Source organism: Pseudopodoces humilis, chromosome 5 (assembly GCF_049639895.1).
Source record: "Pseudopodoces humilis isolate 2021_Gansu_Grassland_sample_001 chromosome 5, ASM4963989v1, whole genome shotgun sequence".
In the NCBI taxonomy this organism is placed as follows: Eukaryota; Metazoa; Chordata; class Aves; order Passeriformes; family Paridae; genus Pseudopodoces; species Pseudopodoces humilis.
This window is the reverse complement of record NC_142204.1, coordinates 38949883-39093168: the sequence shown is the minus strand read 5'-3', so window position 1 is coordinate 39093168 and position 143286 is coordinate 38949883. Positions and strand designations below refer to the sequence as shown.

The window sequence follows — 143286 nt, the reverse complement described above, 5'->3', positions numbered from 1 at the left end:
TTACAAACAAACAAACAAACAAACCCCAAAAAAATGTTAAGAAATGTCTTTGTATATGAAAATGTGTTTGTTCCCCATAATAGGAAACAGAACAGTTTTCATTTTGATCTGTGGGCCACATTTCCCTGATCATATAGGTAAAAAATTTCACTTATTGTCAGATTAAAACTGAGCTAGAGTGTACAGCAGCTCACTACACAAATTTAGCTCTTAGAAAGCATTTTAAAACCTAAGGATTCAATTTTATACCAGCTGGGCATGGACTTTGTTCCATTCCCACAGAGGAAGTATAAAGAAAATTTTTTTTCCAGCCTGAAATGAAAAGAAAGCTGAAGACGTAAGTAAAGATCAGGGATAGGCACTCTCTTCAATAATTTCTTTTTTAGGAAGTAAACTGCAATGCAAGTTTTGAGAGGCTAGAAAAGATACGTGCAAATAATGTGTTTAAAAAGTGATACAAGCAATTTAAAATTATTTTTCCCATAAGTAAAATTGTTAGTCTGAGTCATCCAAGAATCTTCATGGGGTCAAAAGCAGAGAGTTACACTGCATACCCATATGGAGTTGGTACTGAAGAATTTTTTTCCAAGTCGTTTCATAACCTCACAGGACTTGTGGAAGAAATAAAAAACTTAATATAGGTTCTGGCACAGTAGAATCAAACAGAGATTCAGTACATACATAGCAAGTTTGCTTTAGCTTGTAAATCTGTTATGGTCAGACAAAAAGATTAATTCTGACTATAAAATTAATATAACCACTATTATAAAAACATATTTTCAAGATGATTCTTTTCATGATATATATAAATGGCTTATAGCACACTATAAACGTTCACAGTTAAAGCAGTACCCTGGATCTAAGGGTTTTTGTACTTTTATTTAATATTTGTAGTTTAATGATGTAACTGTATCATCTCATAAACAAGTTACATATGTAATGTTTCAGCGAAATATATTTTAAAAATTATACCAGCCCAAGAAGAACATTCACACTGTTTGAATTAAGGCACCTATTTCAGGAGCCCCCTGTTAACAGAGTGAGTAAGGTTCCACTGAAGGTTAACTCAGGGAATCTTGCTTAGAAGGCTATTATCAATAATTGTGCAAAGAGTTTAAATATTAAGTATATGACACCTGTGAAACTACAGTGGACATATTTTCCTTCAAGATTTTCATAGCAATTTTTTATTTTAAAATAGTCCTTGGTAACTACTCTTTTTGGAATAAAATCCATGCCTGCAGTTTGCACCAGATTCACTCTTTTACTGTTTCAACTATTTATCTTATCACAGTTGTTTACTGTGTCAAATTATGTCTTGAATAGTTGCTTATTCAAGGTTTCCTATGTGATTGTTTATGCATCAAGGTAAGAAAAAATAAATCAGTCTTAAGAAAAAAATACATTGTGAATAACAGTTCTGAGGATTTTCCTTCTTTGCATGGAAATGTGCTCACTGCTTTCATTCTGGCAATCTAGTGTACCTCAGTGTAAATGAATCACAGAAGATTTAGCTTTTGGAAAGGCTCTGTGAAGTCTTTGCCAAATTAACAGTATTCCTAAGACAGCAATATCTTCTTCTCCCTGACTTTCAGATTTAGCTGTTGTTGTCTTAAAATTCTTTTTGTTATACTAGAAAAAAACATGTCCTTGCATTATAGGAAGTACTACCAGCAACATAATTGGTTTGATGGATACAGACATACAGACACCAACAAAATATGGTATAAAATACTAGAGCTCCTTCTGAATTTCTTTCTTAACACTAGGAAAAAACCTTACACCTCAAGATCTAGTTTTATCTTGGCCGTGAATTAGTGAAGAAACAAAGGTCCATACATAACTAAAATTATCTTGAAGAAATTGATGACCCTGATGGAATGCAGTAGCTGCCACAGCTGTATTTCAGTATACACTGGACAATAAAATGATACATCATGGGAAGATTTACATCTCTTATGTGTTCTTGTGGAATTCTTCCTCTGCTCCTTGGAGAGATTGAGCTTGTCTTTTAAATATATTATCAAGCTAGAGAATTGATTTATTTACATATCTATGATTTTTCTCAATACACCAGAAAGAAGTTTAGTAACAATAAAAAGGTTTAGTAACAGCTACAAATGCCTTAAGCTGGTCTAACCATCTTTATTTCGGATATCCAACATTAAGGACATTTCCAAAGTATATATGGCCTAACAGCAGCAATCATTTTAATCTGAGCCTTCATTCTATAAAACACTTGAATAAACTAAATAATAGTGTAGAAGAAAGTGCACTGTTTTCTTCAAATGGGATATGCAGAACCAAAATATGCTCTATGTATATTTAAGATGAAGATATATTCCATATATAATGCAAGTCTCCATTCTAACACAGTCCCTAAGTGGATGAGGTGAAGATATTTGGTCTCTCTCCTCTTTGATTTTCTATGTATAAATATAGATAACATTGCTATCCTACCTCCTGGAATATTATGAGAGTCCAAACAGTAAACAATTTTGGGATACTCCAATATTAGGGATATAGAGTCAGATATACAATTCGAGCTCAGATGAGTCCTATTGGTGTGTAAATACCAAGTGCTTGCAGTATCTTTCCAGGATGTGATCCTCCCAATTTACAGCAAGACATGACTGTTTCAGTGAATAATAATAACAAGATAGCTCATTAGATCATTATGTTGTATGTTGCTGATAACAGCCCAAAATTGTAACATAAATTAATAAAGAAAACAAGATGCACGTGTTTTCAGGTAAAGTATTAAAAGTAACGAAGAAACTCTCTGAGTTGAGAAATGCAAGCAGATGGAAAAACTATTATGTAAATGCATGATTCAGAGTTTTCCTAAGGAAACAATTTGACCTGAAATATCTAAAACTGGAATACGGCCACAACACGGATGCATGCCAAAAGCCTGATCTTACTCCTTGTTGGAGTGTTCTTTAAAATTGCTCAAAGATTACTATTTAGAGGTTTGTGAGATCCTTAGTCCAGATGACTTAGTCATTTGACTTAAGTTACAGTGCCATCTACTGTAGTAATAGACACAGAGAGTCTGAATCTATTTTAAGATTTCTCTCTGCTGAGCTTATTTTTCATTTATATTCCACTGCAATTGTAATCAAATCAATCTATGAGTTTACAAGCACTCAAAGTCATATCATATATGAACATAAATGGAAGGACATTCAGAGTTAAAACAGCAAAGTTAGAATACAGTTTTAGGAAACCAAACAGACATATAAACTACAATAAAGACTTTTTGAGGGTGTGTAAATCTTGCTTCAGAATTCAGGATGGCCAAACAGAAGGCTTTTTTCTGTACTCTGCTCTATTGAATGTACTTTCTCCTAATCTTGAATACCTCCCTACCAAAAGAGATGCCACAGCATTGAATTTTGTGTCCATCTGCCAGAGCAGGGATGCAAAGTTGTAGATTTCCATATGCAGAAATCCCAATGCTCCAGTACAATGAGAATATATGAAATATCCCAGTACATTAACATTGCAATCTCAAAGACAGAACTGGGCATCAAAACCTTGTCATTTTGTTGGTAACTGGAATACACTGAAAGGACAGATTTGAGCAAGGTAAAGGCAGATAGAGAGTAGTCTTCAGAGATCTTTCAGGCATGCTGGTATCATGACTGGGACATAACCAGCTCTTAGGACAGGTGCAGTTGATACACAGCTCACGATTTTACTGCCCATGTTCATTGTGCTGCTGTAGTCTGGACAGCCCTGCAGAGTAATCAGTGATGTACAATAATCTTATTTTTCTACATGTTTGTTAAATCAGAGTTAATTATGTTTCAGAGACTCTCACGCAAATGTGTAAATACATCACATACCAGAATGAAGTAAAAGGTGCTAGCACTATTTCTGTATCAGGCTTTAGTTTTCTTGATGCAATGAAAGAAACCATGACCCCGAAAAGTGAGGTTTTGTAGGATATAATTTCTGTTTAGACCACATCCATTAATTTACTGAACCTGCCAAATGGTATTTCATATTTTCTCAACATCTTTGCCTCCAAGTAAAGTCAGGAGAATTCACATCCAAAATGCACCTGGTTGCATCATTTAATACAAGACTATACTGCTTTGTGTCTTAGAGTGACGGGGCTTCTTTTTGCTCTCTACTTCTTCAAACCAGCCTGCCCTTCCTGCTGATTCCTCAGACCTTTTGGCGTCACACAGTTGCATAGCAAAGGCTGCAGAGATTTACTGCTGGGTAATTCCCTCTTTCCAGTGAACTGATTGTGCACCCTGCTCCTTCTCACTTGTATTGTGAATGATTCCCCTGCTGGAAATTTTACTGAGCAATGGAAAACAGACCTTAATAAAACATATGATACTCTAGTTCACTGAGAGGTCATCTCATATAAAGACTGATGGAAGCTGGTTGTGCCTCAGATGGGGCCTCCTAAAGATTTAATTCCATATCAGCTGGTTTGATGCTGGGCTTTTTAGTAAGCTGGTGTGAAAAATGTTACTGCTTGAAGGCACTCCTGTTTGAAAGTCCTCTGTTCAACATGTTTATAGCACATATACCTGAAGTAAAGAGAAAAACAGTTTTTCACTCTCCATAGCACCAGAACTGTGCCAAGCAGTGCAGAGGGACTTGCAGCTACTTTCTTTACAGCTGGTCCCCTCTGGAGGATGTCTCCTTTCTCTCCATAAATCCCTGGCCCTTGGTCTTGAACTGTTCACACATAGTACCATTGTGGCCCCAAGTCATAACTGCTCTTTTGTCTGCTTTTTCTCAGTTCAAAGAGTCTGAAAGAATGGGATGGCCATGTTGCAGCTTACTAGGAGGAGTTGTTTATTGCATGAAACAGTGAGCATGTGTTGCACGCTCTGTGATAACTTGGACAGGCTGAGCATTGATAATAGGATAGAGGGGCCCAGAATTAACAAAGTCTTATCTGTCCTTTACAGTCAGGGGTATTCAGGATTAAATTGTATTGTAAGCCAGACAATGCACACAGGGAAGGTGAAGGCAGAGGAGGAGGGGTTGCAGAAGGCCAGCTTCCCTTCCTCCAGTGGCAGTCTCCACTTGAGCGCTTGGAGGTCTTCAGCTGCTCTTGGAAGGGTGCTGTGAATCTTGTAGCAATGATGTGTAATAAATTTACCTTAAAGAAAGGGTATGTAATTCCAAGGACTTAAAAACTGCTGAGTTGGCTTCGGCAAATGTAAAAAATGGGTGAGCACTGGTGGGCATCAGTTCAGAAAATAAGTCACTTAGTTTCAGCAAACCGGGGGGGCTCTGTTTTACTGCCCAGGGCAGAGCAATTGAGTCTCTATCATGGATGCAGCCCTGTCAACTAAAAGCTGTTGCAGTTCATTGGTGTGAAATTATATGGTGGTGATACTGAATCTTTAAATGTTCAACCTTTGGACAGAGAATATTATTTGGAGTGTGTGGCAGTAGACAGCAACCTTACTGCCTCTGTTAAAAAAAAACCCAGAGTTTATCTTCAGAGCCATTCATTTTTAGTTGCCATAGAAACAGCCATTAGAGCCATTTTATATCTGGCTGACAAACCCCACATTTTTCTGATATGTTTTGCTTTTTTTCCTCCTTTTTTTTTTTTTTATTCTTTCATGTCTGATTTTTAATTCAATGCAAAATGTCTGACAGAGACATAACTCCTACCTGAAACACAGATAGAATTTCTTTTATTTTTGTCTATGAAATTCTCCATTGCTTCTAATAGATATGTGCTCAGTTCATTATAAAATTATATATTTCTACTTGAATATAAAGAAAAGGAATAAAGACACACATATAAAACAAAATTACAATTATAGGTACTGGGTTTTTTCTTTTGAAGTAAAGTATCAGATTAATATTAGGATGACATCTTTCTTCTAATAGATTTCCAACTGTTCTCCTAGTTTGTACCTCTACAGTTATCCCAAATGTGTTCCAGGCACAAACCAGGAGTTTCTATTTAGTTACTTGCATTTTAAATTAGTCAAATTACATTTTTTAACGATTGTTTTCATTGATTGAATTCTTCCAGTAATTCTGAAATATTCTAGGTTTTTTTCCCTTTAGTAATGATACCTTGTGACCTTGCACCTGCAGGAAGAGAGAATCAGTATTTTTAAAAATGTTCACTCATTTTGAGGAACTCAGGTATATAAAGATGCTAAATTTCACCAGTGTTTCCTGATTACTGCTGATACTGACAATGATACTGCAATGACTGACATTCTAGGCGTCTGATTCTCACAAATTCAATAGGTACTTTTGGAAATTTGAGCTCAAATGTATCCTTTTGATTAAAATAAATATCATGGTACTCTTACCTAACTTACAGAGACAGAGTCAATGAATAAATCATAAAACTTGTAAATTAAATAATAAATTCAGATTTAAAGGGTTAGGAAAATGCTAAATATTTATGAGTATTTTGTGTACTTGCTGTAAGTCAAAATTAATTTGGGTTAAATCAGAATGAGACCTTTTATGCCAGAAGTTAATTATTACATATGCAAATTTTTTATTCCTAAGATACCTTTAAAACTCCTAAAGAAATAACCTTGTTGAGAATAAGGAATACTTTTCTGCCACTAAGCTGTTAATAGCCAAAGGATGTTCTATTCAGATCCATGAAAATAATGCTGAAGCAGTCCTTGAGAATGGTCTGGGAAACCATAACTTTGCTGTATGAAACACAAGTATTCTGACAGTAAGCCTGGTGGAATCAGCTCAACAGTGCACATGGCTTCCATCAATTCATATTCTGCTTATTTGCTTCCCTTTCTGGTGTTTAAATCTAAACCTGTGTGTCATGAAAGGACATGGAATGATTCACACAAACACGTTTCAGTGGGTAATAGAAAAAAGAGAGCTTTTATTTTCCTGACTCTAGTATTTATAGATTCTTGACAATGACCAGGGATTGGATAATTAAGTTACCACCTTCCAAATCACACTGGTCATGCAAAATGTCCATCAAAAGACGTTTCTTAGAAAGAATGTATAAACTATGTTTATAGTTACTTTCCTAGGAAAGTGTCTAAAAACTATGAAAACAAAATCAGATTTCTTTTTCAGGGTGACATCTCACCCTTTCTTAAAAAAGAAAAAAGAAAAAGAAAATGAACAATATTCTAAATAATCAAAAGGAAAATAACAAAGAAAATAACTAATGTTTTAAACAATCAGAAGACTTATTTTTCAGAGCAACACCTGGGTCCTGTAACAACTGTAATCAGTGCACACATAATTGTTTTATGGTGTGGGTAGCAGCTGATGGCTCCTCCTCTGGGGTGAGTCCCTGACTTGTACGGCAGCAAGAAGCTGCAGTGGGACTTAAAACAGTTATTTATTCTGCGGTCTCCTCAAGACCAAACCCCCTAGCTATCTGGGCAGCCTCATGTCCCTGGCACTCTTACGGATTGTTGGGAGGAAAACCTGACCCTTTGTTCTCCTCTGGTGTCTCTGCAGGCAGGATGGGCCCTATGCAAGCTGCAGATGAGAGTGATCCCTGTTGGCTATAGCATTTCTGTACCTGGTGCAGCCCATCCCCTACACCTGCCGGCTGTACAGCACAGCCACTCCTGAAAATGCCAGTGGTACAAGTGGGACAGCCTCTCCTCAAAACCTTGGTGACACAAGTGAGACACTCAGCTTTTCTGGTGGAATCCCAGCAGTGGGATAGGGGCTGGCACCTGCTATACAATCACTGCAGCAGGAGCAATGAGCTCACAGAGGGCACAGGCACATCTCCTCTCCGACCCTTGCTAAGTGCTCACGTGAACATTGCTCAGCAGAGCTGCAGAGACGTGGATCAGGGCCAGAGTGAGAAGGCTGGCCAGCTCTTGGAATAAGATATATTGCTTTCCAGTTCCAGACTATTACTAATACTGCATATTTATAACACAGTAATGATAGATACTGCTCTTCCTGAAATCTGGAAGTGTTCAAGTTTAAAAAAAAACCAAACCTGAATATTATTAGAGGAGGTTTCTCTTCTCTGAAACTCTATCTCTAAATAGCTGAGCTTGACAAAGAGGAAGCCTGGAGAACAAACTTGTGCCAGCCTGTGCTCAAAGCACGTACAATGTGTGAGTGAGCAGTGAAGATTTTATCCAAATTCAGAGTCACTCCTGGTATCAGAAGTAAACAGAAACTACGTAACAAATTTATTCTTGAGCTTAAATTCTTTAAAATATCAAATAACATCTTAAAGTGGTCTTTGTGGTGCTGTTCTTTTATTTGTATATGCATATAGCCAATTCAGAGAAAGAAAGATGTGTTTCATGCAGTTAAGAAGTTTAGGAGCTTTCAATCAATTTAGAAGAGGAGTTGAACTGCAGAAAGGTATTGCAAAAAATAGATTAGTGACAGTCTTTAGGGTAAAAATGAAATTTTTGAGACAAGTTTTTAAACAAGGGAAAGGGAAGCTATCAAAAAATAGGATGTGACATTAAGCTGGAAATTCAATTTCATACCTTTTCTGAAGGAAACAGCTCTCTGATTAGCAGCTCATATGAAAGTGGATTCAAATGAGGGAATGAAATTTATTACCACCTTTTGCACTATACTTACCTTCTCTAATACACTTTTCTGCCTTGAGGATTAGAATATGCATACCATTTGCAAATCATATCCTGATTAACCATAATTTTCAACCTGGCTCTGAACCAGAGAGTGAGCAGTTGAACCAAGACAATCAGCAGACTGACAGGCACTTATAGAGGGGAAAAAAGATGGAACGCAATGCTCACATGTATGATCCCAAAACAATTGAATACCTATAAAAAGACAACTCTGAGCAAGTGATGAATAATGCCAGCTATTCTCCTACAATAGCTATGTCAGTAGGAGTTCTTGTAGATGTCCTTTGGATGTGGTTTTATGTTACACTTAATCCAATCTAACTGAGCCGCAACCAAAAGATGAGGCAATATTCCCACTTTCCCAGCACAGGCTGTTGCTACCTTTGTTGGGAGCACAATTGTCTCTTTTCATGTCAGCCTGCAGTTACACAAGAGTTAACAAAACCTGAAGTTTTGGCCTCTGAAAGCAAATATGCAGATTTGTGCTTATTTGCCACATCATTTTGAATATAACATTCTCCCTTTTTGTCTGTGGAATTTTATAAACTAAGGCATTTCAGTGGAAAAGACAATTTCTTACAGCTTAGAGTGTACAGACTTACCATTTGGATTATTTTTCTGGGAGAAAAACAATAAAAGGGCCTGCAGAGTGGCTCCAAGAGGATTTGGAAAGATCAAAGCCTTCAGGACTACAAGTAAAGAAACAAAACACATTCATTGCAGTTGGACTGACATAGCTAGGACATAAGTTTATATGACAAAACATACCCTGCACTTCTCAATTAAGCTGAGGTCTCCTCTGATTTTGAGTGCTATCCTGATTAACACAACAATTTTTCATAGCTTATATTTTCACTTTGTTGCCTATAACATTACTGCATGAACAGCTTATGCTGATATTGAAATAAAAGTATTTGAAAATTCCTGCACCTTTCTCAGTCTTGATTCGTCAGGCAAATTCTACATAAATTTATTTTTAAAAATACAAATATATATTTTTGTTATTTTGATATTGGCAAGAATAGGTTAATATTTAAAACACTATTATATTGAAACTGGTTCTGCCACTCTTAACTAAAGTAATATATTTAAATATTTTTGAGATAATCATATACAATAAAAAGGGGTGGGAAAATAGCTCTCCTCCCCTTTGTCTTGCAGCAGGAGCATCATAATAGAAAAAGGTCTGAAATGCTTTGAAGAGAAAAGCATAGAGAGTTCTGTTGGCTAACAAGAGGTGTGTCACAAGATCCTTAGAAAACCAGCTGCTGCTTTTATGTTCAAAATCAGGATTATATCTGAATTTACATCATTAACAGCACAAGGGAACCAAAGGAACAATATACAAATAAATGGATTTTGTGTATCCATGAGAAACAGGGATGTGTAGGCTACCTTCTTATGTGGAACTGCTACAGTGCCTTTCCCCCCTTCTTTTGCTATTAAGGGAGCTCCAGCTGTCACCATCATATGACAGAACATCCCACGGTGTGAAAGAAGAACTGAAGGAAGACACCAGTTCATCTGCTGCCATTTGTTCCCATGGTGGGCTAAGGGTTTGGAAGGTGTGTGATTACTTCATGAGTAGTGACCTGTGCTGTCCCCAACAAAACTTATGAGGACACTTCTCCAAGACCATGTCGTATTGCTAAGAATCTTTCTCTCATGATCACATTACTGTTTCAAGCCCTGCTTCACCTCAGCCTCCTGAATTTTACTGGGTGAAGGACAGCAACATTTTGTTGAAATAATTTTAATGTTTAATGCATAATTACAATTTTAGTTGTTATATATTTTAATAATTTAAAAATTATTTTAATAATAATTTTAATTTTTAATATGTAAAGCATTAACATTTTCACTGGAGTGGATCAACTCTGAAGTTGTTCCCCTGAGGCACAGTAATTCACAAAGAAGCTATTGATGACCACAAGAAAGAGGAAGACATATTTAGTAAGTCTACTTATGGAAAGGATGAAAACACAACAGAAAATAAATAGAACAGCTTGCATAATATTTAGTCTCCTACACTGCCTACAGAATTTGCTTAGTAATACACATACAAGAATAAAAAATATCATAATATATTCTGTAAATGACTGTGGACAATAAATCCAGCAAGTCCAACTATTAAAAAAGGCTCCGAAGTGGAAGAGCCCCGAGCATGAAACACAGCATATGGGCGTCCCAGGGCTTCACTGGTCATCCTTCATTATTGCAAAGAGAAAAGCAGAGACTGATGTCTTTTCCTGCCTCTTCAAAGGCCCTGCATGAGATTGTTCATATGCTAGTATTAATCTCTGAGGTGGTTTGGAGGTGATGATGATGACCTTTTCATTCATATTTCATTTCCTTGCCCTTTAAAACTATCTGTGGATAAGACTCAGATGCATATAAAACATTCAATTGCACATGACCTACTATCTGCTGTTATTTTTTAATCTGCTTCACTTTTTTTTTCTGGAAGACTAGCTACAAAATCAGTCCACCATTAGGCAAGTATGTGAACCCAATTAGATCTTAATACTTTAACAGTACCTATATGGGCTATGAGAAATCCAGAAGAGTGAATTCTCCTTGCAAAAGCAACCAATCATTTCATTCACCAGCAGCTTGTGCATTCATAGATGTGAACACATACTCTTAATCTGTGATCAAATGTAGCAATCATAACTGCAACCAACACTAGAAGTTCAATTAAGATGTCGTTTACTTGTTCCTAACTACCACCTCTAAAATTTTTTTCAGGTGATACTCTGAACTGTACCAAAGGGCTCACAATCTGCTAGTTCGTCTAACCTGGAAACTCCAAAAAAAAATCTTTAAATACAGTATTTCTGTCTTCCAGAATTAATAGCAGGAATGACACAAGATCTGCAGGTGATAAATTTATCATGTCACAAATTGGATAAAAGCACCAGGAATAACCCAAGCATCTCCATACCTGAAATATGTCTAGACTGTCAGCAGGTGTGCTCTACAACACAACCCTTGCTTTGGACCTCTGACTTTTTAGCTGTTTTTTGGTCTATTCATATTTCTTTTCCATGGGCACTTCAATGCGGGACAAGCAAGATAGACAGGGATGATCTGCACACAAGTCCAGGACACAAGACGAAGTCAGGACACTTTGGATGCTGATCCACACACTGTGAAGTACTCCCAGTCATGAACCAAGAAATTTTGAGTCAAGCTAAAAATAACATTTTTATTTATTGCAGTCATGTTTCTACATTATTTTAATTCAGTCTGAGAAGCACAGGCTTCTTATTGTCAGCTTGCGATAAAGTAAAAAAAGCAGGTTTATTTTTGGATGTGGAACATAATGTACAAAGCAAAACATAATCTATTATGTAGAGCATTATGTGCACTGCACTTCATGTTCCAGGAGATGCTGTTTCTAAAAATCACCTGGAGCTTAAACATGGATCTGGGCAACAGAACATTCATTCAAAATTAATTTGAAACTGTCTTGCAACCCCAACAGTTCCGAAAGCACAACAAAAGCAAGCAAACAAACAAAAAACTTAACACCGGAAAAAAGAACAACGCTTGATTTGACACTAATTATCTTCGCTTTGTGATGTTAAGAAGAGAGCTCTGCAGCAGCACAGTAGAGAGCCCTGGCTAAATGCACTTCGGCGTGCGCCTGTTTTGTGTCCTTTCCGCACACTTTACTGCGCTCCTGAGCCCAACGCGCCCCCGCTTTGAAGACGCAGCACGGCGCTCATTTTTCGACCGAGAATTACAGGCCTTGGCTATTGAGCCGCGCTTTGGCTGTGTTGGAGCTCCCTTCCTCGGAGGAGGCAGCGCTGTACCCCGACACAGACCTGACGGGCCTGCACGCCACAGCCCGGCCGAGCAGGGCCATGCCGGTCCGGGTGGGCAGGAGCGGGGAGCGCCCGGGGCGGGGCGGGAGGAGCGGGCCGCTGCCCGCTGCCGGCGGAAGCCCGGCCGCGCCGCCGCGGAAGTGACGCCGCGCTCCACCTCCCCGCTCCCTCCCCCTCCCGGCGGCGGCTCGGGAGCCGGGCGCGGCTGGCGGCGGCCCCGGGTGGGACCATGGCGGACGGTGTGGACCACATCGACATCTACGCCGATGTGGGCGAGGAGTTCAATCAGGTACGCGCGGCCCGCGGGCGCGGCTTCTCCGCTCCGCTCCCCTCCCTCGCCCGCCTTCGTAGCCGCGCCGCCTGCAGGGCCCTCAGCGCGGCGGCCGCGCCGCCGCCATTGTTCGGGCGCCCCCGCCGCCGCCGAGCGCGGGGCTGCGCGGGGCCGGGGCGGGCGCCGCCTCACGCCCGGACCGCGGGTGCCGGCGGCGGGCCCGGCTGGGTGGAGAGCGCTCCTGACACTGAGAGGCGGCTGCTGCCGGTGGGCTGGACGCGCCGGGGCCGAGCGCCTTCCTTCCTTCCCTCGCTTTTTCCCTTCTTAGCAGCCTTCCTCCCTCTCTGCCTTGCCTTCTCAGAGGCCGCTCCAGAGGGCTCTCCCGCGCCGGCTCGGCGGACGGGACCCTCCCGGATGCGGCGGGGAGAGCGGCCCCTTCCCGCCTGCGGCGGAGGGGAAGCACTACCATTGTTCGCAGATGAATCAAAAAGCCGCCGAGCGGTGGCTGTTTCTCGGCCGCACTTTGCGGGGGAGGCGGAACTAGTGCGGCTTTATTCTGCAGCACTGGAGAAAGTATCCAGCTTTTTTTATTTTCTATTTTTATTTTTTCTTTTTTCTTGTTTGTTTTTATCTTCCATTTTAAAAAGTGGCGCAAGCCTTTTTTAGAGGACTAGTTCATATTTTGTTGAGGAAATTTTGATGAAATAAACAACTTCTCTGGATTAGAAGTAGTCCACTTTTCTAGTCTTCTCTTTTTTTCCTTTTTTTTTTTTTTTTTTTTTTTGCGATGATTGTATCAGTTTTGCATTCCATCTGTCCTGTTAGCAAGTCCTGCACTTCTCCAGGTTGAGTTGCCCTAGATTGCTTTGTTCCTGCCCTAGAGCATAAATAACCGGGAACAACTTCACTTTCACGCACTTACGGGGCCCAGCTGTATGCCAGCTTGCCCTACAGAGAACTGGGAAATAGGTAATGGTTTTGGAAGTCACAAGTAATTTGTAACTTTCTCAGCAACTTGTAGCTTTCTCGAAAGACTTATTATTTCAGATATCAATTAATAAATACAGTAATTCTAAGTATTAATAATCTCATAAAGGTATACTATGAAAGAATGCCATCCTAAAAGGAGATGATGAAAAGCACTGATTTACTCTTAGTTTGTCTGCATGTGAGGGTTTCCTCCTTACAGTTGAAGATCCACTATATGGACTTAAACAGGAAAGAACCCTAGGACAGACACCATTCAATGGAAGAGTACTTTTTTTGAAATTCTACAATAATTTGAATTTGGTTTAATCAATTCTAGATATAACTGATAATAAATCAGATTTTTCAGGGAAAAAAAACCTTTCTTGTGTCAGGTAGTGTTTGTGTAAATTCATGTTTGCAGCAGCCCTCAGAGTAGAATAGTTATGTGTAAGTAATGTATAGTAATGTAAGTTATGTATAGTAAGTATAGTTTAAAGACAGTGCCAGAACAAAGGTGATGCGTGTGATCTGTTTCACTCACATGGTCCTGGTCTACTCAGGTCATCATTACTGTTGATATACTCTATAACTGGTGGTAGAAATGAGGCTTTTGATAATTTAGTTCAGATTAATCCAGCAGGCAGGGAACCCTTTTGCTTTTTTTGCTGTATTCCCCCCAGTTGCTTTTCTGTTGGGCCTGCATTTATGCAGTCTGTTGCTTCAGTTCATAAATCTTGCAAAATATAGGGCAGAAAGGTGAGAGGAGGCTAGTGCCCTTTTTCCATGAGCTTGAATTTGGGGGTTTGGTTTGTTAGTTTTAGGGGATTTTCTTCTGTGTTTTTGTCTGTGTAACACATCCCGAAAAAGTGCTGTTTGTTCTTTTCCTAATTTAATTTCTGTGACTTTCTATTTAAAGTAATATTGTTGAACTGAGCAAGTATTGAGACAATATAAAAGTTTTACTGTGAGAGATCGATGCCTCTGTACTTACCCATTTCCTTCTGACATATATGAAAGAAGGCAAGTTGTATTAGTTACTACCTCTTAATTCTCTTAATTTCTAATCATTGAGAAAAGTTGTCTAGGAACTTTTATTCATAAATTGCTGTTCCTTATTTGAAGCTGACAGCTTAAATAGATAAGATGGAACATAGTTATGTGGATGTGTGAAGATGACAATTAAGAAAATGCTTTAGGGAGAAAGTGATTTGCATTATTAATTTGTTTATGTAAAGACCATTTTACAGAACACTGTATTTTAAAAATAAATTGTCTTCATCTGTTAACTGAAGTTTTTTTTTTATTTTGTTGCTCTACATTTTTGTGACTTACTGTTTTTTGAATTTGACTATGGAAACCCTTTCCACTGGTTTTGGCAGTGACAGGGACTGAAAAATACACTGTTGAACTTGCTGTTCATCTGGATTTAGTACATAACTCTATTTATACCCAATCTGGGCCAAAACTTTTGTTTGCATCTGGAGTTAACCCTTCATTTAGGCCTTGTGACTGGATAAACTTCTCTTGGTTGTTTTGTCTTGTTCTGCACCTCAAGGTACTCATCTTTGATGGTAATCTGGGTTTTTTTTAATGCCTTTTTTCCAAGTAGGAGGAGGGTAGGGATGTTCTGCTTGATTAGTGCTAAATGAACCATAGGTTATAAAGGTGAAATAAAGACCAGAGCCATGGGTTTACAAGCTAGCTAAGATGGATGACAGCCACAAACTGTCTTGGGCTGTATTTAGTGTTGGTTGCAATGAACTGACTAACTTGATATCAGATCTTTTGAGTGAAAATGCATATTTCCTATTCCATCTAAAGCTCATCGTCTGTCAGTGTTGCCTCTTACTCTTTTATTAACTTATTGTTCTTCATAATAGTATTTTTTGTCTTTGGGCTAACAGCTTTAGTCAGTTTGGCTCTGAACAATTTTGTTTAAATTGTGGTTTCTTTTTTTTTTTTTTTTTCTCTTGGAGGACTTGGTTGAGTTGGTTTTTTTTTTTCTTCTACGCAGACTTCCAGCAGTCTTTTCTATTTATTTAAAGTCTCATTTTGAGATGATAGCCTCATAAATGTAGTACTTCCTGCATGCATTGCTTGTGCCCCGTTAGAAATAGGTGTTGCATGGAATATTTTATGTTGAGGATTTCCCTACATGTTAAATATCTTGCTCTTCAAGAGAGGGAAGTTTGTGATGCTTTTTAGAGCTGTTACCTGTGTAAAAATAGCTGAGGATGGCATACTCTCAAGGACAGAAGACCCTCAGTAAGGCTGGAGTGCTTTAGCAAATAGTAAGGTGTGGTTTTATACGCAAAACCCTAGAATATTGTTGTGTGGTACAGGGATAATGAGGAGCTTGTGCAGGAGGCCAGTTTGGGTCTGACTTGAGGCTTCCTGCCAGTTTGGTCAGCAAACTGGGTTGCTTTTTTATGGTCATGAAGATTTGACCATGTGTTGTCAAATTCCCTGATGCTCTGATCAGCTTTGCATTTTCAGACTTGGGAGTTTTTCCCCACATGTGCTCATGCATGTAGCTAAACAGTAAAAACTTTTATTCTACACATGTATATATAAAAAAATCTTTCTGGTCAGAAAGAGGATGCAAAAGAATTTAAGGGTATCATATTTTAATGCTGTGGAAAAGATGCTTGCTTTGTTTATACTCTTAATGAGTAAACTTGGATAGTTGCATTGTGAATATGTCTAAACTTGCCTCTAAGTGTTCTATTTTGGTATTTAAATGCTAACAAATTAGGGATGAAACACTTTTAATTTTGCATTTTGTAGCTGGATAATAAAGCTGATTTAGATGGAAAAAACAGTTAAGAGACTAGTTATCTGAAAACTACAGTATCTTAGGAATGTGTTAATGTCTTGACTTCAGATCTGTAACACAAAGGAAATTTTTTTTTTGTATGTGATAAATAATAAAAGCTAGCGTTTAGTGGCTACTTAAGGCCAGTTATTAAAAACAGCCTTTATATTGAAAAGACAGGTGTCTTATCATGGGAAGGGATGGACACATTGTGGTATAATAAATTTCTGCTCAGTAGGGCTGTCCTGGTTAGAAAAAACATAACCTCCATCTATTATAAAATATGTCCACAATACCTGACAGCATTTTGCCAGTTCTGCTGCAAGGGGTCCTGGGAAAACATAACTTCTGTATATTGGTAAACTGTATATTGGTAAATATCAAAATCCAGAAAAACTTCAGGCCTTCTTATCTCACATCTCTTTAATGTGAACAGTGATACTGTGTATGTTTATTTTTGTTTGTGAATTTTTAGTTATTTTTTGTAACTCTTTAATTACTCTGTAATTTTTAGTTACAAGGGATCATGTTGCTTAAATTTTAGTGCTGTGCCGGTTGTAGTGCCAAGAACATTTGGGCCTGTAGAGTAAATGTGAATCCTGTGGTCAAAGAAACTTGTCCAATTCTGCCATAGGCAGTTTGCTATCTTAGAAGTATCAAAGGCTGCCTTTTTTGTTAATGTTCCAGTTTGTATGTTCAGACAGTTAATCAAGACCAGAAAGATTCTTGTTTGTTATTCTTCAATTCTACAAATTTATTAAGTGAGGATACTAAAATGTGCTTAAAGTTTTTTGGCCACAAATATGGTAACTTGACTGAAAAAAAAACCACTAAGAGGGAAGCTGGATAGTTTACTTTTTTGTTTTTTGTTTTTTTTTCCCCAGAAGCAACAGTAAATGTTTTTCATGAAACTTTATTTACTGTATTCATTTTTTTAAATGTGTTTTTGGAAGTGTAAGTTAGTGTTTAACTCTTAAATTGGACAAAGTTTTGTAGAAAAAGCAAGTCTAACAGATGTGTGAAGAGCTTGAAGAAATTTTGCTTAACAACAACAAAAGGCATTTTCAAAACAGCACTTGTAAAGGAAGTAAGTGATTCTCTGCAGCTCAGAGGAGTATGACCATTAAGTTTCAAAAAAAGAAATAAGATGTTAAGCTTGTCCGTTCTGGACATGAAGTTCTTTAAGTTCATGGCTTTCATATGGGAATGTTTCACCCAATTCCACCTTTTAGCACAGAATGTGGAATTTCAGTCCTGATTTTATGATAAAAATATTTCAGACTTTATCAGCATTTATTCAGTATTTTCATGTCTAGTTAAAATGTAGACTTTGGAAACGCATTACTGTCTGATTTGGTTTTGGAGGGGGCCAGAACAGCGGTGCTTACTTTATTTCTTAGCACATTTATCTGGAAGATTGGGAGTTAGTAATTGAGAAGAAATAATTTCTCGTCATGCTTGATGTCCTTCCTGTAACTAAGGAAGCTGGAAGAGGTCAAAGCTGGTTCCTGATACTGGCAGAACTGAGACTAGAGAAGTAACACTTCCTGTACTTTTTTTACTCTTCTGCATCTAGGAAGGAAGGGTGTGTTTAGGTAAGTTTCCACAGAACACATATGAAGGAGAAAGGGTTGTTGGATCTTGTGCAACATCCACCAGGACACCTCTCTTCTGTCTACACTTGGAGTTGCTGGTTCAGATCATTCTTAATCATCTAAGCACACACCTTGCTGACAGATCAGTAACTGAATGAATTTCATGCTGGATGCAAAACCAGCACGATGGGAGAAGAAATTCTAGTAAACAACATCAGGTTTTCTCTTGTGTCTTTATTTATTTAAATTAAAACACTGATGCTATTGGGCCTGCCCTGCCCCCTCTCAATTATATGCAGACTCTGCTGCCTTAATAATTCTCTCCACTGATGGAGATCTGAAAGCCTGTATGATACAAACAATCTATTTCAAAGGAGTTTGTTGTCGCTATGGGAGCGCAGCAGAGCTGTGGACTGCTGCCCACTCTGGTGTTTTGGCAATGCTGGCCTCAGAGAGATATGTTAGTGTACATACATCTGCTGTAAGTTCGGTGATTGTGTTTTTGCATCTGTCTACCAAGACTAGATTCTACTTCCCTGAAGTCATCATTCATATACTCAGATGACTAGAGTTACTGCACATTTAGCAGAGGACTTCCTTAATTGCCTTGTGGCATCAACCTTAATCCAGCTGTAAGATGTCATGTTTAGGCCTGTCTCAGGCAGTTCTGTGTGTCTGATTTCATTAGTTATGGTGATAGGAGGAATCAAACTGAGAACAGGGTAGATGAGGTGAAATATGAAACCCTTAATTTAATTATGATAAGCTTGCCTTTGGAGAGAGATTTTTCTATTGAAGTTTATTGGGACAATTCAGCTTACTAGGGATTAAATGTACTTGATTGACAATGACAAAACTCAGTTTACCTGTTTGTTGTTTTGGTTTTTTTTAAATTATTTGTTTTAGTTACACTTTCACTGTATGAGCAGTAGTTGATAATATTTTTATATTTCCAAGACAGTGGATCTTTTGATCATGATTGCAGCTATCTTGGGTTAGCAAGCAAAGCAAACACTGCCAGCTTTGCAGCCTGTTTGTGGAGTCCAGCTTGGTTCTCTCTAGCTGCCATATATGGTTCCTTGAACTATTCTGTGTGGGATGCTTCTGTGAGTTTCTGGATACAAATTCATAGTAGATGCTGAAATATCTCTGATACCAAAACCTGGCAAAGCAGTTTCTGTTCTGGAGCAGGTTGTGAGAGTCCAGTAAAGTGGGGAAAGTTGGCTCAGAGGGATGATTGCTGCTTGTGGATGGACTGGGCATTGCTCAGCAGGTGGTGAGCATCAGTGGTTACGCATCACTTGACTCACTTGTGCATTATTTCATCTCTTTCTGTTGTCTTCTTTTTCATTATCACCTTTATTATTTTTATATTTTACTCTATTTCAGTTATTAAACTGTTCCAGTCTCAACCCACAGGTTTTACCTTTTCACCAATTCTCTTCCTCTGTTCCACAGAGTTTGGGGGGTGGAGTGAGCAAATACCTGTGTGGTACTTAGTTACCAGCTGGAGTTAAGCCACAATAGCCCTTTTTTTGTCACCCATCCTGGGGCTTGACAGGTCTAGAAAACAACAACTCTGACTAGAACATGCTAGAACAAAATTGTTACAAGCATTTGTTTTATATATTTGTTATTTGTTAATAGTCATTGGACACAATGTTGTTTTCATGCTCTCAGTTGTTCTCCATGTTCTCAGAGCTCCATCATTTAACTCCTTACTTCCAGTGTGTCCTCCCTCTTGTGCTGTTTATCACCTGTGGGAACTGGACTGAGGTTTTTGTGTTGTGTTTTAACATAAGCAGTCTGGTCTAGTGGAAGATTTTCCTGCCCACAGCAGGGGGCTTGGAACTTTAAGGTTTCTTCTAACCCAAGGCATTCTGTGCATCAACCCATGAACCTGTGAGCACTGGCGTGTAACAACAGAATTGCTGGTTGTGAAACTAATCTGTTACTTGTACTCAGCTCTGCTTTTGTCTTTGTACTTTGTAAGTGATCTACTGGAAACTATCAATGATTACACCTTTTACCTTTCATCCTCTGAGTTAACCTATGGAGGAGACATGATCCCACATCTTTGCCTTCTCTGCCTGGCTAATGACAGTAGCTCTTGAAATTTTTTTTATATCCTTGGGATGTTGAAGCAAGCATGGCCCTATTGCCAGGAATCATGATTGTATGTCAGGTCTTAGGGTTAGACAACTATTTGCAGCTACTCAAACCTTGTGACAGGCACTGTGGCTACTCAGACCTTGGTGGCAGGTGCTGGAGGTGCTCAGACCCTTGCAATGGATGATGCACCTAAACCAGAGCACCAACCCCTGCCAGTGTCAGTCACCCCTTTCCACCAGAAGAAATGGACACAAGAGATTGTTTAGTAAAGGAGAACAAAGCAGGGCCATCACAAGAATAGGAGGAAGAGGCAGAACAAGAGGGAACCACTCAATCCCTATCCCTGAGAGAGCTGTGGGATATGCAAAAAGATTTCAGCCATCACCCAGGTGATCACCTGACTGCTTGGATGCTGGGTGACAGGGCTATGAGCCTGGAATGAGGGGGCAGGGAAACCAAGCAGCTGGGATCACCTTCTAAGGAAGGAGGCAGTGACAAGGCGATTGGCAAAGGGCCACAAGTCCTCAGCCTTTGGGAGCTGACTCCTGTGGAGTGTGAAGGAAAGACATCCCTTTGAGGAAGATTTTCCATGTCACCCAGAGCCACCACAGAGGTATCTAGTGCCTTTGTTATGATCCAGACAGTGCACAGTCACCCACAGACCCAGAAGAATTGTAGTGCATGTAATCCTTGTGGCAGAAACTTGTCCAGAGTATGCCATTTCCATGTGCTGAGTTTGCAGGACTGTATGGATCCTGTGGCCTGGCATGTCAGGCCCACAGGAGTGGAAGGCTCTGGTGCTCAGGGTACCCCAATGCCATCCAGCTCTGCAGGAGCAGAACCTATTTCTGTTTCTGGAGAAAGAAAAGGGGAACCCAGCAGCTGATTGAACTGGAGGCTGAAGTGAGCCTGACTGGTAAAGTGTGGCAAAAACACCCCCTATGTCTGGCCCAGAGTCTCTGTGCATCCCTGGCATAGAGTATCTTAGCAGAAGGTATTTCAAGGACCCAAAAGGTGTGAGTTCAGTACCACTGCCTTGGAGGCGGAGGAAGCCTGCCTTGCCTGTTCTCTCAGAGGACTCTTCTTTTGGGCTTGCTGAAGGTCAGAGAACAGGTGCTGGTCGCTACCACGGTGTTGCACTGAGACTCCATGGTTCCCATTCACAAGCTGATTTATCAACTGAGAGTCAAGCAGTGATCAGCAGGATCATATGGCCAGTGTGGAAGTATAATATGGAGAGTGGAGTCTGACAGTGAACTATGGCAGCCTGAACGAAGTCACACTATGGCTGTGTGCAGCTGTACTGGACTCATTGATACGAGCTGCAGTCCAGAGTTACCAAGTGGTTGGCCACAATTGACATTGCTAATGTGTTTCAATACCTTTGACAGCCCACAATTCTATTTCACTTAAAGGAATATCCAGTAGATCTGGAATCCAGTGCCCCAGGGGTGGAAACATAGTGCTAATTCTATGGACTGATCCAGACTGCATTGGAATGGGATGAAGCTCTGGAATACCTGCAATACATTGATAATAACATCATGTGGGGCTATACAGTAGCTGAAGTTTTAGAGAAAGGGAAGAAAATAGTTCTAATTATTCCAAAAGCTGATTTTGCCATAAAACATAGTGAGGTCAAGGGACTTGCATGGGAGATTGAATTTTTAGGAGTAAAATGGCAAGATGGATGTTGTCAGATGCCAATGGATGTGATGAACAAAACAGCAGCAATGTCTCCACCAACTAACGAGCTTTCTTAGGTAATGTGGGTTTTTGGAGAACACACGTATTCCAGATTGCAGTCTAATTGTAAGTCTTCTTTGTCAAATGACCTGGAAGAAGAATGATTTCAAATGAGGCCTTGAGCAACAACAAGGTTTTGAGCAAATTAAATGGAACCTAGTTCATGCAACAGCCCCCAGGCCCGTCTGGGTAGGGTAAGATGTAAAAATATGCTTTATACTGCAGCCAGGGCAAATGGCCCTACAGGCAGTGCCTGGCAGAAAGCACCAGGGGAGACTCTGGTCCTCTCTTTGGAACTGGGGACACAGAGTATCTGAGGCCTCCTATACTCCAGCTGAAAGAGATACTGGAGTCTAATCAAGGGACTTGAGCTGCTTTGGAAGGGATTGGTGCTGAAGCACAGCTCCTCCAGCTCCCCAGCGACTGCCAGTGCTAGGCTGGATGTTCAAATGGAGGGTCTTCTACACATCATGCAGCTGGTGCTACATGAAATAAGTGGGTTGCTGTGACCTCAAACAGGAAGTCCCGGTTGCCCAAGAATCTTAGAAATTATCATGGACTATCTAGAACACAGAGATTTCAGAATATCACCATGGGAGGAGATAACACGTGCCAACGGGGCCTCATTGTATAATAAACTACCAGAAAATGAGATGCAATATACCTAGTTTATCGATGCGTCCTGCTGTGTTATAGGAAATCATCAGATGGAAGAGGATCATGCCCAATACATAAACTTGTGGAAGCTGGATGGAAGGGGCTGATCACTGCTCAGGGACTGGCATTTGATTGCAGTCTTTTAACTATACTTATCCCACAGGTTTTACCTTTTTCTGATTTTTCTCACCCATCCCATGGAGTGGTTGACGAGGCAGAAGTGAGTGAGCAACTTTGTGGTACTTAGTTGCTATCTGGGATTAAACTATGATACTTCTACATTCTAATGTATTCAATTCTGGGAGTAGGGTTTGTAGATTTTTTTTTTTTATTTCTGCTTGTATTGCAAGGGCAAAAGTATTGGAATGGAAAACAGTGGCCAGAAGTATTTTTTTCCTCATAAGTTTAGAATATAATAGGAGTCATAAGATTTTTATAATGTTTTGATGTAGATGGAACTGGCACTTTCAGCAAGGATGTTGTGTAGGTGGTCGATCAGACTTACTGTGGAACATGGCAGTTATCACAACTTCTGCTTCAATAAGTTTAAATGTAATATTAATTATAATCAAGACATCTTTTTTATTTTAGGAGGCTGAATATGGTGGGCATGATCAGATTGATTTGTATGATGATGTAATTTCTCCATCTGCAAATAATGGAGATGCTCCAGAGGATCGTGATTACATGGATTCTCTTCCACCATCTGTTGGGGATGATGTAGGTAAAGGAGCTGCACCAAATGTTGTCTATACGTATACTGGAAAGAGAATTGCCTTGTACATTGGAAATCTCACTTGGGTAAGTATCTTAACTGCTGTTTAGTTGTAGACATGAATTTTTATTATAAACCTAATTATTTGTAATTTTTTTTTTGCTTTAAAATGTTTTATATGAAGTATTATGTTTTATATGAAGTATTATGAGTATCAAAAACCATTGATTTTGATAAAAATTGATTTTGTTTTTGTTGTTGGTTTGATTTTCTTTAATTTTTATTTGTGATTGTGGGGTCATTTTTCTTTTTACCTGAAATTTGGAGAGCCTGTCATGATGTCTTAAAAATCAAGGAAGTCTTCAGTAAATATAAACTTTAGAGTATCTGTCATGTTTTAAGTGTTATGAAAGAATATTTGTCCTACTATGTTCTTAAGGTTTTCAGAGAACCAAATGAAAGGAGAACAAGTTTAAACTATTAAATACTTCATACCTGTAAATACTTCAAGGTTACAAACAAAATTTTTAGTCAACTCTTGCTAAAGGTTTTAGTTTAAAAGGAGGTTGAAGGTTCTCTGGGATTTTCTTGAAATTACTTTTCACATTTTTCCAGGGCCTTTTCCATCGGCAGTGACTCTTTCAGCATAACTCTTTTCAGGTATTTGTCTTGAGGCTTATTTCTCCATCCAAGAAGAACAGGTTTATGATAACTCACTGAACTGCAGTTGCCCTTAGGACAATTACCTGTATAGAACTAAAGCATTTTAAAATTGCAGCTAAGCAAACAGTGCAAAAGCTGGTCAGTAGCTGAATTAAATGGAGCTTTTATCTGTTTACATGAAATCAAGTTCTTCAGGGCCCACATATGCAAAATTCTGTTTTAAAAGATAAATAAGCATATGAGTTTTCATTTCTGATAATTTCTTACTGTAGGTGGCTTTTTTATTAGTTATTACAGTATTTCAGGAGCTAATAGGTAAGTAAAGGACCTGACTCTTAAGTTGTCCCATTTTGAAGTACATGAATGGAATCAGTAAAACGTGCATGAATTAACTGAACTAATTGTTGAATTGTAAAATAAGAATGACTACTCCAAAAGTCAGAATATATTGACAACCTGAGTAAAGTATTCCTCTGGATCAATTTCACACACACACACTTAAAAATCCATGGAAAATTTAGTTGCCCTTTACCTGGTGTTTTAGATAAGCTCTCATACTTAAATATTAAAAATATTTTTCAGTGGACAACAGATGAAGACTTAACTGAAGCAGTTCATTCATTGGGGGTAAATGACATTTTGGAGATAAAATTTTTTGAAAATCGTGCTAATGGCCAGTCTAAAGGGTAAGAACTTGTAATTTGTTTTTTCTATATGTGGACTGAAGTTTGGGAGGGGAAGGAATTCTCAGTTTTCATAATTGTCAGTGTTTGAACTGCTTATCTTAGCTGATTGATCCAGAAATTATTTGGCATATAATTTAATACTAATGACTTTAATTTCAGGTATAAGTTTTTGTGATGGTATTGTGTGTCTCATTATTTTGTGAGTTAAATCTTTCTGGTTATTTTCATTTGACACTATTCCTAGATTTTTAATTGGTGTGGTGGTGATGCTTGTTTTTCTTCAGTGTAAATGCTGTTCCCCCACCCTTCGTTATTAAATCTTTCTTTACATCTTTATTGTCCATTAGCTGTTTAAAGTAAGTGCCTGAGCCCATTTTTCAATGACAACCTAAATTTCACTGCGTGAATGTGGCAGAAAGTCTCTTTAGCAGCAACGAGCATACAGTGGTCATATGAATTCATTATGTAGTCTGTTGATACTTCACCAAAAAGCTGCCTTGTTGTGATAAATTTTGATGCGTCTTGTACTTGCTCTTTTGTTTCCTTCTTTTGTGTCATCCTAGGATAAGTTACTTTATCTGTTCTGAAAACTGGACTAAAACCTGTGAGACATTTTCTGTGTCTAACTTGTCAAGTATCCTTTTGCATACTGTGTGTAATCTTTTTCATGAGGTGTCAGGATGTCAGAAAATGAACAAATTGTGTAACTTTTTTTGTTTCCTCTCAGGTTTGCCCTTGTGGGTGTGGGATCGGAAGCATCCTCCAAAAAGTTGATGGATTTGTTGCCTAAAAGAGAATTGCATGGGCAGAATCCAGTTGTAACTCCGTGTAATAAACAGTTTCTGAGTCAATTTGAAATGCAGTCAAGGAAAAGTAAGCTTTACTTAAGTGCTGTCTTGGAAAAGCAGAAAAAGTAGAGTGGCAGGTTTTTAGTGCAGTGTCTTACAATTTCTACACAGTTTAAAATAGCCATAAAGTACTTAGAGTCCAGATGAATGAAGTTATCTTTGTTTAATTAAACCACTTCATACACTGAAGAGTTGCTGCGTTCTGAAAGAAGGTTGCAGCTTCATGCAGTTCTTGTCTTAACACACTGGAGATGCTTTCTCAATTTCTTTTGGATGTAATTTAAAAAAAAAAAAAAGCACAAGAGCATTTAGAAATTTAACATTTGTAAACAGACTGGACTAAATTCTAATGTGTGAATGGTCTGTATTTACGATAGAATGGGGAAGAGAAGGTTCCATGTTGTAGCCATTTGTGAGGTTCCATTTTAGCACATCTTTTATTTCCCAGTGTGGCCTTAGACTTCATTGAATGAAGGACTGTCAGTCTCTCCAGATCCTCTCCTTTAGTATAGGGCATAATATTTTAGCAAAGAATGTTTTCCTCCCCAAATGCATTGGGTTTGGGTAAGGGGAGCAAGTTGGTGCTCGTAAGGTCATGCTTTAGCACTGCATAAAACTTCAGATCAAGTGTTGAAGTAATTTAACCTGTTTTCATCTATGTAATGACACTTTTGCTTTTCCATTGCAGCCACACAGTCTGGCCAGATGTCTGGGGAAGGTAAAGCTGGTCCCCCAGGAGGAAGCTCACGAGCAGCATTTCCACCTAGTAATAGAGGTCGGGGCCGTTTTCCAGGTGCCATTCCAGGTGGAGACAGATTCCCTGGACCGGCAGGGCCAGGAGGGCCACCACCACCTTTCCCAGGTAAAATTATGCATATATGGAGTTCCAATCTTGTGTTTCAATGTGGCATACTTACTTGGGAAATTATAAAGATCAAGGCAATTCAGTAAACAATCAGTGTTCACAGCTAGACTGTAGGATTTGACTGTTCCTTTGCGGATATTCTACAGGGAGTTGTACCTAAGTAAATTTGGTAGCAAGACAAGAGCTTTTTTAGATACATTCTTTATACTATGTCAATATACATATTTAAGTATGAAAAAAATAAAAATAGATCATGTTAGCAGGTAAATTTGGCTTTAGTGTAGTGTAGTTGAGATTTTCTGATTTGCTATATGTGCTGAGAATGCCTGTGTTGCAGTATAAAGTAACTAATTTCCTTGTTGTACGAGTTTGCATGTAATGAGAAATTCAGCTTTGATTCATGCCCACTGACAGGTCAGTTAGTAGGCACTTTAAAACAGCAGAAATTTGAAGAGGAGTTCTTTGTGTTTAGTTAGGTATCTGATATAGAAAAAAATCTATTAAACAGTTAGGTTTGCACTGCAATGAAGTTCTTTTTAGAGCTGACATATTTTTTAGTAAATGTCATTCAGTAATAGATTGTCTACCAACAGTCCAAGGGATGTAGTCAAATTGGTAAAACAGTACTGAGAATCTAAAAGAAGGTTTCAATACAGCATCTACATTACTTTCTCTAATACAGCTTCTCCCATATTTTTAATATGTATTTTATCTTAAGCCCCTATGAAAAACTAGCTGCAGTAAGATGCAATGTTTTCTGGCTTTTGTAATCTTCTTGTGGGTTTTGGAAACAACAGCAGGTGATTAAGTGATTTGAGGAGGGCAGTTGTCAATGTTAAAGATAATGTTGTTCTTTTTAGATATCTCTAGATATCTAGTATCAATAGATACAGATAAGTTAAAAATTTTCTAGGCTGCTGGACCCAAAGCAGGAACACGCATGTCTTGTACATGTTGCACAGTGTTCAGGGAGGGAGGGTTGGTTTATTTTTTGTCATTGTTTTTAAGGATAAAAAAAAAGAAGAATTTTGAATAATTTTATTTCTTTGTATTTATTCACTCAATTTTATTTATTTGTTTTTTTGTTTTTTTGTTTGTTTGTTTTTGTTGTTTTTTTATTTTTATTTTAGCTGGACAAACTCCCCCACGTCCACCCTTAGGTCCTCCTGGCCCACCAGGCCCACCAGGCCCTCCACCGCCTGGTCAGGTCCTCCCACCTCCATTAGCTGGACCTCCTAATCGTGGTGATCGTCCACCACCACCAGTTCTGTTTCCAGGACAGCCTTTTGGTCAGCCTCCACTTGGGCCACTTCCTCCAGGCCCTCCACCACCAGTTCCAGGCTATGGGCCACCACCAGGTCCACCACCACCTCAGCAGGGTCCACCTCCACCTCCGGGTCCATTTCCCCCTCGTCCGCCTGGCCCTCTTGGGCCACCCCTGACTCTTGCTCCTCCTCCACATCTCCCTGGGCCACCGCCAGGTGCTCCACCACCAGCACCACATGTGAATCCAGCTTTCTTCCCCCCACCTGCCAATAGTGGCATACCCACTTCAGACAGCCGTGGCCCACCTCCGACAGATCCATATGGCCGACCTCCACCATATGACAGAGGTGACTATGGGCCACCTGGAAGGTGAGTTCTTTTAGTCTAATGTGTTTGGGTAGCAGATTTTACTCCTCTTGTTGGAAGCGTTTGATTTTTCCCTTTTAATGAAAATGTTAGGAACAATTAGAAGTAGGGCCAGAAGGGATCCCTCCAAACTTGTCGTTTGCCCCTCTTAACTTCTCCAAGGGAATAAATCTGAGGAACATGTTTGCTGCAGGAAGAAAATCCTGAAATGCAACACCAGTAATCTCACTTCCCTTTTCAGCTCTGAACTGTTTGTCTTTTCTGTATTTGGCAGTGTCATCATTTCATGTGTTCTACATGTAAACTTATATATCACTTCTTATGCAGCAGCTTCTGGTTGTGCTTCTGTCTTAACTTGAAATTCTGACTTTTATCTGTATCATCGTGCTTTGCAGGCTGCCTTTTAAGAATGCTCTGGAGTTTTCTTTTTCAAATATGTGCATATGTTGAGGTCATACCAAGCTCATACCATATTCATCTTTCAGCAGCATTGCTTGTCCCTTTTTTCTTCAGGATTTAATTAAAACTTACTATTTGTCTTAAAAGCCAGATGTGAATTTACTGCAAGACTTTTACGTTCCTTTCCTATCAAGATGTTTCTGCTCATTTGGTGCAATCTTGCTGTGTTTGTAGCAGTGGCTTTTCCTGTGGTTAATCCTCTCTGCGACAGAGTTCTTAAGTCCCTGACTTGACTTGTCAAGTTTTTCACATCTTGTTTGAAACATCTTTTTCATCTGTGATTTCAAGCATCCCTGTCTTGCTACTGTTTCTTGATTTTCACCATACTTGTATTTGTCAAAAATTTTGGCATAAATTGTAAGAGAGACGGTTTTACATAGTTAGATTTGTATTTTTTCAGTAGTAATTGTACTGCTAGCATAAGACGCACTTTCCTGGCTTAAAATGTTTCCTGCAAAGATGCTGTGCTTTGGTTCTTTTTTTACCACAAAGTTTAATGCCCCCCAAGCATTTGTACATGTGATGTTCATACAAAAATAACTATAGAAATTCAAGCATTTGGCTTAATTGCCTGAAATATAAGACTAGAAGGTGTTGGGTGTTTTTTGATGGACAAAATCAAGGTTGTCTGCAGTTTATAGAATGTCTGGGGAGGGAAGGAGTGGGAATAGGACAGTATAACTTACTGTCCAGTATTTTCATTAATAATGTTGAAGCTATCATCCATAACTATTTAAATTGTCATTAATTATATATCATAGGCGTTTCACTGGAAATAACATGTCCATAAGAGAAAAATTACATATTCCATTCTATGGGAGGCACACGAAAAATAATACTCAAAACTCAGGGAGGTATGAATTTTTAGACATTTCCTCTTATGCTAAACTGGCTATAGGATCTTGTTCCACTTCTTGCAATTAAGAGGATAGCATTGCTTATTATTCTGCATTTTCTTTCTACCAGAAGAACTAACACTGTTCTAGAAATATCAAGCAGTGGGCCAGTTTGACAGTCTCAGCATTTTTCTCTTAATACATTTCTCCAAATTCTCTATGTGACACAGAGACTGCCTAATAGGACACTGCAAAACTTTTGGGAAAATTTAGGTTTACTTCTGTTACTTTGCAAACCCTCTATAGGTAGCTGATAATTGAAGTGTAATGAGTATGAGGATTCTGCTTTATTGCTTCCTCCTTACTGTGACTAGTAGGGAGATTAAATTGGAGTACCTTGAACATGACCAGAAATTAAAAAAAAAAACAAACAAAATTGCTGTAAAATGATGACATATCATTAAAAAAATTGAGTGTTTTAAAGATAACTTCATTTTCAAAAGTTACAGCATTCTGGTCTTAGTTAAGATCTGGGAAACAGGATCATATAGTTCTGATTCCAGTACTGTTATGAAAATTTTCTCTAATTTTGCTCAAAGCTGCATTGCCTATGTACATGAATTTCCACATCCATTCAGCTGGGAATATCTATTTATGTACCTTCAAGGAATTTATAAAAATTGTAAATATTTGTCAAGCACAATATTAAGTGCTGCTGAATGTTTGAAATAGATGGGATGAAAAAAAAAAGTCTGCTTATACAGCAATGTCTTAATTGCCTTTTTGGGATTTTTTTGTTTGGTTGGTTTGTTGGGATTTTCTGTTTGGTGTTTTTTTTTTAAGCTTTCAGGATTTTATACTGTAACGATGGTCCTTAACAAAAACCAAAACCAACCCCAGATCCTGCTTTCTTTTCTGTTTGTCACTGCTTAAAGTTGCAAACTTGGATTGTTGAAATTGCAATGATAGCTTCTGAGGTTTTCCTTAACCTTTTAAATACTAGTTTTATTGCTTGCAGAGAAATGGATGCTGCGAGGACACCTCTAAGTGAAGCAGAATTTGAAGAAATCATGAATAGAAATAGAGCGATCTCAAGCAGTGCCATTTCAAGAGCTGTATCAGATGCCAGTGCTGGTTAGTAAAACTCAATTAATGTGTTTGCTATTCTACCCATCTGAAAAGAATTTATAGTTGTTTTTTTTAAAGTAGGAATCTGAAAAGACCTTAAGCCACATTTTCCTGATAGGGTGCTGAATTTAGGTACAACTTATGACTGATTTTGTACTGTGCTTCAGTCAGTTTCTAGGAAAACTTTCGGAGTACTGATCTGGACAGTATTTTAATATTTGATGCTACAGTAAATTATCTAGATGGGTGTATAAGAGAAGATACTCAAAACAGTAATACTGTTACAGATAAAAATCTATGTTTTAATTTGCATAATTTTCTGATCCTGGTGTTACATCATTTTCAGGGGACTATGGAAGTGCTATAGAGACCTTGGTAACTGCAATTTCCTTAATCAAACAGTCCAAAGTATCTGCAGATGATCGCTGCAAAGTACTTATTAGCTCTCTTCAGGACTGCCTTCATGGAATTGAGTCCAAGTCTTATGGTTCTGGATCCAGGTAAAACTTTCCTCTTCCATCTGCTCTTACTTAAAAAAGAGAAGGTGTAGTACAGGACTAATTTAGACAGAAGAAACTAAGGCATGTAAGAAGTTAGTGATTTGCTGAGTTGCACAAGAAATATGTGAAGGAACCAAATAATAAGTCTTTCTTAAGCCTAGGAAAGCTGCCTTTTAATTAACCTTCTTTTCAAAATTGATCTGACTAGATTCAGTTTAACTCTTAGTTTTATTTAGTGGTTTTGGCTCACGTTTCCCATACGCAGAATAGCAGCCATGTTGTAGTGATCATTTGACATGTGGTGCATTTCTCCCAGCTTATTTCAGTCATCCTCCATTCTGAGTACGTGCTTCAACTTATCCTTGCTACATTAGAAAGTGGGTGCCCCTTACTACCTGTAACTGAGTTCTTAGCCACCACTGTTTGTACCAGGTATCTTTAATGCTATAAACAAAAATATAGATGCATCACAATGAACAGATCTTTCCCTCATATGTGTTTTGGGTCAAATTTATACTCATAAGTAGACTACAAAACTGGCATGGGGATGACAAGTGTTTTGAAGAAAAAATTAATGAAGTAATTTCTTTTAGAAGACGTGAGCGATCCAGAGAGAGGGACCACAGTAGGTCACGAGAAAAAAGTAGGCGCCACAAATCACGTAGTAGAGATCGTCATGATGACTATTACCGGGAAAGAAGCCGTGAGAGAGAGAGGCATCGTGATCGTGACAGGGATCGTGACAGAGAACGAGACAGAGAGAGAGAATATCGTCACCGTTAAAGAAGGTGAGCATTTCTCTCATGTTCTTCAACTTTACTGACTTACTAAAAGTAACCATTCTAGGTTTGAGATTATTTATACCATTCATGTCTGTATTTAAATGATCCTGCAGTATGTACTGAATCACTTTCTTCTTGCAGCACCTGACATGAACACAGGTAAGTAACAACAGGTAATTCACTGGTCTTGGGAGGGCGCGAGTATTTGTACAATTATCTTCTACATTCTGCATGCCACCTCTTGTTTTGGCTGATAATAGTGTTTCCAGTTTTTATGAAATGTGATTGAACCACTTCTTAAAAAGGCAGTAAGTCAGACTGTTCCCTTTGATCTTAAAAGATTATATTAATTTTATGGTTTTATTTCTTAATTGTATTTAAAAATACTAGTTTTGTATTTTAAAATATACTTGTGTAAGGTCTACAGCATTTAGCCCTCCATAGATTGTGTTTGGATTATTTCAATGTCCACACAGTTATTGTCCGTGCACAGGTACGGTGGTGATTTTGTGGGTTTTGGTATTTGTGGGTTTTGTTGTTTTGTTTTGTGTTGTTTTTGTTTTGTTGGTTTTTGGTTTTTTTTTTCCCTGATGAGTTTTAGTCAAATTCAGGAAGTATAACCAGATTTTTCTCTTTATTTTATGAAATGTGACCTGTCAGTATCTTCTGCCTTCTAGCTAAATCCAGGTATTAACCTTCAGTAAAATTTATTATCAGTTGTTGCCCACCACCCTGATTTTTCAGTCTGTCCCCCTTCTGGTAGTAAAGTCATTTTCTGAAGACTAGTAAACAAATATATGACACTAGTATTGATTCTTTTCTGGTTGTTCACTATCTAACACGCTATTTTGTTTCATGTATCTGAAGTCATCTATGCATCAAATGTCTAGACAGCTAGAGTAGCATGCTAAACAATAATTCTTTTCAATGTACTGTTTTAAAATACATAGAAATGTTTACATTATATCATGTAGCATTTTGAGGGTTGGGAATTAAAGCCACCCATAATTCCTTGTTTGACAACTGAAGAGAAACCAACCCTACCTAATAGTGACTCCCTAGTGGTCTTTTCCCTTTTTGAAAGAACTTCCACTACATCTGCACTGAAATTGAAGCTTGTAGACGTGCCTGTCTGCCCAGCTTCCATTTCTTACATTTAACCTCAGATTTAGTTTCCAGATTTGCATGTATTTTTTTATTCATGGAAGTTCATTTATAGATGTTACAGAGCAAAACTTATAGAAGTCAAATAAAATGTAGTATAGTTTTAAGTGAAAATACAGTTCTGTTTGTGTTAAATGTCAGTTTTTCAGTCAGGCTTTTTGTGTCACTGACACTCCTCTGGGAAAGAGCAAATTATGATAGCACATGCTCTAGTGTGTTGTGAATTAAGTGGGATGTTGTCTCAGGTTCTTATACCAGCAGGGGACACAAAAAGAAGTAACTGAGCTAGAGAAGGGGAGTCAAAGGCTTAAATAGGAAAGTAAAACATGGCAGCTGAAATAAAGTTGGCAGTGTATTTCTGTTAATGCCACTTTTTGCCATTAAAAATAGATTGAAAGAAATATTTCTGGAATTTAGTAAAAATATCAACTCTGGTTCTTAATTGTAAGAAAGAGAACATAAAAATACATATATAATGAAAGTAAATGTAATTTCTTTTGTTGAACTCGGTTTTTACCTTTTATAATAACTGCATATTTTTGATATTTGCAAATAGTTGTTACTAATAGAGGTAACCATTGAGCTGAGTAATGGATGCATTTCCAGAGTGATTTCCTTCTGGTGGAGATGAGCAAACCACACTAAAGATGGTTAATAGCCTGGATTGAAAGATAATTTTTTTAACCCCTGACATAGTTTTACTAATCTAGCTTTAATTTTTGTGTGTTTAGTGTTGTGCACATAGATACAGATTTACTGTGCCAGCTACAGATTTCCTACTCTCTTACCCCAAGAACATATATCAAACAGCATTAGGTTGCATTTTATAATTTCTGAAGCACAATTTACACTGAGGCTGTGATTTCAGTCTCAGTTCAGGTGGAATTTATATTTGCAAGATCCTTCCGCTTTGTTGTGTGCTGGGACTTCTCTTTTCTTTCAAAAGGGTGTCTTGGTAAGATTCCCTTGTGTGAAGAAAATAGGTCCTAAGAACTTGATTTAAATGGCAAATTTAGTATACTACATGTGAATGAAAGCGTTTGGTATTTTTTTAAGTTGTAAACATTGTGTCTTGTTGCTGTCTTAATGAAGAAGAGCTTTATTGTAGTTTTGTTTTTTATATATTGATACACACACACACATAAAAGAAATGTAGTTATCTCCTGGTTTGTATGTTTCATTTTCACTAAGATGTATGTTCCCATACATTTTTTGTTTCATTTTTTACATTGAATAATAGTCATAAACTGATTTAACACTCAGTCATTTAATAAATATCAACAGTGCTGAAACGAGTTATTCCCCATATTACTGTGTTTTGCCAGAAAACATGAAGTTGCCTCTGTGCCTACACCCTGTGAATGGCACCTATATTTCTCCTTATTGTGTACCTATAGTCATGACTGTGATACTGTACTGGCATTTTTTCCAAAGTGTTACACGTCTAGTTCAGAAGGATTCTAAGGGTCCATTGTGAAAACTTTTGTAAACAGTGAAATTCAGTTTGTACTGTATTATATTTGTAGAGATGGGTTAAATTGGAATAACTTACAAAATATGTTTATAACAGCAAAACTCTAAAAAGTTTAGTTGTACCATATCAGGTGTTTACACTTCTGTTTGTACACTTCACAAGTTAAAATTAAATGGTTGCAAGATTTCTGTGCCTTCACTTGAGTAAGATATCATGTACATTGACAGTCCATTCTCTTGAATTACTATACACTGAATGCTTCCTTGGAACATCTTGCCTTTGCTCATAGAAAGCCTGTAAATATAAAAGATAAGCATGGATTTAAGACAAATGTCTAACCTGTATTACTCAAAAAAACTGAGAACCTAATAGAATGACATTTAGAAGAATTAACAGCAAAATTAACGTGTACAAACAGAATAGTAATGTAACTTCATCAGCATGAATCCTGACTTATTAGGCAGAATTTTTTAACTGATAATCAATAATGTATTTCTAGCTGATACATTGTCCCAATCTTAATCTGTCTGAATTTCTATAACTGCTGAATGTTAAGCTTTTCATTTTCTGTTTTTGTTACTGGGTTGATTGATTATTTCCTATTTAAACTGGATTTGGATTGAATTGCAAAGACAAAACCACAACATTGTAACAGTTGATATGTATGTAGACTTTGTATTCCATATTCCATGTTTATTCTCTGATTTTTCTGCTCTCAAACCACTGTAAGCAAAATAATTTGAAGTCTGAGACTCATATTCTTCAAAAGCTGCTCTCAGATCACTCTGAAATTACTTTCAGCTTTCAAGTGATTCAATGGTTGGAATTTTTTGTGTCAGTAGGAGGGGAAATGGTACTGATGGCTTACATAGTATTCATTATATTTTGCTTTTCTAAGTTGGAACGGTCCTGTAACTGTGCTAATACCCACTTAAACATCAAGTGAGGTATGAAATTAGCCTTTTAAGAAACCTTGTAATGAATTAGCAAATGGCTATTTTTAATAGGCTATTTTAATAATAAGCTTCTAGTTAATAATAAGTAAATAATGTGGTAACATTGTTCAAGACCTGGGTATATACCTGTCTAGAATTATATCAGGTATTAGTCTTAAGCTATTATGAATATTGTTTACCTAATCTCTCTTTTTTTTTTTTTTTTAAACTGTGTTTTATGTGGGGCTGGCACTATTCTTCTCTATTTAGCATTCACCAGATGCTTTGTGCGTCTGACTCATTATTTGAAATCCAGAATATCATGATAGAGGCAAGCAGTGCCACTGGTTTATGTGCTTCTTAAAGTCTGTTTTACCATTACTCTGGTGCTTTGCAGAAACATAGAGTTTGTCTATTAATGTTCAGAGATGAATCTGATTTTCCTGAGGGTGAAACAAGGATTTAAAAAATAAGCAGAATATCCTTTGCTACTTATTTTCAAATGCATAACTTTAATTACCTTTTTCCCATGAATATGTTTCTGTAATTTTATTGACTTCTGAGGTGTCCTTAGACACACTTGTATTTTTTTTTCCTCATTTCCTGGGCTTTTTTATTTGTGAATTCATTAGTTTTGACAAATTTGATCTGTATGAAAATTCCCCAAGAAACTTACAGGTGTATGAAACACAGAAGTGAAAATGTTGGTTTGATGCAATGTTCTTCAAAGAATGAACAAAATTCACTTTTTTACTTTTGCTCATTGTGGTTTGAGAACTAAGATTTCTTTTTACAAAAAAAAAGGAGACACGTGAGAGATCTTCATTTTTTTTTTCCTGTGGGAGCTCAGTCTACCTTTTTGTCTCTTCCTCGTATATTAATGTGAAGAATACTTTCCAGTAATTCATATCTTTTTAATTTGTAAACTCAAGATTGAATTTTCTGATCTCACCTCTCTGTTCATCAGTTAGTTTTGGTGAATAGACAGGCTGGGATAATAGAAGAAAGATACCTGACAAATTAAATTAGTTTAGGAGGATTTTCCCCCATGTAAAATTATTTATACAATCATGAAAATGTTGGTGTGTTGATCTTAAATTATAAACTAAGACTGAACAAAGACAGCAGGTAAGTACACTCATAATAGGAGGGGGGAACAGGCAGCAAATGTGAGAAGGTGTTAGTGCTGATGAAATAGTCTGTACGTGTATGCAAAACAGAACAGAACCACATGTGTATCTCTGCTGATCTCTGAAGCTGAAAGACAAATAGTTAAGCTTGAAATTCCTTCTTTCTCACTATGTTATAGCTAACGCATCAGAATATTTGGGGTATTTTGTGATATTCTGGAATGTAGGTTAAACTAAAAAGAAATTTTTGGCTTTTAAGCTGATACTTCCTGTGGGATTTTTGGTTTGTGTGTTTTTCTTCATGTATAGAATAAAATAAAGGAGAATTACATGAAGTAATTCATAGGAGCTTCTAGGATATAATAACAAATGTATATTGTGCATTTTACTGAAATGTGAACATGTGAGATTGAAATTCAATCTCTGAAAATGAACTACTAACAAAACTTGATGGGTATATGTATATACAGCTTTAAAATTGCTGTAGAATTTTCAAAATTTTAAAGGCTGTTTAAAGCTTTTATGTGAATATTTGGATAATTGGAATTAAAGGGAAAAATAGAGGTGCTATTGCAAGATGCTTTTGAGATGCATATATATATATATATATATAAGAAATCTATTGGGGTTTTGTTGTAAGAGTGTGTCTTTGTGGGGAAAAAAATGCTCAAGTTGCATCTTGCATAAATACGGAAATGTTTGATCACTCAAGTACTGAGATTTCATTCGTGAAATGTTCTGGCATAAACCCTGAACTTTTAAACCACAAAATTTCTATTCAACACCTAAGTCTGAAATTTGGATAGATTTGGTAAATTTTGGTAGAAATGCTGAGAAACTCATTGTTGTCTGGTGTTAAATTGTACAAGTCTAACACGTGCTTGGGACAGATAGCTTATGTATGAGTTTGAGGCAGATGGAAAGATGCCAAGAAATACTACTGACTAGAGATTTAATTTTTAAAAAGTTTTCTGTTGCTTCAATATTCTACTTGCTTGTAGAATACTGAAAAGGGGCTGAGCACACAGGTATAATCCATACAGATTTATTTCTTTTTGGAACCACAAGGGTTTCCAGTTTTGCCAAGATACAGTGGCAGAATACTTGGAACCAAAATGTACGCCACTTTGGATTTTAGTTGGCCATGTTTCTAAAAATGAAGGCTCAGTGTGGTTCTGACCATCTTAAGAGCCCTATACCAAAAAGCATTAATCCTAAATTCACATTATTGTGCATTCTTTAGAGTTCCTGTAGTTCTTTAAGTACCTTTACAAATATAGCAAATTGTTCCCAGGAACTGAAGATGGTAGTATCATAAATCTATATAGGGCGCTTTGGATCTGTTAACTGTTGCTATAGACATAATTGAGATCCATAATTCTGGCTGCAGCAATTGTATGATGAGAGCAGCAAATTCTGATGTGCAGTCTCACAGCTGTCAGGTACTGGCTTTTCCCACTAGAAAACTGAGATTCTCTCCTGTCTGTTTTTGCTCACTTAGCTCACAACTTTAAAACAATATTTTTCTTGTGGAAGTAGCACTTTGTCAGTCACTTTGCTACTAATTAATTTCAAAAGTAACATAACTCCTATGGGAACATTGGCCTCTGGGGAAGGAGCTTCCTCAAAAGTAGTTACTTGTTGATGCATTCCAGATCTGGGAACAAAATCTGTGAATAAGAGAAGAAATTTCACTCACTGATTTGGATTAGTTCATATGCATACTGTAGTGTATAGGGTCTACTTGGTTATACTTTGGATTTTTTTTAAGTTCTTGTTGACAGTCATTTTGAGGAAATGAAGAAGAAAAATTGCGTATTTAGTTTTCCCAGCTTTTAAATTTTTATACTACTTGAAGAATATTTGACAGCTGTGTACTGTTGCACGTTTGTGAAATTGCTTCTCTAAATGTCTTGGTTTTCAAATGAATAATTTAATGTGTTGGGTTTTAAAAATAATTTGATTGAAACTACTTTGAAATTATTGAATGTTGAAATTGTGAATTATTAATGAAATTAATGAAATTAAGATAGCTAATTGTTTTGTAATGGAATTCAACTGAAATCCAGTGTATGGAATTATACCATCCCAAGCATTTTGTGAACTCTTACAGTAATTAACTTTGAATTGTGTGGTTCCCTGATTTGCCAAAATAGATAAGAATAGGAAGTAGGGCTTGGGGGTTTTTCCAAGGGCAAGTAGGTGAGGAAACCTGCAAATCTACATTGTATTCACTGAAAAGTGGGTTCTTGTGCATAACTGCAAGTGTGTATTTTTTAGATGTGAACCCCATCCAGCTTGCCCCACTAGTCTTTTGACGTACTGGTGCCAGATTCTGTGTACTTTTAAATGTTACTGAGCTCTGAGCCATCCACTTCATTATACTATCAATTAATTATTTAAATGTCAAACCAGTTTAAAATTTATGTAAGTGGGCAGGTAAAAATGTAAAAATCTAATTGTGGTAAAATTACTTTAAATTCTTGTTCAGTTACTCTTGCAGAATGCATACTTTAGGAAGTGTTCTATATAAATTTTGCAGTCAGTCATAGAAGCAGTAGTTATTTTTTTTTTATCATCAGTACTTTAACTGTGAAGTTCATATTCTTTCAACTTGGTTGTACAGCAACATTAATCTTATTTTTAATTACTGTATTATAAAACAATGAGTACAAATGAATAGCTACTGCTTCTGGGTGTTTTATGTTAGTTAACGTCATGGTGAAGTAGATGCACGAGTTGTGTATGTATAGATAAGCCAACAATTTTCTGTGTGTTTTGGGGACTAGCAAAATCTACATCACAAATTTTGACACATTACAGCTGAAGGAAGAGGAACAGCGTGCAAGACAAGATACATTCTTCAAGGAAAGATGCTTGTCCAGCAGTTTGCTTCATGTGATTGAACTGAGCCTGTAAGGATTCATGGATAATATGAACAGGAATAGATCTGAATAAAGCAAATCTGCATACATGGTAACCAGTAGCTCTTTTACTTTTTTATGTTGCTTAACTGTTTTATTTGAGGGAAACCTGTGTGATTTAAACCTTATAGCTTTTGCAACTTTATTACTGGTTATATACATTTGGCAATTATAATGTGCAAGCAATTGAAAAAAGTCAAGTAAATGCTTGTTTTTTATAGTAGTTTGTTCATGTTAAACTGTTCATATAATGTCTGTACACAGCACCACTGATTACAGTAGATGTAGTGTTGTAATAAACTGTTTAATGGGGCTGATGTGTAAAGCTGTTCAAGTTATTTGATGTTTACACCTCAGGGAAAGTCATGTGTTCAGCAATATTTAAAGATAATGTTACAATGAAAACATTAATGCTGTCTTCAAAAACATCGCAATAGTTCTTGCATATGCCTCAACTTAATCTTGCATTCAGCGAGTTAAACGTACTAATGTTGCGCTCTCCCACTCAATTTTGATACAAAAATAGGTGGTTGCGGAAACCTTTAATTCTGTTTTGCTTTTTAGCAGTGTTTACCTAGGTGGCTTGTGAATTTGCTAATTGACTTATAAAACTGTAAAAACTGCAGCTCTCTGTGGTCAGTTGTTCTGAGGAGAGATAGTCCCAGGTCTGTGATTTTTAGCACACTAAAAATTTTGTCTCTCAAACAACCTTGATCCTGATTGACACTACAGTTAATATAAACTGTTCATATGAACTTAAACTGCCCATAATAAGGGGTAAAAAGGTTAGGTTTAAAACATCCAAAATCCTGCAGTTGCTTACAGTTTTATAGTAATAGTGCTTGTGTGTCTTCCCTCTCCACCCCCAAGGCCGTAGCAGTCTGTACATAGTTGTATATTAGAAATGTGCCAGAAGATATAAGATGTTACCATTTTTATGACTCCATGGGTTTGGTATTTTTTTAATACTTTGGGATTTATTCACACATGCATATAAAAGAGAAGGTACATTTGTATGTCCTTGTTCACCAGTGGGCAATATTTAAATGTCTTAGCAAAAAATGGCACTGATTACATTTGTCAGATGAGGTTTTGTAAATTTACCTAAAAACAAATTAACGGAGCACTCAGTGAAACTAGGCGTCAAATTAAAGAATTTGTTTTAAATTTCATCAAGTGTGAAACACAAGAAAAGAGAAATTACATTAATGCTGCAAAAGCTTCATTCCCGTCAGCCTTGCGCAAAGGCTCACTTTTAGTCTGTTGTAAAGCGTTATGTAACAGACACGCTCCTGGAGTTGTCACTCGTTTAAATAGCTGCACTTAATGTTTTAAGTTAAGTTTCAAGACCTCAGATGGCTTTAAGAGGCAACTCTTAGAAGTCTCTTGATTTCTTTTTTGCCAATTTTGAAGATTTTACAGCTGACTTAAAATGTTACCCTGTTCAGGAAAGCATTTAAATCTGTTTGGTTTTCCAGAGCCTATAAAACATGTGTTTACATTTCATAGATTTCAAGGAATGTAAACATATGCTTTAAGTCTTGTATTTGCATACATAAGTGATTTTTATGCTTTGCTGAGTTGGGACCGGTAGCTTATGCAACTGCAAAAGTTTTGCATAAGCCTGAAATGCTCTAATATTTTTGGCACCTATTCACCCAGGTTTCCTGCAGCCAGGTTGATGGTGTTGGACTTGGCTACAGCTTCAGATTTACCCCTTTTTCTTTTTTCCTTAAATTGTGTACCTCAGTTCCTCAAGCATGGGATCACTGGTGTTTATTGAACTATTTGCTACTGAGAAGATATTTCACATGTTTGTTTAATCCTGTTTGAAAATGAAACTGCCTTTAAAAATTTTGTAAACCTGAAAGTTGTATCAAGCAAGTCATGAATCACTTCCTGCTTTTTTTGTGAATAGGTATTGGTTACAAACAGTACTGTTGTAACTTTTTTTTCTTTACTTAAAAACATTGTTTACTACTGTGTGTAATAAGTTTAAGGAAGAAATTACCTGCCTGTAGCAGTTAAATGGGGAATATCTAATACTGGAAAAGCAGCAGGTAAGTAATATTCCATTGCGTAGATATATTAAATTTTAAAATAAAAAAAACGTAACGTTACAAGCATTTCATGTAGGAACTCATATTTTAGTCCACATTGAAACAGATTTGAGACTGTTGCTCTTTTTACATAGAGTGTAATTTCTCATTCACGTATTTCCATTGCTGGCAATGGAAATAGCAGGGAGAGAATAGCAGGGGGTGAATAACGTAAGTTAAACTGAATGACCATTGTGACCTGAGAGATGAGATCCCTGTATGAAGCCCATTATTTCTGCCTGTTCTCCAAATTCTTAGTTTTAACTGGTAAATGTACTGTGTTGCAATTTAGATAATACTCTCTTGTTGTTGTGAGCTTCTTTGTTAGATTTTTTTATAAAACAAAAAATGTACAGAAAAAAATCCAAAGACCCTGATAGACACCAAAAAGGAATATGCCTAATGTACGTCATGTATAACTGGATCTGTAGAAGAATTTTTACCAAGTCTTGGTTTACTAAAGGTTCCTGCAATTTCCTGTGCACGTGTAGGAAATGGTAGTTTGGAAACTTGCTGATTGGTGGTGATGCCATGATGGCTACTGCTGTTTAATATTCATTCAGTTGTATTTCATTTCCTTTTGTTGATGAAAGGATGAAATAATCTGTGAGGAAATACTTTTTTTTTTTTTTTCAAATAATGAGTTTATAGGTAACATTGAAAATATTATCTTAAGGCTATGTCCTTTATCTTGAAAGACAAAACTAACAAGTAGTGACTTAGGGGTGGTGGTGCTTTACCAACAGAACTTGTTTTAGTGGTTTGTTTTTTAGAAGTAGAGGGTGTTTTTTTAAAAAGTAAATTTTTTACAGGACTATACGTTTTGACAAGTCAAAGTACTTAAGAAGAAAAAAATAGCATTTTGGAAACTGTATAGTCTTTTTTTTTCCCTCATTCCCTTTTTGCTTTCTGTGCCAATAATTTTTGTTCTGATAACATTTTGAAAAATGTTTGTCAGAACTTCAAATTTTTATTTACAGTATGGCTTATAAGCTTGGATAGCTGTTGTTTTTTGTGTTAAACAAGATATTTTTATTAAATTTAGACATCAGCTTTTTTCTTTATGAACTGAGTATGTTCTGGTTCGGTTCCTTTGAAATTGGTGAGGCTTAGTTTTTCTAACTGTATTTTTTTACCTGATTGTTTAGTTGCATACCTAAACCCTTGTAAATGTTTTTTTTCCTAGTTGTATGTGGATAATTGGAGATTTAAATGTTGTATATATATACTTGTCATCTGTGTTTCTAGTAAAATACATGGCATTCTTTGTAGAAATACTTAATTCCTGATTTTCTTTCCTTACCCACTTGCTCTTTATGTACAGGTTAAACAGACACTGCTCCCATTTTTACTTACAGAATTTTATACGTAGCCTGTTAAAATTGTCTTTGGTTCTTGTGTGAACTGAGATACAGCCTTAAATTTCCTAACACAGTGCTCATTAAGATAAAGTCAGTCACATAGATTTAAATTTAAAAGGTATGTGTTTAGGACTGGTATTCTTCAGAGATCTGATACACTAAATTGCTTCTTCATTGAAATATAAACCCTTCAAGATTTTAGAGAAGGAAAGTGGAGGTTACTGTCCATTTAAAAAAATTAATTTATTTGAATTCTTTCCAAAATAACAGTTGTAACATAGAAAAGAAGCAATGTGGATTCAGTTGAGATTCAAATTATTTTGGTAATTCACTGCACAGGTCTTGAACATAATGGTTGCAGCATGCTGATGAATCATGATGTTTATGCAGAAACACTGTCTCTTGCAATTATGATACCTTGCAATTATTACTTCAGATTGGCTTGGGGTAGATGGGGGTGTTGAGGTGGGGGTTTTTTGAATTTGTAGTTGCTTCACCTTCCTTCCCTTTCCTCCCCATATCCCATTACGGTCTGACATCCCATGTATTTTTACATTTCCATTTAGTTTTAGAGGATAAATTTACTAAGGAGCAGTTTGGGGTATAGAAGTTCATCAAATTGATGTTCTTGTGGGATTTGTTTTCCCCCGTGTTGGACAAAATATGATAAAGCTCCTTATTCCATTTGTATATGATATGTTTGTTAATTCTTGAACCCTTTCTGTAGCCCCAGTGATTGCAGTGGGTTCTGGGATGATGCCTATGCTTGTGCTTAAATCTTCTAAATACATCAATTTTACAGAAGTCTCTTGAAAATAGTAAGCAGTATACCTTTGATCCTGATAGAATGGAGCATTTAAGTTGTAAAAATTCTCATCTGTTCACACCATGTAATGTGATTTTTACATTATTTCAGAAATAACACTTCAGAGTATATTCAACTAAGAGACTTCAGCCTCACCCTCTTGTACACAGTATTTTGTAATAGAAAATATTTTAAACTGTGCATATTATTATCACATTATGGAACAGACATTCCTTTGATCTTCAGATGTAAGAAAATGAGGAATGTGTGTGCTTTTATAAATATAAGTGGTTGCAAATTCATATTCCTTACTACTGCAGTTGTCCTTTTTTAAAATAATAATGAAAGGAAAAAAAAAAAAAGCCAAGTGTTTTAAAGGTGAAATACATTCCTATTTGGTAAACTGTAACATTTTTATGATGATTACCAGCACTGCTGACTTTCTAAACAAAAGGCTGTATTGTCTTCCTGTACCATTCCATTTTCTGGTTCCCGCTTTGCACAAGGATATGTGAGTAAAATATTCAAGAAATGGTTTGAAATACAGGAGTGGGGCTGTACAAGTTGGAATGCAGACTTGAAATGCAAAATGTAAGGAAATGGATGCCTGTCAGAATGCCTGACTCCAAAGGATTTCATATACATAGTAAACAGTTCCCTGATGCTGGCAGGCCAAAGAGTCTGTTGAATACTGGAGTTTTTGGAGACCTATATTTCTCCACAAGGTAAGATGGTATCCAAGCAAATGTGGATTTCAATACATTTTCAGCAGAGGTACTTAAATAATCTGTAAGTTTAGAGATAATTTCATTTTTTTAGATGTTACATTTGAAATATTGCACAACTTTTAGCTTTCATAGGTTTTTTTTCCAGCCTTTAGGAGACTGTTAAGCAATTTGCTGTCCAACTTTTGTGTTGGTCCTAAACTGCAATAGTAGTTTACCTTGTATTGAAGAAATAAAGACCATTTTTATATTAAAAAATACTTTCGTCTGTCTTCATTTCAGCTTGTATAATTTCTTTGCAATTCTCATTATTGCCAGGCTTTTCAAATTTTTGGACATTAAAACTTGGAGGGTGGATATTCTAAGATAGTTACATCTAGATTCTGTGCTGTAATTGCTTCTGCATCTAGAAATAGTTTATACTAGCTCTTGTCCTTATCTGGACTTTTTGCAGCATTTAAGACCAGTGAGAAGTACAGACTCTTTTTTTTAAGCTAACCTTATTTTTCTGTAAAATACAGTGACCCAATGAAGTGTGTTAACTAAAGGGAATAAAATAAGTATGTGCATAAAACAATTTTAGTCTCTTAAAATTACATTTTCAGACTCAAACAGTGTAGTAGTGTTTGGAGCTGTGGGCTTTCTCTATAGGAGGCATTAAACCACTGATGATAGAGATTTTTAATCTGGTTTCTTGCTTTGATTAAATCTGGCAAATGTTAATCATTGCAAAGCATGTGAATGTTAAACACAGTGGCTGTAAAACAGCTGTATGGCAGGTTGAACTGCTGTCAGGTCACTTCATGCAAAACATTGGTTTGCTAGCAGTGACAGTATCCATTTTCTGATTATTTAAAACTACTTTTGATACTGGGGTTACATGGGCAAATGTTTCAACTGCTAAAGCAGAACATTGTGTTACATAGAACGCATCACTGTGTTACATACACAAAGCCACAATTGCCATACTGTGCCATTCTAGTGGTGAACTGCCATAATTCATAATACTTGTCAAAGGTCATTCACTGGCACAAAACGAGCTATATCCATTGTAGCAGCTTAGATTACTGGTATCATTTTCTGTGCTGTTGGCTCCAGTTTTGGCCTGTGATGAGCCTCTGCCATTTGACAGTGGTAAGATTATTTAAGAACGCTGCTGTTCATTTGGGAAAAAGTTATAGCTTCAAAAATAAGTCTGAAATTTAATCTGATTGGCTTGGTAAAACAAAACATGACTGTATTTAAACCCAATGGGTAACTACAGGTCTCTGTAGAGAAAACAAAATATTCTTGAGAAAATTAACCTGAATTTCTTTGGGTAGTGCTCCAAACCTGCAATAATGGAAAGAGCATTCACTTCCTCTGAAGGGCTCAGACATTGTTTGTCGAAATAGCAAGCAATAGGATAGCAAAGCCAACTTGGCCACTGAGTTTGCTGTACTGTGTCAGAATTCACCATAACAATCTGTGTTTTTAACAAGATTTGTGTGTTGTAGCCTGGTTTCATTTACCACGTGAAAATTCAGAGAGGTAGAAATGGTGTTGGGCTGTGGCTGGTGGGGTTCAGGGGACTTCAGGCTTCCTTCTGGGTTAAGATTCTTAACCAGGGGGATATCATTGCAAACTCTTGATTTTGAAAGTATCTTCCTGCAATTTTCCTCCAGGTTAGGGTGTTCAGCAGTTCCAATTGCTGAAATGTGAGACAAGTGTGTAAAGCATCCTGTCCCCCAAAACATGGGATGTGTACTCTTAAGATAAACACAGTGAGGATTCAGTAGTACATGGATGAATTCGTTGTGGAGGTGTTCAAGCATAGGTCAACTAACCAGGACACAAGACCATCAAGGTATGCTTTGAAATGGTATTGGAGAATGGGGAAAGTAATATAACAAGTATGGGGTTTGTTTTCTTCCATGAGAGTTCCCTAGGGAAAATACTATCCTTTGAGTTGCAGACATGGAAATAATTTGATATTGCTTACTAGGAAAATGTTCTTGCTCAATTCTGCTTGTAAGAACCTTGCCTGCAACCTTAACCTTGTTCAGGGTCGTCTTCATAACTGCTGCAGATTGAAAGACCCAGAGGCCTAGGTGAGCTGGAGGGAGAGATCCTAGTGGAATCCAGGCTTCAGATTTTTGTCCTTGTTTGTTTCTCTCTGACTGGAGAGTCTCCAGTGCTTAACAATATGGAAGCTGGTGCAGAAGCTTCCACTCCGCCACCTCAGCAAAGAGACCTAACTCTTCCCATCTATCATGTCCTCTGGTGTTTGGAAACAATATTAAAATGCCAAAATCACACCGGGATAAACCTGTTCTGAACATGGAGTAGCCTGACTGTGTGTGGCCCTTATTATTGACTTAGTTTTTTGGGAGGAGAGGGAGGTGGAAGGCATTTGTGAGGTTTGGCAGGGGAGCCAAAACTAGTCAGTTCTGTGAGCCTTCTGCTCTTACACTAACTACAATTGAAGGGAGATTACTGGACTGTAGGAATTTTTTTCTGTGAGGAAGCTGGAGTTCCTGTGCATATCTGCTGTGGGTTTTGCATGCCAGGCAATGGGATAGCTGAGTTCTCCAGATGTTTTTACAGGAGAAGAAGTCTTCCCTTTTGCTGCTACACCTTTTCTGCACCAGGCTCACTGAATGCACTACTGCAGTTTCTTCTCTCGCAAAGCTGGCATTTTGCTTTATTTGCTGTCAATACAGGAGGTACTGATCAGAGAGAGGCTTTAGTTTTAAAATTTGTCTCTGTGAAAGTGAGACATCTTGATCACATTGAAGGAAGCAGGCACTGAGTAAGGAGTTGGAAGTGTCTTTTTTAACCCTTGTTTGGGCTGGAAAGAGATGCTCAGGTTTGGATTGTTAGTTTTGTTCTCTGCCTTTTAATTTTCCCGTGATTCATTGTTCAGACAGTTTCATAATACTTCAAGTTGTCCAGGAAAAATGGTAAGCTGCAAAAAAGAGGAGCAGAAGAAAGCAAATCAAATGTCCAAATAAGAAGAGCAAAGTCTATGAAGCTACAAAAAGTAAGTTTGTCCAATGCAGACAGTAAAGGAAGACAGAGGTATGTGTGTAGTTCATGATCACAAAGATGCATTTTTTACAAACATTATTACATGAAGTTCAGGTGCAGGCACCTGAGTGTCTGCACCCTTAAATTTTGGACTATAACAAATCGTGACACACAGGGTGAGGAAAAACTGGTTTAATAATTTTGGGATCAGGACCTCTGTTTTGCATTGGGATTTAGCTGAGTCCTGTGGAAGGCCTGCAAGTACCATGCTTCTGGATATAAAGTAGTCAATTGAGAAAGGAATTTTGCCAAGTTAGCATTTTTCTAAAGATAACCTCCTGGTCAGCATAGCATATTTGTTAAAAGAATATAGTCTGCACACTCAACACCTCTGATAATGGGTTTAGCATATCCTAAAGTACTTAAAGCATGGCACTACTTTGCATGTATCTTCACTAACAGGGTTTACTCCAGACATAGTGAAGAATTTATGACTTGATGCTCATTCATGTTCTGAGTATAGGTAAGGCTGCAGCTACTCAGGAGATTTTGTTACACAGTAGATGAACACAGATGAACTGGAACTGTATAAGGAGGAAAACTTATCAATCACATTGAATTTTTAGCTGTTTTATCTCTTGGAAGATAGAAAAGCAAGTGAATGGCTTCTGTAAAAAGTAAGTAAATGGCTGGGAATGGGGAGATGATAAGTCTACTCTGTGTCCAGGAAAAGTAACTTGCTGAAAGGTGTATAAAAAAGAGACCACATAGAGACCAAAGTGAGAGTGAAGTGGAAATATATATCCTTTCTTAGTCTGGAGAAGAAAGGAGGACTTTGTGAAAGGTGCAGAAGCAGTGCTGTGGAGTGACAGCTGGGGAAAGCAGCACATTTGTCAAAGATGTTGCGAGCTTGAGAGATGCAGTGCTGTCCTTGGGATGAGGGAGGGAGAAGGGCTGGTGCAGTTAAGCTCTTCTGCTGGACAGATTTTTGAGTCCGAAGTGAATCAGAGAAGTGACATAGTGTAACATAATGTAATATTACAGAAAACAGATGTGGTTCAGCTCACACTTCTTAGGCTGAAACATAAAGAATATGGTGTTCAAGGAACTGATCAAAAATTTGCTAGTTTTTTTTCTCCTTTCTTTCTGTTCCTGGAGAGATGGTGAAAAACAAATGCAGCCCAGTAGAAAGAGCTTTTTGCTGTAGATAGAATATTGCTATTCCTTTCAATTAATTCTGTCTGAATTTGCAGAAAATTTTTAGCGCTTTGCTTCCCATCGGTCTGCTGGAAGTCTTGTAAATCCTGTACCCGTGGTGTAAATTAAATTAAAAAGCAAAATTAATTTCTTCTCAAACAAGGCTCCTCAGCTTTACATAAAGGACCCAATGTAAACAGATGGTTTTAAAAATTATATATTGCTGAACATTTTTTTCCAAAACTACATGAATCTAATTAGCATTGGCAGTCATTAAGTGGATTTTTTCTTTTAACCTGCATCTTAGTGGTGAAGATAGGCCCCTAGCTGTCCTGTAAGGGTACATTCAAAATGGTGTAGATGGGATCAAAGAGTGTAAAAGGGCTCTTTCTGCCATCTAATGTCATCAAAAAACCTCTGCTCCTCTTCACTTAATCTCATTAATTGTGTCTGCATTGTCAGTAGAACTAGGTGTGATAATACTCAACTGTCCTAATTTTAAGATAGCAGACACTTCTTAATCCCCTTTTCCACAAAATAAACAGGCTGTATTTTCCTTGCCTTGCCACCTCATGAAAAAGTCCCTGTTTATTGTCTGAATGCCTTTTGAGTGCACTGCTCTTAAACTCCTGTGTTTGTTTCTGTATATGAGACCCTGGTACTGAAATACTTTAAGGCTTAGAAACCTTTCTTTGATGCTAAAGACATTGTAAAGAGATACGTCCACACAAGTAGATAAAATGTTGCCTGTAGTGGAATGTATCTCTAAACCCCTCTGAAGATGGGTGGGTCCCCAGTGGAACAGGTAGCATTTGCCTCTGAAGGAGCAGTGACTCTATGGAGTTACTGCATTTCAGAATGCTTACTCTTTTACTTATAATTGATTTCTGAGGCTTGCTGGTATCCCATTTCACTGTTAGCCATTTACTTCTTTTGACAGACAGCTACCCTTGCCACCTTTCACAATCTGCAGACTGTGCTTCTCTTAAAAGATACATGGCTCTGCTAGGATGTGTTACAGCTCCGCACTGGTGGGAGGGGATAGAAAGAGACCATTCATGCCAAACAGAATCCTTATTCATGGGTCAAGTTGTAAGGGACTTGGGCTCCCACCTCAAAAGTTAATTGGAGCCTATATGTAATTAAACTGCAGTTCTCACTTTCCTGAAAGTGATTTAGCCTGGAATATTTGCAAGATGAAGGTTCACAGCCCCTGCTTTCTCAAAGACCTGTAGTGGAAGGGTATTGAAAATGGTGAATAGTGTAGAATGGCTAACAGAACCCTGCAGAAGAAATTGTTGAAAATAATGTCTAAATTGTTTTGTGGGTTCTTTTTTTTAGTACATAAAGTACTTTGAATAAAAAGAGAGGACAGTGTTTTATTAGCTGCTCTAAAAAGCTGTATTTTGAGCTTCTCTATGTAAGTATAAATTCTCCATTAGATTAAAGCTATCTGCTGGTTGGCTTCCATCTCAGCCGGGAGTCCAGGAAGATTTTCCTGGTGATAATTTCACTGTGGTAACAGTATGATACTTCAGAAAAATAACTTATTTTGTCATGTAGGATTCCTACTGTGCCCTCTTAATTCCAAGTTATCCCCTACCTGTTCCATTTAGTTAAGTAATTTATCACATTTTAAAATTAGTTTTATGCCTTTTACTCAAAAAGAATTTAGAAATAAAACTTAAACTTCTGTCATTTACTTTTTTTTGAGTTATAATCACAGCAGTATCCAGTTCAGATTTTTAACTGTGAGGTACTTGGGTACATTACTGAAGAAGGGAAGGTTTCTAAAAATGCAACTCTTTATTTAGGGGGAAAAGTAGCAACTTGCCAAAACCACATGAATCAAATTAAAATAGTAGTCTGTTAAAAACAGTTAGGGTTTGTGAGAGAGATAGTGGTATACCATTCCTTGCTGGAGCCAGGTTTGTGCTACTTCTAGCTGCACTTGATCCTTGGAGCAGGTGGCCTCATCCCTCACTCAGTTTGTCCTTTACAGGATTGGAAGAATTTGAGGAAAGTCTTACATGACACTTCTGGAAGGTCAGCTCCTGTGAGATTGTATGTAATCCCCTTACAGAGAACAAAAATGTAACCATCTCTTTTGAACTTGAAAAAAAAGAAAGAAAAAAAGAAGAAAAACCACACAATTTTGGAATTAAATTTTGGGATGACCTAACCTGGGTGAAGATGCTGAGGAACCTGGTAATTTTGGCAAGAATCTGGAGTAGGAAGTTGTTCTTTATTTGTTGTGTAGGCCCGTATCCAGTGTTGTGTGTGCCAGCTGGCAGGTGAAGGGCTCAGCTCTGAGGAGCAGCCAGCTCCCTGTAGGTGGCTCTTTCCTTTCACAACACTGGCATATGAAAAAAATTGACCTAAACTGCACACTTGGACAGAGGCTGGGCTCAACAGTTACAGCATGGTTGCAGATGATGTGCAGCAGCTCCCAAAAACAGGTTGGCAGAAGCAGATTTCAGCCCTTACGTTCAGGGTGCTCCCAGCTCTTTGCTACAGACAAGGAACCTGCCTAACGTGGTCTAGTTCAGACAATTCCTTCAATTTCCAGTTTCTCCCATGTATTCTTGTTATGCAGATTGTTCTCTTTCCACATGTTCCAAGAAAGATTTTCCCTCCATAGCCACAGTCTGCCTCTGAAATTCAGTGACTGCCTTGAAGCATTCTCCATTTGAGATTATTTCCTTTATTTCTGTTGGCACAGAGCACATGTCCAGCGCCAGTTTCTCCAGTTCTGCCACTTATTTTCTTAAATGTGTTTCTGTCTTGATAATAACATTCAAGCCTGTGAGTATTCAGATAATAAATCCATTTATTTTCTATTCTTTTGGTGAACAAATCTTTGTATCAGGTTTAAAAAAGGAGTTAATTTCTTTTTCAATCAACCTGTATCTCTATGATTGGCCATACTTACAGGTAAAACAGGTTGGGAATGGTGTGGGTGTGTTTTAACCTTCCATACTTCATTGAAAGGTTGCTCAAGAAAGCAAAATAGCAAGAAAGACTGGAAAATGCTGCATGGGATAGGAAACTCAGCCTTGTCCTGGGGCAGGCAAGTGCATCATTTAACTCCTATGATTTATCTTAAAACCTATGTCTGTCTGGGGTGTTTGCTCCTGAACTTCTTACAGGATGTCTATCCTGTTCCTCCCATGCTCCAGGGGTTACAAAAGGAAATTGCTGCCCGAGTTTCTTCTTAGCTAGATTATATTAATCTCATTTTTGTGCTGATACTGCTCGCTCTTTTGTTATTTCCCTTCCCATCTTACTTAGCCCCCTAAGGCATTTAGTTAATACTTTCTCTACCTTTATTTTGGCAAATTTGTTTAAGGAGGCACATGATGTTTACACTGATTTGCCCTGTTCATGCATATTTGCCTTTCAGTTATTTTTTTTTTCTAAAACAGGAGATAATACACTAGATATTAAGAAGAAATGTTTTGCTATGAGGGTGGTGAGGTACTTGAATGGGTTGCCCAGAGAAATTGTGGATGCCCTGCCCCTGGAAGTGTTCAAGGCCAAGTTGCATGGGACTCTGAGCAGTCTGGTCTGGTGGAAGGTGACCCTGCCCACAGTGGGGGCGAGGGTGAGAACTAGATGGTCTTTAAGGTTCTTCTCAACCCATTTTATTATATACTCTTTTAACAGGAAGGTGCACTTTTTTCCAGATGGGGTCTTAGCAGAGTTTGTATGATAGTTTCTGATGAAGTTTTTGATACTTTTAAACCCTGTTCTCTTTCTGACAGATTAGCAAAGATTGATTACGCCTCTGTCTTTAAAAACCAAAGTAGAAATGTTTGAGCCCACCCTTTCCAAAGGGGGATCTGTGGAATAGTCATGAACACATGAGAGGAAAAGGTTTCTTTAGATCAGGAACTGCACCATTCCCTGTCTTGTTCATCTTGTTACTGGAATAAGGAGTCTTTCACAGAAACCAATTATTAATTCGAAGTTAGATTAACCACAGAAAATTTTTCTTTGAAGACAGAGCTTGACCGCTTGTAAAAAACTGGCCCAGCTTCCAGTCTTGCCAACTTGCTTTGATAAAAATAGCTGTAACATTTCAGAGCTGAACAGTGCTGTTCACACAATCTAGTTCATACAAGGAACAGGGTAGGAAATTTTTGGTTTCTGGGAGTGGGTTAGGCATGATGTTCGCTGACTTCTCTGCCAAGAGTCGGCACAGGCATTGGAAGGCCACGGGAGGGGGACGCTGTGGGAAATGGTTTGCAGGCAGGGTCTGGCTGCAGCTCCCCTGAGGAGTCCACCGAGTTCTCCCGTCCATCGCAGGGACAGACCGAGCTGGGCTGACCAGAGGGTGCAGCTGGGGCACGGAGCAAGTCCACAAATCAACAACCCCCTCGAACTCATCTGCTGAGAGAGCTGGGGTCAGCCTGGAGAAGGCTCCGGGGAGGCCTCAGAGCACACTTCCACTACCTAAGGGGGCCTGTAAGAGAGCTGGAGAGGAACTTTTTGCAAAGGCATGTAGCGACAGGCCGAGGGGGAATAGCTTTAAAACTGAAAGAGGATAGTTTTAAAATTGATATTGGGAAGAAATTCTTCCCTGTGAGGGTGCTGAGGCACTGGAACAGGTTGCCAGAGCAGCTGCGGATGCCCCATCACCGGGCGGCCGGGCTGGCTGAGGCTTTGAGCACCCTGCTGTACGGGGTCGGAACCGGGCGCCCTTTCCGCTCCGTTCCGCGGAGCCTTTCCCGGGGGCCGGCCCGTTCCGCCCGGGCCGGCGCGGCCCCGCCCCGGAAGCCGCGGGGGATGGCGGGCGCGGGGCGGCGGCGGCGGCGGGAGCGGCGGCGGGGCCGGGCGGGGCGGGCGCGGGCGGCGGCGGCGGCGGGCGGCGCCCCCGGGCAATATGTTCAAGAGAATGGCAGAGTTCGGGCCTGACTCCGGCGGCAGGGTGAAGGTGCGGCCTCGGCGGCCGCCGGCGGGGCTCGGGCCGCGGGGGGCGGCGCGGCGGCGCCTCTCTGAACGCGGCGCGTCCGCTTGTGTTCCTTTTCTCTAAGGGCGTTACCATCGTGAAGCCGATCGTGTACGGGAACGTCGCGCGGTATTTCGGGAAGAAGAGAGAGGAGGACGGTCACACTCATCAGTGGACGGTGTACGTGAAGCCGTACCGGAACGAGGTACGGCAGAGCCGCTTCCCTTGGTCCGGGTTTGGAACGGCCGTCTGGGAAAGCGGGGAATTGCCGTCGCTGGACGTGTGCAAAATGCCTGTGGATGTGGCACTTGGCGTCCTGGCTCAGTGGTGGCCTTGGGTTAAGGGTTGGACTCCGTGATGGTAGAGGTCTTTTCCAGCCTAGCAGCCCCGGGACTTGGGGGTTTGAAAAGCCGGGATTCGAGGAAAGGGCTGTAAGCACAGAGAAGAGGCTGGTGGGTTCCCAAAAAGGAAAACCATGGGAAAGGCATGCTTCCATTTATGTTTTTTGGAGTCCTCTTTCCAGCTTAGGGAAAGACTGGAGAACATTCATGGGGACAAAATATGAACAGACCCACGTGCCAGAACTAATTTTTGGATTTACCGTTTTGCTTTCCTTCTGTGCTTAAAGTCAGAAGAAATACCGTTTAAAATCAGAAGGGATGTAGGATAGATGATTGAATAGTAGCTTGATGTGCTGAATAATCAGAAATAACAATGTTTCTGTTTTAGGACATGTCTGCATATGTGAAAAAAATTCAATTCAAGTTGCATGAAAGCTATGGTAATCCTTTAAGAGGTGGGTTTTACATTTGGGCAGTTGTTCCTAGAACTGGGCTTTTGTTCCAGCTTTATCATGGGATTAACACTTCTATGTTGCCTATTGCAGTTGTTACCAAACCGCCGTATGAAATCACCGAAACAGGCTGGGGTGAATTTGAAATAATCATTAAGATATTTTTCATAGATCCAAATGAAAGACCTGTAAGTACACTGAACTTTTAACAAAGCTTAAATAATTAATTATGGTGGTGCACAGCTCTAGGAAATTGCTGGTCAAAATAAGTCTCATTGGCCATGAAAGTAATGAAAGTGCATTCTTGTAGAAAAGTATTTTAAGGCTTGGTCACATATTATACCTTACCTGGGTTGAGCACATGCTGAGGATTTTTCTTCCACATAGCTTCTAAGTTCTAGGATATTTTGGTATTTTATTTTTTTTTCTGTCAGATCAAAAACAGTCAAAAAACAGCAGGGCTACTATGCTAGCATGAGTCTCTGCCTAAGAAGACCAGGTTAAAATAACTGTGTAGTTGAATAAAGTATTGGAATTAATTTCTTTGTTCCATTCCTGTGTTCCCCTGTGTACCTTGTATGTCTAAACCTTTATGCAGGTTTAGGTAGGAAACTTGATTATTTTAGGGAGAAAGTATTTTTATTTCAGGAAGGATTGAATTCTTTCTGTCGTATTAACAATCTTTTTTTTTTATCCTTTTTTTGCTAAATGAGAGTGAAAATGAATTTTAATTTTTCTTGAATACGTGGCAATTGGTAACAATGGCTTTTCTGGGCACAATAGCATCTTGACTTACATTAATTCCGTTCACAGCTTGAGTAAGCTGTCCTAAGGTCGGTTGGGTGTTTTTTGTTGGTTTTTTTTTTTTTTTTGCTGCTGTTCATGAAAGGCTGTTTAGGAGCCTGTACTTTCTTCCTTTCCAGGAATTAGCAAGGGGAGTCAGGTACTGCTCTGTTCCACCACTGCTCCTGGGCCTGTTTGTGGAAGGGGAGAAGCGTGGGCTGTGTGTGCCCTGCCCAGGCCATGGGCCAGGTGCTCAGTAGCTCCTCAGGGCTGCACAGAGGGCTTCCAGTCCTCTCCCCACCCTGCCATTTGCAGTGCAGGGATGGAAAAGTATAAAGAGACATTTCAGTGGAAAGTGATTCACAGCCTCCCTGGTGCTTTGTTTTCTCAAGAATAGAGGATAAGGTCACAGAAAGCGCTTTCTAACTTATTAGTTGAGAAAATCGGTTTGAATTAAATCACCCATTTGGAAATGTTTCATAGAAGGTGGTATTAGTATATTTTGTATATCAGTCCTAAACCACTTTCCTAGACATTTTTCAAGTCTCAAGAGGTCTTTGGGTAGTTGACGTGTTTTAACAGTCAGTTAAATTTAAAGTAATTCTAGTGAAGTTATATGACACTTATATTTGCATTCCTAAAACATTGTAAAATCCTATGCAGTTATTTTGTAGGAATGAATACTACTTGTTGATATCTAGAACAAAGTTCCTATTTCCCTACAGATTTCAAGCTAATAAAATTCTGTCTTTGCATAGGTAACTTTATATCACTTGCTGAAGCTTTTTCAGTCGGATACCAATGCCATCCTGGGGAAGAAAACCGTAGTTTCTGAATTCTATGATGAAATGGTATGAACATTCTTAATGTAATCCTCACTTTATTTTTAACAGTATTAGTGATACCATGTGTTTTTCTCCTTCATTAGATATTTCAAGATCCTACTGCAATGATGCAGCAGCTGTTAACAACATCCCGTCAACTAACACTAGGTGCTTATAAACATGAAACAGAGTGTAAGTTGGACACTAAAATATTTTAATTTTAGAAATAACAATAGTTGGCTTTGCTTTTAGTGTGGTTTTTTATGGATTTGAAGCTCTTCAAAGTTAGGATTCCTATTTGCCATATGTTTGCTTGGCTGTGTGGTTGTGTGAGCTACTTGTATTTCTTGCCTTAGTTCAGCCAGTCTTGAGGTGGATTTTTGTTATTTTGTTGGATGTTACAGTTTTTGTTTAGAAAATATTTAATAATATGATTCATAAAAACATCAAAATTCAAGCTTTTTTAATTTAAAATTTTTGGCTATTTCTCCAGAGAGCAGGTAGAAACTTTCAGTGTGGTTTCTTTGTATAAATATTTCCTTAAAAGGTGCTAATGAAGCAGATAATATTTGGTACTGCTCACAGTTATCTAATGTATGGGATATGAGTGATCTCTGCAGCCTTCATAGTCTTGCTGGCTTTACCTTCTTTGTCCTAAAACTTGTGCATAAAAAAACAGTAAAAAACAGGATACTTGATGTTAGATATTCATAAAAGCATAACTGGAGCTTTCAGATCCCTAGAATTTACCTCCATTGAGACACAGAAAATGCTTACAGTACATGGAGGAGGAGCCACAGAATGATGGAGGCCTGAAAGGACCTCTGGATGCATCTGGATGCATCTGGATGCACCTACAGCTGATTCTCCAGGACTGTGTCCAGATGGCTTCTCAATGTGTCCGAGGATAGGGATTCCACGACCTCCCTGGGCAGCCTGCGCCACCACTTGGTCACTGTACAGTCTCAGGGAACCTCACATGTTTCAGTTTGTGCATGTGGCCTCATGTGCTGTCACTGGACATCACATATTCATAGTTCCCTGTAATTTCCCATGTATGTGCTGTCATCATGTCAGGTTTTATTTTCCTCACCAATCTTCAAAACAACCTGTAGAAAATTATTTTATTAATTGTATAACTATCTGCAAAACTGATGGGCTGAATGAGGCTGCAAAACAAGATGGTTTTTTTTTTTTAAATCCAGATTCTTATGTGGATACCTTTTTGATTACAACCATTGAATCTCTAAGGCTAACAGTAACAGAATTTTTTTTTTTAGGACACATGCTATCCAAATTACTGTTTAAATTAAAAAAAAAAAAAAAAGCAGATTTCATGGTACTTAAAATGTATATTTTTCTTTATCACCACCACAGTTGCAGATCTTGAAGTGAAAACCAGGGAGAAGCTTGAAGCTGCCAAAAAGAAGACTAGTTTTGAAATTGCTGAGCTTAAAGAAAGACTAAAAGCAAGTCGTGAAACCATCAACTGTTTAAAGAATGAAATCAGAAAACTTGAGGAAGATGATCAGTCTAAAGATATGTGACAAGTGCTGGTTTGAGTGTGTACGGAAAATGGAAAGACTTCAGTCACGGAATTGTATGAGTTCTCTTCAGTTCTGTAACTGAGACTATGAGAATTTCACTGGCAAGTGATTGAAGTTTGTGGCAATCAACTCCATAAATGGAAGAAAAAAGAAAGAATGTATCCTTGTTTTATAGTTAAAATCTGTGGATACTTAACGATTTATTTCAAGTGGAAGTGGTCTTGAAGACCAGACTACTATTTCTTTGAAAACTGCATTTGAGTCATGTATGAAAACTTTGTATTAAGTCTTGTATTAGTTCAATGTGATTTTACAAAATGCTGGTGTTTACTTTTTTTACTTTTTTTTTTTCTACTGATTGTTTAGAAATGCATCTTTAAAGCTAAAAATAAAATGCGCAGTTTTTTATTTTAATGTTTTTTGTCTCTGTCCAGCTGTGGGCTTCAAGAACAACTGTAAGTAGCATACAGCAATTTAAGGCAGAGGTTGAAATATAAAGGTATGCAAGTCGTTTAAGCCTGGTTACAGTGATTTTTGGCATGTCTCTCTTTTATCAGCACAGTGAAAACACTTTCTGAAAACAGGATTTTAAATAACTTGTATATCTACAGGTAAGACTTTCTAGCCCCAAAGCTGCTTTAACACATATAAATGCATCAATGCTACAAACTATGCTCAAAGCAGCAAATTATTCCAGTACTGTTTTGTAGGATTTTGTTTCGTATTTGTACTGTACTACAGTCACTTACTTCATCAAAGGTTATCTCTGCCGCTTGCTCCTCTCAGTCTTTACCTGCTCCAGCCTGGTGTCCCTCCTACAAGAAACAGTCTTCCATGAATTCCTCCAATGGGAGAGCATCTCATGGGCTACATTTCTTCATCAAGCATGAAATCCCCCATGGGGTCACAAGTCCTGCCAGCAAACCTGTGCCAGTGTGGGCTCCTTTCCATGGGGACACAGGAGCCTGTCCAGTGCAGGCTTCCCACGGGATTACAGTCTCCTTTTGGCATCCCTTTGCTCTGGTGTGTGGAACTCCACAGGCTGCAGGTGGATCTCTGCTCCAGCACCTGGAACATCTTCTCCTTCCTCACTGACCACGGTGTCTGCAGGGCTGTTCCTCACATATTCTCACTCCTATCTCCATTCCTGTTCCCCCTGCCCAAGCAGTTTTTTTCTTTTTCTCCTTTTTAAACCAGCAACCTGGTGGGCTCAGCCTTGGCCAGTGGCAGGTCCATCCTGGTGGCATCTGGCATTGGCTCTGTTGGACACAAGGGAAGCTTCTGGCAGCTTCTCACAGAAGCCACCCCTTTAACCCCTCACTACCAAAACCTTGCCACATAATTCCTAAGTCACTAGCAAGTATTCTCCTGAAAAATCAGTACATGATTTTTGTAGAGAGAATGAAGCACTCATTTCTTCATATGTGAAACAACTGATGATTGCTGGGCTTTTATATGGTTTGGGAAACTGAAGTGAAAGTTCCATCACTCAATTTGTAGACTTAGGGTTTTCATTAAGAACAGCAACCTGGCATACTTGGTTTCTGGTATTACAAATACACATAGGTTGAGGGACAGCTTGTACCACGGTGTCCACACAGATCCTAGCAATGCAGAATATCCAAATTTGTCAATTTTTGGCTGCCTAAGTGCTTTGGTTTCTTTATTCAGTTGTCAATTTCCTTTTAAGCAGCAGCTGAGGAAGAATGCAGTTTTCAGAGCTGTGCACCGAGAATAAGATTTGCATGAGCCACAGTATATTGTGCATGCTGAAACAAAAATGGGAATGGAAAACACAATTTTTGGTGTGTACAACATTATTATTTTCATGTTTGTCAGTTAAAATAGTAGTAATGATGACCAGCCTAAATGGAATATTAAAGAGGTTCTGCAGGAGCTGTGACTAACATGAACAGGTCTACTGAAACAGACTTGGACAGACCAAAAATAATGGAGATGTTCCTTTTGAATCCAACTCTTTTTGTGGGAGCCTGAAATATTTTTTTTTGTTTACATCCAATAAACTGGCTAGTGTCCTAGGATACAGGAGCAATGGATCTTGGCTCCACTGCTAGTAGCCACCAGCATGCTAGATGACTTTGGAGTTTGTGGTCTTTTTCTCTTCAGTTTTTCTTTAAACTTTTTGTATTTTTTTTTCTTCTCCTTTGCACTCTCTGCAAAGATCCTAGAAGAGTCATTAAGCTCCCTTATCAATAAGAAAATAGTCCAAATCTGCTAATAACAGAGCTGTCTGTGCTGAGTAGTCACTGTCAATAGACAACAGGAAGAGCACCTTCTGCTTTACAAAGTTGCACGTTAGGATCTGTGTTTTCAATAGAAAACACTTTTTTTTGTGATACTGGGAAAGCAACTGGGCCAGTGACTAAACTATTAGACAGTGACTAAATTCTGGGAGGAGTTAATGACAATTAATCAGAGACTCTGTCACAGAGTATCCTGAGTTGGATGGGACCCACAAGGATGGAGTCCAGCTCCTGGCCCTGCACAGGCCATTCCCAGGAGCTGCATGGATCTCAGCTAATAGAGAGGTTATGTTTGTTCCCATGTGCTCTGCAGTTAGAAGTTACTGATGCAAACACCTGAGAGCGTGTGTGTACACAGCAAATTTACAGTGAGTACCGATCTTCTAGGGCATATCATTTTTAAAGTTATTAGAACTGAAATGGTGTGGGGCACCTAAGAGCACAGTGGCATTTGACCTCCATTGTCTTAAAGAAAAAGACAAACCCAAATGCTACATTCTACTTTATTTTTAGCAGCCCTATGAAGATGCAATTCCAGAAAAAATGTTCCAAATGTTTGTGCTTGCCAGGGTGCAAACTTAAATGCTGTTTATATGGCTGAGACTGACCTTAGACTGGATTCATCCTGAGTTATCACTGGGAAACACAGTTGTACTTAAATCTTGCTTTGCAAATGAGGCGGAAAAAAAATCTCACTCTACTATAGGTACAGTTTGATATCACTGAATTGCACAGTGATTTGTTCAGATGCCTACACTAAAGCTTTAGCCACTGCTTGAAGTAACCTTTTTCTAGGTAAAGGTAAACATGGTTTATCTCAGTTTACATGCTTACCGTTATGAGTTTTACCAGTGAGCATCAATATCAAGTAACTAGTAGTTAATGTCATTGCCACTTCCACTATAAAGACTTTGGCATTTTAAATGTTTTAGCTAAGACAAATTAATACTCACCACAGTAATTTCAGACAAAGGCTCATTACTCAGTACCCAGTATTACACATCACTAGTCCTTTTCTTACCTAGCTCCATCTCAGTTCTTTCCTTTGGGTTTGGCACACGGTCAGACTGTGAAGTACCATAATCCTGTTGCCCAGGATGTTTCTTACCAAAAGTGCCATTATCTGACAGGATATGTAGATACAATTAAAGAATTTTTGTAGTCCATAGAGATGGAACTGGAAGCAACATTAAAGCACCATGTTCATTTTCTTTCTAGACAGAGGCTGGTAATAACACCAACCTTTTGCTGCTTATGCATTTCATCCACATAAAATACATCAACATGTGTTTGCGTCTTAATGAGAATACAGGTTTAAGAGCATCTCAGGTTGTTTCAGACGTGATGCTTTCCAAACACCAGGTGGCAGGTATGTTCAAAATATTCTCCAGTCTGTACAGCAGCTTAATTACTGAGATTTTGGCAGACCTGTGATATCTTTGGTTGATCTCATTTGCTTTGAGTCTTGGTCATCTGATGATGACATGATATGAGAACACCTGTATTTGTTTCTGTAGAGGTGACCAAATTATCTCTTGCATGTTACAGAACTGTTCAGCGGCCTTGTCAACAAATCAAGTGTGCAGTGGCAGGAAGCACAAAATAAAGCATGAATGTTTGCAATTTTTCTTCATTTGGGAAGGGAAGGAGCTTTCAAAATACAAATCTCTGGGGTTGTTTTTTTCCCTTTTTCAGGCCAAGATTATGTGACAATATGAGTGCACAAAACATAATTTAGGCACTCTATTGGACTGAGTACTTTGCTTGCACTCAGTTGCAGGTCCAAAATGGCAGGATTTTACACCAGTAAAAGTAATTACTTTTTATAACCTAATGTTGATAAAATTAATAAACTTCTTTGACTACTTACAGCTTAATGAATACTACAAATGAACCTTTGGCTTCCAAGTGTGTTGGAACTTTTAATTTTCCTGCATACCACAGGGAAGAACAGTTTCACTTAAGAGGGGGAAGATCAGAGAATTAGGATGGTAGAAAAGAGTAGCAACAATGAGAAATTCATGTTATATATGTGTATATATATATTTCCATTTAAAAATGTTTTAAGGTAGCACATGAAGTTATGTAAGTTTCTAGTGGAACAGCCTTGCCTATGCAAATAGCTAATGATCATCCAAAATTAAAATATATGTCTTGATTTTCATAGGAAAATTCTCTTGAATGTCGGTGATTAGGCCACAAAAAGAACTTCATTAACATTGCAATATACAGTATTTGTCCTACTCTGCCCCTAATAATGACTGTATTTTTAAGATCTTCATTTGTTAAATGAGAAGCTGGTGTTTCTTGTTCCCACACTTGTGGGGAATTCTGTACTTTGGGACAGAAAACATATTTCATCTGATCTACTGCTGGTTTCTGCTTTGCAAATACTTTCACCTGAAGTGACCAATAGCTTTTTTTCTTCTAATGTCTTAATTCTGCAATGTTGGCCAAACCTCGCTTTTTTTTTCAGTCTGCAAACCAGCTTTTTTCAAATTGCACATTCTATTTAACCTCTGATCTAGAATGTTAATAAAATTTCTTTCTGTTTTTTAAAGTAAGAATTAATCCAGGTTTTGGTTTTTTTTCAATTGCTGTCCTGAGCAGACTGACAACTGCATCCCACCTAAAGCTCCATTCAGGTCCCAAGTCACCTGAACCCTGAGTAGGTAAAAAGGAGAATGTTGAGAAGTTATGTTTGAGGAGCTTGCAGTTATCTTTGGTGTTATTTCCTGGTTTCTTTATGGAAGTTTATGTAGTAGGTAAAGCATTTATTTGGTAAGCTAAATGTTCCTGAGTGAAACTGAATCCGCATCACACAGTTTTAGTTCTTCACCATGAGATCATGTCCCGTGCTGCTGCCCACAGTGAGCTGTAGACAGTCAGCTCTGCAGGACTTCTCTAGGACTGGACAGGGAACAGGCAGGAAAATCTGTAATCTCATGTAGTGATTAGGGCATTAGAGAAAACAAATTGAGTACTTTTTTTCAAGCTGAAAAAAAGAACCATCTCAGGGGAGAGTTGCAGCCTTAGTAAATAAGTATGTCTAAATTAGATGGAATTATTTTCCCGTTACCTTTGGAAGTTATAAAACTTTTTATGATTGTAGAATAAATATGTATATATATATATATATATGTAGGACAACTGGAACTGGGTTTTTTCCTTCTTGCTGCAGGTTAAATATGTTTACATGGTGAAGAAAGACACAGGACTAAACTAGACAGACTGAACTCCAGCACTTACTACATAGCGTTCAAAATTACCAAAGCATCTGCTGCTTTGCAAAGCTTTGTGGTTGCTCTGAATCTTCTTTGTATAGTCCTTATCAGCAACAGCCATCAGGTGCAGTGTTGGATGAAGATGGGCATTGCCTTGGATCACAACAGAAAATCGTGCGCCATGCCTGGCTGATTTGGTGTGGCTCAGCTGCCAGGCCTGCAAGTCACCAACCACAAGGCTGCTCCTCTTGGGCGTACAAGAGTACTGTGTACTCTTGGAGCATCTCATCCCTGGTTGGTCTGCTAGTCCTGCATCCTGACAGACTCACTTGATGTTATTTAATAGTCAGGAGTCTACAGTTTCAGAAAGCGAACACAGTCTAGCTGAATTTAAACTAAACTGTGTTGTGAGTTTTGCTCATTTTTTATTAGTAAATAAGAAATGAGTCCTAGTCCTTGTGCATTTGCTGAGAATAAAGAAATACATTTCTAGGGCTGTGAATTCTTTTCTAGTACTCTTTTTCCCCTCAAGGATAAAAGACAGAAACAAAACCATTACTTTTTGGAACAGGCTGACACAATATGTGTATTTTAAAATGGAAAAGCAGTAAAACTCTTCATGGATTCATTGTCTGAAAGTACTTTATTCATAGTTTAATCTGACCCCATATGGTACTAAACATTTGCAATTGCTCTGCCTCTGTGTTTGGAGATGGAAATGCTCGGTACTTTACTAAATAAAGCTGACCTCCCATCCTTGTGAAGTGAGTGAATTTCAATCAGACCTCTGGTGAATGAAGGTAATAAATCAATAAATGAAGAAGCCACATTTTAATAGTTGAAGGGACACTTTAGTAATGTTTTATATTTCATGATGGTTAAGACTTTACAGCATTCCTTTACAAGTACTATGCTAAGGCTTTTGGAAATCTGAAGATACCCTACGCATAAATTTAAACAAACCACTTGTCAGTTTGTCACCTAGCCATTGCTACTGCATGCCCTCTTGTTGACTTTGCAGTAAAATTATTTTTTGCACTGTATTTTGCATGTTTGCCAAAAGATTTGCCCTTTAAAAGTTTCGTCATTCTCCTCAATTCTATGCTACAGCTACTTCACCACTCAATAAATACTAGACAAATGATCTGTAAGACAAAAAGCAGTGTAATTTGGTTTTGCTGCTGCTGTTACTTCCTGAGCTTTATCTGTAGAGTGCTAGCTTCAATCTTACTTAAATCTAGAGACAGTTTGTGTCACAACTCTGGATACACAGTGATCATCACATAGCTGTGCACACTCAAGCATGTTGAACTTGGTTAGCAGCCATTATATACCTGCATCACTTCTCTGTGGCCTTGTGCAAAAATACTCCTAAGAAACCAAAACACTGTGGCTGAACCTCTGTCCTAGTATCCCTGATACAAAAAATAAAGTTTGCTGCTCTGCTGTATTTTAATAGTAATAGTGTTTTGTAAATGCCATGTAATGCTAAATCATTGATGTTTCACATCAGGTGCTTGTTATCATTGCAGCTTTGGTTGGAATTTCTGTCTAAAAAACTCCCACCACCGCATAAATTAACTCAGTTATTTGGGTTCATCCTGATCTCTTTACTGTTCCATAGTCATAGGAGCAGTAGTCCAGGTTTTTTGAGGACTGACTGTGGTTTACTCTTCTGGGGTTAGAATTGCAACCAAACTAACTTCAGTGAAGACACTTTGTAATTGCGAAGCAGAACTGGATTTGAAATAACATTCTCATGATCAAAGATTCCAAGAAGCTTTTGTAGTAATTGGAGAATAACAACTGTATAAAATATGTTTGCTTCTCATATTTAAATGAAACATAAAGATAAAATGCGTGAGAGGCATATTAAATGAACACACAGATACTTTATCTGATAAGACCAAAGCAATTGAGTGGGATTTTAATTTAGGCATTTGACTGGCTTTGTGAAAAAAGAAATGTTTTTGAAGTAATGCTGGCCTTGTTCCACAATATCTGAAAGGTTCACTCAGTTGTGGATTGCTCCACTGGGCTATTCCCTTCACTGATGATATATTATTATTTATATTGTATCCTGAGAATACTGTGTATGTAAAATGCACAGGCAGAGTTCCAGGTCTGAAGGCCTGCGATCTGAATGGGCAATATAGAATGGGTGGTGTAATAAATTGCAGTTCTTTACTCCAACTGTAAGCAATGTCTTTCAGCTCTAAAATTATACCCTTCATCCACTTTGATCTGAAGAAGCATTCAGTACAGTTCTCATCCTGTGGCAACACAACTCAGTCTGACTATAGTGGGTAAGAGAAGCAACTGCTGTCTAGGAATTCACCATCTTTAGCAAATCAGACTTATTTTAAAAAAAGTAGTGTTCCAGGAAGTTACTTGCATGAAAAACGTTGTTATGGTTTTAAAAAAGGAGAGATGGAAAAGAGCTGAGCAAAAATATCTGAAAATCTGCCATTTGTAGCAAACAGGCTGTTTGACGGTTGAAGTGGGTACATGTTTGGTACAGAATTAAGTAGCCTTGAGAAAAAAAACAAACTGAAGAACAAAAACTCTAAGCATTTTGCTTCATACTTTGACAAAATAATCCTGTACCCATCAATTTTGAAAGCAGAACAAAAACCCAAATACTTCAGGCTGCTTCACAGAGGTCTGCACTGACAAGTGCATCATTTAAAACCAGGATATGCAGTCTACCCTGAGCTCTGACACAAACAGCAACTAATTGAACACCTCAGGAAAGGCCAAGAGTTTGAGAGAGAGAAGAGAGAGAGGGAAAAGCCCATCAAAGATCATCTATGACCCACAGTTACCAGTTTGGCTCTCCTGATATAAAGAAGCTTTCTGCTTTCATGAGGGGCACAAGTTTTCTTGGCAGTGCAATGAATTTCTTCAAGATACAGGCTCATAAACTTTACCTTTTCTCACTTCACCTTGAAGGTCTGTTTCTTTGGGGTTCTTTAATGTAAACACAAGACTTTTTTTTTGAAAAATGCTTCATTAGAAGAAAAACTGTTCTGCCATCTTTCCCTCCTCCTGCAAGCAGTGAAGCAGTGGGGAATAACAAAGACAATTGGGCAAATCTCTATTAATAGTTAGTCCCACCTGAACCAAACTGCTTCAGGAAAAATCTTATGAGCAAGACTTCCTTGGTCTCCATCCGTTAGACTCTTTTCCATACTTGTTTCTGCATGAGGGAATAATGTTGGTATATATTTTGATTTTGTCCCTAAATTGCCTTAAAATGCAAGCTATTATATGCTACTGAAAGGGAAATCTAATTATTTCTGCTTGAAATAATTATTGCTTAAAATATCATTACGTTAACAACTCTGCTTTTATTTCCCTTGTTTAAGGCAATTATGTAGTTTGTTTCTACTGGCTTATGTGTGAACCTAAGCAGTCCCAAAAGTGAGAAATAATATGCTGGCTGCAAAATGAGGCAGTGTATAAACAGCTTTACATTCCATTACCAATAAGTCTGCTTTGCCACAAGTCACCTTTTCTTCTTCTATGCCTCTTCTGAGGGAACATGCCCGAAATTGTTTCCACGGACTTTTACATTGGCTGTCTCAGCTCTAACTATAAAAGTTATTTTTTTCAAGGGCTTTGAGTGGTTCATCACTTTGGCTGGCCCATGACCTTCACTTGGTGGTTTCTGCCCACATGTTAATATGGTTCTTTTTTTCCTAAAGGAGCCCACTCCTTATATGATGGGGAGAAAGGAAAAAAACCCTGGCATTTATGCTTTTCTTCTCTTAAAACATCAGGGTATGATCAGTACTTCAGCAACAGCTTCATAAACCAAGCCCTTCCCTAAGCAGGGGTGAGAACCTTCCAGGGGAGGGGAGGTGATATCTTCCAGAGTATCCAATTTTCACCTGTCTGTATAAATCACAACACTTAGTTATCTACTTATGTCCAGATGTGATTTTGGAGTCTGGGACAACGACACATGAATGAAGGAGAGTGAAGCCTGCTCTACCAGTGTTCAGAACAGCTGACCTTGCACTTCCTCTGACCACTGCTTTCACTAACAAATTATGATTAAGAGGCAGAAGTGTAATCCTGCCAGTGTGAACTTGGGTTCCCTCTGCAGGTTTGCTGCTGAGTAGGCAGAATTGTTTTGGAAGACAGAGAGTGTGTTTTATTGTTTCTCAACATGATAATTTGACTTCTTCAGAGAAGCTTTTATGTTTTTCCTGAAGTACTATCCATCCCAGAGAAACTGCTTATCACCATGAGTCCAATTTATGTCTCTATTTATCTAAAAGTTAATTTGAAGTAATGTATTTTATTTTTTTTTCCTACTCCAGATAGGAAAAACACAGGATTAAAACAATCACCATTATATTGGATTTTGCTAAATCAGTTCTATCACTGCTAGGAGAAAAAAATTCAGGTTGCAACTTTGAATGTTCCTTTAAACTTCTTCCTGAGCATACCAAAGGGCAATTTTCTAGGAAAAGTCATGGTATCACTCTCATTGCACAGGACATTCTAATTTGTGTGTAAGAAAAAGGGGTTTCAGAAAGGCAAACACACAACTCTGGTATGTAATGTAGATTAGAAGTTAACATTGAAGACTTTTCCAAAGACAGTTAAATTATTCTGCCAACTTTAATGTCCCTTAGCTATGCAAATGACCAAGTAGATCTGCGATTATCTGCCTGTGACAATGCAGGTCTTTCCACTACAGCTAAGGATATCTTTCTGAGAAGGTACCTGCTGCCCCTAAAGGCACCAGGTTGCCTGAGGTTCATTTCAACAATCTTTGAACATGAAAAAAGTTTATTTAAATGTAGTCCTGGAACCTGAAATGCTTCATTCACCCACCCATGAAAAGCTGTTTGTAAGCTGATGCAAAATACATACAGTAAAAGTTATCCTAGTAAAAGTTTCATCAGTTTGCCAGTTTTCTTCCCTCACTGTCTCAGATACTACGTGTTGACATGTTATCACCAGACTTTCTGCTACTGCCCTGCATTTACTGATTGGAAACCACAGCAGGACATATTCTTGTAACAAATCAGACCCAAGGAGAAAGTTCTTTTTTCTCTCTAGTAGTCACCATTCATAACTTAAACACTGTGAAAAGACTGAAAAAAACATTGATTGATTCAAATCATTAAAAATTAATGCCTTAATTTTTGACCAAAGGCAAAAACTTCACACACTGGTGCTTAATCATACTCTGCATCAAGTACAAGCATGCCGTTTTCCATACAAATTCCATAAGGTGTTTAATCTGCTATTGCAAAAATACTTATTTGCATACAATCACACCCTGCTGCGGTTTTAAATATTTTCTGAGAATACATTTGGAGACTATTATCTTAACCTCACTGCCTTTCTACCCACATACAGACTAACAGACATGCAAACCCTTTAATTTCTATTCAGGCCTGACTAATTAAGTTGAAGCACATTTGTTCTTTAAAACTATAGGACTCAGCTTATTCTGTAAGTGTTGCTGATGAATACACAGTTAAGTTGCTGAGCTGTGGCAGGATCTTCAGCTTACAAATAAAAGTTCTTATTACAGGAGAAAAGAGTGATGGGCAGTTTTGGGTGTTGCTGTAGTCTGAATTGTTTGTTCATGCCATGCTTGCCAGGTGTTGAACAGAAGCAGTCAGCCACAAACAGCATTATCTTACCTTTCAAAGGTCTTAACCCAAGTACTAAGAAGCACTGACCCTAGTTAGACATATCAGGGTGAAGAACATCTTTGCACTGACTTCTGTGTTGGAGACAGGTTTGATCCAGATGCAGAGAATACATACCTATACAAACACATCATGTGACATGGCAGCACATGCTATGCCAGGTTAACTCTTGCCCATCGTTCAGCATCTGACAAATGAACTGTGTAATCTATTTAAAGAAGACATTGGAAGTAAAAAACCAAAATCCTTAAGAATAGACAACCATACCACTTACTGACTCCTGCTGTAGCTGTACTCTGACAATCAACTCCTCTTCTTGACATTTTACAAAGTATTTTAATACTTCGTCAAGCCTCTAGACAGAACTTCTAGTCAGCCACTAGCTGACTCTTGCTTTGTTTATGCCAAATCCAAAGGGTCTTAGCCCCACAACGTTCTTGAATTGAGTTTTAATATGTAGTTGTTAACCCGCAGAAAATATATTCCATTTCTGTCATGAATATGCCATCTAAAATAATGTATAATCAGGGCACAAGCACGTGGTAAGAACCCATCCTAAGAAGCCAGAAGCCATAGGTTGCAATGGGCCTCTGGAGGGCACTTAGGACAGGCCACTGCTCCAAGTGGGGCCAGTCAGCCCAGATTGCTCAGGGACATGTCTAGTCAGGCTCTGGGTATCTCCCTGGGAGGAGGTCACATGCCTCTCTCGGCAGCTTCTTATGATATTTGACCACCTTCATGACAGAAAGAGACAGAGAGATAGAGAGACTGAAAGACACAAAGAGAGCAGTAAAGAGAAAGAAATAAATCTCTGAATCTAAGCAGAATTTAGTAGGACATGTTCATTCCCTCCCAGCTTAACACTGTGCACCTCTAAGAAGAATCTGGCACATTCTTCCGTGTGGCAGCAGCAGTAAGTTCTTCCTGTAGCTGCCTCCTTAAGGCAATACACCATTTTTCCAGCCCTCTGACCATCTCAGTGTCTCTGTCCTATATTAGCTGCCAAATGGCCATACTGCATCAGACAGTATCCCTAGACACAAGTATCCCTAACCTGCTTCTGGACTTAATGACCAGCACTAAACAGCCAAGAGTAGAAAGAACAGGTCATGTGAAGCACAATCTTTTATAATATATATTCAGCTTTTTGTAAATCATTGGCTAGGGAAAACCAGAACCAAAGGCCACTGTATTCCATTCCATTTACTAGGTGCTAATGCAATGCTTTGCTTTTATTTCCTTTATTGGTTTTGCCTGCATTACTTTACAGTTAGAAACCAAATTTCCACTTCTAGTCTAACACCCATGCTGTTCAGCAGAAGGAGATCCTTTTGAAACTCCTCGCTGTCAGCTTCTTAGTGCACTAGTGCACAGGATTTTGCATCAGCAGCAAACTGTGCTGCTGCTTTTACTCAAGTCTCTTTCCAAGACCATTTCTGAGTATGCTAACTAGCGCAGGTCCCAGCATGAATCCCTGTGGGAGTCCAATCTACTCTCCCACACTGTAAAAAATGACTATTTATTGCTACCTTGTTAACTCTTCCCTTTCAGTAGTTACTAATTCACGAAGAGACTTCTTTCCTAGCCTGTGACAGCTAGTACTCTTTAGCAGCGCTGCTGAGAGACTGTGCCAGAGGCTCTTTTGAAATCACTACAATGAATGGATCACCCTGGTTTATCAGTTTGTTGATTTCGTCAAAGAACTTCATAATTATGACAAAGCTCCTCTATCTACAAAAACCCATGTTGATTTTTCCACAGTGTGACGTATTTATCTGTATGCTAAAGCCTCACCCCACCTGTCTGTCACTGGTTAGCTTCTGTGACCTGAGACAAGTCTTGCTGACTATTCCAACAAGAGGGCTCAGATGCTGAATACCTATGTTCCTTAAATCTGAAATTACTGTCTCAAAAACTCTCACTCAGCTGTTTTCCAGCTATTTCCTGTGCTTACATTCAACAAATTCTTTCTTCAGTGATGTTCCCAGAACATGTCTGACCACTTTCACATGTACCTCCCAGCAAGATAATTCTACTCCTAAAAGTCCAGCCCAGATGATCAATAAGCAGTTTCAGTGGATTGATTTCAGAGCCTAAGGAAGCTGTAATAACTCTATGATGGCTGTAGCACACTCTGAGTATGTGCAAAATACTAATTTGTAAGTTCACAGATTGAGGATGAAATGAAACCCATGTCCCCCACAAGCAAATTTCAGCCTTTCTAATCACTGAACTACAGGAAAATGACAGGATGGCTTCTCCTAGCCTTGAATATGCAAATTCTGCATAAAAGGTGTCTAGCAAAAAAAAAGTTCACTGACATGAACTCCAAGTGGAACAAGCAGCTCCTCACAATTCTGTTATTTTGAGGATTTTGAGGGACGTACTTTTAAGTTTTGCATCTGTACTTGCCTGCCTGTTCTGCCTCTGCACTGAAACACTGAAACACTCGCTGTGCTGGCAAAACGGAGTATTTGTCAGTGTCCTGGTTATGAACTCGTGGTGTGGGCTTAATTGAACATTCCTAAATTAGCACTGTCATGGCTGAGTCAAGGGTGCACAGTCCACCCACAAGTTTTCCAGTAGCAGTTACAATATTGGCTCATGGGACACCACTGGCACAACTGACACAAGCCCAGCATCTGTCAAGATTATTTAGCACTATTCTCCAGTCACTGTGACTTCAGTCACATAAATGTCATTTCACAGTGAAAAGTTTAGCCAGCATCTTTTTCAGAGTGGATCCCAAATGATCCTGTTTGTCTACTTGCTTCCATCACATACCACATAGGAAACCTGGACAGAGTTTGCTTCCCTGTAGGCAAAATTAAATTATATTGCTTCCCTTGCAAAAGAAGCACAGACATAATTCCACTAACGCTAATGAAGTATCAACTAACAGAATGACAAATGCCCTAAAAATATCTAAGTATTTACTCACTAAATGAATAAGGCAAAGGGCACTTGCTGCACGCAGAGATTTAAAACAACCATTTCCTCCTGTGAGAGGCCTCCATTCTGTCCTCCAAAAGGCACAAAATTGAAAAATGCTGTATGATAGGCAACCTTATTCTATCACACTTGGTGCCCACAAGGAAGTAAAAACCACAGCTGTACAAGTTGCCTAATTTTTAAGTCTGCCTTTGTGATGGTGTTCTTTGGAAACTGTTTTGTACTTAGCACACAGTCAAGTGTACACAGTTCTGAGGCCCTTAATTAGATTTATATCCTGCTTGTTTATTACAGGCATAATAACCTGGAAACAGAAGTGTGTACATTCAACAAAGTGATGGTTCTCCAGGGAAACAATCACCAAGAAGTTACAGGAACTGCATATGACAGACAGCCTTTTCTAGGAAAATGGAACCAGTTCAGTTTGGTAACACAGAACATTAACTTGTGAGGAGAACTGAGTTAGTGTGTATACTTGTGAGGCCCAAAAAGCAGCTTCACTTACAATGATGTTTTTCAGGCTTTCAATATTCAAATGATAAAGGACCAAACATCTAGCACCTCTAAGAACAAACTACATAATAGCTCAGACAGCAAGCTCAGACTAAAATGAGGTCAGAGGAGATATGTAAGTTTAAAATGACATTTTTGCAACTTGTATTACCTTTAAAAGTCTACTGACCAGCTGTCACAACAACTACCCTGTCCTTCATAGAACTCATGGATCCTTTAACCCTGTCAGCAGTTTATTTGTACAAGGACAAGACAATTTATAAAACTGAGGAAAACCAAATTATAATACAAATAACCACTAGAAGAATTCCTGAATGACCAGGTCTGCTCCACTTTTCCCTGTAAGAGCAGAAAATTCGTCATATTCCAGCAGCCATTTCAGGAAAAAATTCACTATGTAAATTAAAACGTCCAGCTGCAAGACACCTTTATTTACTATTGGATTTATTACTTCTTTTTCACTTTTAAGTGAAATCACAACTGTCTTAGGTTGCAATGCAAGATGTAACCAAAAGTATGTATTCTATTCTGTCTAAACCAGATGTGGCAGTGTTCTTTATCTCTTCCATGACCCATCCCTCATAACTCCAGGGGGTATTTTCTGTTAATGGGCTAGCTGTTAAAACCAGGTGTGGCAGTGCTCTTTATCTCTTCCAGGACCCATCCTCCCTCCAGGGGGATATCTTCTGCTAATGGGCCATTGAATCTCACTGCTGATAAAATTACATCATCCCCTTGTGAGATGCTCCACCCAGGGGGAGGAGCCAAGCATTCCTACCTGGATATAATCTGAGACTTGGAACATCACAGGCAGCCTTTTTCCACTGTATTCCCAGAGGAAAACCAGACCGTTTTACATCACCACTGGACCTTCAGAGGAAAACTACACCCTTCTACAGGATCATTGCTTCAGCAGAACCACATCTGTCACTGCAGGAGGACTGCAGCCACCATTTAATTGGACTGCTACCAACACCTTGACCAACAGGGTGTCAGGCTGTACTATGACTCTGTCAATGTTTTTGTACTACTGCATTTTATTTTAATTTTCCTATTAAGTTGTAGGGTTTTTTTTATTATTTATATATACTAATAAAGAACTGTTATTCCCACTCACATTTTTTACCTGAGAGACCTTTTATTTCAAAATTATAATAATTCAGAAAGAGGAGGTTTATATTTTCCATTTCAAAAAAAGCTCTTGCCTTCCTTAGCAGACACCTACCTTTTCAAACCAAAACAATAACTAAAGACAGTACTCAATGAAGCAGTAAACTACTGGTTTAAACCAGCTCAACCTTGCACTTCCTTCTGAAAAAAACCCAACTATTAACTGTACTGTGGAGGTGTGCATTCATAAGAAGGGCAGGATCTGGCCATAAGTAGGTGCTGTATGGCCCTTACTGTATGCAGGGGGTTTCTTTGGTTGTGAAAACAAAAACTTCTTGATGTGATGTACAAAAGGTTATTCTACTTAACATGCCACACATGAGGGGATGCAGAATATGCAGATATGGAGTTACTCTGTTCAGCTAGCACACTAAGTCTGACTCTCTCTCTCTAAATTTGTTTTCCAGCTTCTGAAATGTTGTCATAGTCTGAATGGGTTTTTCTTTTTGGAAAAAAGAAAATTTTTGGAAAATGTGAGTCAGAATACAATTACTGTAGGTAGCCTCCTATAGCAGAGAAAGCACACAAGCTTCTGCACTGCATTTCAACCAGAAAAATGCTTTCACTGCAGTCATAAACCAGGAAAGAGTGTTTATAGTACAGCCCTCACCTATAGCTGTGTTAGGTGGTGCCTACAGGAATATCAAAGGCCTTCTGTATTACAAAACAAAGTGACTGCAAAGCTCTGTGATTTGCCATGAGGTTGTTGCTATGATTTTAGGAGAAACTGTATACTCTCCTACGTCTACTGCAAGAGTAGAAGTTATAGTTGAAACATCAAGGATCTGAGTCCATATGCATCTCCAAAAACACATCCAGGCTTTGTGAGGGTGTAGACATATCTCATCTCATGTTTCATCAGAAAAGGCTTCCCTCATGAGAAGACAAACTTCACATGAAATGCAAAAGGTTCCAAAGTTCTTGAAAAATATATATAAGTCTCCACTTCATGGCCTTGAGAAGTTTGTTGCCATGCATCTCTGACCAGCATATGAAAGGAAGCAGCAGAAACAGTGGACAATTTGGCGTTCTATTCCCCAAGAGTCCTCTCTTTGACAGGTCCAGATATTAAGAAAGAATACAATATAAATAAAAACCCACTGTTTTAATCAGATAAATCATAGACTCAATTAGGTTGGAAATGACCTCTAAGATCACTGTACCCAATCACCACCTTGTCAACTAGACCATAGCAGAAAGTGCAGTTGGTTTTTAAACACCTTTAGCAATGGTGACTCCACCCTGGCCAGCTCATTCCAATGGTTAGCTACCCTTTCCATGAAGAAATTCTTCCTGATGTCCAACCTGAACCTCCCCTGGTGGAACTTGAGGATGTTTCCTCTTGTCCTGTTGCCAATTGCATGGGAAAAGAGGATGACCCCCACCTTACTACAGCCTCTTTTCAGGTGGCTGTGGAGAACAATAAGGTCTCCCCTGAGCCTCCTTTTTCCAGGCTAAACGGCTCCCTCAGCTGCCCCTCCCATGACTCACCCTCTAGACCATTCCGCAACTCTGTTGCCTTCCTCTAGACACACTCCAGCGTCTCAATGCCTTTCTTGCAGTGAGGGGCCCAGAACTGGCACAGGACTCGAGGTGAGGCCTCACAGGCCCCCTCAGTACAGGGGAAAAAATCTGCTGTTAAAATGTATGTGACAGGGCTGCGCTCCTGCTTACAGAACTGAATAATGCCTAAATCAACATAGGCCAAGGGCAAAAGCGCTTGACCCGCAGAGTCCAAATTTTGTTATAAAAGCCACCAAAAGATGTCGGTATCATCTTGTAAGACTTCAGGGACTGGAACAAGAGTGGTCTGTGAATCAACACTGAAATACATTAGGACAGTGCAATAAGAACTTCTGGAAATACGATCTACTGTATATCTGATGCAGTTCAAATTTATTTCCTCTTAAAATACTAAGAAACTTTCCAAAATACTTATATGACCTAATTTTTAAATTCTGTTGCTTCAGAAAGACATGCATTTAGCACACCCTGAAGTGGTTGTATAATATCATATAAAAAATACTGAAGCAAACAATTTGGAAAGTTTAGGCACTAAAATGGAAAAGATTTAAAGAAAGTAGCAGCATCTAATTTTTTAAAAGAGAGAATATGAGTTATAGTGAAACAACACAGAAGGCTTTGGACTTCAAAGTTGACATAAAGAAAGTTTAGTGAGATCTAATAGAAATGAAGATGCCATCAAAGGACTTAAAGTAATAAAAGTTAATAATTTACAGAAGTCTGTAAGCAGCTATGTGATCTTTGAAAGACTTGTAATTGATGCAGCATCTGGACAGAGCTGCAATAACTTCAGTTTGGGATGACAGAAATGGTTGCAGATATGAGCAGTAACAAATATGTCATGGATCCAAAACATCTATGTAGTGAGAACATGAAGGAACAACAACAGAACAGAAATTCCCACCAGAAATGCAGTACAGCAAGGTCTCAAGAAGCAAGAAAATCCCTCGGAGAAAAATCTATAAAAGCCACAAAGTGCAGCTCCAGTATCTAAATACTGAATTGGTCTGTCAGTAAATTTGGGTGAGTTGGGTAAGGTAACACTTAGGTAAACAGTAAGGATGACCAATTTCACACATGAACAAATACACCACTTCACCTTTGATGAAGATGTTCAACTTGACTGTCAAAAAGGCATTGTGATATCCTAATTTAATACAAATCCTGCCATAATTTAAGTGCACCTGTTCAAATGAACTTGTAAAGGCGTGGTGAGAGCTAGAGGGAGGACAAAATAAATAAATGACCCAGAAGAGACACACTGAAACTTTGTTTCTTGCTCATCCAGACATTGCTGAAAACACTAGGGAAAAATTTCAAGGCACAATACTTAGTTGAATGTGCACTCACATATCAAGATTGACAACTGCACCTCAACAGAATTTAAGGCCAGTCCTGTGACCTGAAGGCCACAAGGAATCCTGCAGATGTTTAAGAATAGCCTATTGCTTTGAAGCCCATTGGTATATTATGATTATGGCATACGAGCACACACTGTATGTCAGATGACAGCATTTGCTACATGACTTCACCTATTACATGACTCAGATATAGGAAAATCCCATTTACTCTGCTCAGTCCATCTCATCCTCTGGGTCCTGACTCACATGCACAGGAGCCAACAGCTGTGGAGGTACAAATGCTAAACCACAGCAGTGCTCTCTCCACTCTTTTCCTTCTAGGTATTATCACCTTTCTAGCATGTCTATCTGAAGAAAACTGCTGCATAGACTTCAGCTTTTTCAACTCTCACACAACCTACAGATTAAATGAGTATTAGGATTGTGGAGTACTATGATTCATTTATTTTCAACATTTCTGCTACAAAGCAGTAACTGTCCAGGGAAGGGAAGAAGGTGAGCAACTGTGAGAGCAAGATTTTCTATTCTCCTTATCATGAGGTAACTGAAACAGAGTTAAAAGAGGAGTTGCACAAACCACGAGAAAGTCAGAGACATGGACAGACCTGTACTATGAAGCAACTTGGTGCAAGGCATTGTTTGGTGAGGAGTTCAGAAGTTAGATTACAGCCAAAGCAGGTGGATAACAAGAAGAGACAAAGCTGAATTTGATGCAGGCTGTTGGCTGCTCTGTGATCAGTGTGTTTCTGTGTACGATGGGACAAAACCTACACGTTCAAGTGTAATCGTAGATCACAGTGTCTTCTGGTCCAAGACCTGTCACACGTATTGCTCTGTAAAGAGGGAACAGACACAGTGACACCAAGGTAGCGAGAGCAAGAACAAACCTGTGGGGTTTTTTGCACTGGCTAACAGGAGCGTTAAGCGTTTCCATAAACCTGCGCAGATGTGGCACCTCCTCTGGTTCTTGTTTCCCACATCAATTGTGCTGTATCTTTGTTTTCAATGCGCACAGACTTTGCGCATTGAAAATTCAGTCGCATGTAGTGCAGCCTTACTAACACAGCCCAACTCCGACGGCCGCAGGCGAGGAGCCACCGCGGCAGCGCCTCGAGTAACACCGCGACACCGAGTGCTACAAAAGTGACAGCAAACCGAGCCAATCCTTCCTAGCCGTGCGCGCAATTACAGATTGATTTTTCCCCTCGCCCCCCCCAAACCTGAGGAGTCAGCAAGACCCGCTTCCCGGCCGCCTCCCTCCCCTCCGGCCTCCGTCTCAGCCCCGCGGCCGCCGCTCCGCCCGGGCACTCCCGGTGCCGGTGCCGTGAGGCGCCGCCCCGCCCGCCCCGCGGCCCCGCGGGCGCTGCCCCGGAAGGCGATCGCGCCGCGCTCCGGAAGCGGAGCCGGGCAGGGTCCGGCCCAGAGCGCGGCCCTGTCGCTGCCGCGGTCGGAGGCGCAGCCGTGCCCCGGCCCGACGCGGGGCCGCCGTCTCGCCCGTCACAGGCGGCCCGGCCCGGCGGCCAGCGCGGGGCTCATGGCCCAGGTGAGTGCTGGTCCTCGCCCCCTCCCCGGGCTCTTTCCTGCGGGGTGCCCGGCCGGCTCCGCTGCCGCCCCCTCCCAGTGGAAGCCCCGGGCCCCGGAACAGCCCCTTGGCAGGCCTCCTCCCGCAGGAGCCGGGCTGGGACGTGCCCCGCGGTAGGACCTGCTGCTCCTTCCCCGTGGGTCCGGGCGCGGGAGCTCGGTGGCGGCCGGGCCCCCACAAGCGCGGGGGGCTCCGGCCCGGGGCTGTTTCTGGGCGGGGAAGGCCGGGCACGGAGGGGGATCGCTGCCTTACTCTGGGGCTGGGGCGGGAGCGGCGGTGGACGAGCGGAGTGCGAGTTTAGAAACAAAAGACGAGGCGATAAATTTGTCCCTGCTGTGGCTGTGTTGGAGGCAGGTCTGGCGCGGGGAGCGGTCCCGGCTGCCTGACCGCCCTCTCGTTGCGCGGTGTGTCCGATGGTCGTGTCTCATCTCGTGTCACCTGTCAAGCCCTCGCACCTTCCTCTGGCTCAGCTGCGTCCGTCACATGCCTGCCAAGACAAGTGCGTTTGTTATTCCACGTCGCTGAGCAAACCCGGGGGGCTTTCGAGGTGCGAGACTAATTGAGAGCTGTGTGGGGTCAGTGGGTTGGGACCCGCAGACAGAGCCTGCCAGGGGAAGGGGCTCCTCCAGGCTCTTGGAAGGGGTGCCGTGTGTATGAATGAAAGCGATACCGAGCTCACTTCCTCGTCATTTTAAACCGCCCATCCTGTGACATATCAATACAAGTAAATGTAGCAAGGACGGATCTGAAGACACACCGACATCAAAAGGTGTCTCAGTGCTGATTTGGCTTGAGTGATCATCTAAACTTGAAATATTTGAAGAATGCATGTTTTTGCATCTTCATGGTCACTGCATCTTGTTCAAAGTCATTGCATAAGATGTGATAATCATGATTAAAAATCACTAGGAATGTTGTTGGACTATGAGTTGAAAGTAATGCTTTTATTGCATATAATGCTAACATTGCATACTATATTATTATAATGAAGAAATAGTGTAGAAATCAAGAAATTTTAGTAAGTGTTCAGAAAGTTGCTAGCTGTTGTTTGATATGAATATTTTTAACAAGCATTTTATTTGTGACTATATATATATGAAGATACAGGAATATTTAATTTTTTTTTATCTTTAAGGCCTAGTGACAAAGTGATGTTTAGTGTAATGAGCAAAAAGAGTTCTCTGAATAAATCTTTACTGGTGTTAACATTAACAGTAATTCCATATCATGAACCTGACATTTAATCTGTTCTCCTAATTCTACAGTATATTTGTATTTAGTAAAATGAAAAACGAATTTTTAAAGATTTGTTTGAAGGAATTTTTAAAGCTGTGTTAAAAGTGGCTTGGTATTCTGATATGTGGTTTCAGATCCAATAAGCATTCTGATTTTTTTTTGTTGAAATCAGCAGAACTGCCAGGGAGATTCATTGTCTGTTTTCCTTGGTTAGCAAGTGCATTTGAACAGCACACCTGTCTGTGCCTGCTTGAAAGGAAACCTGTATCAGTGTAAAACACCAGTTCAGGTCCAAGTACTGTTAACTCCGTGCTAAAGGGAAAGAAATTAAGAACCTTATTTTTTGACTGAGAGTCCCTGAGTTTATTTACTTCCATGTCGAGGATGCTTTGAAAATGCTTGTTGAAACAGTGTGCCAGCAGTTGTAGGAATATATGGTTAAATAGCTTTTCAGGGTTTTGCTCACTTTGCAGGTCAGTGTTTTGTGTCAAGTGTTGGTGGTCAAGTTAAAAAGATTGTTGCTAACGACTGTCCTCCTATTTATGATACTTTGTTGTTTAAAAGTTAGCTTGAAAGTAGCTACATCCATGTTTATTGGGTGTCTTGATTATGACCTCATGGAAATGAATTTTGTTAATTTCTGTGATCACTGGAACTTGTAGTTTTAGCAAAACAACCTTTTGAATAATGGATGAAATTCACTCCTGAGGTTTGTTAGACAGCTTTAATCACCAGAATCATTTGAATTTCTTTTGACTACTAATCTATGGTTAAGATAATACTTAACATGGCTGTAATAATTTTATTCCATGTATGTTCTTCTTATGCAAATATCTGAGTTCATTTAATCAGTGATGTTTAAAACAATTATCTGGTAAATCTATCAGTAAGTTAGAGAAACTAATGCTCTCTCTTTGTTTTATTGACTATGAAGGGTGAAAGTGGCAAATGTAGTGAACTGGCCACACTTCTTGCGTCTTGTGCCTAAATAAACTATGGCTGCTTAGCCATAGTCCTGCATCTTCCTGCAAAGATTGGAATAAGGTTTAATCTTAGGAAAAAAATTGATTAAAATAGTCACATTTAGCTCTGCAGGCAAGTTGAAATTTAAAACATGTTGGTGTCTGAGTGTTTCCACAGCATCCCAAGCTGATAAAAATTGGACCTCCCACCTTTCCAGCATCCTTCCTTCTCTTCCTCCCTTGTGCTGGTAAGGATTGCACTGGGAAGTGGTTCAGGAACCTGTACTGGCTGAAAATTAGCAACTTTGTGTTTTTTTTCCCTTGGTAGAATTAGTTTTCAGTTGACTCGGCACCCTGAACCGACTGACCCGGCAGTTGCATAGCTGTCAGTGGCTGTGTGAGTGGAGGGCTGGGATCCCAGAGAGGAGGGGCAAGAGCAGCACACCGTAGGCCTGGATCTATGAGCTTGGTGTTGCAGGACTCGACCTACTACTCCTTCCTTGGCCTACAGCTGGCACAGACCAGCTCCACCATGGAAAAACATGGTCCTGTTTGCTTCCACCCTGCTCTGCTGCTTCCTCCTTTGTGCAGGCAAATACTTGTATGGTTATTTGGTGAGCTGGGCTGAGGATTGAGCTAACCCGGGGGAGGGGCAGGCAGGGAAGGGTTCGCTTTGAGCTGGATCAGTTTGCTGCACAAACATTTGTGCTGGCGCAGAGATGGGGGTGGAAGCAAGCGGTAAGGGGAGCAGGGTGTGTCTGTTTCTTTTGGTGACAGTGACACATTATGCCAGTTTAAAGGATATTTGATACTGGCCTTAATTCTGTGAAGTTAAGATGGTACAGCATTAAGGGTTTGAAGACATCGTTTGGATATGGCTCATGGGAATATTTACATCTGAGACCCCTTAAACCAGGGTGCTTTGAAGGGATTTCTGGGGGAAGAATCTGGCCTTTTATATAGTATCTCATTTTAAAAAAAAGATTTGATACCTATTGTTTCATACAACTGGTATTCATCAAATTACTCCACAAATGAATTTATTTGGCATTTATATTGAGCTTTTAAATATAAAAGACATAAATAAGGAAAGTTAGTGATCAGTGTCCTCTAAGAAAATGGCAGTGTATTTTGCAGTAACAAGTAGATAAAGAGACATAACAAATCTATGAAAATTATGTGGCTAGATCATCTGTCTGAGGTAAGATACACATTCTAACTTCACATGGTTTCTGGGGAGGCAGTCTGTGACTTCTCTTCCTAAGTAGCTATAATGGTTAGTGGTTTTCAAAATCTATCTTATTCAGCCTGTCATAGGTGTTGTAGTTAATGTTTCAGGATATGGATAGGCATTGATTTTTGTCTTATTTTTTTATCCCCTAATATCTGTGAAAATTGTAGATACAGTGTCCTCCATCCATTTGTCTCTCCTTTTCTGCCATAGATTACCATGCATAATAATCCTGTCCACCAGAGAAGCCGTATGCAGTGTTACATAATCAGCCATTAAATGGACAGTATTAGCTCAGCCTACCTTCACTGGTCAGTTACCTTGATTAATTTTTCCCAAAGTGGATTAGTGTGCTCTTACATGATTCACTGTTGCAAGTCTTTATGGGTGGTAGTCTCTCTTTGCTCAGTGGTGATGAGTAACTGGGCAGTAGCTACTGCTGGAAGCTCTTAGGTAACGTTTTCTGTAAAAACATTATGGGTTTTATTTTTGTCTGCTACTGTTTTTTCGTCAAAATGATTTGAGGGACTTTTTGCTGAAAACTGCTGTCCAGAGATGTTTAATATCGTGTAGGGCATGTAGGTGGTATTTTGGTGGTGTATGAGTTGTAGAACAGCAGTTGTAATAGACATTCAGTTTTCTGCTCTTGAACGTCATCTTTTGGTGTTGACCCTTCTGCGTAATCAGTGCTAGATGTGACGATTCTTTTTAAATTTGAACTGGTGATAAACGGGTATGTGGTGCTTTCTCATGGAAGTATGTGTGCATGCAAATGTCTGAGTACGTATGTCGTGTATTCTCCAACTATAGTGTATTTTTCAAAGCTTCATCTTCACTGCATCTGGCAGGGTGGCAACAATCATGATGGAGAATTTAGTTCACTCTTTATTGAGTTTCCTCTTCCTACAACCATGGGATTCTCCACAATTTCAGTTTTCCCCTCAAGCTTTAAATGACAACAGAAATAATTACCTCTTGGCTTAAATAAAAAGAACTAATAACTTATTTCTGATGTTTGTACAATAAAAATTCATGATTATTGCATGCTTGGGACTGACTATATGCATTCTTTTCTAATTAGTGGAAATGGCATTGTGATTACTGACTGTTTCCTTCTCATGTCTTAGAGTACTTTAATTTCATGTTTTATTTTGTTGTTTTTCTAAAATGCTTTTACATCCATATGTGGGGTAGTGAGATGAGAAGCTCTTTGTCACAAGAGTGATATGTAATCTGTCACTGACTTCTCAGGTGGTCCAGGGTAATCCCTGATCTTTTTGCTTGAATCTTAATCTACAAAGTAATACTAATATCAGTGTTAGGCAGTAACACTAGTTACTAGTACACTAGTATCTGTGTTCCTCTCAGATGCTGCAGGGGTAAAATCATTGTGTTGCATGTCATTGCAATCATACCCCTGACCATGCTGGATGGCCTTTATTTATACTTCAGCTTCTAGAATCAGCCAGTTACTAGACCTGCTGTTCCTTCTCACAGAACTGGTTTGGTATTTTGTTTGTTTAGTTTTTATTTTGTTGTTTGTTTTTGGTTTTGTTTTTTCTTTTTAATAGATGTTTAGGTTCTGTTTTGGCTGTAGATAGAAACACCTCTGTGTTGGTACATTTTTGGACCAGGATTTAAAAAAATACCCCAAATGTATGTTTTGAGCTTATCCTTTTTCTTTCCTTAATTTATGATAAATGTGTATCTTATGGAAAAGATGCTCAAGTATATCTTGCTATTCAGATTTTTCTTGTATGTGTGTTTGTTACTTTTCTATTGAGAAAAATCTAATTCACAAATAGCGTATTAATCGTCTGTGCTTGTAGCAAATGTAAAATACTATACTAATTTCCTGCCTTTCCAAGGGTAAAATAAACTCTCCATCCCATATACCCAGACTCTTGCGTTTCTAATGCAAGATACAGATCTTTGATCTCTCATGAGAGGTGCAGTTTAAAATAGTGTGTTGATATTTTCACTGTTCTGTCACTGCTGCCAAAGAAGTTAAACTGCATAGTAGTTCTTATCTATTGGGATTGCACACCTTGACACAGATGAAGCATTTGTCTTTCAAGAAAATTTTCTTAAATGCTTTACACAGGGATATTACCTTCTTGTGTGATAGTATGACACCTGGCACAATATGCAGGTGGGGACATTTCATTCTTACCATTTTTTATTGGGCAAATGTGATTGTAGTAATACTGCTTGCTGAGAATCATAAAATACCATGATTTGGAAGAGACCCAATTGTGTGGACATTGGAAAGATACTCATCAGCACAATACTAGATGAATTTCTGAGAGTAAATGTTTTTATTTCATTACTTGCAAGATGTTTGACAGTGGAGAGTTGACTGGTTTTTGCCAAGACAGTGAGACATTTTTCCCTAATGGAGATGCTGAAACAGTTGCTTTAAAGAGGGAACTCTCACTATTTCCTCTTTTTCTCCTACAGAAATGCAAACTGTAGTTTATATTTAAACTTGAATTGAGAGATGAACAATCTAGTGTTGTGTTCGATCTTGGTAGCAATGTATCAATCTTATGCTGAGTTTGTCTGAACTGACAGCAGTAGCTTTTTGCTTAGCAGCATGGCAGAGCAAAACTGAGTTGACTATGCAGCAGTTACCCTTCAGACATGGGTAAATTTTTCAGTCTATTTATGAATATCAACAAACACTTTGTGCGTACTTTTGCCATGCATTGAATGCTTCTATTTTCCTTTAATTTAGCTTAAAACTAGTAATGGAATTCCTGAGGTTTTGAAAGGAATAGCTCTTGGCAAGCCTAGGGTTTTGAAACCAAAGGCAAATTAAGATACCAAGCAAACACAGGGGGGGCTACTTCTTCAGGGAAGTATGTTAAGATTCTTCTGACATCTTAGCATTTGTTGTAGGCTTGTTTTTTTTTTTTAAATCTCTTTGAATTACTCCGTTAAAGCACAGTTGTTATTTTCTTTTAAGAAAATCTTACTGAAACACAAGGGGACTTTTTTCCCCTTGATGTCACTCAACATGTTTAGCCTTTTCAGGCAACCATTGCAAGTAGAGGGTATTAGAGTACTTTTTTTCTAGCTGTCTGTATTTTTCAGTAACTCCACACTGACTGAAGCATGTAGTTAGAACATAAATTTTAATTCAAATAAAACATGGTCTTGCTTTTAAATCACCACAAAAATTATAATTGAAAGTAGTTGCTGTTGTTCATCTGTCAGGTGGTGCTATAATACAATTAAAAAAATATTTACATTTTCAAAGTGTAGTTGGGCTTTTTATAAAATGTGTAACTAAGCTGCTTTAGGTCTGTGGGAATTAGAGGACGTATGATGTAGGGAAACCTGCCTGGCTGTCACAGCCTTGACTCTCTTCTGCCTTTGCAGTGCTGCTTGCTGCAAGCATCTTCCCACTTCTGTACCTAAAGTATGCAACGTTCATTGAAATCTCTGCATGTCCTATATTTAGGTTGCTGTAAACTTGGTAGAGATTCATGGCTCTTTGTGTGTCTTCATTCTTTGTGTGTCCTCTATTTCCTTTAGGTGTTTTTTATCATCATAAACATTTTGAATGTTTCAGAGCACTTTATCTTCTCTCTCAAACTTTACTCATTTGCCTGCCATTTGCAATGCTGCTGACAGTGTAATAATCCTCCCTCACCCAGGGAGGGCACTTGTTTGGGAATAACCCTTTTTCTTCTCCTTGAGAAAGTCATGTTTTATTCATGTACTCCTTCCTTGTCCAAATAACATTTTCAAGACCACATTTTCTTTTTCTGTCTTTGCAAATGAAGTTTCTGTATCTGCCATCTGGAGTACTTCAAGTACCTTCTCCCTCTGCTGATATTCCTATCTCTGCAATCTGTTCAAAATACAGCTGCTACGATTTTTTAGTAGTCTGACTGCTACTTTCCTCATCAAGCTGAATCTCGCTTATTGTCTTAGAATTCAAAGACCAGCGTCTCCTATTTCTGCATGGTAGTCTTTTTCCTTCTGCCTTTTTTTTCTTCTCCCACCATGTCTTTACTTATGTTTCATGTCATATACTTAGATTTACAAAACCTCTGGGATGTTTTATATGTTAATACTATTACAAGAGAAAATGACTGCTCCTCTTACCTTTCTTCTTGGGTATTAGAGTATCCTGTTGTCTCTTTGCTCATACAGATAAACAATATTTTAACAGATAAGTAATATTTAATAGATAAATAATATTTTAAACTATGTAAGTGGGCAGGGATACATGTTACCTTTGGATCTTTTCTTATAGGTGCTTGGGAAACATATATTGTTGAATATATTTTAAATCTGATTTATTCATCCAGTGATTTTACTTTGGAGTAAAGTGCACGGGTGGCATGCTTTAAAATGTGTTGTGTGAATACAGTGTCATATTTTGTGAATATTTAGTATCATGCATGATTTCAGTTAGTAAATATTGTTTTCTGCACTTTGAAGGTTTCTTTGGTGAGACAGATGTAATCTGCAACTTTTATTGAAATAATATAAGAATTGAATTAAACTGGCAATCAAATTAGTATTAAGTGCTATGCCATATACTTGACTCATTGCAGAACTAATGCTAACATTAACAGAGGTAATACATTTTTTTATTCTTAAGGAAAGCCAAGTCACTCTTAAATATTTTTTTCATGTTTCATGAAGCTTTGGTCCCAAGGTTTCAGTGGCTTATGTTTTTCATTTTGTTTGTGATTTTTTGGGGGGATTTATTTTGGAGAAAGGTAACTGCTGTAGCTACTTGTACTTTGAGTTTTTTGGGCTGGTAATATAATGAAAACGTAAACCAGTCAAAATAGAGAAAATAATAAATTTTAATGTATAGCTTGCTGTATGTGTCTTAGAAATGTTTTAGGATAGTAAAATCACTGTGAATCTCTTCTGTGTCATGGCAGCTGCATTATGTTTTCTTCTTTCAAAATCTGCTGAGTAGACTTTCATAGCTTGAAATTGAGAATGCAGTGTAAGTGTACCAATTTGTAATGCCATAAATGTAAAAGGACTAGGGCAGTGATTGAGTGTTAATTCTCTCAGGTGTACCAATGTTAATACTAACGTAAGCTGGATGTTTCCTGTCAGACTATACAGTATTTGTGCAGCTAGACTGGACGTAATCTTAAATTCTTAAATAATAGCTCACTACTTTAGGGCTACAAAAAGCATTTAATTGGCAAATATTCAGATCTCAGTATGAATGTGAATTATTGCCTTCTTATCTCTCTTGATAGCTGTCTCTTTCTCCATTCGCTGCACAAGTTTTAGGTGATGGTGTTCAGTTCCTGAAAGAGTTTCCTCTGCACTTGCAATTTTGCTAGTAAGGATGCCATTATGTTAATCTTCATAATTAAAAGGCATTTAGTTAAGACTTTTTAGATCTTAAAAAGTAATGAACAAGCTAATATTAAATCCAGTCCAATAAGTTGTTCTCTAAGCATGAACTCTGTGGTATTTATTTAGTATTATATTAACAATATTGTTGTCCCTATAGTTAGAGAAATTCTGAGTAATATGTGCCAATTGGTCAGTTCTGTTACTCCATTCCTAAAAATTGCTGGACAGGAAAAGAATGTATAGAGGAAATGAAAAAGGGAAGGTGCTTCATAGATCTCAGGCAAACTATTTTATTTTTTTATATTTTCTTCCCTCTTGTTTTCTTTTTCTTTTCTTTTTTTTTTTTTTTTTTTTTGTAGAGAGGTGACCCTTTCTTGTGCAGTACTTATATTCTCTCCCTCCCTAGGTTCCAGAACTTCTTCTGATAACAGAGGTTGGGAGAACATTTCCAGCTTGTCCTGTGGCTCTTTAGTTCTAGAGCAATGTGTGTTTTGTCTCAGAGGTACAACATATACCAGAAACTTAGATAAGCTTCTAGTTTCTGTAGGACTCTTTGGGTTTAAGTGTACATTATGACTCTTATTTTAAGATACTTTTGGCCACTTAGGGTCTTGAAATATTTCTACTAGTAAATTGCAACAAAGTGCTCTTCAAAATCTAAAGTTCAGGTTGTTTGTCTTGGATTTTCTTTGCCTACAGTGTTACGTTGATCATCTGACCTTCACAAATGTGTTTTCTTTTATGATTTTAGTCCCTAAGTGTCAGTACATTTGCTTAATAAATATTTCTTTCTGCTTTAGAGTTTGTTGTTCTGTTAAGTCACTATTCACTGGTCTCATAGAGCACAACTTCATGTATGTCTGCTAAATTTAAATTTATTTCTCTTGAGGGGTTTGTGTTTCTCATGTCAGCTGTAATACAGAATTCTATTTGTTAAATGGATGTAATTGTCAATGGTATGGTTTTAAGATAGTTTCATATCAAACTGAAAAGCAGTCTAATATTGTCAGTAGTATCAAATTAAAACTACTTCTCTGAAGGTTTGATTGTGCCATATCATTTTAGTATTACTGGTTATAAGCTCTCCATAGGGAAGATGTTGTTTTTTTGTAGTTGTAGTTGTTCAGTTGTCTGGAGAGAATGTGTTCAGCTGAGGCCTTGAGGACAGACTAAAGTACGTAATAAGTGGTGTACTCTGGGGAAAGCTCTAAATAAATGATTAAATGTTGACTACCAGAAGATACTTTATGCTGATAAGTAGAGCTAGAATCAGTTGATATGTGACCTATCAGGCTGCTCTTGCATTGATGACTGGATGCAGTGGTACTATTTCATTGGTGCTGGCTTCTATAATGAGCAGTGCACTGTAGGAGTGCACTGGATTCTTAGCAGTAGTGTCCTATCATACTGTATTAGTGAGTTTTTTAAAGTAGTTACACTTTAGGTTTATTCTTGGGTGTGCTGTACTAGGGAAATCTACTTTCTTATAATCTTGACTTCAAACAAGGAAGTTCCATTCTGATAATGGAACAATAAAGTCTAGCAGTGGTGAACAGTAGAAGTGGGTTTTTTACATAGTTCTTATAATAATAGGCTAATCCTAATAACAGACTAATAGGCTAATAGGCTATTATAATAGGCTAATCCTAATAACAGACTTCATTTAACCTTTTTTTGGGTTTCAGATCTGTATTTGTGATTACATTGTTCTTACATTAGTAGTGAAAGTAAAACCATTGTTAAATGTAAATTCGGCAAAAATCTCAGAAATGTAGAAGCTGGATTTCCTTTATTCCTTGTTAAATGTTGTATGATTTGGGACCAGGAAGGGACTTTTGCTTTTTTTTAAAAAAAAAAAATTAATAGCAACAATTTCCAAGGCTTGAAAGTTTTGTACTGGGGCAGATGCACAGTGAGTAGATCATTCTCTCTTTCTCTACTTTTGTTTTTTAAAGTTTGTTTGAATAGCACAGTTCTGCCTAGCAGCTGTACACTTGGGTGGAGTGTTAACAGTTAAACTGGATGTCAGTAGTTTTTTAAGTCAGAAATGGTGATGGCATATCTTGGGGCAGGTAGTGCACTTTTTTCTGTAGTTTGTTTTGCAATCCTCTTGCACATGCATGATTAAACTATTTGTAAAGGAGTTTACAGTATGGCCTTATGGTATTTTTTTGTTTGTTTGCTTTAAGATGCCATGGTGTAAACTGCGGCAATTCAGCAGCTGATTTGTGAGTGGCTCAGTGTTTGTCTCCTGAATAAGGTGGGGATTTTGTTGGGGCCTGGCCCTTAGTGAGTACAGTGAATTTCTCAGCTGGTTTCTTGGTGATGGTGGTTGCTACTTCCCAGAACTTCATTTTATTTTCAAGAAAACTGTAAATGCTTCTCTGTGAAATGTGTGCATTCACAAGCGCACATTAGACCTGTGCCTAACGTAATGAATTGTACTAGTGGGTTTTGTGGTGCATTGCTTTTTATATGGATTTTAAGAATTATTTATAAAGTCTGTTTTAGTATTTTTTAAACTAACAAAGTTAGTAGATGTGCTTCAGCTAAGGTCATATTTCACAATTGATGGCATAAGTCTATAGTAGTGACTTGGCAGAGATTTTAAACACTTAAAAATATATTGAGACTTCTGAAAAGTGTCCACTTTAGAAGATTCCCTAGGGAAACTCTCAAATGAGTCATGTACATGTACCACACAAGTAGCAGACTGAGTTCTTAGAATCCTATGATTGCTTCTTGTTCCCTAGGCTATCTGATGACCATCAAGGAAGCCTAGATATGCTACAGGTTAAAGAACTCAGCTCTTGCTTCAATACACAATAAGGTACAAAAATGGCTAAAATTAACATACCCATACAAATTTGTTCTATCCAGTTTGATCATCATTCAGTTAATATAATAGACAAAATGTATTGCCTCAGCAGTCAAGAATTAATGCAATTCAGGTTGAATAATAGAAAAATTACACCACTGGGGTTAATTGATTCATGCTGCTGCTGTGTGGGGCTGTTAGAAAGGGCAAAGTTAACATGCTCATGGTCTTGTTTGAAGGTGTAATAGGGCTGCCTGCAAAAGTCACTGCTGCAGTAAGAGAATTTATATCAGCCTGCAGCACTAGGCAGGTTTCAGAATTTGACAGCAGCCCTCCTTGCATCATACTACAGGCTTTCACGAGCTGGCACAGCAGAAGCAAGGTATGAATATAATCTTGTTGTAGTTCTATCATGTATTATTTAAAAGTTTTCTAACTGCTTCTTTTCCCTTCTGCACTACATTTGGCTTCCCTCTCACTTGAGGTGTTACAGGTGTATATAGGATGACTGAAATAATGTAAACTAAAAGTCCTCCTTGTTAAACAGTGTGACTTCCAACTAAATCGAACAGTTTTCTCTTGCTGTAGTTTAGGGGGTAATGTGAAGAAATCGAGCTGCATATTCAGATAGTCAACATAAAATGGCTTTGAATTTATGCAGGAGTGTAGGGATGTTAGTGTACTAATATGGAAAATGTTCAGAGTCAAGTAATTTACTTGGAGTTGTACAGTAATATCAAAGCACATATGTTTACAAACACAGTAATAATTCGCTTCTTTTAATGATCAACTATTAGAGAGAATACATCCAATTCAGATGTAGGACTGGACTTGTGAAAACTTGCAGAGTTTCACATAGGTGAGCAGCCTAAAGGTTGGTACAACAGAAGTTGTAGGAGCCAGGCAATATAAGGCAGTGAATCAGCAGAGGGAATTGTGTGGGAACTGATAAAGAAAGGGGACTTGAAATCAGTTAGGAAGAAGCTTGATTTTTGGGAATTTGGTGGGCTTGCTTTAATTTATCTTAATCTTGCCTATTACATACAGAATTTGAATTACAGTGTTTTAATGTATTAACATTAGCTGATTATCATGTTTCTTAGTTCTAAATTGCTTTCAAAATACCTGCAATATTTTTAGGCAGGGATAAGTGGCTTCTGTGCTTTTGGGTGTCTTCTAGTGTATACAAAGGGGTTGCAGTAAGTGGATAGTATATCTGGGAGTAAAGTACAGTGTAAGTAGCATAATGATTATTTCACACTGCTTCTGTAACTGCATCTAAACTTCCATCAGTTCCTTTCTATTTCTGTTCTAGTAAATAATGTAACTTTTGCAGATTTTATTGTTGGGTTGCAGTTTCTGTAACATATGCTTGTTGACTGATTTCATTATTTATTGATGATAATATGTTGCTCTGACAGAAACTTGTGTTTTGTTTGCTTGTACAGTGTTAGACACACCATTTTCATTTGCTTTTGGGTTTTTATATTAACTGAAGAGTACAGAGAGAAATAATAGGAGTCATGGTTTATCTTGGGTATCCAAACTTGCTTTGTGACATTACTGCCAAAGGCAATTACTCTTAGTGATTATTATGTTTACGAAGTTGTTGTATTTTCTGAAACCACAGTTCTTGTAAAAGGATAATTAAGTTAAAGCTTGGGCTATTCTTTGCAGATTCTGTGCCAGTGCCAAAATATTTTCAGACAATATGTAGTTATCATTTCAAAGATATCCTTTTAACCTGAAAGTTAAAAGCTAAGTAGTTTAGTAAGTTCTTAAACTGGTTTTCAGTAAACTAGGACAGTAGTAAGTGTAAGGTGAAAGCAAATCATTTATCTTGCCAGTGTCATTAGAAATCAGATGTGAAATGTGAAGGCTTAAAGTTTATGTTATTACTCTGAATTATTTTTTCTCCTATTTGTCTTTTGCAGATGGGCGGACAAAAATCTTTCATTGTAGCTATGCTTGCTGAATACTTTAGTGATCAGGTTTAGCAAATGACAAACTTGCAGAAGTTTCATTCAGAGTGTTTATGTAAAGTATAATTTAAAACTTGATATCTGTAGTTGACTTATTGAGAAATGATGGGAATGACTTCCATCAGTCAGCTGAAACAGCTTAACTGTCAGGAGCTTAATCTTAACTTGTACTCTTAAATGAGGTTTTTTTGTTCTTATTTTAAACAAAAGAAAGCAAAATTAAATGCACTTACGTAAGAAAACAAAATCTGTACTGGAAAAATTGTCACTAATTCTGTTCTTAAATATTTAGGAATTTTTGAAGCTGTATTTGACACTGCAGTGTGAATGGAAGTTAGAAATATTAAAGCTATGTGTGTAAGTTGAGATTTAATAAGTCTTATCAATACAATTTTTGATGTTGCAACTGAAATACTGTTCTTTGTATGTATAAATCACTTCCAACTTTTAAACAGATTTACACTTTGCACATAACTTTGCCTTTCTATGAACTTAGCTTTGCATAACGTATTTTAAAAGAAAGCAGTTTCAGAGCCTACAGATTGGTTTCTTTTCCCTTAGATTTTCTCTAGGGCTCTGAAGAAGTGATGCACAGGTTAATTTATTTTAGCAAATTCATCTTAGAGTATAATGAAGCTTTATTTTCATGACGACTTTAAGATGGTTGAAGTGAGACCTACTGAGAAAAAAGAAGGGTCTGATTTCTCCTTAGGCGTCATGGTCCAGCCTTCCTTTTGTTGGTGCTGGTCACAGTGTGGTCATTTGATCTGCAAGACCAGTACAGTAGTTGGGATTGAAGTTTGGCTAATTGGAGCATGGCCAGAGTAGGAAAGACCATGTCTTTCAGCTATTGTCACCTTTAGATCAGCTGAGGGGAACACAAAATAGCATTCTAAGAAGGAAAAGCAGTTAATTTAAAATGTCTCACCTTGCAATGCCTCTTAAATTTACAAAAGGAAAGCTTCACACTACTTGATAAACATAGAGCTAATTTTTATACATGTGAGTACCCTTGTTATAAACTGACTTTGTATTACCTCAGAAACAGGCTTGGTTTTGAAAGAGATGTTGTTTTTTTTTATTACCTCTTCTTGTTATGTCAGTTCTAGTAGACATAATTGCAGTAGAGAAAATTACAAATTTTAAAAATAATTATTCTTGGCATTTTTGGGCTTTAGTGTCAACATATAAAGAAGAACAAGTGGAGTAGGACATAGGTATGTAAATATTAGTGTTGACTCATTTGGACTTCCCTGTGATTTCACAACAGTGGTAAGAAATCAGGTGGTTTTTTTTTCAGGCAAGCAAGTGGAGGTTGGCAGTGTAAAAATTATGGTGCAGCCCAACTTAATCTTTAGTGAGTGTTACACAACTGTTTGATTATGAATATTCACTGTTTTCGTTTTTGTTTTTTTTTAAAGTTGTACAGTTAAGTTACTCCCTTTATGTAACTAAAATCAAACACTGTGGTTAAAGTACTTCTAATAATGAAAATTATGTTGAGTAGAATGCAACTGAATTTCTTCTCTTTATGGATTTTTTTTACATCCTTCTTCCTACCTCCCATTCATTCCTTCATAACATGTGCTTAAATATGGCTTTTGGGACATATTTAATGTAATGTGGGTTTTTGTTTTGTTTGTTTTTTTTAGTTTGTTTTTTTTTGTAGGTTTGGGGTTTTTTTATTATGAAAGAGAATATTTAAAAGAAACTCAAAACTTTTAAAAGTTTAGCTTTAATCATAAGTATAAGGTCAAAAGAACTTTCACAATTTCAACTGTTTGAAAGCTGTCTGGCTGTAATGTTCAAATCTTTGACATAAAACATGGTCCTTTGAGCTTATAAGAGTAGAAAAGGCACACATTTTCTTTTAATCTTTGTATTTCCTTTTCAGGTTAAATATTTGTGCTACCTGCATGATAATTGAACTTTTGGGTACATTCTGTCTAGATTAGTGTTGACCTTGGATGTGCAGAATATATTAAAATGCAAAATTATTTGGGATTTCTCCTCACTTTTAAATTCATAATGATTGAAAGATTACAAGAAACTTAAATTTTTAATGTTAACTTGTAGGTTTACTGACTGTGAGGGGTGTTATTAGACACAGCTGTTCACTTGTTTTCTCTGTTCTTCCCAGAAAAATCCTATCTATCCTGGTTGCATGAAAACACCAGAAACCCAAGGTTTCTGGGGTTGCAGTGAATCAGTAGAAACCTTGTGGTGTTAATTAGATGTTATTAACAACATCTGGCTTTGCTATTAGTACTCCTGTCTTTTTCTGGATAGACTAAATAAGCAAGACCAATTCAACATTTTGAATTTGGAAGCATCAGATTCTGGTAATTGAAGATGTGGCTTTTAAGGAATGACTTGGAAAATACTTTAAGGAATAAATTTAAGGGGTGACTTAGAAAATACTTTTAAATTTTAATGGCATCCTTTAATGGTTTACATTGTGTATATATGTAAATTTTTATGGGAAAATGCAGAGTGTGTTATACATAGCTGCACTATTGTTAATTTGTCTGCTTTTAAGTGGTGGTTTGAGGGGGCTGTCAGTGTGAAATTATAATCTTTCTCTTAGTTCTCACAGACCTGGTACAACTTTCTGGGGATCCATGTTGATTTTTACATGGATTTATCTAGCTGGCACAGGCAGCAATAGCAGTTGTGAGATGGAGGCACAGACAGGTAGTTGGTGCCTTGAAGTTTATAGAAAGCTCAAAGAGGCTATTCCTTTTTCCATAGTGAAGACCAACAAGCTATTTCAGAGTTAGGGGAGCAAATACTGGATTTATGTAGGGTGAGACCGCATGTAAAATCTGCCTTGCTTAAAATCAGACTGTGAGTAACTGGAGGTTCTGGTGTGTAGTAAAGTTTTGGAAAAGAGAAGCTATGTGCTCAGGGACTCTGCATCTGTATCACCATGCTGATGAGTACAAATGATCACATTCTTCTGCTAGTTTATTGTGTAGTTTGGGTAAAGATTGAACTTTTTGCCTTAGAGGCTGTTAACTGGAATAATTCTGTATATTTTGGGAGTAGGTAGTTAATGGGTATTTCAATACAAGTAATGACCAAAGTTCTTTCAATCAATGAAGTATACTTGCCAGTGTGTTTCCAAAACATGCCTATATCCTAAGTTTGTTGGACCACTTGGGTGGATTGATGAGATAATTTTTGTGCATTTGGTAGAAATAAATCATCCTAAAGACTATATATTCATTAGCGTTCTCACTGGTTATTTACAGTGTAACCCACACTGTGCTCAGCTTCATTTGCCATGCAGTAAGATTTTTGAAATGTTTGATGGGTACAAGTCCTCTTTATTCACCTTTTCTCTTTGCCACATAGAGTTTCTTTATACAGCCTTCAGATTGCAAGGGAAAGGTGAGACTTTGTGTCGGGGTGCCTCTTTTATGTTAATATGTATGAGCAAAACTCTAAAAACAGAAAATATTTTAAATACTTTATTAATATGTAATATTTAAAATATGTAATATTTAGGACATGATTGAATCTCCTAAATATGGACCTTTGGACTTGCTAGTTGTATTATTTCTAAGAACACAGTTTCTGTAAGAAAAGTAAACTAATTGGCACAGCATGTCTTGAGAGTCTCTTTATTTCAAGGTCTTCCACTGTTATGTTTTCTTCCCTTCCCTGTTGAACTATTGCAGGGAAAATTTTTAAATATAAAAATAAAAAAGTGGATTTGTCAGCACTGTGCTGACTGTAAATAAGGTGTAGCTGTAGTTTCTAAGGAAGCTTTGTTTAAGCCAAGTTTACTGACAAACTGTACACTTTCCCTTTTAAAAGCCAGTACCAATCAAATTGATGTGTTTGGTGTCTTTACAGTTTAGGGTTAGAAGGGTTATAACAGTACAATGTCAGGTAATACCTCTGTAAGTGTAGAATTGCACATGAAACCCCCTCATAACTTGTACACAAATTAAGGATGAGCTGCAAGGCACTTAAATTGTATTATAAGCATAACAGTGTTTTAACATAATTGAAATTAATCTGCTCATTGCCAGTTCTTGGATAGAGAATATTTTCATTGCACCAGAACAGACAAGAGCAAGATAGCTGTGCCATAAAATGGGGTTGCCAGTTTAGACTGGTAGAGGTGTTCCTGCCAAGGAACTGTGGCTGGACATGAGAGTTTTTGTGTCTGTTACACTGTGTGTAATGGTCAGCTGCAATCACATCTCCTGTGATAGCTGCAATATAGATATTAGGGCAGGTATTATCAGCTGTAAGTAGTCTAAATGGGTGAGATAGGCATGCAAAACAAGAAAACTATATAAGTGATTGTAGATTGACAGCAAGGGAGGCAGCAAATTTCTGGATGTGAGCTAGGAATGTGCTGAACAAAGAAAATGGAGAAAGAGACAGATAACTGAGATGAGGTACTGTGAGAGGAGAGGGTGCAAGGAATTGAGATGAGGACTGTAACAGAAAGAAAACCTCTCAACAACATAGGAAAGACCATCAATGAGCCGAACAGAGGCTTGTTCCAGTGTCCTGGAAACAAAAGGTCCTGGCCTTCGTTGCCTCTGGTCCTGCCACCTGGCTCCATCTGTTGCTGTCTCTACTGGACAGAACAACTGGCAGTGTGGTGATTATTACTGATAATCCTACTGATTTACTAAACCCTCCTAAGCTGGTACAGAAGGGTCAATTGTTATTTTCAGGGTGTTTGCCAGAAGAGGTATATGTGGAGATGAAATGCTATAGAAAAGACAGGAAAAAATAACTGAGTTAGACAGACAAGGAACAAACACTATGTTCAGTGATCATGCTTTATGAATCAGTTGCCATATAAAATTGTTACCTGAACTGTTTGCTGCTGGAAAATCTCCTCTTAGAGAGTCCAGTGACATTTTCTCCTTTAGTGAAGAGATGAAAGTCATTATAAAATATACCAAAGAAAGTAATTATAAAAGATCAAAAGTACCAGTCATATTAATGAAACCTTAAAGTTTACACTTCAGACTTTGTAGCTTTGCTACATAGCAAACATTACCATTTTTCTATCCAAACATCCACAAACTTTCAAAGTGTTGGTGTTTATTGGTTTTATTTCCGTGGTTTTGTTTTTTAAGATCCTCAGTAACTTCTGTAATTTATCTCAGTCTAGTATGTCACATGGTGTTATGCTAGAATTTAGTTCTTTCCAGGAATATATTTCAGCACAAAGGTCAAATGTAGTTTTTATTCTGAATCTGCTTTTGAAAATTGCTAAATAATGCAGAAAAATATTTTTTTCTTGTTTGGTTGAATTTTTTAATGCCAGTGTTTATTCCTTATTTTAAGTTGCTTAAGAGTAGCATGCATGAACCTATCTTGAATCCTTTGTGTTCTGATAAGACAGTACATCTCACCCATTTATTGCAAGCTCTTAACTTTCTACCTAATTATGTATTCCAGAAAGTTTTTTAACCTTGATCTTGGAGCTCTTCAAGACATCAAAGCTCCACCAGTTTTCTTGTCATCTTATTGCAGACATTAATTACCAGGTATTTGTTCTGTGTTTAATTATTTGGTAGTTTTTATAATTAATGGGTTTAAAAGGTTTTTTCGTTTTCAAACATTCTATCAAGTTATCTCATCTTGAAGTGTAGACTTTTTTTTTTCCATGTAGCCAATAATTTCTGTGTGTAAATATTTATTAACTGTAACTTCTAATCCTAGAACTTGTTTCTTGTAGATAAAACAGCTCAGGAATCTGGTAACATCCCATGTCTCTTATACACAAGAGAGCACCTCAAAAATAACTGCATTTTTTCACACAATAAAAAACATAGGTCTCAGGCGACAGGGTGTTCAGCAGAAATTACTTTTAAATTACTATATTTCATTATGGTAACTAGTTAAAGCCAGTCTTCTCTGTGGACAGTGGTAGTTCAGTTTGGCTGGTTTAGACTTTTTGTGTATCATTCCTTGGACTTCCCTGAGCAGTTGAAATGTGCTATAGGAAGTGGGAAGATCCTGTAACTACTGTACAGGAGTTTGAATATTAACAGTGGTAAGAATCAATTTCCCTTATCTCAAAAAAAGCTGGTAAAATATATAGTTCACTGCAGAAATGCTAATAAGCTGGAGTAGAGAAGTATAACAAGGGAAATCAGTACTTTGAATTTTCACCTCAAGAGTAAATCTAGAAGGGGCTTAGTAAGTCAGTTATCTGTTGGATTTGATTTTTAACTTGCATTCCTCTGTACTTGAAGTCTCGTTTAAGATGTTGAGTCATGTATAAATATTACATTTAAAATACAAATCTAGTTCTTAGAATTGAGCGAATCAGAATAGATTTTGTTTTCTTTCCACTCTTTTCTAAGTAAGTGCCAGCAAGCTTTATGGGCTTGTTATTTAAATGGGATTTGTGCCAAGTCATATTACATTTCATGTTTTTAAGCAAGTGGTGCTGGTTTGCTAGAGACTGTAGAGTTTTTACCCACAAAGGGCTGTACTTTCAGCATCTGCGAATGACTGGGTTTTGTGTCCTTTTTGGGTAGACTTATAATACTCTGAGGCAGCAAACTGGCTGATTGAACTACGTAACTAAACTTACCTGGCCTCTTCTAGAAAATTTTTGTATTGGAGTGATATCCGTTTTGCATGTTGTAACTGCTTTAAAATTAAGCTCCAAGTCCCGTGGATTGGTCAGAACCATAACTTTCTTTTAATTATTTTGTTAAAAAGAACCTGCCAAAATCTGAATTCTTCTTTATTCTGTCCTTTCTTTCAGGTTTTCTGTGACTTTTCATTGACAGTAAGATGTGACTGATTACTTAACTGGAGCATGGCATAAGTAACTACTGTTAATACAGAGTTAATACAGATATATAAGATGTATCTGTAGGCTTGCTTTCAAAGAGCATTTCTCTTTGTGGTGCTGTCAGTGTAAACAGTGCCAGCCCCTGACTTGCATTTCAGTGTTCATGTGGTGAACCTGATCAGGAAGCTGGTCCAGGTTAAAAAATAGCTAAGCAAGGAAAACAATGATTATTTTTAACCCAGAGCAATTGTGAGTTATGAGTGACTTGCTGATGTTTGGATGGTGGGTAACTGAAAAGATATTTATAGAAAGAAAAACCTGAGATAGCTGGAATTCATGTGGGTATGGGGTTTTATTATTATTTTGTATTTTATTTCTTAATAGCAATAAATGTTTTTTTACATACATTTAGATAGAGATGTATTAGCTGGAGGAGGAACATAAGTTAGTTTATCCCCTTGCAATTCTCCATTGCCTCCTGCAAAGGGCTGCTTGAACTGCAGGGGGGAATAGGAGGAATGGGAAGATGGAATGAACCTCGAGATTGCGAGCTTCAGTTTGAGGGCTGCTGAGAGCAGCCTGGAGATGGTGGCTAGCTTATGAATAGGGACTCTTCATCAGGGAGACAACTCATCTGCTTTAGCCAACACTCTCTCAGAAACGTCAGCTCACATGGAGGTCTGCAGGGTTTTTAGAGCATCAGTATTGCATTTGTTATGGTTTCTTGTTTGCAAGGCCTTTTTGAAGTTTAATAATAAAAAAATTAACAGCAGAGCTACTGTTTTGACCTTATAAGCTAATGTGCTCTGCCAAGTGGTACTATTCACTATCCATTAAATAGCAGGCATACAGTAATGAGAGTGTGATCAGTTTGAGTAGTGATTTGTGAAAAAGAGTATCATATAAATATGAAGAATTAATGTAGTGTACTCTACACATACTGGCCCCCCTGACTTCAGATGTATATGTTTCGCACTGTGGAAGTTCATCAGAAAAAAGCACGAACTGTGTAGCTGTGAAGGGTAAATTTTGGAGACTTCAGTCCCAAGTAAAGACAAGACCCTGTTGTGTAATTGATAGCATTTTCAGAGAGTGCTGTGAGTGCTGCTTTGATGTAGTCATGGTTAGTAATAGTAGTAAAGTTTTGGCATCTTAAGCAGTTTCTAGAATCAATTCTTTTTGAGATAAAATGGGCATTCAATAGAGCCATCAGATGCTAACAAAATGGATGGGCAAGGGAAAGCTTGTTCATGCTAGCTGTAAATCAAACCGGTTTATTCTCTGTATGCAAAAGTGTTTGGAATTTTAGTGCGGTATTTTAAACTACATCAGCCTCTTATTATCTAGAAGTTAAAGAAATTTACAGCACAAAAGATTGAGTCACAAAATAATACAGTAACATAATAGCCAGTGTGAGCTCCTATGTAGAGCTTACCGCTAAATGCAGTTATAGAGAAACAAAACATCTGTTTGGAGGCTTTGAGGGCTACAGTGTTTCAGGTGATATTTGACACTCTGCAGTGCTTGGAATTCCCTGTGGCCAAGCAGAAGAGAAGGTGTTTGAGGTTTGTCTGAGGCTGAAACTTAAGGCTACTGTGCCTTCACCGGGAAAGTTCAGGGCACTTCTTTAAGCCTTTTACTTGGGAGGGGTTTTTTTTTTTTAAACTGAGTTGTGTCACTCTTGCTTATTCTGTCTTTGTAGGTACTTAGGAATCCAAATCTTGGATATGACTGCTTTGTGAGAGCATGTAGTGCATACATTCAGGCATCATAGTTGTTGATTAGAAAACATGCATGTGTTATGAAAATGAAAGTCCAAAACGGTTGCTTTTTATCCTTAAATATCTGCCACTTATGACAGTAGGAGATAATTTCTGTACAAGAAAGTGAATATGAATTTTCTGTGTAATTGAATGTACCAGTGCTTCTGAATGTCATGTGACACTCAAAGTTGACAGTTTAATCCTAAAATCCTCCCACAGAAATTTTCTAAATGATACCTATTCAGACTTGTTAACAGATGGAATCTTATGGAAGGACTTGTTTAAATAGAAATGTATACATATATATACAAAACATATATAGAGACAATTCTAATGTGTATATATTTTTTTTTTCTCTCAGGTGAGAAAGCTTTGTTTTGTTTGAAATGTTATTTCTTCAAAATGGGCACCTTCACTGTACAAACAGTCTTTCAATCTAAATATATGGGACAGTAAAGTGCCTGAAGATTAAGCTGCAGCAATGTCTTGGGAAGAGTTAAATTTTAGAAGAAGAAAATCAAATTTTTTTTTTTCCTTCCTTTTTCATCCATCTTAAAACCTGTCATCCCAGGCCATACTCTTCCAGGAAATAGAGTTGGTAATAGAAACTCAAATAGGTGACCTAGGGGAAAAAAAATTAATTATGTAAATAGTAGCAAATAATGAGGTTCACATCTGATGGAATTGAGGAATTCCAAACAGGGACTGGGTTTGCAAGCCATATGTGCGTTCTTATATTACAATTCATTACGTTGAAAAGTAAAAGAGAGCAAATGGTTACTCAGGCTAACTTTGTAATAAAACCAGTGGTTCTATGATGGTAATTTTACCATAGGAATCAGAGATTTAGTTTTGTTTTTATCTTTTTAGGAAGAATGGCATAACAAAATTTAGTGCAAGATCCTATGGTAGGGCAAGGTGATATTTGTTCCTCTGATCTTCAAATTAGCTGAGATGCATTCTCTGTCAGATTTAATTTGCTTGCACTCTTGTGTCCATTTGCTCACCATACAGCCAGACTTGTGCCCAGGTGGTTTAGCCAGGATCCCTTATGAGTAACACGGGACAAGAAAAAAAGCTGTAAAATCTTAATGACATCTCTGGCATCTTTATTGACTGGTAATGTCAAAATTATTTTTGCATGGTCTTTTAGGTGTTTTACTTGTCATGAGATGTTGTGATACGCTTTTCTTAATATTCAACTTCCATGAGTCATAGGAGGGGCATCTGTTGGTTTTCTGTTTCATTTAGTTCATATGTCTTAAATGTGTATCAGTACTCTGTTTTGGGGATGTGGTAACAGGAAAAGGAACAATATATACTCTAAGATGCAAACTTGTGTTAGGCTGCAGGCTCTTCCACTGGTGAGTGTTCTGATCAGGCTGTTGTGCTGCTGGGAACACTCCTGTGGGAATGGTGCTTTTCCTTATCAGGGCGGACTAAGCTTTAATCTTTGTCCTGCTCCTTGTTCAGGTGTGTAGATATTGACATGCACATGCACACACTGACATCTACATTTCTGTTGATACATATTCCCCAAATATATTACTTTTATAGCTTTTTAAAATAGTAAAAGGACAGCTATACAAAGCAGACAATATGGATTCTATAAAAAGGTACATTTATTCTTTCTTAGAACAAAATGATGCCTGATCTGAACATTGAACAGAGTTGTCAAACGTGATGCAAATCATCCACAACAGAATAAAGCTTTGTAGGGCTCTGTATTGAAAGAACTAGGCTAATAAAGTAGTTATTCCTAAAGATATTCCTGTAGTGTTTCAGCAGTGATCAAGAAGGACACATTTTATAAGAACTTACATGGAGCTTTTTAAAAACATGGAAGTATAATGTAAGGAAGTAGACCTTTTAGGTGTGTTTATTATAGAGGACTATGAATAAATGTTGTTTTGCTTAGTGAAACTTTGCTCTCCATTGTACAGGTAGATCAAACTAGTTTTTAGTAGCTTCCATCTCAAATAGGAAAATAATTTTTAGGGCATGGATCAACTAGACTAATGGGGAAGGGTGTTAAATCACTAACAAAGGAGTACTCAAAGACGTAGTTATTTAATTACATAAAATTGACTGTGAGAGATTCAACAATGAAAAGAAGAAAATAATTGCTTAGATGCAGAAATGCGATTATAATTGGGTTTTACTTAAATCTGCTGTGCGCATCCTAAAAATCAGAATTTTAATGAGTTGGTGTAGCCCAAAGCACAGACAGACATCTATGCAATCAAGTTACCATGATTTAGCAAATCAGTAACATTAACTAAATGTTTTTATGTGCTTCTTCACTTAGAATAAAAGAAAATAAGTTTAATTTAAACCTAATTTTGGCAGATGCAGTTCAGTAGTGACAAAAGGTACCCTAAGACTGGATTTTACTTCAGTGACCAATCTGCATAATTTTAATTTAGAGGTGTAACTAGCTCTTGTTAAACTTTCCCTTTTATGTAACGATTTGGGGCCATGGGGTAGCTAAGTTTAAATGATTATTAGAGTGTCTCCTTAAAGCGGGAAGAAAAAAATGTACAAGAAGCACCTGAGGAAATATGTAAACAAAACTTAGAAAATTGTGAGCCTTTCAAAAGAGATGGGAAGAGTTCTGTGTGGAAAATGGAAAAATTGTAAATAAAGAAGGCAAGCTATTTTTTAATAGCTTTAATGAGATCTTGGGAGGATTTGGTTGTCAGTTTTCTGAGAAATAGAAACCATATATAAAAGCTTGATGTTCAGGTAAGGCCAGATTCCTTGTATCCAAGTCCTAAGAACTTGCTGATAGTGCAACAATGGACAGATGAAGAAAGGTACATATTGAGAATACATACTGAAATTATTTACATATTCTATTTATTAATTTTAATAAATACACAGTGGAATGGTCTCAATTTTGATAACTTCTTGCTGAATCTGCTTAACATTTCAGTAAGAAAGACCTTGTAGACTTTCCAGAGTTGTTTCTATTAATGTATTAGAAAATCGTTTGTAAAACATGTCAAAAACATAAAAGCAGAACTTAACCCTCCCTGAAATGTTTGAACAAACAATATTTCAAAGATTAAAATATTACAAAATATAAACTCAATGCCATTTACCTAATTACAAGATTTGGCACTTTGCTGGCTTTGAAAACTTGGCAAGAGCTGCAGGCCTCAAGTTGTAGGAGGCATTTGTGGTTCAGTATTGGAGAACTGACTCACTATTTAAACAATTTGAAGTCAGGCTTTCTTTTCAAGAATTAAGCTAGATTCTCTCTTCTTCCTCAGCCCCATTACTTAATTATTGTAGCCTTCCACTATATTTTCCCATCTCTTTGCCTTACTCCTTGATCCTGTATCCAAAAAGCATTTCCATAGCACAGCTTTTAAAACTTCAGTCCCATTTCTGTTGGTATATTGTTGTGTAAGAATGATGCTTTCAGTATATGCTATTCCCTAGAGAATGTTTTAAAAGAGATTCAGATTTTCCAAGAGTAAAATAATTTATAATGCTTGCTTTTTTAACCTAATGTCATGGTTTGGAGTTTGATGTTCTGCTATTTCTTTTAAAAGGATGCAGTTAATCTGGCAGACATTCACAGAAAACAATATGGTGGTGTGGATCTGGAGAAATTGTTTTACTAAGAAATTGAAAAATATTTGTATGTGTGTAAGTTGTTTTAAAAATGATACCAAGTAAAACATAAGTCTTGTTTCTCTGGAAGTTTAGAGTAAGAGGCTCATTTTTTGGAGAGTGATTAAAGAGTAGAACAAGCAATAATGTCCCCCATTAGGGTTTATTAGGGATTAATGGGGATGGTGAAGCAAACAGATTTGTGCTCCTGTTCAAGATTCGTGTTCATTAAAGACCTAGAGTTTTCGAAATGTGCTGAGATGAAAATCTGAAACTCCATTTATGGCTCTATGTGTATGTGTGTCTGTGTGCATTGTTGAATAGAACAGTTGTACCAACCTAGTACCTAATGTGTGATTACCCCTTATATTGCTTTGGGACGGACCAAAGTATGGGGGTACCACACCTCAGGATAAGGGAATGCTGTTCTTAGAATGTCATGCTGGAGCGAAGTGGAGAGGTGTAGGATTGGTGTTACATAAATTGTTCTTAAACGCCACAAAGTATTTAGTGCTGGCACAACATTGCTCTGCCTGCTGCAGTTCTCTCTCTGCTCATCTTAGCTCAGCTATTTGACCTGGTCTTTAATCCTCACTTCTGTGGTAATTGTGGTGAATATAAGAGCTTTTCTGTCAGAACCAGCATGTTTTTTTAAGGAATTACTGTTGAACAGCGTTCCTGCGAATGTTTAACTATCTCACCTAAATTTGGGCATTTTGCTGAAATGATAACTTTTAATGAGAACTGAAGAGAATTAATTTAATAGTAGCATACTGTTTCAAATTTTTGCATAATGACTTTTCAAGATCAGTTGCTAGTTCTGAATTTAAACAAACAACAAGGCTCCAAGTTTGCTTTTCCTTATGTTTCATTTTATTTCATTTTAGTTGTATTAAATTATATTGGGTGTTTTTATATAGCACTAATAAATATGAAAAAAAAATTGCTGTTCATTTTGAATCCAAATATGTGGAAACATATATAGCAAAACAAGTCAAGCTGTGAGGTGATGTGAGTGTTAAAGCAGGAGTAAGGAAAAAAAGAAAGTCTCCTGTGAGTTTGAGGAGCAGGCAGTTGGCAGCAGCAGAAGGTGCCGGCAAAGGAATGCTGCTGAGAGGGCGAGTTCTGGTGTGATCCTGCATCAGCCTCCTCAAGGCGTGTTCAAAGAGGGCTCTGAGGGCACTGCACTGAAATGGCAAGCTGGTCTGCTCGAGCTGGTGTGTGGTTGCAATAATGTTGTTTTCATTGGAGACAGAAAGCTTTTACAGTTTAGCTTGGGTTCTGTCAGTTTTGTTGTTTTGTTTTTGTTTTTTTCCTTTGGAAAGGGCTAAAGAGAGAAAAGGAGCGTACATTTATTGCTGTGTTTTAATCATAAGTCTGACAATATGCTCATTTAATAAAAATATTGAGGGAAAACTTCACCTGTTAGCATAAGCAAAGTTATAAACTAGATTCTGCAACTTCACCTCAACCCTTCATACTTTGTTTTCCCTAATTGCAGCCAGCGGCACCAAACTCTTTCTCAGCATGTTTAGTTTCTTCTTGGATCTCCTTCGTTGTAGTTTTTAACTCTGTTATGGTTTGTTAGTACTCTTTCTTCATCCTTCTAAGGTACTTAGGCACCTTCAATATTAATTTTCTTAGTAATTGTTGCCAAGTGGATGAAGGGCAAGGACTATGTCTGACCTTAGTTCAGTTTGCTTTACTATTAAAACGCCTTCTTCCCAAAACGCATTTGCTTCTTGGGTGTGAATTGTTGTTACGTTGTTTGTCAGACTGTGCAAGGCAAGAGCCTTCCAGAACACCTGAAAGAAGATGAGTAGGTTTGAATGATGGTGTAGGCGTAGGCAGGCAAGGAGAACATTTTGTGCTTCTTTTGCTGTATTATATCTCATGGGTTCTCCCTGTTCTTCTGAACACTCATATGCCATTAAACCCTGTGTTTCCATGGGAGAACATTCCAGCTTTGGCACCTCTTTTGTCTGTTGTGTCTCCAAACATTCAAGTCAGTTTTTGCTGATGTACAGATTTTTTTTTTTTTTTTTTTTCCTTTTGGTAATTATAAAGCGAATATATCACCTGAAGTTAATGTTTGATGTTTGTTGTGTATATCACCTGATGTTAATGTTCTGCAACCAGAGCACACAGAACTAAGTTAAAACCAGCTTTTAGATCAGCTTTGCAACCATGAGCTGACTTTAATGGGGTCACTATGAGCAAATGAGGACTATGATAGCAGCATGTCCACTTGGCCTTTTTGCGCAAGGGGACTGCACGTCTTGTTGGGATCAGTCCCAGCCTGGGGAGACTGCAGAATTGCAAATGTTAGAGTACCTACAAACTTTTGACTGTGTTGTTCTTTTTAAAATATCTACTCTTGTTTACACTGATGCCTTGTGTTCCTCGACTTCTGAGAGATTAGCATAACTTGTTGGCCCTGCTTAGTCTGTTTTTACTTCACAAAGCCAAGTATACATCTTAGTGAAGTTACAGCAGGTTTAGATGAGTGCTGGTCCTGGTTTATCTTGCCTGGGATTTTTACCTTGCAATGCAGTAATGAATGTGCTGGGGAGAAACAGAAAATACTCTCCATCCCTTTCCCCCTCCTTGCATGACTGCACCCAACCACCACTGATGCTTAGTGAATGGGAAATTATAGCTACTAAATTTGACATTGTAGACATAACTTAGGGTTGTGACTGTGGAAATGTCTACTTCTTCTTGTGTGTTTAAGTTTTGGTAAATATTTTGCAATCTGGGAAAATTTAAGAAAGTCCCGAACTGTAAATAGGCAATTTGTAATTGCAAGCAACTGTTTGGAGAATTTTGTTAATGCTTTACATTTAAAAGAAGTTAGGTGCTGCAAGTTTGTGTGCTTTCTTTAATTATAAAACTCTGTTTAGATTGTTTAATAATCATTCTTAGGTAACTGAAATAGGCTAGTCTACTTTAGGTAGCCTAACCGTGTAAAAGGTTTAAAACTGTGCTAGAAAAATACCAAGGTAAAGACCAGTGCAAACATAACTGCAGTAGGATAGCTTGCCTATGAACATTTTAATTTTAATTATTTTTCTCATGATTATCTCTTAAGATTTCACCACAGTGGGTGGATCAGGTTTTCTGCTCCCTCTTTCCATTCTCCTGTTCTGAAAATTTTAGCAGGGAATATGGTAAACTTCAATCCCAGTAGTTAGTGAAGTGGCTAATTATTCTTAAAACTGGGTAGATGTGACTAAGGCTGTGATTCTGTCCCCAGCTGGCTCTGGCACTTCCCAGACTCTCTGCTAGCTGGTTTGGTATGCCAAGCCATCAGAAATCTAACCTGACCAAAATCGCAGTTTAATCATACCAGCTAGATTGGATAGGGCCATCCTATAACCAAAGCTTGAGCTTGCAGAGGGATAGGTACACAACTGTATGCAAAAAACTGTATACATCTCTGTCAAGCAGTTCAATAAATTTACTTTTTGAAAAGTACCTTTGTGAAATCTAGGGTTTAGTTTCAAGTTAAGTTATTAGTTATTTCTTTTTTTTAATGTCTTATGGCAGAGCGCTCGCAAATTTATGCTGAGTTGATGTAATCCATATATGCTAATTGTAATGGCTATGTTGGGTCACACTTCAACTATCAGTTTGTCCAGTATCTTGTTTCTGACATTAAATAGTAAATTGATAGCCAGTAGTAAATATGTAGGGAAGGGAACAATAAGAAGGAACATTTTATGATCATTCCTTAAGACCCTTCTAAGTGTCTGCACCTTAGAGACTTTTAGAGCCAGATACAACAGCTTTGAGTTTAAAAGTTCTTCATGGAGCTTGCATTTGTCCAATTACTTTCTGAATCTTTAAAATTTTGGAACTCACTCCCACAAGACATTGCAGATCACAAAGTTTAGCTACAGACTATGTGCAAAAATGAATTTTTGTGTGTTTGAACCCTCCTTTAATGATGTCCCTTGCTGTTTCCTAATGGTTGCATTTTGAAAATAATTGTGCTTTATTTATCTTCTCCTTGTCACCTGTAATTTTGTACCCATATTTTCTGCTATGTGTGCTCTCTTTTTTCAGGCTGAGCCATCTAAGAAGCGTATTTCTGCTTTTACTCTGTCTTTATTTGACAGAGTAAAAGCAGAGGCCTGATGGCATACATTACTACATGTGTGGATGTACTACACTATGGATTCATACAATAGAATTGTATTTTTGGTTTGGCACTTTTAAGTCTTTCCAAACAGTTATGTTTCATTTGCTTTATGATATCTGTCCAGCTAGAATTTCCATTGGACTGCATGACTGTGTGACTGATCTTTCCTAACAGATAGAGCTCCTTTGCTAGGAGTGTTATTTTTGCATTTGCTGGTGTTGAATTTCTGGTAATCTCTTGCTCAATCCCCTCACAAGTAAGATGGTTCTGCAACTGGTATAGTCATGCCTAGGACCTGGGATGAAATTGGGACTACATTACATGTGATATTATGCAAAAAATGCAGAGTGCTTTGGTTTGCCAAGATGATTTTAATCCAGGGGAACACAGGGGACAGCTGATGAATACAAAGAATTACAGCAAAAAATTTATAAGCAAAGCTGCAGTGGTCTCAAAGAAGTTTGCATAGACATTCTGAAAGACTGATAAGGAAGGCTAATACTAAAGTATTATTCTGAGAAATTAGCACTTTTATTGAGTTTAATAAACAGCATCAAAGGAAACATCAAGTGCTTGTTCGGCAATTTTACAAACAGTGAACAGAGACTGCCAGCTGTTTGTGTGATGGGAACAGCAATTAGCTTTTAGTATTAAATGTGAGTGGATAGCTAGTGTGAGAATAATCCAGGAGGTGGGGGAGTAAAAGCAAGCAATTTATGGTTGATGTCATGGAGCAAGAATCATGAGGGAAGCAGAGAAAGGCTGATGTGTTAGCCATACAGGTCAGCATTTGTGTATGTTCAGTAGGATAAGCAAGAGGGAGTTAAATAGAGTGATTTGTACGTGTTCTTCTGTTTGTCCACTGTGGTTTGAGTTGGGTTGGGTTGGTATGCACTGAGGATAATGGGAGCTTCACATCTGTCATTTCCACACTGAATTGGGTATGCAGTGAGTGGAGAATGAATGGAGTCCCCAGTGTGATAGGCTACGCTGCAGAAATGAATGCTGGGTTTTCTTTCAAGGCTTTGGAATGCCAGGGCAACTCAGACATCAGTCACCTAAAGCATCATGAAGACCTTGCTTGACATAATAGTCACAAAATAATTATAAACAAAAGCATGTATTTTTATTAATTTACTAACTGGCATCTTAAAAACAAGAAAAAAATTTGACATTTTTATGTACCCTTCTAGTTCTAGGTCCAATGATTAGTTCTGTGACAAGACAGCATGACACTTTGAGTATGACAGAAGCCCCGATGCTGCAGCAGAGGCTGGGAGTATTAATGGCCAAATCTAGGTGAGTGATTTTTAATTCTGCCAGCTCCCTACCTGTTCAATTTCTTCCTCATAGCCTAGGTTCACATCTTCTTTTGAAGCAGCATTTCAGTTCTTGGTTTTCTGAAATATCAATCTTAGAACATACTTGAGACAAAATAAAAAGCTTGTATGATTCTTGATTACATACCGTTTCTTTGTTGTTCCTGTTGTACAAAGGCTGTCCTTCAAATATCTTCATATACTACAGCTTTCTTCTTGCAACTCCAGTGATTTTTTTTTTCTCCAAAGTGCTTTGCATTATAAGTTCTGGGTTTTTTAATAAGTTTTTTTAAAGAAGCAGGCAGTGTCTTCAACAGACTTGATCGGTTATTTCATGCTGAATGCATAGAAAGTCTGATACTAACAGCCTGCGACTAAGTAGTTCTGTTTGCACTGCAAAACATCTGAGGAGGTCTGAGTCTGGGCCTTAAGTGCATGCGTTTGTGCCTGAAGGCTGCTAGAGGCATATGCAACTATGTTGTATGGACCAGAGTGTTCACTGTTAATCTGCATTAAGGCTGTTGTCACCTGTTGCTCTTCATAGCAGGGGATTCTCAGGCTAAATAGCACAGTGGCAGTAGCCTGACAAGAACAACATCTGAACATTACTGAAGTGATGCACTGACGGGTGCCAGAGCAGGAAACCAGGAACAGGTGTTATTAGTTGTATCTCCCTTTCCAAATAGAAGAGGAACAACTACTACTACTATGACTACTGCTACTATAAAAATTTCAAAACTTCACAACGAAAAAAAAAAAAAAAAAATTCTTGTGTGTAGCATAGCTTCTCTCTGCAGCAGTAGAAGCAAACAAGTAACCCCCAGTTTCATTTTGAGTTGGGGAAAAAACCTTTGTCAATATAATGCATGTTTTTATGTTATGGCCAGAAATTACATTAAAGAATCTATGATTTTGGTTAGGTGTCTGGTATTTTGCCTCTATGACTGGATTAATTGGAGCAGTGTTGTTACATCTGCAGGGGATTCTTGGTGGCTGATTGATACAATCTCTGGAGTAGGAGTATCTCTTTTGAGTGGCTTTTCTTATCAAGAAAAGTGAAAGAGTTAGCTGCTTTTCATTGTATTCTTTGCACCTTATCCCTTAGCAGACTGAAGTGCTACATGGATACTACTGCTGCATGCTGATACAAATGCCCATTTAGAAACCAAGTAATGGCTTTCTTGAGATGACATTGGATTTTTTAACCTCTAGTCAGGAAAACTTATCAAGCCATTCAATCTCCTTTCTTCTTGATTTCTAATGTTGTATCTCTTGTTGACTTAATAGCTCTCTTCCAGGATTTTGCCCCATTTTTAATTTGTGTACTGGAAATTTTACTTCTTATCTAGTATAAATATAATGTAATTAGGTTAAGTTTTCTTTTGTCAGACTTTCTTGTATTTAAGAAATATGAGACTTGACCCCTTTTTCATGGTGATAGAGGGTCAAACAGCAAGTTGCTCGACTTCATTCTGTTAACATTTTATCATACTGCTTTGTGAAAGTTCTGCCATACACACAGAAATCTTTAAATGAAAATACCAAAAATATCAAGGTGTTTATTTTTTGTTTCATTACTTTAGCCATGCTGTTCAGTGTTACTTGAGTATTTTACGATTTTAAAACAAATGTGTAACACAATTTAATCCAAATGGAACTGAATAGAAATAAAAAAAATACCCAAGTTTTAAAATATTTGTGTTGAATGTGGGTTTTTTACCTTCCCTTATCTTTGATTACATAGTTTGATATGCACTGCAATATGGGAAGTATACAAAATTGGAAGCACAGAGCCTCACTGTGTGGCTGCCAGCACAGGGCTGCCTGCAGGCCTGGAACGCCTCCACCCTGGAGCTGCCAAAGCCAGGGCAGCCTTTCAGGATTGCCATATGGGCTCTTCATGTTGCCTGTGTCTGGTAACCTGCTACAGCCCAGGGCTTCTAGGGGCATCTCTAGTGCGGTGCTCCTGAGTCAGGGAGTGCTCACTTAGATGAAACTGGATTCCAGATAGCCTTGTGTAAAAGCCTGGTTTAGGAGGTGAAAATCTCACGCTATAAGTGGTTGGGTTTTGTTTTCCCCCAAGCTGCTACCATGGGAATTAAGTTGACAAATCAAATGAGTCTGTTTGGTAGTAACCTCAAGTTCAGTTATTGGTAGGACTTTACCAGCTCAGTGTTGCCACTTCATACTATCAAATCTAAATTAACTATCATATTTGTAGTATCTACGTTGATTTTTTTATTACATGTGACTGGAAGATTCATCATGAAGAATTGTATGTCAGAGTATTTTGCATTGAGTTGTTTGTTGATGTTACTTCATTTTTACTTCAACTAAATGATCCTTTTGTTGGTTGGGTTTTTTTCCCCTTTAGAGATCAGATGGTCTTCTAAAGAAGTCATGGGTAGCTGTTGTAGCTGTCCAGATAAAGAAACTGTCCCAGATAACCAACGAAACAAGTTTAAGGTATGCAGCTGGTGTGATGTGCTGTGAACTGTTTTGGGTTTTTTTTCTTACAGACTAGGTCTGTGATTAAAAAAAAAAGTAATGAAAATGGAGTGTAAATTTCTACACAGCTGAAACATTGCAGAGTTGCAGGTGCTGCCTGTAGCTACAGTTTTCTCTTGCACCTTTGAGAAACCCTCTCTTATCAGCGGTGACAGGAATTCTGTAGACAGAGTAGGCTTTTTAGGAGAGTTTTGATCTTTAGGAAAGGGAAGAAGTCTTGTGATTTTCATCCACCTCCATTTCAGTTGGTAGAACTCAAGTAAATATTGTTGCCTATGGAAGGTTAAGTTAGGAAAGGAGTCCTTAGCATAAGGGAATAAATAGCTCTTGGGGAAGTGTGATTATGAACCTGAATGTGGGCTCATGAATAGAAAATTTCAAGACTGCTGATTTTACTTGAAGATCGCTATTGATTATGCATTTTGAAAAGTTTTGTCCTTTATGTGGAGAAATTTTATTTCTAAGTGTCCTTATGTCTCATATATCTCTGGAATTTATAAGCTTGCGAACGCTCGTTCGTGTGCTTGACGTGCTAAGCATGAAGCAGCTGAATTCAGTGACTGTAAGTCAACATACCTTTGCATAGGTCACATAAGTCAGATTTGCTTCTGTGCTCCAAACTGTCCCTGTGAGTTGACAAAGGAATGTAGTGCTTCCATAATGAAAATTGATTCACGTGCTGCCTGAGGGCAACAATGAAGTGAGCTTTAAAGCCATGGGAATTTATTGAAATGTTTAATATTATCAGTTAAGAAAGCTGAAGAATAAAATGTTTTTCTGTTTTCCTGCTCTTTATGCATCACTTTGTGTAACTAGTTCCTATTTTTCTCCTTGTAGATTTCTCTATTGTTTGTTTAGCAGTGGGGCTGGGGAGGTGGGGGAGGGAGAGATGAATGAATGTAATCTACAAAATGAGGAAAATGGGCATAAGCCTCACAGGCAGATGAAACAATTCTTAATTATTTTCAATTGACTAGATTTCAAATTGAAAGTGTATTTCTAGGGAGTAATTTTAGGGAGTAACATTTATTCTGTGGGGAAATTTTTTTGGTAGCTTTTTTATTGATGAAGAAAGAATTGCACTAAAAGCAGCATTGTAAGGTAAAATAGAGGGGAAATATATACCATCCAAATTCTATAAAGGATGACCTCAAAACTGGCTTAAAAGCAGAAAGAACAAGAGTTTAGCTTTATATGCATCTTTTCACACAAGATAACTATAAGGTATTTGAATTATTTGTTGACTTTTAAAAGGCAGCAAAATATCTAAAACTGTTGGGTGATTCAGCACAGTGCAAGGCTATACATGTATGTGAAGGAGCCAATCTTCACATCTTGGAGCCACTTACCCTTTTTCATTCCTTTTCCCAACTCTAAGTGGGGTTATATGACAAAGCAAATATTTTTTTTTTTTTTTTAGAAATGGGGCTCTGAAAGATTCCATTATCTGAGGTATGCCATATCCATGTGGGAATACTAGAATATGTACATAAAGCCAGTTTAAAAAAATATTTAACTTCCAAATCTCTTCTGCTTTAAATTTCTCATCAGATTTTACAGTAATGTTAGGCAACCTCATTTGTATTGTTTCTAAATAAGTATTATATGAATTTTTAAAATTCTGGGTTAGGGTAGCACAGAAACTAGTTTGCCGAGTTATTTTTTTGATTTTTTTAAATGTTCACTTCAAGGATTGTAACTAATACAGAAGGAGTTTACCAGTCAGGCAGTAAGATTATTAGAAGTGGTGTTGTTTCTCAAAAGAGTAATTACCTAATGCTTTTAATTTCTTTTTTATAGGTTATTAATGTGGATGATGATGGTAATGAACTGGGTTCTGGCATAATGGAACTTACAGATACAGAACTAATTTTGTACACCCGTAAAAGGGACTCTGTAAAATGGCACTACCTCTGTCTCCGTCGCTATGGCTATGACTCAAATCTTTTCTCTTTTGAAAGCGGTCGAAGGTGTCAAACTGGACAAGGTATGTGGAAATGTTGCATATAAACATTTTTGGAAGTTTATTTGATGTTGGAAGATATTTGCCAGTCCTTTGGCAAGAATTATGAAGGCTATAGTGCTGTAAGTGAATGTGGTTTCTGGAAAAAAATTAGTTTATGAGGAATGGTCTTCTGGTAGAATGAGGTTTTGAGTTACACGTAGGTTTTGGCATTTATAGGTCTGGAGGACTTCAAGCTTCTATGTGAGTATTCTTTTGGTCATCTAAGGAGGTGGTTTTGACAAAGAAATTGTCCTGCCTCAGAAGCTGACTTGACTTCCGGGGGCGGCAGTAGAATCTGAAACTGTGTAGGAATCTCCTTAGAATTCAAACTATTCTCTGTTTTTAAGATTTTATAAGCCTGGAGCACTGATATGAACAGGATGTCCCCACCTTATTATTGTCTTGAGTAACACACCTGTGTTTCATTCTCTTCCTAAAGCAAATATGACATTCAATAATATCAGTGACATAATCCTCAAATTTTGATGTTTTTGTATGAGGTGTATATACTTCAGCTATGCTCAGTTATTTTTTGAGTGGCTTTCATCAGAAAGGTGGTTACCTTTCCAGTACCCCAGACCATGCCTGCCTGGGCCAAGGTTTGCTTCCTCTGAGAACATTCAGGTGTTTCTCTCTTCCCTGCAGCAGTCCCCAAGGAAACAGCTGTTTCTGTTGAGCTCTCAGCCTCATTTTGCATCCTCCTACTGTGAAATAGCTGTGTGCGGTTGGAATTCATATGCTTTCATATTTTGAAATTAAGTTCCAGCATTCTTTAGGATTTTTTGTCATTTACCAGTGTTATCAATAATTTTAGTCATTGAGAAATTGCATGTTTTGTTTTTTAATTTCACTGTTAAAAAGTCAGAACTGGATCATAAATAGACCTAATCAATATTCATTGTCCAAGCAGAGGTAAAGGAAGACAAGTTTTTTTTAATGGGAGTCTAAAAGGCACACTCAGCTCATCTCCTAATGAGAAATGGAGATATTTTCAAACATCGAAGTATACTCCATACTAAACTAAATTTTCATAATTCTTAAAGTAATAAACTTTTTTTTTAAAGTTTTGAAGATAATCACTTTAACGGGTTTTGCAGATTTAATTTACTGCTTCTGAACATTTAAAACAGATTATTACTTAATGTTACTTAATTCAAAATACTAATTTGAAGGTAGTTCTCTACAGTCTATTAGCAAGTCTGCAAAATCTTACACCAAGTCTAATTAACATCTTTGCTTTCCTTCTAATTTTTCTTTTTTGTTTTTTACAAACAAGATTAAGCAGGCTGTGTAAGCAGCAGCCCTTTCCTCCCTCTTTTGCTTCTTGCCTTCCTTATGTAATATTAAAATACTGTAAATATTGAGGACAAAGAAATCTGTCAGAAAATGTTCTCTACTGCCCTTTTGCAATGGAACATTGTTCCTGTGACCTACAGTGGGTTTTGTGGGCACAGTTGCAAAACTTCATCTTTACTTCATGGGATGACCAAGAAGTTTTTCATTTGAGAATTCCCTGAGTACTGCCTAGAAACTTCTTACATTAGTCAGTATTTTTCTTTCTGTTTTTCCTTTAATATCAAGTTCTTTCTATTGATAAGTTATGAGAAGCAATGATGGTGAAGCACTGAGTTTGTACTAGGAATTAAAAACCTTGCAGACATGTCTTAGGGGCACATCTAACAGATAATTCAGGATATAAATTGGAAAAGTTGGTATGTCACCATGTTGTGTGACAGATCACATTGTATTTAATATGAATATTTTTAAAGGCAGCTGAATTTCTCGGAAACATGCTGGGAGCTTTTTTAAAATATTTTTGGCCATTAAGATTTAAATATCCAGCGTAAGTATTCAGAAATATACAAAATATTAAACATGGCTGGATTAAGGGTCAGAGACATGTAATAGTAGAATCTCTATAGCTGTAGTGTTGCAAACATGAAGCTTATTCTGAGCAGCAGCTACTTATTAGTAGCTAAGCATTGTTCCTCATAGCCCATTTGGGGTATTTCCAGCTGGGGTTGTATGAACTTCTGCCATGTGAAGCATTTCTGGTGGTTCTGATCTATCACAGCTCTGCATCCCTAAATGAATATATGATGATAGTAGTTGCCAGTGTATTCACATAACTGCACTTACAGAAGTGGTTATATAGGTAGGCAGTTTTCATTAAAGAGTGTTTTAAGATTGTAGTACTCAGTTTAAAAATTGAGCACCTTCACCCACGTTTAACAAGCGTGTCAACTTTAACTTCATGCTTTCAATGGAAGAATAATCCAAAGCTGCGACTTTGCTGGTGAGGGTAAGTTGGGACACTCCCTGCTGTTCAAAGGCAAAGTGGCACAATACACACACAAAATACATGGTATTGCTGCTAACTTTGTGTTCTGTGTCTATCCTTTAGCCTAAATCAATTAGTTTGTTACTGTCTGTTCCACACAGTTTGTCTTACTAGCTTTTCATTTTAGTTTTCTTAAAAGAAACTAAACTTTTACCCAGTGTTTAAATCCTTTTTCTGTTGTGCAGGTATCTTATTTTTATAGTAGTTTAATAGAAATATGATTTAGGAAATACAACTCTGTCACACTGCTGTAGTTTCATTTAATGTTTTTTAAGTATATATTTATTTAACAGGTATCCTTTTTATCAGCTTTAGAAAAAAGAGAATTATTGGGTTTTTCCCCCTCATTTAGCACTCAAAACCTAGTTTTGCTCCTAGCTGAATCAGTTTTCTGTTCTAATTTAACTTCTGGTGCATGGGAACCTTATTCTTCTATTAGATAACCACTTCAAAGGTTGTCACAGTAATTTTGTGTGTTTTGGTGCAATAAAACTTTTGCTTCTTTAACAGGTATTCATTATGTGGATTCCAGTTCTATTTCTTTAAAGTTACATATATTGTAAGGCATGTTTCTGAGTAACAGGATTTTTTTTTTTTTTTTTTTTTTTTTTTTGGTGTGTTTATAGGAATCTTTGCCTTTAAGTGTGCCCGGGCAGAAGAGCTGTTTAACATGTTACAAGAGATAATGCAGAATAATAGCATAAATGTGGTAGAAGAACCAGTAGTAGAAAGGAATAATCATCAAACTGATTTGGAAGTACCAAGAACCCCTCGAACACCTACCAGTAAGGATGGTTCTACTGTCAGATGACATACCTGAACGTAATGTGGTACTTAGCTGAAAACGGCATTTGATATGAATTTAATCTTTAAGTAATTAAAAGGAAAGCTAATTTAAAGCTAAGAGGCTAATTACCAGTAGTGCATTCTCTTGAGGTAATTGCTGAGGATTATCTTCAAGAAAAAAGTTTTCGGAACTTAGTTGTTGCATAAGAACACTTACAAATGTGCGTATTGAATTGCTTTATGATGTATTACCATGCTTTACCTGTAGCATTTCAGAGCAATGTTAGTTTAGGGCAATGTTTCAAACTTTTTATTAGGGGAAAATAATACTGTTTAAATCACATGTGCAGTTGGTTTGGAATATGTTTCTTTTAGTCTGAGTAGATGAATGGGTGAGTGAAGTATTTACCTAAGATTTTCTGGTATTTTTGAAATCTCAGGCAGATGACTTGGTATTTGAAACTAGGAATTCCAGTTTATTGATAATTTCAGAGAAATGGAAGCTCATGTAAGGAGTCTCTGTTTGTCAGGGAGAGAGAGAGATGTTACTGGGGGAAAGAGAAATTGGAGGGAGTTCACTGGGTGTGTAATACACTTAGCTTTCAGTGGTTGCTTCAGAAATGTGTTCTAGTATATACTGGGATGCTGTTCTGTTTTCCATTTCCTTCCTGCAAGCAAATTTGAGCTTTGTGAATATTTAATATTGTTTTACGTATTTTACTTTCTCTTTTGAAAATTAGACTTTGTATCTAAAGTATCTTACTGATATACAGTAAAATGTTCTATTTTAATATGGTTTTGTTTATTTTCTAATTGAATCAGCTCCTGGGTTCAATGCACAAAGTTTACCCAATGGCTATCCCAGATACCCATCTTTTGGAGATGCTTCATCACACCCTTCCAGCAGACATCCTTCTGTCGGCAGCGCACGCCTCCCCTCTGTCGGTGAAGAATCAACACATCCTTTACTTGTAGCAGAGGAGCAAGTGGGTGTTTTTTTCCCTTTGTTCAACTTAGCCTCTACATCACCTCAGATTTTTCTAATGACTGTTCTGTAGGCTTTCACTTGAATTTTTCAGTATCAGGTGTAATGTATTCCTACAGTATTTTAACTACCTCAGAAAAGTGTTTGACTAGCCTCTTTAAAATGATACTTCATAGAATGGCTTGCTGAGGAATTAATATTTAATAAAAAAGTAAAGATACAGAAAGTATGTGTTTGCGTTATGCTCTTTTCAAAAATTTTAGTAATTATTTTTAAACATGAGTAATTGTACATTATAATGAGAGATCCTGGTCAAAAAGCTTCTTTATATGTAAGTCTTCTATTTGTCAAATAGAATTAATGGAATAATTTAGGTTAGAAGGGACCTCCAGTCGTCTAGGTCAAAGTTTTAAGTTGGAGACAGCTGCACAGAGCCTTGTCCTGGTCATGTTTTGAATACTACAGGTAAAGGAATTCCACAGAATCTCAGCCATGTGTTCCAGTGTTTAATCACTTTTGCTGTGAAATCATTTCTCTTTAATATGTTATCAGATTTTTGTCTGTTACATCTGGTGTTGGCTGTCCCTTGGCCTTTTGCTGAACATCCCCAAAAAGGGTCTGGCTCTGTCTTTGCTTTATCTGTTAGGTAGTTGAAAACAGCTATTAGGTGGTTCCCTGCCTTGTCTTAAAATGGGACTAAGATGATGTCCTCATTTTCTCCTTGTATGTCATGTGCTCCAGCTCCTCTCTAGTCATGGCCCCCCACTGGACTTACCTCAGTATGGTTCTGTCTGTCTTGTACTCTGGAGCTCAGGTTTAGTCTTGTGAGAGCTGAACTGATGGTAATAGTAACTTTCCTTTACTTACTGGCTGTGCTATTGCTAACACAGACCAGTGCATGTTTGGTTTTCATTGCTGCAAGAGCAGACTGCTGACTCAAATTCAACTTACCATCCACCTGGACCTCTGAAGTTTTGCTGCAAGGTTGTTTTCAAGCAGTTGGTATCTAGCCTGTATTGTTGGTGTTATTTCATACTAAGCACTGGATTTTGTATTTGCTGTTCCTGAACTTCATAAGGTTTCTATGAGGTCGGTTCTCCAGACTGCTGAGATCCCTCTCCCTGGAAACCCTACTAGTCTGGATAGACTGTAAACTGTTAGGGTATGTTCTCGCTCATCATTCAGGTTGCTGATGAAAATGACAGTCAAGTTTAAGAATGTCATGTGGTTTAGGAAGACTTTCATGTGTGACAAGAAACAGTGCTGGAAACCAGAGAAGGTAGCCAGAGCAGAGTGCTGTGAGCTGTCTTGTGGGAAAGGATTTTTTAGGAGCCCTCACAGAAGAGCTCAGGTATTACCGTTGGAGTTACTGACTAGTAAGTGAGTTTGAAAAATCAGTGGAGGAGTCAAGTGAGCTGGTAAATGGCACTTCAGCTTGCAGAGCTTGACAGAGAGGTTGGCAAGCTACATGACTGTGCTGTAAAATACTACTTTTTCTGTTTGGGTATCCAGACATAGAATTAAAATTTAGAGAAGGAATCCAGTCTCTCCCATTCAGCCTTGTATTGATCCATTGTGGAAATTGAAGGGATATAACCTAGAAGTGTATTTCTGCCTTTCTTAGTGACATGTGGTGCCAATTCCTGCTTCTTTTTAATTCTGAGTGCCACACATCATACGGAATTGTGTACTTTTTTACTTGAGTTCCTGTTCTTAGGAGGCTGTTGGTTCTCGAAAAAAGAATGGATAGCTCTTCCTGTAGGCCCAACCTCTCTTTTTGTTCCTGGAGTAGTGCACAAGGCAAGAGAACAAGGTTTTTTTTATGCCTCTCTGTGGTTTACTTTTTGGTTGGGGTTTTCTTTTTTCCTTGTATGGACAGTAGATTTCCTTGCAGTGTGGAAGTTATGAACATAAACTTAGCCAAAGTAATTGCGGGTCACTGGTAAGGGACAACAAAGTAGAGCTCTCAGTGATCTGCCCAGGTAAAGTAACAAGCTAAGTTAGAGCAGCCCAAGGTAGCCTTGATTACAGCCAGTCTCTAGAACTAGAGCACAACTGAGATAAAACATCAGATAAAAATAATTATCAGCATAAGATACGAATTCTGTTTTTCTGTTAGAGGAACATTAACATTACATAACAAAAATTCAGGGAAAAAACCTAAAGCTGACTACAGTTCAGCAAAATGCAAGAGAGATTACTTTTGCTCTTAAACACCTGCCATCACAAGTTTTTCTTTATATTTTGATTAGAAAAGTGGGGAGCTAAGAAGCTAATAAATTTGGAGGGGGGGAGAAGGCATAGTGTTTGAATTTCTTCTTTTTTCTTTCCCTTTTAGGTGCACACTTACGTAAATACTACTGGAGTACAAGAGGAAAGAAAAAATCGATCAAGTGTGCATGTGCCACTGGAATCAAAGCTTTCAAACACTGAAACAACTAAAGTGAAAGAAGAGCAGATGTGTACTGATGACAGAGATGCTCAGGTTCTCCTGGAGCCTGAAGGAGTGAAGTTTGTTTTAGGACCAACACCTGTTCAAAGGCAGTTAATGGAAAGAGAGAAACTGGAACAACTTGGGAGAGATCAAGTTAGTGGCAGCAGCACAAACAACACTGAATGGGACACTGGGTATGACAGTGATGAACGTAGAGAGACACCATCTGGTAACAAATTGGTGTATGAAAATATAAATAGGTTATCAATCCCTAGTGCCTCAGGGGTCAGGAGAGGTCGCTTGACATCAACCAGTACCTCAGACACCCAGAACATTAACAACTCTGCTCAGAGAAGAACTGCGCTGCTGAACTACGAGAACTTGCCATCCTTGCCTCCTGTTTGGGAAGCCCGCAAGCTGAGCAGAGATGAAGATGACAGTTTAGGACCAAAGACCCCGTCTCTGAATGGCTACCACAATAACCTAGATCTGATGCATAACTATGTCAATACAGAGAATGTAACAGTACCAGCAAGTGCTCATAAAGTAGAATTTACACGACGTCGGGACTGTACCCCAACAGTCTTTAACTTTGACATTAGGCGTCCAAGTTTAGAACACAGGCAGCTCAACTATATACAGGTTGACTTGGAAGGTGGTAGTGACTCTGACAACCCTCAGACTCCGAAAACCCCCACCACTCCACTTCCGCAAACTCCAACCAGGCGCACAGAGCTGTATGCTGTGATAGACATTGAAAGAACTGCTGCTATGTCAAGCTTGCAAAAAGCACTGCCCCGAGATGATGGTACTTCTAGGAAAACTAGACATAACAGTACTGATCTGCCTATGTGAGCCTGGGGAGCATTGAATCATTTGCACCTTTTGTGAAGTTTATAAAATTGAAGATGCGAGTACTTTGCATTTCTTAACACTAACGCCTTTTATAGACTAACAGAACTTTTTCTGCATACTTCATGTACTTGTCTTACTAAAGGGAATTAATGTAGAGCAAGTATTCATTTTAGGTAACACTATTTCATTCTACAGTAGAAGTAATTACTGCATAGCAGCATCACCACCTTTCACAGTGCCTCTTTAATTGATTAGAATCTGAGTGGCATGTCAGTTATGAATTTATAAATATTCTGGTCTGGTGCCTATACTCATTAATGGCATTTATAACACTTTTTAAAGCCTCTTGATATGTGCATTATTAGCAGGTAAACCTAATCTTTCAATATACATAACTGACATTCATTCCTCATTGAAGTGGTTCCTCCAGAATTAAATGTGTGTAATGCATTAATTCACTCAGTTTGACATACACAAGATATATTGGTTCATCTCAAGGAATATAAACACCACACCTTTTTTGTCTGCGGGCAAGAAGGCCTCTAATTCCTGACAGTTTTCTTGACACATTGATGGTTGTTGATCAGAACTATAAGCACATCAAAAAACAGCTTTAAGCTCCTTCCGTTAAAATAGAATTCCAAGTGACATATCAAATTCCCTCTGAAATCTGACAAAATCAAAGTTTTGGGGTTTTTTGTGAAGGAATTCACAGGTGGGCTGTTTGAATTAAGGCTCTCTTGTCATTTCTTAGTTCAGTGTGCCTTCTTTTCTTTGCATTTGTGTGTTTCCTTTTTATTTGTTCCATAATGTCTTGTTTTAAAAGTCAAAATAATGTACATAGCTTTAATTGTTCAGGGTCATCTATGTATTTGTCTTACTCTCTGCATTTGACAAAGCAAGACTCTTGAAGGTCAAATGGTTGTCTTCGTCCAGTGTTCTACTTTTTTATGCCTGACAGAAATATTCCAGCTCTCCAGCAGCATGCATTATTGCACAACTGGAAAGCTTTATTATGCAGTTATTGTCTTCCTCTAAAGCATCAAACACAGGTTACACGGGAGGCAGGGTACTGGACTTGATAGTTCTTTATAGAAAGTTGTACGTTCTAGCAATGTGCATCCATAGGTGAAAGTGTACTTTAATTTAAAAAGATACGTAGTAAATTATCTGAAGGTAGTATTATCTATGAACATACTTGTTTTCCTTTTGCAGTTGGTGAATTTGGTTACAGTGATGGCTGCTCAGTGTTACAGGTACATCCAGGTAGAATGTTGTTTGTTGAATATGCCGGAGGCACCCTTAGAAGATTTTTTTTTTCTATTTTGTTTATTAATACTCTGAATAATGTTAGAATTCTGGCAGTATTGCAGGTGCACCTTGGTACTAGCAGCAGAAGAGATTGCTCTTGAGCCTGTGATTGCAAAGGAACTGACACTTGTGTGAACTGGTGTGATGTAAAATAACCCTTGAACTGTGAGGAAAAACATGCAAGAAAAGCCATTTGGAGATCTGAAAAAGCATTAAGGGTCTCCATGCAATATTTGAATTGAAGTTTTATAGAAACCAAACTGCAACTATTTTCTGTCTTTTAAATTGGTGTGTATTTCTGTTCCTACAACTTCTTTCTTTGGTCTTCTCTCATTTAGTAGTGGCAGCAGTAGTAGCACCTGAAATATATGTCTCTTGCTGTACTATTAGGTGGTAGCAGGCCACCTTTTCACTCTGGCTTTCATTATTCTCTACAGACTGTATGGTACTGAAATACCAGATGGACAAAGAACATAATTTGCTGAAGTAAAAAATGGGAGTCATTGAGACCATTGTGAGGAACTTAAAAGAGATATTTAAAAGAAACAAACTTTATTAATTATTTCATGGTCAGCCTCTGCATACTCTTGGATAGACTCGCTGACTTTTGAGGAGACCTTGGTACTCAAGAAGGCAAAGACTACCTAGAACTAGGCATTTTAAAGGTTACAGCCAGGTGGGAATTGTTCTCTTCTCCCAGTCAGCCAGCAACAGGACAAGAGGACATAGGCTTAAGCTGTGCCAGGTGGATGTTAGCAAGAAATTCTTCACAGAAAGGCTGATTAGACATTGGAATGGGCTGCCCAGGGAGGTGGTAGAGTCACTGTCCCTGGAGATGTTCAAGGAAAGACTGGACATGGCAGTTGGTGCTGTGGTCTGGTTGACAAGGTGGTGCTCGGTCATAGGTTGGCTTCAGTGATCTCAGAGGTTTTTTACAAGTCTCCTGATTCTGTGATTCTGTAACTGCTCCCTCACATCTTTGCCGTTGCCTCACCTTATGGACCTCCTGGTCCGTACTGAAGAGAAATTGCCATGTATTGCAAAATACTTACTGGATTAATAATATTGGTGTGATTCTTGTTCTTAGCATATAGCTCACTTAAATTTGTGAGCTGAACTAATGCTTCAGCATGTGTTTTGAGGCAAACCTGTTTTGACCTAGCTAGCTGCTTGGAAATATATGGTCCTCATCTGTATAGTTTGGACTAATTAACTGGACCCATAAAACACACCTGTGAGGCAGGGAAGTAATAATATTTTTAACTACTAAATAGGGAAGCAGAGGCTTTGGCTAGATCATAAGTGACCTGCTGAAATTTCAACAACCAGCCATATCCCTCCTTAGTTCTGGTACTCTCTTATGCATTTATTCTGAATAGTCTCAGATAAAAAGAATGGTCTGAGAAAATTTTTTTACATTGTTGCAAGTTTCACAATGTTTTCTTAGCTCTGGTCCCCAGAATTGAGAACATACTGAAATTTCAACTGTCTGTAGCCTTAATTATACTAACAAGTCTGATGACGTATTTTCCAGGACTACTTTTTTAACCTGTTACATTTTACAAGTGGGATAATGCTTTCTCGTTTTGTGTACGCTACAAATATACTGGGTAGTCCCTGTCACCCACACTACTCATTTTTAGCATTCCTTATTTTCTACCCCTTGAAGTAGATACAGTTGCAATGCACTTTACCCTTTGAGACTTGGTAAATATTTTTTCAATTCAGTCTCTTTTAAAGGCTGTGATGTTAGATTTAGTGTCTGTAATCTAGGATTGTTTTCAGCTGAAATCTATCCATGGTATTTAGTTCATATTTATTTTGGGCCCACAGGTGTATAGACTGAGAAATTAGAAATATGTAACCATTTTCTTTAGTAAATGTGGCATGTTAAGTTTACATAAACTAGGTCCTGTAAAAATGGTAGCATCTCCATCAGTTCTACTTTTCATCCATAACGTGCAGTCAGTTGCTGCCCTTCAAACACATTTGACAAGGGGAAACCTCTAACTTTAGGTATTCCTTTAGTGCAATGATTTGGGAAAGACATACATTACTGTATTTTTTAAACAAGGAAACTGAGTTGTTCAAGAACACAAAAAAGTGACCAAAAGTACATAATAAAGATTGTGCTAGAAAGTGAGAATTTATTCCATTGTTATATCGGGAAAATAATCTTTTCCTCAGAAGGAGGACCAATTGTTTTAACTTTTGTGGTGTTTTTTTGCTGACTTCCTAAAACAATATTGAAAAAGACCATTCTGAAAACCTTGACACTCATTAGAACATATTTTGTTTCCCCCAGTGTTTTGCATTTGACAGGGGTTGAATCTGATGATGTGCATTGAAGCACTATTCCTATAAAAGTCTTCAGAGCTTTTACAGAAAATAAGTGTTGAAGTAGAAATTTCCTATAATAAATTGATAAAATGTCCTTCCCCCCCTACCCCCTGATGTTTGATTATTTGTCTGTGTTTGCACCTCTGATTATGGCTTGGGTGTAAAAAGGATAATGGAGACGTGTAAACTGTATGAAGTCCAAACCATTGTCAAAACAGGACTGCTTTTTATAGGTGACAAACCAGCAGTTGATTTTGCTGGTCTTATAACACTGTGTATTGGCTCAAAATCTGGCTGTTCTTGTTTTTGTTTTATATTTAACCACTTCTCAATGAGAGAGATTCAGGAGAGAGCAGATTGTTCTTATTCATTGGCAGTGAAGTAAAAAAAAAAAATACTGATTAATGTCAGTAACTATTTTAAGCATATAATGATATATCTGATTTGGACATCTATTTCTAAGCAGTATTCCTTGCTTCATGTAAAGTGAGATCAATGGTGAAATTCCATTTCTGCACTGTACTAATTTATTTAATGGCTACAAATAAGATGAAACTAATGGAGGAGGAACTAGTAATGGACTTAAATCTGAAATTCTCCTATTTCCCCTAAAGGAGTCTGGTCCTTCATTGTGATAGATAGAGTTAGGTATTTTTGGAATTTAATTATATGATCTTTCCCATCTCTTCCTTGAGGTAGCAATTCAGGCATTTATATTTGACAGTATTTACTTAATATAAACCTAAGTTCATTTATTATATCTTTATTTTTACTTCATATACACTCCAAGAAAAAAAAATCCAGAAGAAATTCCACCACAAAAAACTGCGTTAAGATGGAGTCAGGTTTGCTGATGTCCTTCTTACAGAAGATTATGAAAAAGGAAGTCATGTTGAGGTTCTTTCACTATCTTTAGGAATTACTTCCTCTTTCGGACAAGATAAGTGAATCAGAAGAAAAAAATAAAGAGCAACTTAGCATCTGCAACTCTGACCACGTATACATTATTTCTTGTGCTGTGCTGTAAGGTATGTGACTAAGTCTGTCAGATGTCTTATGAGGTTGTTTTCCTAACACGGTGTTTACTCCAGATTAACGCAGTATTTTGTTTGGAAGAATATGTAGGTGTACAGTTAGAAATAGAATATGAGAAATAAGGTTGATGAAACAAGTGTTGGACATTTCTATATTTTTATACATTATGAAGGGCATTCTTAAAATTTTTCTTGCCGTTTTAGTAATTATTTAGTGTGGTAATTACATATATTGTGACAATGTTTTCTGCTATATCCATTACTTTGGTGTAATTCTATTTTATGTAGCAAATATGTGTATATAGAAAGGAGATTATGTAAAAACAATGATTAAAAAATAGGCTCAAGCCCTTCAGAACAGGGACCATCTTCCTTTGTGTCTGCAAAGTACTAAATGCCTTGGGGTTCCAGCCAGAGCTCCTGTCTAAGACCTGTAGTGACTGAATTGCCAAGTGAGGAGTATGGGGGAAACAGCTTCTCTGCTTTCCATGAGAAGTCTTAGTATAAAAAGGTGCTGTGAAGCTCACCCTGCCAATCCCTGGTGCTGGGGCTGTGCTGTGTACAGCTGCTCCCAGCGCCACCTGCCAAGCGACCCAAAGAGCCCAGAGTCCACGGATCCCTGGCTTGGGTCCTTCCCTTTGGCAGTAGGAAAGGAAGTCTGACAAGGAGCTTTAATGTCATCAGGAAACCTTCCTTGTTAGCAGGGTGACCCTTCCAGAGCTTGTTCGGTGTGCATGCAGTGTCCTTTGAAGCCAAACAGATGATTCCTGTTGACTTCAAGGGCCACTGGATGTGCTCCTCCAAGGTCAAGTTCTGCTGATGTAACAGTTCTGTTACACCTGAGGACCTGGTTGGTCAAGTTCTTCAGGAATGGTCTAAAAATATGTAAAAATATAAATATATTTAATTAAATGTACTGAAAACCAAATCCTATTTGTTGTGGTCAGAGTTCAGATAACTATGGGAATTTTGATTTCTTAATCATTATTTGCATATATGTTGCTTTAACTTTTGTGTATGAAAGAGGAAGTGATTCTAAAAGGTGTGAAAGGTCAGGATTACACCTGTATTTTAATGGTTATGTTATATAGGAATGGATGTCAGCGAATTTAGCTCCATAATAATGCAGTTTTTTTGCATTGGAATATGTGTGTATATCATACACCCACATTTTATATATAATATATTATATATTTGGTACTAACTTTGTATTTTGAAATTTTGCCAAATCGTGAACACAGATTTTCTCACTTGTAAGACTTTGGTACTTAATAACTGAATGTATAAGAAATGGCTCTGGTATGAGAGGAAAGAGTGTTGTATGGTGTCCCACAGTCCAGATGGCTCGACCAGCAGGCACGTTGCCTTTTTCACGTCTCGCTTCATTGCAGCATCACCTTTGGTCTCCTGGAAAGCAGCCTGTGTCCCAGCCAAACCACAGGCCAGCTGCGCACCACGCTAGCGTCAAAGCTGACTGGTAGTAGTGATACAGTAGTCACCAGTGTGCCACAAATGCATTTATTGAATGCAGAAATAGACATTTCTACAAAGGCCAAAATCTTGTGTTGTATGTTCCTTTCTTGTCATTACATTGTATCATATTGTAAGATTATTGTATGTCCTAATTTGCATTATAAAATGTTTTTTCCTACTTAAAGGCATAAATATAGCAACTTTGTATAAAGGTAGCTTTCTAGATTTTTATTTCTTTTATATAAAAAGTCTAAACAGTGGGAGTACCATTGCCAAATTGTTTATGAAATTTCAAGTAATTTTCCCTGTTCAATTAATTTGTTTTTACAAACATTCCGTATTTCTTATACTATGCAGAAAGAGTGTATTTTTATGCCATTCCATGTTAATCTTAAAATAATTTCACTTCTTTTAAGCTGTCATTATTGAGAAAGCTTACCAAATGTGCATTTTTTAAAAAAATGTGTTATGTACATTTTTCCCCTTACCAGTGCCAACTTCATTTGGAAAAAAAAAAATTGTAGCATGGCAATAAACTATTGATTTTACATTAAAAATTGTCTGTGGGTTAATTCAATAGTTTGCAGTGTTAGTGTCACTGTATTGTGTTTTGTTTGTATAATCTTTTTTGCTTTTCTTTAAATCATTGCTTCACGTACCTCTCTCTGCTCTCCTCCCTGCCTTCATATTCCAGTCATTACTCAGTAGTAAAAAAACATATCCAAAACTGGTCATGGTGATCTGAAGTCTGTAAAATCATCTCCAATATTTTGTTTAATTTCTGCTAGTTTTCTGTCACATCTTTGTCATAAACGTAGATTGGGATTTTTTTAAAATGAGGTTTTTAAAATGAGGCATTTTTTTCTTCACATAAAGCGAGTGCAACTTGAAAAATTGCCCTTGGCACAACAGAGGTGAGGGCACTGCACAGCTGAGAGAGGCAGGAGCTCAGAATCAGCACTGCTGCAGTGTTCTTCCTATTCTGGTGCCACTACTTTCTACACATTGTAAATTATAGCTTAAAAATGTTCAAAAGCCCCTTAAATCAAATTTACTAATTTGCTGTAGTTTTTTCTGTGAGCATTGGATCTTTCAAAAGCCATAACTTGGGTTATGGCTAAGTCTGAGGCACTTTAAAGTATTTTTTCTCCTAACTCACCACAGTAGCAGCAAATGTAAATTAAAATGAATTATTACTTCAGTGCAAATCTTTATGAATGCTGTGATTCTGAGAGAAGCTGTTCACCTTGTTTTAGTTGTATTACTTGCCCTACCCAAAACTTAGTTTTCTCCATAACTATGAGGAAAACTAAAGGTATTTAAATTACATTAGTAGTCTAGTTTTCAGAACAGGGTTGTGGAGAGAAGTGTATCTAACTGTGAAGAAAACAATACAAAAAGCCTAACATACCCAAGAGCTAACACTAACTAGGTATCAACAAAATTAGCAATACAGGTGAGAGTTGGCAGAGTTTTAGTCATGTTCTTTTTGCTGTCTCTATTGGGATGGATTTCTGTCTGTGGCTGCTTTGAATCTAGAACAAGAAACTTCCCACATATCCCAAGAGTTTAGTATCTAGCAGCAAGAAGAGGGATACCAGCTGAAATTAATTCTTGAGAATGAGTCATACAAAACAATACAGGTTGGCTTTGGATATTTGTCTTTTTATATGACCAAGTAACAGGCTTTTTGTGTAGAGGAAAAGCAGTGACAAAGCCAGGTTTAAGTGTTGTCTCGCACTGGCAAAGCTGCCAGGGGCATAGTTACCCGTTTTTCTTTACTGAATTGCGGAGAGTATCGTGTGGGGTTGTGCTGGGCATCTCCTGTTCGCTGCTTGTAACTGGAAACGTGGTCTAAGAACAGCCATCTCGGATGGTCTGCCAAGCGCACTGGAAGGCCACAGGCAGAAACTAAAAATGCTTTTGACCTCCAGGAATATCATCGAACCGGAGAATCACAAAACAGTTGGAGCTGGAAGGGACCTTAACAATCATCTAGCTCCGAACCCCGGCCCTGGGCAGGGACACCTTCCACTCGACCAGGATGCTCAGAGCCCCATCCAACCTGGCCTTGGACCCTGCCAGGGATGGGGCACGCAGGGTTTTTTTCTCCAGTGCCTCTCTGTGTAGGGAATTTCTTCCGAATAGATCTCCAGCGCACAGACCCCAACCTGCGGCCGCGCAGCCGCTGACGGCGCGGGGCCGGACTGCGGCTCCCAGAAGGCCGCGCGCCGCCGGAAGCGGCGGCCGCTGTGACGCCAGTTCCGGAGGAGCTCGTGGGGGCTGCGGCGCGGCGCTGGTTCTCTGCTGAGGGAGGGGGCGGACGGCGGGTCCCGGCGGCACCGGCACCATGGTGAGCGGCGGGGCGATGGCGACGGCCTGGCCCAGGGCAGCACCGGGGGTGCGGCGAGGCCGGTTGGCGCCGCGTTCCGCGCGGGCGGGCGTGCACGCGGGGCCTGGAGGCCGCGCCCTTTCTTTCCCGGCGCCGTGCCGGGGGTGGGGGCGGAGCTCGCGACCCCGCGCGCGGGTGGCCCCGAAGGTTCTGGAGCCGGGGCGGGGCGCGGCCCACGCTGGGGGGACCCCCCCGACCCCGCCCTGGAACACGTGTTGGGGTGTTTGAGCCTTCTTCATTTAAGGCCTTGTGTGCTTCGCAAATGGTGGTCCTTAAAGGCCGGTGTTGGTTACTGCTGTGATTAATTAGCATTGGTATGCAAAAGAAAAAAATTAATAAAAGACGAGTTCAGCTCAGTTATCAAAATGCTAAAGCCTCAGTACGGTCAGTAAATAGACTTCTTTTGGTTCCTGCTGGTTGTGGCTGCCCTCGGGCTGTAAGGAAGGGCCGGAGAGTTGGGCAGAGCAGCAGCCACGAAGGGATGTGTGCCCTGCAGTCAGCGAGCAGCTGCACTCGGTCTTGTAAGCCCTTCACAAGACTATGAGATTGCAAGAGGGATTTTTGAGAACCTTAACTATTTCTTAAATATACCTATTATCACAACAAAATGGGGCATTAAAGAAATTTTATTAATAAAAATATTAAGTTGTTAGTGTCAGGGATTTGCTTTTCAAAGACATATTTTTGTTGAAGCTAGAATAGTATTCTTGCATTAACTGTGTTTTAGGCATCCATTTCCCTTGCTCCTGTGAACATTTTCAAGGCAGGTGCAGATGAAGAGAAAGCAGAAACAGCTCGGTTGGTAAGTTTAATTCTCTAAGAAACTGATATTACTTAGAGGTAATTAAACTTTCTCTTTTCTACTACTGAAAATACTTACACTATATCATGATATGGAGCTTCTGTCTCTAACTGGCTTTACTTGTTCCATGTCTGTAAACAGAAGGGAGAGAAAAATTAGAGAAATCTTCAGTGCCAAAACCAAAGTGGCTCTATTTGAGCTCAGAAGATTGGTGTTTCTTGGGTGGCATTTCTTCTGGCTTTGAGACAGACTTACTGCTTCTGGGAGATTTAAGTATATTTGATCTGGTTATGAAAATTTAGCAGTTAAGAAATTTGCCTTAAGCCTCTGTTGGAGGAGGTGGAAGGTTTGGTTAAAATGTTGAAAGCTATGTGATAGTGTATAATTCCTGTATTACAGTAGAAATAAATTGTTCCCTAAGGCATATTTATTTTCATTTCAGTCATCCTTTGTTGGTGCCATTGCCATTGGTGACCTAGTCAAGAGCACCCTGGGGCCTAAAGGCATGGTAAGACTGCAGGCTCTCAGTAGTCATACCTGTTAATTTAGCTTTAATAGTTCCAGTGCGCTTTCAAGCAGTATTCTAAATCTCACATCTTGTAGGACAAGATTCTTTTAAGTACCGGGAGAGACAGCTCTGTGACAGTTACTAATGATGGTGCAACTATCCTGAAAGCTATTGGAGTTGACAATCCAGCTGCCAAGGTCTTGGTTGGTGAGTTCTTACAGGCTTGATATTTCTTAATTTGTAACTCTATCACAGAGTTTTTATTTGTTCTTAGAAAATTGTTCTTGAAATTCTGTGAGAAATTGAAGGAGGGGGGACCAGAAATCCTAAAGTAAGAAGGGCAGGGTATTGCAAGAGTTGTGGCATTCTGCAAAAGTTAAATTGTAGTGTATGCTGCTCTTCAGAACTGTTTTTTCATCTTCTTTTGCCTCAACCCTGCTTTGTCCCATGACTCAGAAGGGACTAAAGACAACTATGTGCCCCTCTATTTGCAGTATGAAAATTCAGAGCAGAAATCTGTGCAGCACCCAAAGTTCTCTCTGTGTCTCCCAGATTTAAATCTCTGTCACTCAGTGAGTGCTGTACTTCTGTAGAGTTTACTGTTGTGAGCAACTGTTTTATTGTGCCAGTGATCCACTGCTGGTGACAAGCAGGAGCCTGAACTATTGGTTTCAGGTTTCCTACTGATTTTGTCTTTGCTGCATCCCAGTTTATCAGCAGTTCATGTAGCAGACCTGGTTATTACAGTTTCTGATCCTGTATCTATGCCTTAGAGCTTCTAACTAGCTGTACTTCCTTTTGATAACCACTTTTAGAATGGGGAACACAGGGGAGCATCTTGACCATCACCAGGCTGAAACTGGTGTCTAGGTTGCAAATAAAGAGTAAGAATTTGAAGGATGTTGAATTTCATTTGGATCTCTTGTTTTTCTGGGGATTTTTTTAGAGTTCCCTCTTTACACAAAGAGTAAGACCTGTTTTCCTCGTCCAAACTAATGCATGAGAAAAATAGCATTAATACTGTGTTTGTCTTCTTCAGATATGTCAAAGGTTCAAGATGATGAAGTTGGTGATGGAACTACATCTGTCACGGTGTTGGCAGCTGAATTACTGAGGGTGATGTGTTACGTTTTTTCAGATGTTTGTCAATGTAGTTCTGTGATACCACCAGTAGGAGGTGTGTTATCCTGTGTTTGTGAAAGGGCTCCCAAAGTATAGAAAGGAATAGCTTGCTCTGTTGCTGTTTCAAAGAACTTAAAGCGGGAAAAAAACAACCCTTAGGTATTGCATCATCATTTTTTGGGTAGTATTGTAGACTATTATTCCTTATATAATTTTTATAATCTCTCAGGTGTTTTAAGTTGACTCTTTACAGGTCACTTCCTGGCTATTGCACTGAGCAGCATGCAGCACTGCTTAGTTTTGAGGCTCAGTTCTCTAAAACCTATTTCTATAGAAAAAAAGTCCTGCTAAATTCTGTTCCCTGCTCAAGACCTGAATCCGTACTTTAAACTCTGTTCCTTTAAACTCTGTTTGGATTTCATGCTTATGGAAAAGTTTACACTGCCAGACTGTAAACCTGAAATTACTAGGGATTTGAAAAAGATTTGAGAAATGAGTAGTTCTTCCTTGCAGAGCTGTGGCAGATGTGCTGATCATCTCAGGTCCAGGAGCTGGGATCAAGAGCATCTTAAGGAGTGATCTATTAGCTTGACAAGTTTCTCAGAAAAATGAAGATAGCTTTTTTCAACTACACTTTAAAGTTGCATCCATAAACGAACATGTCATCTCTAGTTAGTGTAACTGTACTTTTTTAGGGGGGAAGTAATTATTGATTTCATTTAAATAGGAGGCAGAATTACTGATTGCAAGGAAGATTCATCCTCAGACCATCATTGCAGGCTGGAGAGCAGCCACAAAGGCTTCAAGAGAGGCACTTTTGAAAGCAGCCGTGGATCATGGGTTAGTAATGTCCATTTGCTGTAACTCTTCATAAAAAACTACTCAAGATCAAAACATCAATGCAAATTGCAGTCCATTGGTAATTTTTTCACTCTTGTTAAAGCAGTGTGAAGGCTGAGTTCATGAATTTGAACAGTTGAGAAAAAAATACTGGGTGTTTTTTCCAAATGAGCTAAAGAAGCTTTATGATATTCAAAATACCTATGATGTGCAGAAATTAAATACAAGCTGTAATTTGTTCCCCGGAACAAAGATCTGAGCTGTTATGTCATATTTCGGACTCGCATTTTAAATACAACTATTTCCCATGCCCTGCACTTTGAAAGCACAAACTTTCTAAAGCTGAATGCGAAAATTCTCCTGACAAAACTTGGATTTCACATAGAAGGTTGTGTTCTGGGGCAGTGGAGAGATTCTGTGAAGCGTTCCTCAAAAGAGAATTTGGTACATATAGAGACAGGCTAGAAGAAATGGTGGCTAGACTCATGGTGGTAGCTAGTGGTAGTTAAGGCTTTCAGACTTCCCACCTTAACAGAACTGTCTTTATTTTAGTAATGATGAATTGAAGTTCCGTGAAGACTTGATGAACATTGCAGGAACAACTCTTTCATCAAAATTACTTACTCACCATAAGGATCACTTTGTCAAGCTGGCTGTAGAAGCTGTTCTTAGGTTGAAAGGTTCTGGTAATTTGGAGGCTATCCATGTCATTAAGAAACTTGGTGGAAGTTTGGCTGATTCCTACTTAGATGAAGGTAAGTCTTTGAGTGTTGACTGTGTGTGCACTTGAGAAATAAAGCTGCTAAAGGCTACACATCTATGTAAATTTGTTATGGGAAACCCTGTTGTTATTAAATTAAATATGAAAGGTGGGGGATTTTGTAATAACTAGTAATCGTTCTCCTTTTTTAATTTGAAATTTTACAAGACCTTTCTGTTACTACAGGCTTTTTACTTGACAAGAAGATTGGTGTAAATCAACCAAAAAGAATTGAAAATGCAAAGATTCTTATTGCAAATACTGGTATGGATACAGACAAGATTAAGGTATGTGACATAACTACTGTTGAGAAACTGTGTTTTTGTAAATGGAATTTTGAGACTGAACTCTCTTTTCTTTGATTTAGATTTTTGGCTCTCGTGTTAGAGTGGATTCCACAGCAAAAGTGGCAGAAATAGAACAGGCAGAAAAAGAAAAAATGAAGGAGAAAGTGGATCGTATTCTTAAACATGGAATAAATTGCTTTATTAACAGGTTTGTATTTCTTTGGAAAAAGGGAGAGTTATCTTACTCCCGATGTTGTTTTAATTCATTCTGCTAGAATAGGCAGTTAAATGCCAAGCAGGTACGTAGGATCAAAGGACTTGGACCTTAAAGCATATGGCTGCCTGTGCTTAGTGTGATAGTGTTTCTTCAGAGAAAGGGTATTTCAAAAAGCATCATAGTTTGAATTGGGTTTTTTTTCTTAGCTTTGCACGTTTTCCTGTTACTGCCTTTGCTTCTGTGTTGTGTAACATTCCATGTGTGGCAGGTGTCTCATACACTGACTGCTTTAGTAGCTTTCAGAAATCTGTCCTGTGTCCATGCTACTGAGAATCTGGTGTCTTTTGTTCCTGTGTTGTTTTGAAAGGTTTGTTCTGTGTGTGATGGTGAGATGTGTTTTAATTTTAGGCAGCTGATCTACAACTACCCTGAACATCTCTTTGGAGCTGCTGGTGTCATGGCTATTGAACATGCAGACTTTGCTGGTGTAGAACGTCTGGCTCTTGTCACAGGTCTGTAGAGTATCTTGATGTATGAAACTTGGAGTGGTACATCATTTATTTGATCATTAGTAAACATTTAACTTAATTAAACATACTACTATTTCTTCAGCATCTGTGAATAAATGATCATAATGCAAAACATGGGGTATAATTTAGCAACTTAGTGCCAGTTAGTAATTTTCCAGTTAAGTTCCTGCTTGATAAGATTCTGAAAGGTTTGTTTTCTAGGGAAAAGATGAAACTTAGCAACAGAAAGAATAACTCCACAAGTTAATACTAACAGATTTTTATTCAATGATAGCACTTGGTTCTAAATGGCTGTTGTTTGACTGTAATGATAGATAAGACTAAAGAGTCATGCTTCGTTAAAAATGTGGGCCTGGGTTGTTGACTTGAGGTGGACCTCAAATGATATGAACAACCTTGGATATTTTTGAGTAGTGGTCAGCATAAATGTGATTCTAGTAACTAATGAAAATGAAACCTGTGGAATGCTACAGATAATTCTCACTGCTGAAGTTAGAGATAGTTAACTTGGACATCATAGTTGATTTTGAAAGTGATCAGGAAGGATGATGAATTTGCAGGAGAAAGGAAAAGACACTGACTTGTTTAGTGTCAGCATAACTGAAGTAGCAATTGTGTGTAACTGTCAGTAGGCACATTGACTCAGGCAAATGCTAGACTGGGAGGAACATTGCTTTCTGGAAGAAATTCAAAGCAAACTTTCTGTGCAGAGCATATGGGCCTTTTCAGAGCACATTGGCTTGAATAGTATAGCTGAAAAAAGGACAAGTTTTTAATACACACAAACTCTCTGATACAAGTCTTGGTTTTCCTTGTAGTGCTACAACTACGCAGTGCTGCAAGCTACTGTGAGATATTTGAGCATGCACTGGGAATGCATACATGTAAAGAGTTTTCTAATAGGAGAAGGAAAGAACTAGAATTAAAATGATGTTGTGTTCAATGATGTGTTCGTCTTTGTAATGCTTGTTTTGTTTATGATACAGCAGTTTACAGATCATGCACAGTATTGCTGCTACAGCATGGAATGAGACTTGCAGGAGTATGGTGGCCACTGGTTCTCAGCCATCATCAGGCAGGCAGAATGAATACTGCCACAAGCTCAAGTTTTAAAGCATAAGAAGCTTCATTTAGTATTTTATAAATACTTAATCAGTAAACACTGTGAAAACTTGAAACATAATGACATTTTAGTGCTAACAAAGATGATTGTTTATTCTGTTACCAGACACAACTCACAAACATTTTTTAGTCCTTGTGATATGAAACAAAACACTGGTGTTTTAAGGATTTATCAGCATTGGTTAAAGGTTTCTGGTGCTTACATATTGACATGAGAAAGTCTTGGCTTGAGGCAATTACAAAGATGGGTTTTTTTCACACACAACCCTCCCTTGGTTAGACCTTGCCTGAAGGGATGCTTTCATTGTGAGCTCTGATTTCTTTATGATCTCTTATTTCTTTTCACCACACTTGTAGGTGGTGAAATTGCATCAACTTTTGATCACCCTGAGCTAGTAAAACTAGGAAGCTGCAAGCTTATTGAAGAGGTCATGATTGGAGAAGATAAACTCATTCATTTCTCTGGAGTGGCAATGGGTAAGTGTTTTATCAGTAACATTTGTGTTAACCCTCTGCTAATGCTGTTTAGTTTTCAGCGAGGCGTAGGAATTCTGTAATGATTCATGTAACTCCTTTTACTAAAGCCTTGCTTTTTAGTAAAATTCTACAGTTTCATGGTTGAAACTGTGGATGTTTTGTATTATATGAACATATATAATAATTTCTAAGGATGGGAACCAAGGTTTTTGCTTTGGGAAATTCAGTTGACAAGAAAAGTAGCAATATGCCATACTTAAAGAGCTTGAGAGCTTGTTCTAGTAAATGCTGATACTCATAATTTTTCAAGGAGTTTTGAGGTAATACTAATTTTCTCTCTTGGAAATGTCATCATGCTTTCTTTTGCTCCCAAAATTAAGTAATAAAAATCTTGATTGCAGTGATAGCAAAACCATTGTAAATACTTTGTTGCAGCCCATTTTTGTGTCCTGGTTTCTCTTTTTAATCCTTTTGCATTTGTGCTTTCTAGGTGAAGCTTGCACCATAGTTTTGCGTGGAGCCACACAGCAGATTCTAGATGAAGCAGAGAGGTCTTTGCATGATGCTCTCTGTGTCCTGGCCCAGACTGTGAAGGACACAAGAACTGTGTATGGTGGAGGTGAATATCAAATTCTTTGTAAATGTCACACATTTTGTATTACTGAACATCAGATATGTAACATCTGTGTATCTTCAATGAACAGGTTGTTCAGAGATGCTGATGGCTAATGCTGTTGCAGAACTTGCTGTCAGAACACCTGGCAAAGAGTCTGTTGCAATGGAGTCCTTTGCTAAGGCTTTACGAATGGTAGGTTTCTTTAATCAGATTGCTGTATTAAGAGACAGAGTTTCATGAAGTTTACAAACTTGTGACATCGGATATTTGCTTCACTTTAAGAGTTTTGGTTGTCCAAAGTAAAAAAGTGACGTTCAGCAATACATCTTGGATAAACAAAGGGGGAAATTGTTTTTTTCTCTTAGGAAAAAAGTACTGGTGTTTTAATAATTCTGCATGTTACAGAATTGTGAATGTTTATATGCTAGCCCTCTAATTGGTTCTTGCTGTCCTTACCTGATAGTTAAAAGTGCTGCAGAAATAGTACATAAAAATCTAATCTTATGTAGTTGACAACTGATTTAGAAAAGAGCAACCCTTCTGTTCCATTGATGCTGTAGTGCTGTTTAGGTGTATCCATACTCTAGTACTATCTACAAGTTTCTAGTCTTGAACTGGAGATTGCATCTTAGTAGGAAATAAGAGTGTCACAAGAAATACTAATACAGTTGTGCTAACAGGCTGTCAGTTTGAGGAAAAATTGACTTTCCGCAATTTAAATTTGGGAAAACCTTTCTCCCAAGAAAATTCAAGAGCGTAGTAACACTTGGCATCACCTCTTCAGTCAACACATGCAAGTTTGCACTGCTATCACAGAAACAGTGAACAGAATGGTCAGGTAGTTAATGCTTCCCAGCAGACTTGTGCTTTTTAAATGAAAAAAATTCTCCAGTTGTAGTCTGAAATGATAAAAGACAAGATTATTTTTTTTTTATTCTGTCCATGTAAAATGAACTGACAAATCTGCTAACATGCTTTTGTCCTCTTAGGTACTTTCTTAAAACAGGGTCTTGAAATTCTTAGAAAGTTAGTTTGGGTTTTTTACTTTCTCCTTATCACAGTAACAGATCGTCTGCCATGTTTCTGAAGCATCTTCTTGAAGTTAATTTGTAAACTAATAACATCAAAGTATGTTTCATGTTTACTAACAGTCGGTCCCTGTGTTAATTAAAAACAACCTGTGTTTATCCACTTAGATCCCAACAATAATAGCTGATAATGCTGGCTATGACAGTGCTGATTTGGTTGCTCAGCTCAGAGCTGCTCATAGTGAAGGGAAGACCACTTACGGACTGGGTAAGTGGATCAGTTTTGCTTCTATTTGAATTGCTGTTTGGCAGGTCCATTAAGCTCATTAAAATTGTTCATGTATGTCTGTCACATAGATTCAGCAGGGAGAACTGAGTATGTTGATTGGTTTGCTTTGCCTAGAGCTTGGGTGTACAGCACTACATTCCTTTTTCTCTTCTACCAGCCTTTTGACTGTAGAGTGAAAACCTTTGTTTCTTAAGTGGATGGTTTCCACCTCTAAATGTACTTTCCTTACACTGAGTCTAGTTATAGGAAGCTTAAAAAGAAAAGCATTGTTCTAAAACCCCGTAAGAACTGAACATCATTCTCTTTCCCCCTTGCCCTTCCAAAAAAAACCAAAACAAACCCAAAACCCAACAACCCAACTGAACAACAACCACAGAGTTGTGGAGAAGAATCCTGAAGTTAATATACCTATGGACATAGTGCTGAGAGTCCTATTGGGATCTTGTGTCCTCATCACAGTGTATAAAATTTTTGTCATTGTTTGTAAGTAATTTTAACATTAGGCTTAAATCAGGAGCCTTGATGTAGAAGATTTTATTTAGTACTTCCCTAACTATCAGTGTAGTTCATTTGAGCAGGTGAGTTACTATGCTCTCAGCCTCCTTTAATTTCCTTAAAAAAATTCTGAGTTAAAAAAAAAAACAACAAAAACCAAAAGAACACCTCTTAATGTATTTCTTCTTACAGATATGAAAGAAGGTGTCATTGGGGACATGTCAGTTTTGGGAGTAACAGAAAGTTTCCATGTCAAGAGACAAGTTTTGCTGAGTGCAGCTGAAGCAGCAGAAATGATTCTTCGTGTAGATGACATCATTAAAGCAGCACCAAGGTATGATCAGAGTATCTGCGTGGTCAGTCACAGTGGTGTAAACCTCCTTCTGTGGAAGAGTAAGGGTGCAGAGAAGTCTTGATCTGAAAAAGCTTTACTTGAAAGGGATCCTGACATTTGACATACAGATGTATTTACATTACATTACATTACCAGTATCGTCAGGCCTTTAGTGCCATCAGCAAACTTAAATTGCACTGCCTGAGTAATGCCGAGTTAATCTTAGGTCACCACTAAACACCTGTACAAGTGGCTGACCAAAATGTAAGGGGTCATGCTTTCTTTTTTCTTTTGGCAAGAATTGTAGTGAAATGTCCAGCTATTTCCGAGATAGAATCTGCAGATAAAACAGAAACATGTTTCTTACAAGGTTTGAGAAGAATTGCTGCTGATAGGCAGGTGCCTGGGTGCTTGCTACCAGGTAGTTTTCCCTGCTTTTTGAATCACAAGATTTGTTTTTAGCATAGTCATGGGTGGTGTTTTAGCTCTGAGTCGGTTCTGGTTTTTGTGTGTTGAGATAAAGCTGTCACTGAACACAAAATACTAGCTAAAGATTAAAAATAAGGGTGGGTGAGGAGGGGCTGGTGGACATCAGTGTGGTGTGATTTTCTGATTCTTTTTCTCCCCAGAAAACGTGTACCAGACCATCGCCCCTGTTAAATTTTCTTCAGTATCCAAGGATGTGTGGACCAGATCTCACCTAGTAATTTTTTTTAATGGTCTAGTTTTTGTGAAGTTATGGAACAGAAGCTTGAGACAAACAGATCTCCATCAATGGCACTGTCTTCAGTTGGTTTTTACTTACTGGAGCTTTTCTGTGTTGTGGGGAAGAATTCACATTCGGGGATGTATAAACCAGGGGTTTTATACAATCCTATTCATTCTGTTCCTTCCAGGTTCCACTTACAATGCACAGAAATAAAAAATAAAAAAAATAATTCAGATTCCTCAAAGTTGTATTTCTTTCTGTAGAACCAGGATGAGCCAGATCCATTGGGACAGCTGTGGTGCACATCCTCGGGCCTCGGCTGCTTCAGGGAAGTCACTAAGCTCTCGTGGCTCGCTGGTTTGTGTTGACCTGCTGTGTTAGTGTAAGTGGTGTATTCCAGTCCTGGCTGCATAGGTTTTGATTTGGGGTCCTAGAAATAGGCTCTGAAGTTACATGGTATCTTTTTCTAGTGATACTGGAGGGGGTTTTTTGTTTGTTTTTGATTTTGATTTAGATGATGGAAGAGAGAGTGGAAGAGGAACCTCAGTCAATGCCCAGAACTACAACTAAGTGATCTTACAACTTTTACACCACAAATGTTGCATTCTGCTGAGGGGAAAGAGAAAGGAACATGCAGTTTGGGAGAGAGAGCAGCATTCAGGACCATATAGTTGATCTATAAAGTACTGGGCTGACTTTACAAACGTTTGTAATTGAGGACACTTAGCAGAAAATGTGCCAGGCTCCATAACTTTCACTTCCTGCCCTCTGCTCCATCCTTTTCTTGTCTGTTGTGTCCAGTCTTTATATTCATGCTGCAAAGGCAATGTGTTTCTTGACTGGACTGGTTTCTTTGTGCCTAGGTTGGAAGGAAGCCTGTGATGCATGCAGCAGTCTGCATGCAGATCTGTGACGACTAAGCACAGACAAGCAGGGGCCTGGTCTGTGTGGGGGCCCAGAATGGTGCCTTGCCGGGCCTTGTGACCTCTCTGGCCCTTGCAAGTGTAAGGTGTTGTCAGCACCTGGCAAACACCAGGGCAAGTCTGCCAAAGCAGAAAGATCAAGCTGAAATAAGCAAGTGTGTACAAAGATTTTTCTCCCTTAGATTTCTCAAAATGAAGGGAATCTGCTTACAGAATCCTCACCTTAAGTCTTGACAGAGACTCTTCAGCTCTTCAGAAGTGACAGTACTGTGTGGATAGGGCTGAGTGAAGCACAAACCACTGATAAGCCAGCAAAAGCACACTCATCCCCATCCCTTCAGATAAATACAGTACCAGCTCAGTTCTGTGGGATATAAAACACTGACCTTGGATATTAAAAAAAATGCCCCTAATTGATGTCCTGCTTTCCTTTCTGTAGGAAGAACTGTTGGAATAAGACTAGATAAAGAATTTGCAGTTAATTCCAAAGGATTTTTTAACTTGGCAAGACAGTAGTATACTTTTATTTAATTTGAGTAGTAGCACGTTACATGGGTGCTAGCCAGATGCAAATTTGGACTTCATTTAACAAGACAACAAGTGCTAGCAGAGTCTATGTATTTCCAGATAATTTTTCAAACATGTAGATGACATTAAGCAGTCACAAACTGGCATGGAATCAAACCTTTTCTGGGAAGTCAACTGCTGCTTCTGCAGGCTCTGCTGGTGAGTTCTGCCCAAAGAGTGTGCCACCAAAGGCTCTGCACCCTTGTTAAAAAAGCTGTCACCTAATTCAACCATGCTATGGAGTCTGAAGTTTAAAATGTCACTTTGAGCCAGATTTCTGTTACTCAAATAAAGCAAAGCTTAAAAAAAAGGTGCATTTTTAAGGAGATCTGAAGTGGTATAAGTTGCAAGCTTGAGAAATACCCAGCTGAAATCAGCTGAGTAAAGTTTGCCTCATCACATTATGTGCAAGCTTTTAGTGACAGCTAACAGCCCTGGATTTTATTCATGCAAGTTTACCTTTGCAGCTCTTAGTGACTTTTCCTTTTTAGTCAGGCTTTGATTTTCTTCTTTGCTCCTGCATGAAAACTTGTCCTGTTCAGCTGCCCTTAGAGGTAGTGTTGCCAGTAACGAAATGCAGCAGCAAAGCCTACAGCTTTTCTCACCATCATTTAAATGCTGCTTGGCAGTAATGAAGCAGTTGTCACAAATTTTGCAGGAAGAAAGAGGAGAGCCCCCTGTACATATGTGCTGTTTCCTTGATACTGCAGCCAGGACTTTGCTACCGTTTCCCACTCGGCATATGGAAACCTGCAAGGTGTTGTTGTGTTTCAGATAAGTAATTTGAGACCAATGCTGTGAGTTGCTTTAGAGCTGTGGGCTTCAGCAGTGATCACCTTGAACGGTAGCTTCCAGCTGAGCTGGGACACCTCAGCAAGGTGGAAGGGAGAAGAGTGAGCCCACAGGTGAGGAGCAGTGAGTCCATATGTGCTCCATGCAATCCACCCATGGCAAACATCTAAACTGAGTCTTCATCTCTATTGTGAATTGTCCGTGGTCCCAGTGTGGGAGGAGTGGGAGAGGGAAGAAGTCTGTTCTAGGGAGAGTGCTGGGTGCTGCACAAAGATGGGTGTCTGTACAAGAGTTTTGCTGTCACGCTATCTCCAAGCTGGTGCACGTACTCTGATGACTGCCCGGTGGTGTGGTGTTCTTGGGACACCAGCAAGCAAGGGAGAGGTAGAAGTTGGGCAGTGGTGGGAGTGCGCTGCCACCTTGGCCAAAAGGGGCAGTGGAGCGTCAGCAGGGCTCGGCTTCTGGCTCGGTCTTGGCAGCAGGAGGTAGCAATGGTTTCTCATCGAGCGTGATTTCTATCACAGCTCCGGATCGCTTGCGGGGTTCAGGGGTCTCTTCTGACCATCTGCCCACCCTGCGCACCCCTTTGGCCACTTTGGGTGCATTCCTGCAGGGGTTGTGGTCATAGATCACCAGCTTCAGTCCAGGGAGGTGAGCAAGGCTGGGGAAGAACTGGATGGAGTTGCGATCCACGTCGATCACCTCCAGGAAGGGCATGTCCAGGAGCACGGGAGGGAACTCGGACAGCAGGTTTCCTGACAGCCAGATGGTGCGCAGCTCCTGCAGGCAGTGCAGCTGGGGAGGGAGGGTGCGCAGGGCGTTGGAGCCGGCATGCAGGGTCTTGAGCAGGCTGAGCTCACACACCACTTCGGGCAGGTACTGCAGGCAGTTGGACTCGATCCAGAGGGTCTTGAGATTCTGCAGGAGTCGGAGCTCGAGGGGCAGGCTGCAGAGCTTGTTGTTGCCCAGGTAGAGGATGCACAGCTGCTTCAGTGTGCACACAACTAGGGGCAGTGCTTTGAAGTTGTTGAAGTCCAGTGCCAAGATCTGCAGGTTTTGCAGCTGTTCCAGCTCAGGGGGCAGATGGTTCAAGTTGTTGTCACTCAGGTACAGCTTAACCAGTTCCCTAAAAGAGCAAATGTGCACAGGCAGCCGCCTCATCTGCCTGCCGCTCAGATCAACCATTTTATCCACGGGCATCTCTTCTAGGTCTTCCAGGAGGTACTTCTGGCACTTGTTAGAGGGCACAAAAGCAAGTATGGCTTTCAGACTGTTGCCCATCTCAGGATTTTGTTTTTGGGATGGCTGGGACTGCGAGGGATAGGAGCCTGCCTCAGTCTCCTGCTGCCCACTGGCCTGTTGGTAACTTGTTCTTCCCAATATGAGGCTCTCTTTACATGGCACCAGCCATTAATCTCAAGGGCTCTGAAATGTTTCTGATAACTGAATGAGTGTTTGGTGACGAGGATTATAGACAGGGTGACTCAGGGCCCAGGTCTCCCTCTCTCACCCACACTCCCA

General features: G+C 38.3%; 5 protein-coding genes across 10 annotated transcripts; 4 read left to right on the top strand and 1 right to left on the bottom strand.

The window, feature by feature from the left end:
* Nucleotides 1-12589: 12589 nt before the first annotated feature.
* CPSF6 (cleavage and polyadenylation specific factor 6) lies at nucleotides 12590-39625 on the top strand. 4 transcript variants are annotated; one of them, XM_088054853.1, is made up of 11 exons: nucleotides 12590-12695; nucleotides 23163-23372; nucleotides 24532-24635; nucleotides 25363-25508; nucleotides 26172-26345; nucleotides 27479-27983; nucleotides 29201-29293; nucleotides 30294-30409; nucleotides 30750-30903; nucleotides 31500-31691; nucleotides 39212-39625. In XM_088054853.1, exons 1-10 carry the CDS (start codon nucleotides 12636-12638, stop codon nucleotides 31684-31686), a joined length of 1749 nt encoding a protein of 582 aa, XP_087910979.1. In that variant the 5' UTR covers nucleotides 12590-12635; the 3' UTR covers nucleotides 31687-31691; nucleotides 39212-39625. The 4 variants fall into 4 exon arrangements, with proteins under 4 accessions (XP_087910979.1, XP_014104375.1, XP_005519405.1 ...); XM_014248900.2 differs by having other exon boundaries at nucleotides 31497-31691; XM_005519348.3 differs by lacking the exon at nucleotides 29201-29293.
* Nucleotides 39626-53343: 13718 nt separating this feature from the next.
* On the top strand, nucleotides 53344-57820 carry YEATS4 (YEATS domain containing 4). Its single transcript, XM_005519349.3, has 7 exons — nucleotides 53344-53444; nucleotides 53545-53664; nucleotides 54189-54255; nucleotides 54346-54440; nucleotides 55794-55886; nucleotides 55964-56051; nucleotides 57237-57820. Exons 1-7 carry the CDS (start codon nucleotides 53394-53396, stop codon nucleotides 57404-57406), a joined length of 684 nt encoding a protein of 227 aa, XP_005519406.1. The 5' UTR covers nucleotides 53344-53393; the 3' UTR covers nucleotides 57407-57820.
* Nucleotides 57821-77535: 19715 nt separating this feature from the next.
* Nucleotides 77536-127512, top strand: FRS2 (fibroblast growth factor receptor substrate 2). Its single transcript, XM_005519350.3, has 7 exons — nucleotides 77536-77635; nucleotides 108758-108863; nucleotides 111258-111349; nucleotides 113192-113378; nucleotides 116364-116522; nucleotides 117346-117509; nucleotides 119847-127512. Exons 3-7 carry the CDS (start codon nucleotides 111284-111286, stop codon nucleotides 120795-120797), a joined length of 1527 nt encoding a protein of 508 aa, XP_005519407.1. The 5' UTR covers nucleotides 77536-77635; nucleotides 108758-108863; nucleotides 111258-111283; the 3' UTR covers nucleotides 120798-127512.
* Nucleotides 127513-129195: 1683 nt separating this feature from the next.
* CCT2 (chaperonin containing TCP1 subunit 2) lies at nucleotides 129196-139721 on the top strand. Of its 3 annotated transcripts, none has more exons than XM_005519351.3 (16): nucleotides 129196-129308; nucleotides 130075-130149; nucleotides 130592-130657; nucleotides 130753-130864; nucleotides 131697-131773; nucleotides 132507-132619; nucleotides 133172-133374; nucleotides 133566-133666; nucleotides 133747-133874; nucleotides 134292-134395; nucleotides 135893-136012; nucleotides 136503-136631; nucleotides 136717-136820; nucleotides 137825-137924; nucleotides 138633-138774; nucleotides 139404-139721. In XM_005519351.3, the coding sequence occupies exons 1-16, from the start codon at nucleotides 129306-129308 to the stop codon at nucleotides 139432-139434; spliced, it is 1608 nt and encodes a 535-aa protein (XP_005519408.1). In that variant the 5' UTR covers nucleotides 129196-129305; the 3' UTR covers nucleotides 139435-139721. The 3 variants fall into 3 exon arrangements, with proteins under 3 accessions (XP_005519408.1, XP_087911890.1, XP_087911889.1); XM_088055764.1 differs by lacking the exon at nucleotides 129196-129308 and adding an exon at nucleotides 129644-129661; XM_088055763.1 differs by lacking the exon at nucleotides 129196-129308 and adding an exon at nucleotides 129714-129731.
* Nucleotides 139722-142209: 2488 nt separating this feature from the next.
* Nucleotides 142210-143046, bottom strand: LRRC10 (leucine rich repeat containing 10). The gene has a single exon (XM_005519352.2). It carries the CDS (start codon nucleotides 143044-143046, stop codon nucleotides 142210-142212), a length of 837 nt encoding a protein of 278 aa, XP_005519409.1.
* Between the last annotated feature and the right edge of the window lie 240 nt (nucleotides 143047-143286).

What these genes read in the sequence shown, in the direction of transcription:
- CPSF6 (XM_014248900.2), top strand. Translation starts at nt 12,636, where the DNA reads ATGGCGGACGGTGTGGACCACATCGACATCTACGCCGATGTGGGCGAG. An exon ending in TGAAATGCAGTCAAGGAAAA is followed by an intron (nt 25,509 to 26,171) that starts GTAAGCTTTACT and finishes TTTCCATTGCAG; the next exon opens with CCACACAGTCTGGCCAGATG. An exon ending in TGTATCAGATGCCAGTGCTG is followed by an intron (nt 30,410 to 30,749) that starts GTTAGTAAAACT and finishes CATCATTTTCAG; the next exon opens with GGGACTATGGAAGTGCTATA.
- YEATS4 (XM_005519349.3), top strand. Translation starts at nt 53,394, where the DNA reads ATGTTCAAGAGAATGGCAGAGTTCGGGCCTGACTCCGGCGGCAGGGTG. An exon ending in CTATGGTAATCCTTTAAGAG is followed by an intron (nt 54,256 to 54,345) that starts GTGGGTTTTACA and finishes TGCCTATTGCAG; the next exon opens with TTGTTACCAAACCGCCGTAT. An exon ending in TAGATCCAAATGAAAGACCT is followed by an intron (nt 54,441 to 55,793) that starts GTAAGTACACTG and finishes GTCTTTGCATAG; the next exon opens with GTAACTTTATATCACTTGCT.
- FRS2 (XM_005519350.3), top strand. Translation starts at nt 111,284, where the DNA reads ATGGGTAGCTGTTGTAGCTGTCCAGATAAAGAAACTGTCCCAGATAAC. An exon ending in AACCCCTCGAACACCTACCA is followed by an intron (nt 116,523 to 117,345) that starts GTAAGGATGGTT and finishes TAATTGAATCAG; the next exon opens with CTCCTGGGTTCAATGCACAA. An exon ending in TACTTGTAGCAGAGGAGCAA is followed by an intron (nt 117,510 to 119,846) that starts GTGGGTGTTTTT and finishes TTTCCCTTTTAG; the next exon opens with GTGCACACTTACGTAAATAC.
- CCT2 (XM_005519351.3), top strand. An exon ending in CCCTGGGGCCTAAAGGCATG is followed by an intron (nt 130,658 to 130,752) that starts GTAAGACTGCAG and finishes CACATCTTGTAG; the next exon opens with GACAAGATTCTTTTAAGTAC. An exon ending in AGCTGCCAAGGTCTTGGTTG is followed by an intron (nt 130,865 to 131,696) that starts GTGAGTTCTTAC and finishes TGTCTTCTTCAG; the next exon opens with ATATGTCAAAGGTTCAAGAT.
- LRRC10 (XM_005519352.2), bottom strand. Translation starts at nt 143,046, where the DNA reads ATGGGCAACAGTCTGAAAGCCATACTTGCTTTTGTGCCCTCTAACAAG.